This window comes from Orbicella faveolata, unplaced genomic scaffold (genome assembly GCF_042242905.1).
Source record: "Orbicella faveolata isolate gen_17 unplaced genomic scaffold, um_ofav_v1 contig_24, whole genome shotgun sequence".
Lineage (NCBI taxonomy): Eukaryota > Metazoa > Cnidaria > Anthozoa > Scleractinia > Merulinidae > Orbicella > Orbicella faveolata.
The window spans coordinates 32702501-32820242 of record NW_028301552.1 but is presented as its reverse complement, the minus strand read 5'-3'; the positions used below and the strand labels follow the sequence as shown (position 1 = coordinate 32820242).

Sequence of the window (117742 nt, the reverse complement as noted above, 5' to 3'; positions counted from 1 at the left end):
AATCCCATTCTCTACCCGGAAAAATGACACAAGATTCATGATTTGATTTTTAACGTAACCATGTACGGTAAGCAATAGGTGTCTGTCTGTAAAGAAACAAGGTTTTAGACAGCCGTGAACAACTAATTTAGATTAGCATAGATCTTTATAAATAAACTGTGTTCGCCTCGATCAATACCACTTATTAGAGCACGCAGAATATTACTCCATCAAGACACTAAATGAACAATGTCGTTAACACATAAGACTTACCTTAAGACGATGTTAACAGACTGAGACGCAAATCAAAATGAACGATTCAACGTTCCAACCACGCTTTCTTGAAGAATGATCGAGCACACGACTAGACTCACGCGCTTTGTCTATCAGACATCGCGTGACAGTGACACAATAAGGCCTGAGCGGGGCGTGATCGGGGCTATTTTGCATATTTCTTTGTTCAACAAATAAAAGCCACTGATTTATTCGGCGCAGTCAGCCATTGAGTCTGACATCCAATTCAACAAACAAATAGTAAAGTATCATCATCACCCCAATGATGATAGTTAATTTTGTATCTGGAAGCGTGCGACGGGATTGTTCATCAAAGTGGCTTGTTAAATACACGATTTTCAACACGTACCTAATCCGTATTTGCTCCTCCCCCTTTCCCAATTGCAACCCCCGGAGCCAACCCGAACCATGACGTTGATATTGACCTAAGATTTCATCAGAAAATAACAGGTCTTTACATGCATCGGGCCTTTTAAGTCGTGGACTCGCGAAGCGTAGGAACGGCTATCGTTCGGGTTCAGAATATGCAGATTTCTCACTAACTAAAATAACAGGTCTTTACATGCATCGGGCCTTTTAAGTCGTGGACTCGCGAAGCGTAGAAACGGCTATCGTTCGGGCTCAGAATATGCAGATTTCTCACTAACTAAGATGTAGACAAATCAATAAAATCATAAATATTGTGCTGCAAGCAGCGGGTTATTTTTCCTTTTTTTTTCGCGACCTGGTTAATCATCTTCAAACCCGTTCAAGCGTATACAGTAAAAATCCGCAAAGAAAAACCTAGAATTTCCGAGGTCAGGCTAACCAGGTTCTTATATTTCAGGGTAGTTTTTCACAATTCAGGCTGATTAGGTTCTTAATAGGTTCTTAAAGATGGTATATATTGCACTTTAGGTCTGTAGCTTTATGGAAAACATATTTCAAGTGAAAATCAAACAAAAAAAATAATGTAAATCAGAGAAAACGTAATATACACAATAACTTTTTGTCAGAAGTTTCTCACACAATAATAATAATAATAATAATAATAATAATAATAATAATAATAATAATAATAATAATAATAATAAAAGAATTTAGACCATCTAAGTTGGAGTGACTTTTTTTGTATAAGAACCTATTTTTCTTTGCCATGCTGAACAGGTTCTTACATTTTCCAGTATTTAAATGCCAAATTTCAGCCTGTAGGTTCTTAAATCAATAGGTTCTCATATGCGGGTTTTTACCGTAGCAGCTGATCGAAGCAGACCTCTCCAATTTTTACGTTTGCGTCCAATACTTCTTCATAGTTCTTCTTTGATTTTTATTAGTCTCCCAAATAATCCCTCTTCTCTGAAGACAAATAAAAGATAAACCTTGACAAATCCAAGTGTAATTTATCAGTAGTTCTCAGTCACAAGTAGACAGCCAGCACTGGGTAAAACAATGACAACACCTCCTCGAAGTTTCAAGATTTATTTCCACTCTCATTGTGTTAGTACCAACTTGAATCTAAATTGAATAAATTCTTTAAAATGCAATCTCCCCTAGAATGGGCATAAAACAATATCTAACATTCGTTGAGCCCCGCTAAAATGGCTGACCTAAGAGAGTTCTAATGAACCGATAGACGCGAAAGCCTTTAAAAAGCCTCTATAGCGACACAAATACACTTGTTCAGTTAAGTCTAGTTCCCAGAGTCAGCGCGCAACTGGTCAGCGGTGAAATAACGCTCATCTGCTGCCCATCTGCTACTCTGAAAACAAGAATATCACTTGTAATAAATATACTATACTACATGTCAGTTACACGCTTACAACTGTTGCACAAATAAAAATCTGTAACGTTACAAAAATAATGTGATATAACAACTTCTGCAATTCCACTGTCGTTTTCAGGTCCACTGAGTAGCAGAAGATTTGAAGTTTCCGTTCGTTTCCCATCGATCAGGACTTAAAATCATTTTTCGAATTCTTTGTACAGAGAGCATGAAAATGTCGTAGTTTAAAATAAGGCTATTTAGTTGTAATTTTTATGAACTACCAAGTCACGCAATAAAATAAGTACAAAGCACTTGAGCGCTTAATAAAATGACTGAGGACTCCAAGTTTTGAGGTCAGGCAAGGACAAAAATGGTTGCAAATATGCTTTGTCAGAAAAAAATATATACTCGGTATCCCAATGGGTCCAGTGAGAGGCAAATAGCAAGATAGCTGCTGGTGTTGTCGAAATCTTAAAATTCTACAACTTATTGGACAACACTCTTTATCGTCTTAACGAGACCAATTAAAGAACGTAAGCACTTATCACCCAAAAAGAGAGTGACCGAGCCAATTACACAAAGACTCACACACATAAATACAATACTTTCTGACTACTAGCATCGTGCTGTACTTTGCTACGTTATGTTCCTCAATATTTATCATTACACGGTTGCACTAAAATAATTTATGAGAACTGCAGATTAATTTACTAACTCCCTACCTACGGAGAGTTATCATAATTATAATAAATTAAAGTTAAACTTTTACTGTTGTGGTCCTAACTTAGGATGCTATGAACAAGAATCGCTAGTTCAAAGAGTTTTAAGACGAATAACCCTCGAATAAGAACTCTGCTAACTAGCGAAAAATCGAAGACTCGTTCGTGCAGAGCGAAGTGTTCCGAGGACATTCCGAGAGTCCGCCAAGAATTACCCGAGCTTGACTCCAGTGTCATGAGCCAATAATCTCGTGAATTTTATCCTGTATTCTCGGCACTTGACCAGATGCCTGCTCTGTCAAGCCTCGACCCATACATGCGTACAGTGTGGTAGTTAGCCGAGTCGTTGACGTCTTGAGAGCGCTGTTACCGGCTCCAGCGCTGCCATTATTGGCGTTGAGAAGATTCCACAGCAAGGGAAGAACATAGCGGGAAATAACTTGCGGCTTCCGTGCGTACACGGTGGGTACAATATCTAAACGACACAGAAACAAGCATTGCTATAAATATTTGTACTGGGAAAACGGATCGCAAAGGAAGGGAACATGTTTGCAGTTGATGTCATTACTGCAGTTGCTGTAAAAAGATTGCAAGACTTCTGAGGAGAATTAAGCCCTGACAGACCAATAAATTCTCATAACTGGCAAGGAAAGAAATAAAGAAAGATCGGTTGGGAGAATTGCAGTTTTGATATGAAACAGCAAATCGCGTACCTGCTAACTTATCGACCATGATCGGTTTTACTCGGCTGCTTCCATATTGTGTCGTAGTGCAAAATGGTTGAACGAGGAGAGTGTTGTCTGAGAAAAGACAGTAGAAACAAACAACGTTAGACACAACAAAACTAAATCATTCTTGAAATGAAGTAAATTATCCAGTGTACGAAAAGCGCGGGGACGGTCTCGCGAATCAAATACGGTTTGGATTTGTTCTATCACCTGATTGGCTGGTAAAACGACACCATCCTTCTAATTAGTTAGAACGCACCCACTGGAAAAATCGCTCAAAAACAATGTTGCCTACTATATTTCGCACAAACCTAGCCCAACGGACTATGCCATATTTTGCGCGCTTATCTTTTCGAACAAGCTGTGGAAAACTGCAAATAAACATCCAGAGATGTAAGTACCTTGTAGTTTTCATCCAACGAGGTCAAAGGTGACACAGAATGAAATAATAATAATAAAAAAAAACGTTGAAAACATTGACCAAAGGCAACTAGTCCGCGGAGATTACCTGTACAATCTGAGCATACGGCAATCCACCGTAGGAAAAAAGATGGCGGGTGTACATTTTACCACAATACCTTGCGACCCTAACACAGCCTATAAGGCACAAAGAAAGCCAAATTTTTGCAATGTTTGTCCTTGTATTAGGGACATTGTGTATGCTAGGTTTGAAGATTTTATAGCTCTTCTGTGCGTTTTTATGAACGTTGTTAATGTTTTCGTGCGCTAAGAACTATGGGTAAATGTACCAGTCGCTATCTTTTTTCCTACTGAGGATTACACTTGCACATTTATTATCGTACGAACAAACAACATTAATTTTGTAGCATATGGCCCTATTACTACTGTAAAAGAAGCACCTATATATCTGATCAGCTCATCGAGAGCTTCCTCTGCCGTGGAGAAGATATTCGCGTTCTTGGAAGCGAAGTTCGATGTGAGTGCGGCCACTACAGGGGGTACCAGGGCTCCGGACTGGTTGGCCAAGCAGGGAAGGATCTTGGGGAGGCACTGAAGGGCACGAAGATTAACCTGCCAAACGTCAGAGAACGAACATAAATAAATTGAAACTCTTTGCTTTGACGGTAAAGACTTTATAACAATAAAACCATTTTCCATATGTGTTATCTACTTCTAATTCAGACAATTTGGCGTTGATCAGGTTCGTTCTTCTCAAGACCTCTCCCATTAAATTTGCTGTAAAAATATTAGGAGAAGAAAGAATTCGATCACAAGGAACAATAACGAGCATCAGCTTACTTTACTGTTGGAGTCCTGAAGTCGAGGAATGAAAGCATCGAAAACCTGAAACAAAGAAATGGCGATTAACGTCACGTCACAAGAAATGATAGTAAACCAAAACACAAATTGACCAAAGAAGTAACAAGCCGAAAAGGGACGAGGATGGTTACAGATTTACACGAGCTGTGGGTCTCAATGAACCATACGTGACGTCAAGCGACCCGGTAACTCACTATACCTTAGTAAACTTCGGTCCCAGGCCATCAGGGTTCAACTGCACCAAATCAACAAACTGGTCGACGGCTTGCTGTCGTTCTTTCCAATCATTGGCTTGTAGAGAGTTGACCAGGTTCGGGATCGCCTCCTCATTCTTCAAAAAATAATACCGCATTAGAAACAGGAGCGGTACAACCACAAAGAGATTTTCAGTATCGGATATTCTTGTTAATTTGCACAGGTCACCCACCTGAACTAGTCCATCTCGAACCACAGGCTTACCACTCCGTGACGACTCTCTTGAGCTAAAGGGATCACAACCAAAAAAAATTCGGTTTTTTTCACGCTTTGTCAATAGCATTATTACGCTTTACCTTTCTGGTTCGTGTACATTTTCTTGAATAACGCTCACACAAGAACCTAATTTTGTCCATACGTACTACAATTTGTGTCAATCTCCAGCGGGCCCCAGCAAGTTCCAAAACAGTAAGAAAATTTTTGGAGCTATGCGTACCGGCAAGATGGATTTGTATTCGGTTCCAACTCTCTTGACTATTTCACGCTACTTTTTATGGCTAAATTCCACTCAAACTGACCAGTAACAGAATCACATTTGTTAACAAAAATATTACACTGAAATATATTACATTAAGAAGACGACATGGAGAAACTGCGTTCTGTATAACAAACTTTACAACGAACAAACTACTAAGTGCTAATCATGACTGTTACATGAAGAGTATATCTTGACCGAAACACACGTAAACTTTATATAAATGGCAGCAACGTTATCCTGTATGTACCTAGCATTCGAAGATGGGGAAGCAGCCACAGATCCCCGTACCCCACCGCTTCGGGAGCCCCCACCACCGGATGCCGGCTTCCGCTGCCTGGCGGAAGAGGATAGGTCCGAGGGGGGATCGCCAAGACCCTGTGAAAGAAGAGAGAAAAAACGTTTTATCAAGTCGACTGTCTCTGAAACTAAGATGACTTTAAATGCCACATAGAGATAGCAATGCCTGCCAGAGTGCTATTCGTATGACTTGTCACACAATAAAAACAAGAAAACTGCGTGAAAAGTGAAAGTAAATGTGTAACAGTTGCTCACCTTAGTCCGCAGATTCTCTACAGTGTCACGCACGTTTTTCTGTAGATTGGACGGCACGTGTTTGGACACGAGCTTCTCAAATTCGGGATGGTCGTAAACAATGTGCAGAATCTTGCGTCCGTAGTATCTACGAAAACAAATATGAGCAAAGATGAATTAAAATTCTGACAGTTAGCTGAATAAAAGGGTTTTTAACACCAGTGTACCTGGTCTCTGGCCCTCCATCCGTGACAAACTGAGCAGCAGTGGGTAAGATCTTTTCTGTGACATCTTTTGCTCCACTCATCAAGCGACTCGCTCCCATGCGCTCGGCGAGCAAGCTGAGAAACTGGGCAGTGGTCTTACGAACCGCTACATTGCGATGACTAAAAGTAAATAAAAAAAAACAATCAGTAAACATTGTGTTCCGCTGCGTGATAGTTAACAAATGGCGTGTTTGTGTGCATGACGTCATACATGCAGGGGGGGACAGACCTGGCTCCTCCTGATATCAGCGAGCACAGCACTCGTGTGGGAGTAAGAGAACAGACCATGGCTGTTAAAGCTTTCTCCACATCATCTCTGATAAACCCACTTGTTTCACCGCCTTTCCCTAGCAGGATTTTTGCAGTGACTTCCAGCTCCTGCAAGAACAGCAAAGACAAAATATTGTTACCTATGTAGTCGCCCCCCAACCGCCCCCCCCCCCCCCTTCCTCACCCTCTCCGCAACACATCAGGAAATCGCTAATGAGAGGATTTATATTGTAAACCATTTGCTCAATGATACCACGCCGACTTGACTGCGTATCATTAGTAACCACTCCTGGATATTGTCCTCTTCCCACCCCTTAACGAGATATTTTGCTTACAGCGGTCACTCCTCAACTTTCTAGTTTCAGTCATTACACCTGGAAATGGTATAGAAAGAGGCAGAGAACAACAACATCTTGTCTGACTTTTATCTCAGACTTCTAAGAGTCTCTGGACTGCATTAATCTGACAGCTTACCAAAAACTGTTAAAAAACTGACGTTATATTCTAAGTATAGCGTTAACACAAACCTGTAGTAGATGTTAAACAAAGATTGGTGAAGGGGTCCAATGAATGGGAACAGTATGATAGCAATAGCACAACCAATCAAGATTGGATAGAACACTTCATCTGAGTATGGCAACGCTCCGAACAAATCAGTCTTGAAGACTCTCCAGCTCACAAAAAGTGTGTAGGCATAGAAAAAGAGGAAAATAGCAGCAACGTTACGGACGATGGGAAAGAAAAATGGAAGAAAAAGAAAAACGATGAAAACCAAAACCTTGATCCAGGTTCTTAACGGCCACAGGAAGTCATGTGCAACCCAAGGAAAAAAGGTCAAGGCAAGCACCAGTCCACTGAGGATGGAGAGAAATCGAAACACGTTTTGCCATTTTATCAAATCTTTTATTCTTGACAGGATAAAGAAAAAAACCCAAAAAGCAAACGTTATCAAAAACAGGGCCACTCGTCTGCCGGGGGGTTGGCAGTCATCATAGAGCTCCAGTATTAGGAATGAAGTCTTGGCACCCACGGTGACTGAGGGAGCACAAGTGCTGTTCTCTCTTAAAATCCCACCAAAAAGAACGTCTACAAACACAGCTATAGGAAATGCATAAGGTAACCACAGGACACATGGCAAAATGATCACAACAAAGATCAAGAGAAGAGTGAAGATAATTGACTGGCAAATCCCCCACCCGGGACTTTGCCAATTGCACATGTACCCAGCATTGTTCCGCATTTTCTCAAAGAATCGTTTTTGCCACACCTCATCAGGAGTTCCTTCTTTTGGACGTTGTTTCCAGTCAAGAAAAGCCGCCCCAGTGTAGCCCCCTCCGGAAACACAGCTCAAATACTCCAGAGGAACGCCATCTTGTAACATTCTACGCAGAGCACCAGAGCAAAATGCAGCAGACCGAATGCCTCCCCCGGAAAATGCAATGCCAGTGGTCTTCTCTGGGTCCGGAGGAATGGACCCACCCTGTTGGATTTCAGAGTTGGGATCCAGACTCTGCTCGAACGGTCGACCATCAATACAACCACTGGGTGTTCCAGGACGGGATGTCTTCTTAACAAGTGGTTCATTAGAAGGGATGAGATCAACAACTATCTCCTCAGGATCGATCTGAACTTCGACAAGAGTACCAGCCATATCTGAAAGTACAAATTAATAATATATCGATTTAGCCAAGCCTAAAACCGGAGCTCTTCAGGGCTGGGTTGTTGAAAGCCCGATTAAGCAAATTACCTAGGATGAGAAAGAATTTTGATTTGAGTTTTGTAACTTTGCGGTGAAGTTTTCTGTTTATATTGTTTGGCCCTTTGTTTTGAGTTTGAATAATCTCAAACTACATTAAAGCAGTGAAAAACATTTTTATACTTCGGTTGACCTTTTCCTGGTTTAGCGTTAACCGGCTTCCGATCAAATCATCTGGCCCTGATTACAATATTAGTTAGCCTTGCTTGAGCCTGCGATCCAATCCAAAACCATAACATTAACCCAGCGCTCAACTTTAAGAAAACATGTGAGCTCGATGAGCACTGAACTTGAGCCCGCAATATTGTCACATGACACTGATCAGTGAAAAGCTTGTTTTGACAGGTGTCAATCGATAACATAGATGTCCAATGTCAAGGATGTAAGCCGTAACCCAAGTCAAATATGGTCAATCAATTTCCTTTGTTTGTGTCCTCTAAACCTCACCGGCAAGCTGAATATCTTTAATATATCAAAAGTTGGCTCTATTCAAGACTAGAGTGCAGAAGTCATAACCTATTTGAGACCAAAGTGGTCAAAATCGACACCCTATTTTTGACCAAAACGACTACAAAACCATACCCTTTGGGACCGCACACACGTATACAGCCCATATAAGGGGGTAACCCCCCCCTACCCCAGGAAGTATCCAACAGACTGTTCTAGAAAAATACTCTTTAAGAAAGCACTGTTACTTATGCATATTCCCACAGCATTTTGTTGTTCCCCTGGCAAACTTCCACTTGTGTTTATTAAACTCAATTGAAACACTGAAAAAGGTTTTCATTACTCAAGCTAGCAGCGGACATTACAGCCTTGCCATTACGGAACACACCAGAAGTGAACAATGTAATATTTGTGATAAGGATTGTGATTAGTCGGGTTAATATTGGCCAGGTAAATAGCCACAGAATACTGCATGGGGTTAGCTTTTTTGGAAGTTTCGGAATTTAAATCACGCAATATTATATTTGTATTAATTTAAGACGCAATGAACCATAGCGAAGTATCCATGCCTCTCTGCACGAACGTACGTCTTCTTTAGTTACGCTCCAGTTAGATGACTGTTAAATAAGAGCTGTACCTTTATTTAACAATGTTTATGTAATATTTTTAGGTATACTTCCATGCGACCTTTTTCCAAAATGCCAGTGTCTGTTTTAATTCTGTCCAGTTTCGAAGAAATATCGAAATCTTCCATATTCTAATTGTTCCTTCCCTATTTCTTCGGTTAAGTTATAGAATTATTATTTGTTTTGTTCTAAAACTTTAACTTAATCCCATTCTCTACCCGGAAAAATGACACAAGATTCATGATTTGATTTTTAACGTAACCATGTACGGTAAGCAATAGGTGTCTGTCTGTAAAGAAACAAGGTTTTAGACAGCCGTGAACAACTAATTTAGATTAGCATAGATCTTTATAAATAAACTGTGTTCGCCTCGATCAATACCACTTATTAGAGCACGCAGAATATTACTCCATCAAGACACTAAATGAACAATGTCGTTAACACATAAGACTTACCTTAAGACGATGTTAACAGACTGAGACGCAAATCAAAATGAACGATTCAACGTTCCAACCACGCTTTCTTGAAGAATGATCGAGCACACGACTAGACTCACGCGCTTTGTCTATCAGACATCGCGTGACAGTGACACAATAAGGCCTGAGCGGGGCGTGATCGGGGCTATTTTGCATATTTCTTTGTTCAACAAATAAAAGCCACTGATTTATTCGGCGCAGTCAGCCATTGAGTCTGACATCCAATTCAACAAACAAATAGTAAAGTATCATCATCACCCCAATGATGATAGTTAATTTTGTATCTGGAAGCGTGCGACGGGATTGTTCATCAAAGTGGCTTGTTAAATACACGATTTTCAACACGTACCTAATCCGTATTTGCTCCTCCCCCTTTCCCAATTGCAACCCCCGGAGCCAACCCGAACCATGACGTTGATATTGACCTAAGATTTCATCAGAAAATAACAGGTCTTTACATGCATCGGGCCTTTTAAGTCGTGGACTCGCGAAGCGTAGGAACGGCTATCGTTCGGGTTCAGAATATGCAGATTTCTCACTAACTAAAATAACAGGTCTTTACATGCATCGGGCCTTTTAAGTCGTGGACTCGCGAAGCGTAGAAACGGCTATCGTTCGGGCTCAGAATATGCAGATTTCTCACTAACTAAGATGTAGACAAATCAATAAAATCATAAATATTGTGCTGCAAGCAGCGGGTTATTTTTCCTTTTTTTTTCGCGACCTGGTTAATCATCTTCAAACCCGTTCAAGCGTATACAGTAAAAATCCGCAAAGAAAAACCTAGAATTTCCGAGGTCAGGCTAACCAGGTTCTTATATTTCAGGGTAGTTTTTCACAATTCAGGCTGATTAGGTTCTTAATAGGTTCTTAAAGATGGTATATATTGCACTTTAGGTCTGTAGCTTTATGGAAAACATATTTCAAGTGAAAATCAAACAAAAAAAATAATGTAAATCAGAGAAAACGTAATATACACAATAACTTTTTGTCAGAAGTTTCTCACACAATAATAATAATAATAATAATAATAATAATAATAATAATAATAATAATAATAATAATAATAATAATAAAAGAATTTAGACCATCTAAGTTGGAGTGACTTTTTTTGTATAAGAACCTATTTTTCTTTGCCATGCTGAACAGGTTCTTACATTTTCCAGTATTTAAATGCCAAATTTCAGCCTGTAGGTTCTTAAATCAATAGGTTCTCATATGCGGGTTTTTACCGTAGCAGCTGATCGAAGCAGACCTCTCCAATTTTTACGTTTGCGTCCAATACTTCTTCATAGTTCTTCTTTGATTTTTATTAGTCTCCCAAATAATCCCTCTTCTCTGAAGACAAATAAAAGATAAACCTTGACAAATCCAAGTGTAATTTATCAGTAGTTCTCAGTCACAAGTAGACAGCCAGCACTGGGTAAAACAATGACAACACCTCCTCGAAGTTTCAAGATTTATTTCCACTCTCATTGTGTTAGTACCAACTTGAATCTAAATTGAATAAATTCTTTAAAATGCAATCTCCCCTAGAATGGGCATAAAACAATATCTAACATTCGTTGAGCCCCGCTAAAATGGCTGACCTAAGAGAGTTCTAATGAACCGATAGACGCGAAAGCCTTTAAAAAGCCTCTATAGCGACACAAATACACTTGTTCAGTTAAGTCTAGTTCCCAGAGTCAGCGCGCAACTGGTCAGCGGTGAAATAACGCTCATCTGCTGCCCATCTGCTACTCTGAAAACAAGAATATCACTTGTAATAAATATACTATACTACATGTCAGTTACACGCTTACAACTGTTGCACAAATAAAAATCTGTAACGTTACAAAAATAATGTGATATAACAACTTCTGCAATTCCACTGTCGTTTTCAGGTCCACTGAGTAGCAGAAGATTTGAAGTTTCCGTTCGTTTCCCATCGATCAGGACTTAAAATCATTTTTCGAATTCTTTGTACAGAGAGCATGAAAATGTCGTAGTTTAAAATAAGGCTATTTAGTTGTAATTTTTATGAACTACCAAGTCACGCAATAAAATAAGTACAAAGCACTTGAGCGCTTAATAAAATGACTGAGGACTCCAAGTTTTGAGGTCAGGCAAGGACAAAAATGGTTGCAAATATGCTTTGTCAGAAAAAAATATATACTCGGTATCCCAATGGGTCCAGTGAGAGGCAAATAGCAAGATAGCTGCTGGTGTTGTCGAAATCTTAAAATTCTACAACTTATTGGACAACACTCTTTATCGTCTTAACGAGACCAATTAAAGAACGTAAGCACTTATCACCCAAAAAGAGAGTGACCGAGCCAATTACACAAAGACTCACACACATAAATACAATACTTTCTGACTACTAGCATCGTGCTGTACTTTGCTACGTTATGTTCCTCAATATTTATCATTACACGGTTGCACTAAAATAATTTATGAGAACTGCAGATTAATTTACTAACTCCCTACCTACGGAGAGTTATCATAATTATAATAAATTAAAGTTAAACTTTTACTGTTGTGGTCCTAACTTAGGATGCTATGAACAAGAATCGCTAGTTCAAAGAGTTTTAAGACGAATAACCCTCGAATAAGAACTCTGCTAACTAGCGAAAAATCGAAGACTCGTTCGTGCAGAGCGAAGTGTTCCGAGGACATTCCGAGAGTCCGCCAAGAATTACCCGAGCTTGACTCCAGTGTCATGAGCCAATAATCTCGTGAATTTTATCCTGTATTCTCGGCACTTGACCAGATGCCTGCTCTGTCAAGCCTCGACCCATACATGCGTACAGTGTGGTAGTTAGCCGAGTCGTTGACGTCTTGAGAGCGCTGTTACCGGCTCCAGCGCTGCCATTATTGGCGTTGAGAAGATTCCACAGCAAGGGAAGAACATAGCGGGAAATAACTTGCGGCTTCCGTGCGTACACGGTGGGTACAATATCTAAACGACACAGAAACAAGCATTGCTATAAATATTTGTACTGGGAAAACGGATCGCAAAGGAAGGGAACATGTTTGCAGTTGATGTCATTACTGCAGTTGCTGTAAAAAGATTGCAAGACTTCTGAGGAGAATTAAGCCCTGACAGACCAATAAATTCTCATAACTGGCAAGGAAAGAAATAAAGAAAGATCGGTTGGGAGAATTGCAGTTTTGATATGAAACAGCAAATCGCGTACCTGCTAACTTATCGACCATGATCGGTTTTACTCGGCTGCTTCCATATTGTGTCGTAGTGCAAAATGGTTGAACGAGGAGAGTGTTGTCTGAGAAAAGACAGTAGAAACAAACAACGTTAGACACAACAAAACTAAATCATTCTTGAAATGAAGTAAATTATCCAGTGTACGAAAAGCGCGGGGACGGTCTCGCGAATCAAATACGGTTTGGATTTGTTCTATCACCTGATTGGCTGGTAAAACGACACCATCCTTCTAATTAGTTAGAACGCACCCACTGGAAAAATCGCTCAAAAACAATGTTGCCTACTATATTTCGCACAAACCTAGCCCAACGGACTATGCCATATTTTGCGCGCTTATCTTTTCGAACAAGCTGTGGAAAACTGCAAATAAACATCCAGAGATGTAAGTACCTTGTAGTTTTCATCCAACGAGGTCAAAGGTGACACAGAATGAAATAATAATAATAAAAAAAAACGTTGAAAACATTGACCAAAGGCAACTAGTCCGCGGAGATTACCTGTACAATCTGAGCATACGGCAATCCACCGTAGGAAAAAAGATGGCGGGTGTACATTTTACCACAATACCTTGCGACCCTAACACAGCCTATAAGGCACAAAGAAAGCCAAATTTTTGCAATGTTTGTCCTTGTATTAGGGACATTGTGTATGCTAGGTTTGAAGATTTTATAGCTCTTCTGTGCGTTTTTATGAACGTTGTTAATGTTTTCGTGCGCTAAGAACTATGGGTAAATGTACCAGTCGCTATCTTTTTTCCTACTGAGGATTACACTTGCACATTTATTATCGTACGAACAAACAACATTAATTTTGTAGCATATGGCCCTATTACTACTGTAAAAGAAGCACCTATATATCTGATCAGCTCATCGAGAGCTTCCTCTGCCGTGGAGAAGATATTCGCGTTCTTGGAAGCGAAGTTCGATGTGAGTGCGGCCACTACAGGGGGTACCAGGGCTCCGGACTGGTTGGCCAAGCAGGGAAGGATCTTGGGGAGGCACTGAAGGGCACGAAGATTAACCTGCCAAACGTCAGAGAACGAACATAAATAAATTGAAACTCTTTGCTTTGACGGTAAAGACTTTATAACAATAAAACCATTTTCCATATGTGTTATCTACTTCTAATTCAGACAATTTGGCGTTGATCAGGTTCGTTCTTCTCAAGACCTCTCCCATTAAATTTGCTGTAAAAATATTAGGAGAAGAAAGAATTCGATCACAAGGAACAATAACGAGCATCAGCTTACTTTACTGTTGGAGTCCTGAAGTCGAGGAATGAAAGCATCGAAAACCTGAAACAAAGAAATGGCGATTAACGTCACGTCACAAGAAATGATAGTAAACCAAAACACAAATTGACCAAAGAAGTAACAAGCCGAAAAGGGACGAGGATGGTTACAGATTTACACGAGCTGTGGGTCTCAATGAACCATACGTGACGTCAAGCGACCCGGTAACTCACTATACCTTAGTAAACTTCGGTCCCAGGCCATCAGGGTTCAACTGCACCAAATCAACAAACTGGTCGACGGCTTGCTGTCGTTCTTTCCAATCATTGGCTTGTAGAGAGTTGACCAGGTTCGGGATCGCCTCCTCATTCTTCAAAAAATAATACCGCATTAGAAACAGGAGCGGTACAACCACAAAGAGATTTTCAGTATCGGATATTCTTGTTAATTTGCACAGGTCACCCACCTGAACTAGTCCATCTCGAACCACAGGCTTACCACTCCGTGACGACTCTCTTGAGCTAAAGGGATCACAACCAAAAAAAATTCGGTTTTTTTCACGCTTTGTCAATAGCATTATTACGCTTTACCTTTCTGGTTCGTGTACATTTTCTTGAATAACGCTCACACAAGAACCTAATTTTGTCCATACGTACTACAATTTGTGTCAATCTCCAGCGGGCCCCAGCAAGTTCCAAAACAGTAAGAAAATTTTTGGAGCTATGCGTACCGGCAAGATGGATTTGTATTCGGTTCCAACTCTCTTGACTATTTCACGCTACTTTTTATGGCTAAATTCCACTCAAACTGACCAGTAACAGAATCACATTTGTTAACAAAAATATTACACTGAAATATATTACATTAAGAAGACGACATGGAGAAACTGCGTTCTGTATAACAAACTTTACAACGAACAAACTACTAAGTGCTAATCATGACTGTTACATGAAGAGTATATCTTGACCGAAACACACGTAAACTTTATATAAATGGCAGCAACGTTATCCTGTATGTACCTAGCATTCGAAGATGGGGAAGCAGCCACAGATCCCCGTACCCCACCGCTTCGGGAGCCCCCACCACCGGATGCCGGCTTCCGCTGCCTGGCGGAAGAGGATAGGTCCGAGGGGGGATCGCCAAGACCCTGTGAAAGAAGAGAGAAAAAACGTTTTATCAAGTCGACTGTCTCTGAAACTAAGATGACTTTAAATGCCACATAGAGATAGCAATGCCTGCCAGAGTGCTATTCGTATGACTTGTCACACAATAAAAACAAGAAAACTGCGTGAAAAGTGAAAGTAAATGTGTAACAGTTGCTCACCTTAGTCCGCAGATTCTCTACAGTGTCACGCACGTTTTTCTGTAGATTGGACGGCACGTGTTTGGACACGAGCTTCTCAAATTCGGGATGGTCGTAAACAATGTGCAGAATCTTGCGTCCGTAGTATCTACGAAAACAAATATGAGCAAAGATGAATTAAAATTCTGACAGTTAGCTGAATAAAAGGGTTTTTAACACCAGTGTACCTGGTCTCTGGCCCTCCATCCGTGACAAACTGAGCAGCAGTGGGTAAGATCTTTTCTGTGACATCTTTTGCTCCACTCATCAAGCGACTCGCTCCCATGCGCTCGGCGAGCAAGCTGAGAAACTGGGCAGTGGTCTTACGAACCGCTACATTGCGATGACTAAAAGTAAATAAAAAAAAACAATCAGTAAACATTGTGTTCCGCTGCGTGATAGTTAACAAATGGCGTGTTTGTGTGCATGACGTCATACATGCAGGGGGGGACAGACCTGGCTCCTCCTGATATCAGCGAGCACAGCACTCGTGTGGGAGTAAGAGAACAGACCATGGCTGTTAAAGCTTTCTCCACATCATCTCTGATAAACCCACTTGTTTCACCGCCTTTCCCTAGCAGGATTTTTGCAGTGACTTCCAGCTCCTGCAAGAACAGCAAAGACAAAATATTGTTACCTATGTAGTCGCCCCCCAACCGCCCCCCCCCCCCCCCTTCCTCACCCTCTCCGCAACACATCAGGAAATCGCTAATGAGAGGATTTATATTGTAAACCATTTGCTTCTTTTCCAGATTCGGCATAGCCAGTACTCTCAGACTAGAAAAACCTGCTCAATGTAGTGGCAAAGGGGGGACTTTCTAACGTTGGGACCAATTTTTCCTGGTCTGGTATCAGAATAATTCCACATTTCTTTTCCTTGTTTTCAACCCTACAGATCATCTGAAGTTGGTTCACGGTTTGCTCCGTGGCAAAGCGGTTTCTTCAGGGAACTAATCGCTTTGTTCTCTCACATAAACACTATATTTTGTGCCTTTCATCACCCAATTTATAAGGCTGGAATGAAATCAGAACTACGAGACTGGACAATCATGGATAAAAAATCTTCTTCCTATTGGCAGTTTACTGTACTCACATTGTCCATGTGCTTGCCGAGAGTTGTGTACATGTCTCCAAGACAACAGATACCTGAACGAGAAACTTGTGATCGAAGGTTCTTGACCTGCGAAGTAGGAATTGAATGCAAATCAACAGATCACGGCAAAATTCCCAGTAGAAAGAGCAAAACCGTGAATTCAAAGCTGTATTGTAGCTCACATAGCAAATATTACCATTAAGAGACACATGATGAGTGTGGCACAACATACCTCCCCTATGATAGCAAGAGTGACTGTGTGTAATTGTGTGATCAATACTTCTGCGTGATGTTTCGCAAGCCGACGGATTCCTTGAATTCCCTCACATTTCACCTCCCTATTTGTATGTCAAAAAAAAACATGGATTTTAGCGTACATTTATTTCAACTTCAACCCTAAACCTCAGAGTTTCCCATGCAGTAATAATTATTGCTAACTGCTTTAACTTGCCTGAGCTTAAAAGTGTGAAAAAAATTGCTTTTTTTCTACACTACACTTTTTGATGTATCAGAAGCCAGTCCAGTTTGAGATTGGTTTTCAACAAAATGCAAGTTGAACATTTCCCGAAAGTCCACTCAGGAAGCCAACATCTTTAGCGAGCCTGGGCGCTAAACTCACTCAGGGATATTTTGTTTGTTTGTCTTCACTTACCAGTCTTCCGTGTTTGCCAGATACTTGATTGCTTCTCGCAGAGCACTGTCTGGATTATTGAAGGGCTGCAAATCTTCCAAACCAACTTCCCAGCACTGAGCTGCATTGCTTCCAGTTGATGCAGCATAGTGCCGTCTGATCTCAGATGGATCATCTGTAACAGCATAGCTGGGATCTCGTTCAGATTGTGCCCTGCAAAAATGAAAAGGTGGAGGTATGTTCCAATCCCAGGGAATAAAGAAACTAGACAGTTCCCAGTGCTCCGAGCGTTGAACTTGATTTTCTCTAGCATTATAGCTGCTACTCCCAATTAATACAGCCTCCCACCCTTCCCCAACTCCCAGCATTTATGTTAGATTAATTTGCAATGTGCAGTTCCATTAGAATTTCCACATCTACGCAATGAAAATTCTTCCAAAATAAGGGGAGGGGGTGGTGATCTCCAAAGCTACCTTTAAGTTAAAGCTGTAGAGAACAGCGGGAGTTTAACTGTCATTCCCAGTAATTATTGAATCACATCAACCTCTATGACATGACCCACAGGTTGGGTGTAGCTTGCTTCTGGAAATTTGACATTTTTTAGCAACATTTTAAAAATGATGCTTGGAATATACTTTTAAAGCAAAGTTCATTCCATGTCTTCAGTGATGAAATGGTGTCTCCGCAAGCTTGCTTCATGTTATCCAGATAACCTCCAATGGTCTTCCCATGGACAAGCCACACAGGCTTTATACTGACAGAAAGTTTAAACTCAACTTACGAGGAGACAGGCGTTTTCTTCTTAGGTGAACCTCCCACAGGAGGTTTTCTGTTTGACTTAAGTGGCGAACTAGACCCTGTTACAGATAGATCTGGAAAGAATAGAAACAAACGTTACTCAAATTTCTTAAGGCAAATCTAAAGACAGTGATACAATCTCTGGTGTCTTGACTGACCATTGTTTTCTGATGCAGCAGAATTTTCCTTTGCTCTCCTTGACTGATTCCTCTTCAACTCTGCTTCCTTCTCTGCAAGTTTTCTCCGTAATTCCTCTTCTTGCTGTTGTTCCTTTTCTTTCCGTTCTGCCTCTACTTTAAGAAGCTCTGCTTCCTTCTGCTTCTGTTTCTGTTTCATTCTTTCTCTCATTCTCTCTTTCTGTCTTGCCCGTTCACGCTGTTTCTCTTGTTCGATCTCTTCTAGCTCCTCCTGTTGCTTTAGTAGCCGATCTCTCAACGCCTTCTCCTGTTTCTGCAATTCCTCCTGAAGCTGCTGTTGCTTCTTTCTTTCTAATTCCCGTTCCTTCTCTTTCCTGTCAAGCATCTTTCCAAGTTCTACCTGCTCCTTCATGATTTTCTGCCTCAACCTTGCTTCTTCCTCACGCTGAATTTGTGCTTGTCTCATACGCTCCTTTTCAAACTCCTCCAACCTTTCATGTTCCTTTTGAAGTCGTTCTTCTTCTTCTTGCCTCCTTCTTTCCATCCTCTCCCGTGTTGATTTTGACAGACTTTTCCTCATGGTTTTTGGTGTCATATCCCTCAGGTTCTGAGAGGTCCCTCTTATTCCTGAGTCACTGTCCTCGTCACTATCTTCCAGGCTGTCAGAGCTATCTTCACTCTTGAAAGTCGATGTTTCAGTGCTCGTCAATGTTGTTGTTGTGTTAGTTGACATGTCAACCTCTTGTGAATCTGATGGAGTTGGATATTCCTCTTCGCTCTCTGTTCCACTTTCTTCTTCTACTACTTCATCTTCTCTAACTTCTTCTTCATCCTCCTCTTCCTCTTCCTCTTCCTCTTCCTCTTCCTCTTCCTCTTCTTCGTCATCATCGTCATCTTCCTCTCCATCATCATCCTCAACCCCTTCATCCGACTCCTCTGTTTCATACTGTAGCTGACTCTTTACCTCATCCTCTGGTTTGTGCTGCTTATCCAATCTTAGAAGCCCTTGCCCCACAACTTCAACTCTTTGCATTCCCAGTATATCATCCTTACTCGACATGCTGCTACCCACTCCTGAAGTTTTGCTCTGCTTATCATTATCTTCACGATAATGCACACCATTTTCTAGTGGATAATTATCAGTTGCCCTGCCGTCCCTGGTTCCCAAGAGACCATAACCTGTTACGCCAAGTCCTGGATTATCCAGGTCTGAATGTTTGGTAGGTAAAGGTGTTGGACTTTGAAGTTGCAGTGGAGTTCCTGCCGAGAGTCTTCTGGAATGGATTGGAGTTCTTGCGATACGTGGCTTGCTGTCAAAAGGGGATTCTGGCTTGGTAGGTAGTTTTGACAATCTGCAGAGGAAATGGACCGAGTAACTCAAAGGCAGCTTCTCTTAACCAAGTCAGCACACTTACATGTATTGACTTAGATATTGGTAAGCAAATCTGGGGGGGGGGGGAAGGGGGGGGGAGGGGGGGGGATGTTGAAGCAGAAAAAGTTTGCATCCTGATTGTATATCTCCATAAGGGATTCCAAGCAATAGCAAGCCACACTACCTTCACTTCAGTATGTTCTATGTTATTTTGTTCAAACATTGCACAATATTATGGGATACCAGGATCCACACTAGCTGACCATTAAGTATTGTCTACATTATAACATCACCTATCTATTTTCAATTTTAGCACAAACTGTACAATAACATTAACTGAAAATGAATACACACCTTGCAGTATTTTCAAACAGTGAGGTGTAAGGAGGTTCATTGTTATTCTCAGAGGGTGAAGGAGTCCGACTTCGTCCATCTTCACCATCAGTGACCACAGAATACATTTTCAGTGCTCGTTTTAAGTCTGCTTGCTTGTAAATTTGGCTAAGGGAGTCTTGGGGTGGAATACTCCCAGTCTGACAAAAAAAAAGCAGTGATATAAATACAAATAATCCTTACTGATCCATTGGTCAGTTAAAGCAGGCTAGAAGCAGGATGCACTTTTGATACTACCATTTTACTGTTAGGTTGTAAAGAATAGTCATATCTTACCTTAGTAACAGGCGCCAGCTGAGGAGGGCGTGAAGGCGTCATATCTAGAAAGTCTATCACACCCGGTTGGATTTCACCTTTTTTGGTTTCTCCTACTTCAGGAGCCCTCAGGCCTCGCGTCTTGGATGCTGATCGTGCAAGCTGGGGTTTCATGTGGATGGGTGTTTGAGGAACATCTGCTGGAAAATACATGACAAGTTCAAGACTTAAAATATACAATTGATTGCATTATTTGACATTCTTCCATCTTCACTCGAGATTGCAATTCCTGTTTGTCTGCTGAAATACTTATTTCTCATAATGTACATTACAGTCAAACCAAGTGAAGCGTACCCCTCAAGATTACATTTAAAGAATTGACTACCTGAATATTGAACATGCTAGTCGTTTCAAGAATGCAATAATGAATTGATTATTTGAATATTGAATTTGCTAGTTATTTCAAAAATCAATATTAAATTGATTTTCTTTAACATTAAACCCATTAGCCATATTTTTGAAACGACTAGTAAGTTCAATTTTCCCAGTGACTGTAATTAATACATGCTAACAAGCCCTCTAATACAAATAAAGTGCACATAATTTTTCTTTATGACATACAGCCTAGAACAGAACAAACCCTACTACAAAGTCTGATATCATGGGACTTTGAGATTTTATACAAATGTGTAGTTCCAGAAAATATCCATATCTCCCCCACAGAAGGGATTTTTTTTCAAGACCCCCCCCCCCCCCCCCACCACCACCACTCTGGAAATTCCAATCAAACTTGATACATTTCTTTAAATTTTTTGGTCTTAGAGAACCCCCCACCCCAGGAAATTCCTATCCCTTCTGTCAGGGGAGTATGGATATTTTCTGGTACTGCACAATAACAAACATACCACTTTTCTTTGATTCACCGTCCACTTGTTCAGTAGATGTGTCCATGTCTATGGGTGTAGCTGAGGAAAATAAGATGATAACCTGTCACTCATTGCAGTTACATTGTATCAGCAAAGGGAAGGTTGGAGTCAGTTTTCAAAACAAAATGTATAGTTTTCCCATGTACTTTTATTCAGTCTTAAGTACCAGCAAATTTACCAGGAAATTGAAATATGAGCTTTTAATAATTTCAATTCCTGGCACATTTCTCAAATTGAAAATCACTTACACCCGCTTTCAGTGTTACATGCATAGGCAACGTCTTTCAATCATCTTTCAACATGCCATGTAAACGACTGAAAGACCATTTAACTGTGAAAATAAAAATTTTTCTGGCTATTGGCGGAACAAATGACAAATAAATGACAACTACCGCCCTCAAATGAATGAAGACTGTGGACTTTGCATGATTCCTGATTTGCGGGATAATTCAAATCATTTTAGTGTAGTCGATCCACTCTCAATAGCAACTTCCATCTTTCATGACTAAAAGTTGAGTTCAACCGTAAGGAAGTCAGTTGTGCTTACATTTTTTTAATGTAGGCCAGGTTACATAGCATATCGAGAGATGGCATGTTGAAAAGATAGTTGCTATGCACGTAACACTGAAAGCAGGCATAAATGTCATTGGTAAAATCTAATTCTGTAAAAATATAATGCATCAAACACTGAAAACTCACTGTGAGAAACAGGTGAGAGTCTACCAAAAGGCTTCATCTCGCTTCTCATTTCAGTCCAGTCAGGCCATGAACTGGATAGCGACATTGGAAAAGCTTTTCTCTGTGAGGTAGGAAACAGTTCTTCTTCACCCGATGAAAAAGAACTCTGCAGAGAGAAAGGAGTAGGAGTGACAGATTGAGCATTTCTCTGCACTGTTTCCTTAGGTGTCTGTTCACCAACTGCTGGCTCTGCGCTGCTACTGGCTTTTGCTTTTGTTGTAATCGTGCCACGCTTGTATAAAAGAGCATAACTATTCACAGCACTCCCAGAACCAGGTGGAGCTGTCTGATTCAGATTCACCACAGGGCCAATCTTAGATTTGTCTTTCTTGACCTTTGCCCTGTGCATTTCAGCATAGGAGCTTCCCGATGTGTTTTCTGTGGCCTTGGAGGCATGTCGATCAGATACTTGGTTTGCCCTTTGCATGCTCATTGCATGGTACTTTTCAGCATAAGAAGAGGTGGTTAGCTTTGACTTCTGCGGAGTTGACAATGATGTTGTTCGTGGCTGAGGTGTAGATTTCACAGCTCGGTCATTCACTATCTCAGTGGGAGCCCATGAATTCAGTTTCATTGGTGGACGTATTGGTTCAACATTGTCAGGAGCTGGCTGTAAGAGTAAAAAAATGTAAAAATTAACCACTTTATTTCCAACAGTGATCATAGTTTATTCCAAAACTCTTTTTGCTTTTCTATCCAAAATTCAATGGACAGGTTGATCCTCCCAGTAATATAAAGTAATATAAAAAAATCCAGTTTCCTTAACAGACCAAAGAGCACTCTTCATTTCATTCTCTTTTACTATTAAATATGTTAATTACAGTATCTTCTCAGTTCTCAGTTTGCAACATCATCCACCATTACCTGTACTTCAAAGGACCAAAAAAATGTGAAGTACAGAATACTAAAATTTTAAAAGAGACAAAAAAAATTCAGCCAAAAAAGTCAGCACAAAAAAATAAAAGGCATGAGTTCTCAAAAAGTGATAACGTGCAGCAGATTATGAGGGCAAAAACACAAAGTGCCCTTTCACAAGTATCAGCTCACCTTTATTTCCATATTGCAATATTTTTAATAACCAATTTCTCATAGCAGCTTTAACATTTTTCAAACATGCATACAAACAAATGCAACAGAGGAATAAAACTTTGCAACATCAAAGACTTTAGAACTACTATACTGTAATGGGAACAAATGATTTTTATCTTTGCAAAAGTTCAATGAGAATAAGCCACAATTTAGAGACAATATTTCTCAAAAGACCACATCATTAATTTTTAACTCAAATCTTCAAGGCAATTCACAAGTGAAAAATATTTTGGTTGAAATTCTAACAGATATGTATATACATATATATAACGTGCATTTCAAGTGTCAGAAATATTGGGAAAAACTATACTTCATTCTGCATATGAAATTGGCTTGCTAGAGAGTTTTTGAACAAGACAATTGACCATTACATTTGTGCCTCAGGCCTCAGCACTAAATATAACAACAACAAAGTTATTTATAGTTCTTATTGTAAAAAATACAATAAATTATTACTTCCCAGTAGGCAGTTTCAAAAGTTTTTTATGAGGAAACAAAACATCCCACTTTAATAAATTTAATACACACAACATAATGCAGTCTTTTGGCAACAAATTTCACTGATGAACATCCTAACAACTGCCAACAGTCGCTGAATTCTTAAATGTTTTGGCTGATTTTATGATATATCATTCTGAATAATTCACGCCCCGTCAAGGAACACTTAGTGTAACTAGGCTTCATTTAACAAGATTGTCCCTCCAGAAATATTTTTTTGAAGTTTATTTTTCATACAAACTTCATAAATAAATTTCAATATTTCTACTCAAGCATCAAAACACTCAATTTTTGTAAAAACACATTACTTTTAGAAACCAGGGCTCACCTATGCAGTGTTGTCTCTAATACAGCACTGTTACATGAAAAGCTGCTACAGTTTTTAAAGCAAATTGTTGATTCTACAAAATCATTGGTCATTCATAAATTTATAATTATTATGTCTAATGGCTGCCCATCACTCTCCAAGTGTCTTACCTACAGTTTACATTACGAAGCCTGATATTCATGAAATTAAAATTCTGAGCACATTTCTTATTTCAGCAACACCTACGGGGTTCTAAGTCCACTTTTGAGCACAATGGTAATTTCCATGAGTCAGATGCTTCAAGAGGCAATGATTAACTAAACACCACTTAAAGAACACCTACTCACGCAAACTAGCTAACGGGGTTACAGCCTGCATCTTAATTTTTAATGGCATTAAAATTACAATGTACATGTTGATTACTTATAGTTTCTATTGCTCCTTCATCAATTAGTTTCCAGAATCATGTTCAAACATAAATCAGACATCAGTCACTATGCCTACCACGAGTAAAATAATTAGCAAATCTTACCTGGTTGCCATCTCGACCCTGCTCTCCTTCCCACGGTAGTCTATTCTTTCCTGCACTAAAGAATCTTCGAGGACTAGGCCCTGACATATTCAAAGAGTCGTTAAGTCCTGGTGTAGATCGAGCAGTACCTGAGGGATCAGCAGAGCCAGTCCCTGTAGTACCAGCCAATATCCAATCAATATCAGCACCACGCGGTGTGTTGTTCTGACCCCTAATTGTTCCAGATGAGGGCATTGGGACAGCATACTCAACCAAGCCATCTCTGTTGAGGCGAGGGAGCTGCCGGCGTGCTAACCTGGCAGTGATAGCAGCCATAACACCATCACCACCCAAAGTAAGCTCAATGGCATCGACCGCTGACACTACTGGTTGAATGCGTCCAGGTCCCATTGCTTGTGCTATCACGGCAAAGGCTTCCAACGCTGCTTGTCGCACTCTTCTCTTGCTGTCTACCAAAGCTGGAGCAATTGCGTTGGTCAAGTCTGGTAGATTGAAGTCTGAGCTAGGAAATGTTAGTAAAGCAGCAATGAAAACATTGACAGTTTCTTCACGTACTCTGGAGTTTCGATGCTGTAAGTTTGTAGTCAGCACAGATAGTACAGCATTAGGAGAGAGGATTTGCATAAGCTGCATTAGCACTTTCATGTTTTCTTGCCTGATCACAATTTTATTGTCTCCTAATTTGTTTGAAAGTGCTAACAGAAGACGCTTGAGTACAGGACGTACACTCACGCCAAGCTTAGCCACCAGTAATCCAATAATTTGAAGGCTTGTGACACCAATTTTAAAATTCACATCATCTAGGAAATCAAGAAGTAATTCAAAGAGTGATCCTAGATTGGGGTGAAGAGGTTCTGTATCGGTCAGCTGTCCCATAAGAGTCTTCAACTCTTCAATTCCCTGTGCTCTCATCCTCCAATTGCTTTGATCTCGAAGTTTTGACATAACTGACACAGGAACAAACCCAAACTCCAGTGGTCCGTAGTTTGCGTCAAGAAAATCATCAGCAGTGTTACTTATCGCAATAGTATGTCCTCTGTCCAGTACAGTTCCCCTTTCTGGTCGTTCGACTTCTGCGATGATCCCGTTTGTGTTCAAGTGACCGGCGCTCTTAGCTTTGCGACCTCCAAGAACCTCAAGATCTTTCACAGGGTCGGAACTACGGTTTTGAAGGGCCAGTATGCATACATTTTGCTGGTCAGGGGATAAGCGATTAAGGTAGCTATCGAAAATTGAGGATCCTACGACACTTTTTATCCTTTCGAGAGAGATAACAGCAGGTGAAGTTTCGGGCCTCGATGAGTTTTCCAACCTACCAACGAGCGCTTTTGTCAACGTAAACAGATCTTCGTGGGCCAGATTTGGCATTATGAGAATTGGTAAAGCAACTAAACTTTCTGTCCTTGTTCTCCTATTGTCACTTTCAAGCCCGTGATCGATGATAGCGTTCAAAACAGCGCTGACTTGCGAAGAATGTTTCATGTACACATGCAGCGTCTGAATAGCAGATTTCTTCACCGAGACTTGGTTGTCTCCGATGTTTGACACGAGTTGAGGAAGAACGAAAGTCATACAGCTATCTAAATCTTCTCCAAATTCTGGGATGATTTCACACAAAAACTCCGTACAACGCAGTCGTGTGTTTGAGTTTAGGTCGGCCAGCGCTTCCTGCAAAACGCGAAATAGAGAAAGTCGGTCGTCAAATTGTAAGCGACCACCATTTCGCCGCGCGTTTGTTCGGAGCTCGTCCAAAATGTCCGCTTTTCTTGCCGAATCACTGTTACTAGCTAGTCCTGCTAGCACTTCATTCTCTTCCATATTTTGTACGAGGACTTCATCGGGCTCAACGATCACTGATGACAGTGGTTTCAGCTTGGCAACACTACTAGCCATCTACTGAATGCATGACGGAACGTATAAAATCTACTAATTGCCACGAAATTATCAACAAACCGCTGCTACATAACCATCGCCAGGGGTTTTGTAAACTTGATCGACGAATCCACACCTTCGTCACGAAAACCTCTTGTGCGAATTACAAGCTGCCAGGCAAAGAAAACATTAGATAAGGGAATATATTTGATCCATTACATTCGTCAAGAGTTTGAACGAAATTCCACAAACTTTAACTCCGGCCAGATTGAGGTTCCCGGATGAAAGAAATTGCCATCAAATCATGCACAGCGGCATGTAAGGAGCGTTCTGATTGGCTAATCGGCAAAAAGTAAATTGAAAATACGTAAAACTTTTCGAAAATATTGAAGTCAATCCGCAAAATTTATAAACCGACTTTTTAGTATTTTGTCCGATGTCCGCATTGGTTAATTAAAAGACTCGTTGGCCATTATTATTATCGCTATTATTAACCTTGGCATAATTATGTTTTTACTCCAACCTTGGTTTGTCTCATTATGTTTGACATGCTCTATAAAATACTATGTGAAGTATTGATCTACCTGGTTGTCGAATAGAATTAATAAATTGGGTTAAGTGTCATTAAAGAAGTTTGGAAAATAATGAAATTTAGTTTCGGCAAGGTGTAATTTTCGTATTTATCTGTCGGCGCCAAAATTTCCAAACCACTTATAGAGAACGGAAAAGATGTTGTTTTAAAAACACCTCGCCATAATAAACTTCAATAAAATAAACACAACTCCATTTCCATTTAATTTACACGAAAGTTAAATGTTTACATGTGAAAGCACTAAATCTGAATTTATGACAGCACAGATAGAGCAAAATTATTTTTTTACAATATGAAAGGACAAAGTTTACTAAGGGTAGATTATATTGGCAATATATCTTAAATTAAATTAAATTGAAACTGCGTGCTTTATCTTATCTCACGAGTAAGCGATGCGTGCAAAAACAGTGCCTTTGAGTTTAAACCGAGTTTCCTACTGGGTAAACAGTTTGAATGTATATTCTGAATAAAAATTTGCGTCAATCTTCGGTTAAAAGGAAACACGATATATTTTTTTGTTACACTTAGCTCACGTTCTTTATCAAACTGACCCGGTAAAACTAAAAACTAGTTTTGATTTTCATTGGCCAGGCTCTTATCAGTTTTGTGAGATAGATTGCCTCACCTGATTCAAACATAATATTTGATTTTGTATATGCACGATTTCACTGAGTAAACTGGATCGCACGCGAATATCTTGCGCTCACGGAGCGCTGGGTGACAACCTCCCTGAAGCTAATTAAACTACTATGACCAAGAAAAAAAAAGTGAAATCTTATGAGGAAAAATCTTACACGGCAGTAACTGGTATCACGGAAACCAATCAGGAAAGAAAGTATGAAAATAGGAAGGATACTAAAGAGGGATTGCCAGCTGGCAGCGCAGTGCCTCTTGGGTATTGAGATGTCACTCGGCGCGAGAACAACAACAAGATGGCCGACACATCAGCGAATACCGCGGTATTCCCCGACGTGTCCGCCATCTTGGAATACCCGCTGGAAACGACGTTGAGGTGGGTGTACGGGCTCCCCCTACCATTTCTTGTTTTCTCGAGTCATCAGCAACTCCGCTATGCGCTTTATCAACTTGTTTAGTCTCAAACGACTTAGTGTATAAATGAATGTATAGGATGAGCAAACGTTCCGCAACAAAACGTTCCTTACGGTATCCATTCGAACGCGGTTAAACGCACGGCAAGTGAATTAGCCTGCGCAACAGGCTCCCAGCGAGGGCCGGGGAAAAAATTCGGCGAGCGAAGCGAGCTGTTAAGCGCGAAAAAAAGAATTCCACGAATTGCGCTCTGCCTCGTTATCATTCTGCTCTCGACTCTCCCCGCTCGCTGTAGACCATACTTGGCTAGTTCGCACTAAACCCATTAACACAATTGGGAGCCTGTTTCCAGGCTACAAGTGAACGGATAATTTGAATAAGCTATCTTGTTCCAAGACAACTTGGACTGAAATGCAAACTGTGAAGGTAAATGTTAGAGATTCATGAGATGTGGGCTGTGTAGGTGTTTGTTGGGAATTAATACCATGAAAGCTGTGTAGGTATATGTGAGAGATTAATGACATGTAGCATGTGTAGGTATACGTGGGAGATAAAGGAGATGTAGGTTGTGTAGGTATCGTATTGTACCGGTATATGTAGGAGATTAATGAGCTGTATTGCTGTGTAGGTATATGTTGGGAATTAATACGATGAAAGCTGTGTAGGTATATGTGGGGAATTAATGAGATGTAGGTTGTGTATGTATATGTAGGGGATTAATCAGATGTAGGTTGTATAGGTATATGTCAGGGATTAATGAGATATATTGCTGTGCAAGTATTTGTGGGGGATTAATGAGATTTATGCTGTGTAGGTATATGGATTAATGAGATGTATGCTGTGTAGGTATATGTGGAAGATTATTGAGATGTAGGATGTGTAGGTATATGTGGGGGATAAATGAGATGAAGGCTGTGTAGGTATATGTGGGGGATTAATGAGATGTAGGCTCTGTGGGTATACTTGGGGATCAATGAGATGTAGGCTGTGTAGATATATTTGGGGAGATTGATGAGATGTAGGCTGTGTAGGTATATTTAGGGGATTAATCAGATGAAAGTTGTGTAGGTATATTTAGGGGATTAATCAGATGAAAGTTGTGTAGGTATATGTGGGGGATTAATGTAGGTATATTTGGGGGATCAATGAGATGTAGGCTGTGTAGATATATTTGGGGGGATTGATGAGATGTGGGCTCTGTAGGTATATTTAAGGTGGCTCAAAACAGTTTCCAGCACTTAGATTTGGATGGGTCGTTGTAACCACTCTTTATCACTTGATGCTACAATCACGGTATAAAAAAACTGCCCAATCATTGGTGAACACGTTGTTATTTCGTGACGCAATAGGTTACCATAGCGACAGTATGACCTCTAAAAAACACCCTTAATTACAGCTTTAGGGACTTATAATTCTAAAACGGCACGGTGAAATTTTTTTGTATTATCAACTTTTGATAAGCATGATAAGACGCAACTTTTGGCAAAGTTTAAAAAAATTCTGTACATAGGGTTCAGAGCAACCTTAAATTTTCGAAAACACTACGCCGGAGGAATTAAAAACGCATGCAGCTTTATTTCAACGGTTAGGCCTACGGTCCAGGGTAATCGGTCACGAAAACGGAGCTTTTCGAACGCTCTTCAAACCGAAGGAATTTGAAAACGCCGGCTTTCAGTTTTCGTGTGGACGGAAAACATTTTAAAATGGACCTTTCCGAACACGATAGGATCAGGAGAACCACGTGATTTCCCTGGCCGAGATTTCCTCAAACAGAAATATAAAACGACCGGTGATTGTTGCGTTTTTAAATTCCTCCGGTGTAATGTGGACGACCGGGCCTAAGCTTCCTAGGCTCCTAGTGAAGTCAATAATCAGACGACGTTCTTCAATGAGTCCAAAGAGAAAAAAATAGGAGGTCCCGCGCAAAGGAGAAGGTAAAGGTAAAGTCTGCATACGAGCCAAGTGGTCCATCAAGCCGGAGCTTATCCCGGTTTCTGTAGCATTAAGCGACTAGGAGTATTTCTACTCCCCCCTGGATGGGATGCTAGTCTATCGCAGGGTTACCCCCGGCATTAAGTTCGCCGGTACCCATTTATACAACTGGGTGGAGAGAGGCACTGTGAGAGTAAAGTGTCTTGCCCAAGAACACAACACAATGTCCCCGGCCAGGGCTCGAACCCGGACCGCTCGATCCGGAGACGAGCGCACTAACCATGAGGCCACCGAGCCTCCCTTGCGCAAAGGAGAAACGCACCATAAATAAACACCCTAAACAAAATAAATATTTAGGGGTGGATCTCTTTACGGACCTCGACCAAGTTTAATATTCGTTATATGTTACTAGCATTATCACGAAGGCTGACCCGGCGGATAAATAAAGTCTTACATTACTTACTTTTACTGTCGGATTTATCAGAAGGAACCTGGAACACAATTAAAAACCTCTAGTTATTCATTAGTAAGAGACTATGTGTGTGGAATTCACATAACCAAAAGGAAATTCATGACATTCAGATCTTGGGTACACAATTTTTATCGAATACCAAGGTATGTGATTCGCATACATAAAAGGAAATGCATGACATCCAGATCTAACAGTTGTTCGTATAGTGTGATCGTCCGGGTGAGGGTAGCTCTGAAAAGAACTGTTGTTGGTGACTGACGTTTCGACAACCTTAGCGGAAGTCATCTTCGGAGTCAAGTGAATAGTGTTTGTCAGTCGATGATGTTATAAGTCCGGTCCGTTGATCGCGATTGGTCAGTTTAGCCATGATGATATTGGCTGAAAGACTCGTGTAAAATTTGTCATCAGTCATTGGTCGGTTTCGATCCGTCTATTGTTAGTCAAAGGTGTACAGCGACAAGCCGTTCCTATAGCACAATCGGAAGCCTGTTCACAGGCTAAGTTGGCAGAGATCTTGTATACGAATTGAGAAGACGTCTTCGCCACCTTTGCCATGCTCTAATATACAGGCAACATTTGCGTCAAAGCAGTTACATCTGCAAATCCTTTTTTGTGCGGCAACGTTTTTATGTCTGTAAAGGATATAACGTGGCTTAGGTCTCTAGATCTCTCTGTGACGACCTTCATTAAGTGGCACCCAAACGTTTCCCTTGTGTAGTCTCTCGTTGCTTACACAACTGTCTTCTCGAGCAGTATAAAATTACACCAAACTCTAACGTGTGTAATCGTTTCAGCCCTTTTGGACAAAATTCGTTCAGACCTTTTATACGATAGCCGGATTCGGATATGGTGTGTCATATTCTCTTGGTCTGATCGATGCACTGCCAAAAATGATCGGTCGACAAAATTGACAAAAATAATACTGAAGCTCATAGTCCTTGTGCAACGTTTAGCTATTTTCAATTGACTTATTCCTATAATTTTCCTATAATTTGTATCACAATTATTTGAACCTATAGTACCATGCGATCCACGAAGATCAAAGACATCAGAGGTCAAGAAAAGGACGGAAAAGACCAGAAAATCGTGTCACGTCTGCCACGATTTGATGCTCTATTTACTATTTACTTTGAATGAATGATATCCTTCTAGTTCAAAGAACGTTCACTTATCACGGAAATCTAATTGCTTGTGAAATAGCAAATCACGCATCACGTTATGATGTCCTGTCCCGCGTCACGCGGCTAATTTGGTCTCAATCACGAATCACCCATGCTGATTTTGGGGCGATCACACGTCACGCAAAAACCCTTTGCCGCCCTCTTTACGGTCTCGCTGGACGGACTAAGCAAAAGAGGGACTATAATTAGGCTACATCTTGACTCTTTTACAATACTGGTGATCGATATCAAGGAAAGTAACAGCAGGTATGTGCGTCTCCCTCCCTTCAGGCCGCTTTCGTGAAAGTTCAAGAAATTGTCTGCCTTAGCCGCTGATAAAATCGAAAGTGGATTTCCATTTGCCAGGAAATTCCCGTCCGAACTTCAGTCTGATTTCCCATACATTTATGCCATTTATATGTTTAGCGACTAGTAGAGTATGCATAGGAGCCCAGTAGCCCATCAGGCCGGAGCTTATCCCGGTTTCTGTAGCATGAAGCGACTAGGAGTATTTCTACTCCCCCCTGGACGAGATGCTAGTCCATCGTAGGGTTACCCCAGCATTAAATTCGCCGGTACCCATTTATACACCTGGGTGGAGAGAGGCACTGTGAGAGTAAAGTGTCTTGCCCAAGGACACAACGCAATGTCCCCGGCCAGGGTTCGAACCCAGACCGCGCGATCCTGGGAGGGGTTACTTTGGGAATTTCTGGGTGGGGATGTGCCGCTGGGACCCTGGAACCCTTAGCCTATACCAGAGCTAGTTCAACTGAATTTTGCTAACCTATCCTAGAGTAAACTCTCCAAATCCCCCCATCTATTGACACTGTTGAGGCTGAATTGCATAAATTTTAACTTGCCGATTTGATTTTTTTATATTTTTGAGTGGCAATTCCTGGTTTCCTTACTCTAGATAAAATCTTCAACCAGCCGGTCAGTTTTGTGAAAAATGATACCCTATTCTAGACCCAATCGCTCTGATTTATATACCCTATCCTAGAGTAAACTGCTTGAAAACCATACCCTTCACAGCGGCTCATACCTATAAAGCCCATATATGGCAGTACCCCCTCCCCCCACCCCCTTTGGGCGCGCGATTCGGTTACGAGCGCACTAACCATGAGGCCGCCCAATATAATTAGCTGAAGACTCGCACTAAACATCGCTAACACATTTTTGGCTCCTGAAATGGTCGATATCATGAGCACTTAAGAACCATAATATTAAGAAAAAATTTCATAGGGAAACTTTCACTTGGTACTTCTCACGATCAGTCCCAGCAAGGCCCAACCGACGTGTTTGGACGTCTAAACGCCGTTCTCAGGCTCTTCTTTCTCCCTCTTGGCTCTCCATTCTTCCGTCTTCATTCTTCACTCTTCACTCTCCGCTCTAAACTCTCCGCTCTCCGCTCTCCGCTCTCCGCTCTCCGCTCTCCGCTCTCCGCTCTCCGCTCTCCGCTCTCCGCTCTCCGCTCTCCGCTCTCCGCTCTCCGCTCTCCGCTCTCCGCTCTCCGCTCTCCGCTCTCCGCTCTCCGCTCTCCGCTCTCCGCTCTCCGCTCTCCGCTCTCCGCTCTCCGCTCTCCGCTCTCCGCTCTCCGCTCTCCGCTCTCCGCTCTCCGCTCTCCGCTCTCCGCTCTCCGCTCTCCGCTCTCCGCTCTCCGCTCTCCGCTCTCCGCTCTCCGCTCTCCGCTCTCCGCTCTCCGCTCTCCGCTCTCCGCTCTCCGCTCTCCGCTCTCCGCTCTCCGCTCTCCGCTCTCCGCTCTCCGCTCTCCGCTCTCCGCTCTCCGCTCTCCGCTCTCCGCTCTCCGCTCTCCGCTCCCTACCCTTCACCCTTTGCCCTTCAGTCTTCACGTGTGGACACACGTTCTTGTTTACCATCACGTCTCTTACGCATATCAATATCGACTGTATAAAAAATGCGTAGAAACTGTTATGCGATTCTTCAGAGTCATAGAAACAGCAGGGTTTGCGGTCAACCAGGAGCTTGCGTTTTTGGTCAGATCAATGACGCGATCACCAGCCGTACTTTCGAGAAGTGAGCCCGCGCTCAGCCCCTCTCAGTTTCGGGGCGGACCTGATCATGAGAGAGCGGCGGAAATCAAGCACATACAAAACTAAGCTAATTTTATAAAATTTACGAAGCTGTACCAATCGAAAGATCGGGTAAAACTGGTTTTACGCGGGAGTGATGATGAGTCTCCGCTTTCACTGTTTCAGCTCAATACCTGAACGTGACCTTGTTTTCACGCGAGGGTTTCCCCTGTATTAGCTGATAAGTGGATAAGTGGTGTGATGTCGAATGATGTGTCAATGACATTCCGTCTTTCAGTAAAAATTTCCAAGATACGTAAAGTTTGCGCGCTTTCTTCGCGACCGATTTGTCAGAATCTATAAAAAGAAACACATACAACGACAGATCGATTTAAGCACTTTTAATCGTGAATTTCGTAAACGTTTAATATTGTTTCCTTCTCTCTTTGGTATGTAGTCTTTGGACCGGAAGACCATATATGGGATGTGGCATGATTTGAGTTATTATTAGAGACAGGTCATTGTGCAGTAGTCAAAAGCCTGTGGTCTTCACAGGAAGTTCTTTTATTCATCCACATTGTTGTATTGGAAGGAACAATTTTTTTTCCATCCAAACGACAACGCTGCTTCACTGAAGTACACGTTCAACAGAAATAATCCGATCACAAAGCGGGCCCGAAGTGTGACCTCCTAATATGGAAAAAAGTTGATCACGTGGCTCTCAAAGCCAAAGGAAATCTGAAAAGAAGTCGCAGCGTTTTCTTGAGAAAAGAACTTGAAAGTCAGCATTGTTAATTATCAAAATGGATTGAGAAAGTTTTTGCGTCTTCTCACGACGGCATTACGACACCATAAGCCCAGTTCGTGGCCGACCAAGACAGATTTGATACCTGTTCAAGTTGGCGACGTTAAACACGACATCATGGCTGGTTGTGAAGAAAGCTGTGGCTTCTACTTCGTTTTCGCGCTTGTGACGTTTTTTGTGTGGATGGACCTCAGCTTCTTCGATGAACTTGCAGAGCATGGTTCATTCTACAATTCATCAATGGCAGAAAATATGATGTTCCCCGTGAAATCCATAAAACTCCGGATGCAGGACCACACGGATCATTACGTAAACCTTCCATGGATGCAATTTTTTAACGAGAATACCGGCTTACACGCCGTTCCCGGCGTTACTCCCAATCTTATCAGTGGAATTCATCTCTTTCTCGCTGTCCTGGCTGCTAAATGCTTTATTTCGGGCTCCCTTGGTATCCGAAGACTCGGAGTTGTCCTTTACGAACTTCGCTGTCAGCTTGATATTTTAGACGGTGTTGTATTTCGTGCTCAACAAAATTTGAAGGGGAATTTTATGTCCGTTTGGGGCTCCATGGGTTATCTTGTCGACGCTTTTGCCGATATGTGTGGCGGTCTTTTAGTTGGAGGAGCATGTGCGGTTTTTCTAAATCGATATCCACCGTGGAAACGGGTCAGAGCAAAACCTCATGATGAACTTGAATCGGGAAGAAAAGCGGTGTGTTTTCAAAGCGAAGAAGAGGAGCGATATGTCCATGTTAGTCGGCGTTCAGTGAATATTAAAATGCTGCTTGTTGTGGTGCAAATAATTGCCAGAAGTGGTTTTTGGGATCATTACTTGCATTCGTATGTGGAGTTACTGGAGAAACCTAACCCAGACATACCAAGGGTAAGTGGCATGTTTACTCATGCAGCTGCTTGTAGTAAGCTCTTATATTCTATTGTTGGACTTGGAAATTAAGGTTCGTTTTCCTTTAGAGTGAAATTTGTTGTATAATTCAGGGTAAATCTCTGTACAGAGAGCCTAATTTGCCGACAACAGTAAAAAAAAAACGGGGAAATATTCTCGATTTTTAAATTTATGAAAACAGACTACCCTAGAAAAGTACAAAATGTAAGCTTACAGCAGTCCTACTATATATAAGAACTTGTTATTTCTGAAAATTTTGTTGAAAGTTAGAAGAATTAATCTACTGGATTAATCTACCAAGATGTATAATATGCCCAAGAGTTATATGCAACAAGACATCTATTTACTGTACAGTATTTATATCTGCAGAAAACAGACATTGTCCACATGTCACATTATGCAGATTGTCATTATGCAGATTGCACAAAACAGACACAATAGTTTCCTTTGTTCGCTGTCCTTTTGTCTAGGTGGCAGTAAGACCATTAAGTCAGAAAATGAAAAGAAACTCCTTATGATTCTGAATAGCTAGCAGAAAATTTGTGTAACTTGAATCCATCTAGATATAATGCACCGTTGCTCAGTGCAAATAAATAACTGAATAAACTGGTCATAGCATATCATGCGTCTGGGTATCTTTATTATACTCATAGGCTCATTATAAGTATATTCATAATGCAGGTGTCATTGAATGCTGGTTTAGACGCTCAGCATCATTGTGTTAAGTCTGGTTTCTGCCACCTTGTGTTCCCGAAAAACTTAACTCTCACATTTCCTACCTGTCTTGACCCAGACGCATGAGTGACTATTGTCAGTAAGTTTCTTAGGCTACCAAATAAAATGCTGGAGCAAGAATGTGCAGTGGATTTTCTATACTGGCTCTATACACCTGCTGGTGTATTATATTTCCTTCCAGTGCAAGAACACATGTAGACATCAATATTTCAAACCATTCTCAAAAATGATTAGTTTCTTAAACTACTGCGCTTCTTCACTGGGAAGATGAAACACATCTATGATCAGTAGACCTCTTACGCTTTGTTGTCCATTTCTATTAAGAGTGTCTTTCTGTTTCGACTTAAATCATGTTCAAATAGGTATGAATCTACTATTACTTTTAGAAAGAGGAAGGAAAGGTGTTTTAGAGAATGTCACATGTAGAGGTTTCAATAATCTTTACGTAGGAGGTCAAAGCTGCAAAGTAGGAGGTTCACTGAAGTTCAATTTTTGCTGTGATCTCTTTAAGAAATTGGACTGCAACTTTAGGTGAATTTGCTGGATATGGTGGAGGATTTTAGCCCTTAACTGATCTTATTGAAACCTCTCCACATGATCTATAATGGGTAATAAAGATATGAAGCTAAACAGGTCTATTAAAGTGAATTCATGCATGAGTTTCAATGCAGAAAATGGAGATGGAAAGTTGAGCTTTGGTAGATGTCAATCATCTCTGCCTCTTCTCCTCTATTGTGTGAAATCTCAAGAATATCTCAATTTTGCCTTCAAAGTTTGTGGTTTATGTCCGCTGGAACTCAAGTTAAAATTTTGATCACAACATTTTTGCCTGAATGTCCTTCATCAGTTTGGTGTTTTTGGAATTGTCAAAAGAAAGAAGCTTGGACCATCCACACAGTCGAGTGCAACCAAATGTCTTTTAGTGGCACAAAGTTTGATGTGATTTCGTCTAAGTTAATGATCAGTTATTGAATCACTTTAGTATAATACTATAATTGCTACAATAAATACCAAGTGGAAACTCTGATCGGTGCTGTTTTTATTTCTTGAAACAGGAATTACAGGCAGAAGTGCTGAGTTACCGTAGCACATGGGCTGTGATGTGGCTTTGGAAAGTGTCCAGTGCTGATGCTTTTCTGCAATTCACCATCCTTGCAGTCCTGTTTGACAAGTTATGGGTAAGAAGCATGATTTTGATAATCTTGATTTTCCCTATTCCTTGATGCTACTTAAGACAGTGCTGCTTGCCTGTTGGGCAAGTTAAAGACAGAAGCTGCTAGACCAACTGAAACGTCTTCTATCCCTGGGTGCTGGTGTCGGGCGGTACAGACGACTCAAACAATATCGAGAGCTCAATGAACACAGTCTTTATTCCTGGGCTTGACCACGAGGACTTCGTGTTACAACAACAACATGATCTGGGGAGCCTGGATGTAGTTTCCCTCAGGGAGGGCCTAGGTACAAGTGACAGGCCAACACTGGGACACATCTTTCTTTGCATGCTGTAAAGTCCCTGCAGTTTGAAGCCAGAACATTTACCCAGCTACCTTTGTCTTGACAGAAGGTGGAAAATCCACCTGTTGTTCTACTGAACACCCTGACAGAAGGTTACTGATAATCAAAATGTAATACAATACAAAATGTAACCAGGCTGTTGATGTTTGGTATTGACTTTGGTTTGTTATCAATTTCAGGTTTGGGTACAGATGTTGAACTACTTTGGTCCTCTTGAGCTTGCATTTGTTATTGTGTTTTCTCAACTGCATTTAATGGAGGTACGACAACTGGCTTAGTAGTTTTATCCACATTTTATCCACCTTTCCACACTAGTATAATGCATCAATTTAATATTTTGATGCATTTGTCTCTCTTGCCCACTTAAGAATCAAAATGGCATCAGCATCTTCTCCTACTTTACCATGTACATTAAGAAAATTTTGCCTTCTCAAATGAAAACCATGTGTTTTTAAGTCTCCAAAGGTGAAAATGTTTCGAAAGCCTCCATGTTTTAGCAGTGTTTTGATCATTACAGCGTGGAGGATAGCTGAAAGCGCATCCTGTTGACTGACACATGTTATATTTCTGCGTGGTTTATGTTTTAATGTAAACTCCACATTCTAATGTAGGATCATTTTAAGTTTTTTTTTGTCTTTCCAGGTGAGAGCATACTTACTTGGAACATAGAATCGTTGTCAAGCTATTCAGAAGCCTTCTAGAGCCTGGTTGGAACTTCTTGCTAATTGTCATAATAATTTATTTTGATGGGTCAAGGTGAATGTCATGGTGATTTGCACTCTTAACCCTTAACATGGCTGTAAAGAATGGTTAAAGTGGCCTCAAACTTCTGTCATGTCAACGTTCACAACTTGGCAACTAAGTTGGCAAAGGAATTCACCGCCATGTTCTGAAGTTTGTGCTTTGACTAATTTGACAACTGTAACTACTGTAACAATAAAATGACTTAGTTCATAGTGAACTTGAGGAACTTCAAACAAATTTTGGAAACTGTTTGTTGAAAGTTTTGTGAAAAGTGCTGTTAAAGAAATTCTTGCTGTGAAAATACTGGTTAAACCTTTTTTCCTGACCATCATATACATGCAACTATGTTATTTCTGTAAAAACTTGGGAAGGAAAAAGGAATGTCATGTGTGTTGTGAAGAATTTCTTTGGCTTAAGTGGCATTTCTTTATTTTCTTTATAATTGTGCCAAATCAGATGTTTAGATTTATGGTGTAATAATATACATTCAAAAATTTCAACACTGTTTGGCTGAGAGCACATCAATAAATCCTGAATGGTGCAGAAAGTTGAAATTAAATTACAGGTATATAGTTGCGCAAATAATCAAATAATTTTTCTCATGCAATTTGGAATGAAGGAGCACTTGTAAATTTTTCAAAGACTACAAATTACACAAGCCTGTAGGGTTACGTTTGCTTATTTATATATTATTGTACTCAAAATTGTTTGATTTAAAACTAGCCTTATTATGTGACTGAGAAAATTATTTCAATGTGATTGGCTGAGAGCAGGCTAATTTATTGTCAATTCTAAATTTGCACTATATGCATTATTTAGCAAATCAATAATAAATCTATATTATTAGATGTTTTGGTGTGTAGTATCGCTGTATATTTTTACAAGTTGTGCTGTATTGTTGCTGAGCTCGTAGGGCGAGTCAAAATAACAAACAACGAGTAAAAATATAAAGTGATACTACACACCAAAACAACTAATAAGAGATTTATTATCCAACTGCTGTAGTCAATAAATTCATCAATGAAGGAGGGAGAGTGTGACACTTTTGTGTGCGCAATTTTTCAGTCATGTAATAAATGAGTAGTAGTATGAAAGCTCAATCAATTAAGGATTTGCAGTACTTCAAATATCACTCTTACTGTAAATCTTTAATTGCACTTGCGTTCATAGGATTACCTTTACGGCCAGTTTTAAGATAATCAATCTAGAATATCAAAGATTTTTGTCACTGTTTTCAGGCACCATCGTAGCTGGAGAGTTGTACTGTAAACATCTATAGGTATATTAATTAGTATTTAAAATTATATTCTTATTGTGCATCTATTTATCACAATGGCATATTTGTTGATAACAAAGGCAAACTCAGCTATTTGTGTACAGCATTATGAAATAAATATTTTTCATTTTTAATGAAAAGTTTAGAACTCTGAAAGTGAAAAATTAGTTGTTTTTATTATTGTCCATCAGTATTTCCTTGAGCACACAATATGTTCATCCCTGGGTGGGTGGATGGGTGCTTTCTGTTGTCTGCTTATTTCGTATGTTTTGTACATTCTTGTACATATTTTTGTGTCAAAATCCTAAATTGGATTTAAGTACACCTTGAGGCTTGAAAAATGAGTCAAAGCGCTGATCGGCATTGGTCCGTCATAAATGAAATTAATTTACAAATAAGTCATTTCAGATCAAACTGTAATAGGACTGTGTGAGTCCCATTTGGTCTGTAACCATACGACTGTAAGTCATTACCAAACTCATAAACTCAGATAACCTCAAAATTGCACTCTGATTTGTTATAATCATGAATATAATTACAGACTTAATTTGGACAACAGGAAGTCCTTTTACCAATTAATCAACTATAGCACAAAAATTATTTGAGGAATAAAGAAAGAAAACAGTAAGAGTATTCTAACAGAAGATGATAGTTGGGTTGCTTTTTTAGGAGCCATGAAAAGGAACACTAAAAATAATTATTAATAATGTTTCCTCCTAGCCTTGGTTGCAAGCTAGTTCTAGTTCGACCAATACCGAGAATACGAATATGGCCTATTCAGAAATTTTGTTATAGGTTGATTAATTCTTCATTTTTGGTGATATTTTATGATTCGAGTTGATTACACATTAATTATTTTTGTTTCTTATGTAAGTTGTATTTAATAAGGTTATGAAAATGTGTGAAATACTAGTGTTGGTAGTCTTATACTAATGCTAATTTATTTTGAAGATTAGATTACACCACTTAACTATAGATGGCAAAGGAAATTAATAAGAGCACTGCAAAATAGATGTAAATGTGATTATTTGATAATGTAAGTGCATAATTATCATAAATTATTGTTACGGTATGATCAGCATCATAACATGCTTCTTAATCTTTGTTAAAAAGTATTGTGTATGAAATGTTAATAATTATTAAAAACTTGTAAATGGCTAGTTTGACCCAGTATTTCATCTGGACAGAGGGACACATCAAAGATGCTTTTGCTTTGGCAAAAAGGTTGAGCACTGCAATTGGTTGAAAGTGGGGCTTGGAGGATGGTGCTTAATGACTTTGCCGAAGCAGAAAAGGTTGATGAGTCCCATGGGCGAGATGCTGCATCAGACTCACCATTCACAAGTTTTTGTCACGAGTAACTTAAATAATTATTTTTTAAACTTTGTTAAGGTGAACTTAGCTCTGCAACTGAGTACCAAGACCAACAAGAATGCTCTAGTCATGGCTATTTGAAAGGAGTTTGATGTAGGGTGTTAAGGTTATTACTTTGCCAACAGCAGTAAACCTGACTAACTCATGACCCCTCCTTTCAAAGATCTGTACAATACTAACACCTTATCCTGTAAATAAATGAAAACATTAAACTCCACTTCATTCTGGAACATGCATGTAGATATCTCTACTGTACAAAGTCTTGTTAGAGATTGTGTAACTGGAAACTTGTGGCCGTACAGGGACACAACTTATTAATAAATTCTGTAATAATAAATTGGGCAATATGTTTTGACTGATGTCGGATCATATGTCATTTTTGAAGAAGAAGAATATGATCGCATAGTAACTTATAAAGGTATTTGTGTCGATGAAATAAAATGCCACTCTTTCCACTGTTGTAGTCTGTATTTAATTATTTAGCCTTACCTCTGACATGCAGTCCACCAGCATGCTTTGTAAATGACACTGGTTAACATATTGTGAACTTTACGATCAGGGAAAAAGATTGAAATATATGATATTCGCCGGTTGGGAGTCTGTATGGTGAACAACTGTGGCCTCAGGCAACATTTTCAAGTCCAAGGTCACAGTTTTGCACTTTACGGACTGACTATAGCCAGTAAATAACTTATTTATTTTTCCTCCCTCCCACTTTTATAATAATTGTCAACTTTTCACACGTTACTGTGACGATGGACAGAGATAGGAAAATCCAGACCGCACTAAGAACCGATCAGATTACAAGATTTGTTACCATGCCCTTTTGGAAAAGATCAAGATAAATCCTTTAATTTCAATGAAGATGAACTGTGCCGTTGTATAATTTGTACAATCTTCCACTCAGTTAATACATTAACAAATATCCGCACCAAAAAACATTTCAATGTTGTCTTGGCATCATCAAGTTGGAAATTAAAATACAGTTGAACCTGTACTGAGTGGCACCATATCAAGCTGTCACCCTCTATTCAGCGGTCAGTTTTAAAGTCCCGAAAACTACTTCCCTTAATTACTGTAATTTTTACTTCTATTAGTGGTCAATTTGCGAAGTCCCAACAGGACTTTGGATCTCTATTGTCTTGACCTGTATTGAATGGTCACACTGTCAATTATTTGTTCATACAGTTTCAAATATGTAACAAGGTACAAGGACTTTTCAGCACTGATTGTATTTGAACCGTTCTTCTTGCAACCTGTATTAGGCAATCACCCTGTATTTATAAGCGGTCACTTAGCCATTTCCCTGAGAGTGACTGCTTAATACAGGTTCAACTGTAGTAAGTTTTGATTACAGGTGAGGTGTGAATGGTTCCATGTGTGAAAGTATGGAGCTCCAACCTATTCTCCTAAACTGTCCTCCCTTGCAAACTGTCCCACAGTAAATGCCTGGCAAGCCTCCTACACAGATGCTCTTTGGGTTCGTCACGCAATCTTGTGCGGAAGATTGTGTGATGAGCCCAAAGACTGTCTGCGTAGGCGGCTAAAGCCTGGCCACACTGTTTAAATTTCCCCTTGGTCAAAAGGAAATCATTGTCCAAGACACTTGCCACAGGTAGAAACCGGCTCTAGTCAGAATCTTTGTTTTCAAAAATTTATTAAAAATTTCTGATCAGAAAACTGTCATTTCAAATACAAGTACTGTCTGTAGTAATTTTTTCCATGTTTTAGGTTAAGCCTACAGTTTTAATAATTATAACTATAATTATTATAGTATTAACCAATGAGGTGTAAAATGTTTTCTTACAAATTATTAAAGCCTACAGTATACAGAACTTATATTAAATTTTGTTTCCCTAAAAGAGTTACGAATAGGGTATTAAAAATCTGCAGATAGTGTCAGATCCTCAACTCTGCCCCCAAAATAAAATTATTAAAATCTATTAATAGTAAATAAATAAATAAACACAATTCTGCAACATCAAGGAAGTTTCTGCTAAGCTTAATACATCTCTAAGAAAGAGAAAAAAATCAGGCAAGAGGAGTTACCACTTGTCTCCTATCACAAGCAGATAAACTCCCTTAGATGTATGACCAACTCTTCAATACAAACATTTAAAGAAAAATGCAAACTTGAAGGTTCAAGGCAGCATCATTTAGTCAAGTTAAGTTTTCCTTTCCCATAGAGAGTGATAAATTATGAGCATGGGATATATACCATGCTAAAAATAAAAACTCTATAAACTGTAAGAAAGATGTTCTTATCCAGGAACCTGACAAGAATGATTATCATTGTATTCTATGTTAATCAGGTAAACAGCATAATGTCAGTGCTGGATGGCATTAAAATGTACGTTCGCAGGAAGGGAGATGGTGTACTGTTCACACAAGGAGATACAGGAAGGGACAAACTGTAGAGGTGACCCCTCATAGAGTTGGCGGAGCTTGTATGTGTTTGCTTAGTTCTTTGTCAGCTTCACCACTGTAATTTTTTGTTATTGCAGCCTCATGTGGGATGACTATTTCAAGGCCAGTGATCCACAAGAGCATGCATCATTGGTTCTATGCAGGGTAAGTGACTAGTCTATTTCGCATCATATAATCTCTTATATAATGCCAAATAGTACATTTCATTACTGGTTTTTATGTCAACTTGACTGTAGCAAATATAATTTACTGATTAGTGAAGCCAAAATTTATATTTTTAGAACAGCAATAATGTGCAGCACATTAAAATGCACATTTTTTTTATTATAAGCCCTTTGACAATTAAAAAAGCTGCTCACATTCTTAGTGGTCCTTTAATTGAAATAATTTCATAAAAACACATTGATAATATAATATTGCATTATTTTAAGGTCATATAACTTTGATACAGCTGTATAATATATTCTATAAAACACAAATATGATACTGAGTTTGGGTAATGCAAACAAAGCTTGAATTGTGTTTGTGGGAAGTCTCACATCACATTGGCAATGTTGACAACATCAACTAATACTATACCCTCAAAATTCTTGGTCGAATCAAACAGAACTGGTGAGGAAGTTCTTAACGTGTCTCAGTAAAAGTATATCAAAGGTACATGCTGAAGAGGACATCATATTATTTATTGCTCAATGTCGAAAAATGAAGATATCTATTTACAAAGCATTTTTGACTCCCCTTTCCTCTCGCATTTAATTATTTCTTATCTATCTTATGGTTTACTGTTAAATGCAGTTCCAGAAATATCCATTCCTATCCCAAGGAAGGTTAGCAGAAATTCTGAGGGGGAGGGGGGAGAACTAGTTAAACTGAAAATTCCTAAGGGTTGGTTGAGCAAGGGAGGGGAGGGAGGGGGGAGAGCTAACCAAAAACATTATGTCAGGAGTATGGATATTTCTGAAGTACTTAACATTCCTTTACAAAACCCTCTTCAACAATTTTTTAGCCTACATTTAATGAGCTAAGCATCTCATGTGAGAAAACCACAATGCCAAAACCCTATCTCAAGTCTTTGTAAGAAATGTTCTTACTAACTACTTATCAACCAAGAGTGAGGTCTTTACAGGAAAATCTCAGACTGAGACCTTGCCGTGTTGACTGTCAGAGCGATAGTGAGGTTAATATGGCAAGGTAGAGGTTTGAGATTCTCCCATTAAGACCGAACAGTTGAGGTTGATATTAAGTTGTTTACTATATGGCTTTTTGCTTTGTTTTAGCAAGCATGCAATCCACCCATGGGCATATTATGGGAGAAATTATAATTCCCTACAACTAGCCAATTAGAGTGCACAGTTTGTCAGTTACAAGAATATGCCATATAATAAATGTATGAAAGTTGCTACTAGGTCATGCATTGTGCATGAATGTTGTTTAATGAGGGCAAACTTATCATGAATCAAATCTCTTCCTAGTAAGTAAATCACAAAGTACTGTACAGTACGTATGAAAAGAAGTTGGAAGAATTTCAACTTTGATAGAGTAAATGACAGCAGGCCAGCTGACTCATTCATCCTACATGACAGGAAAATCAGACTGCTCAACTGCAAGGAAGAGAAACACACATCCCAAAAACAACACAAATGAACCAAAGATTAAACTGAATGTGACTGAGCTAGCGAACTGTCAAGGAACATTTCTTGGGTGACCAGGTCTGTGAAAAATAACTGAGAAACATCAAATATTTTCCTGTCCAGACTGAATAACACCTGATTTGTTTTTGTTTTTTTTCACATTCTGAATTGTGCATGGTAACTAATTCCTCAAACAAGGGTCCTGGGCTGGATGACTTTTTATGGACTGACTTGTGTCAGTCTTTCCAGCTCTTCCTATATACATTACAATATGGTCAATATTGTCTTGAACAAGTGCATCACTGGATTCACAAAATGGTATGTATGTGATATTCCTAGTAAAGGCTCAATATGAATCTATATTCAATAATAAAATTATTACTTCAGTCCATAATTAAAATTTTGAATAACTGCTTATATACACATTAATTTTGAAAATGTTTACAGAGTTGCTATTCCAAAACTACATCGACTAGAGCACATGCTCTTTACATTGTGCCATGTGTTGGAAGATGGATCGTAGCGTTGAACAAGACTAAGATAACCTGTGCCGTCATGACCACCAACTGAATACAGAAGTCCATTCAACACCGCAACACTAAGACCTGTGCGAGGGCGACTCATTGGGGCTACCATAGTCCACTCACTGGAGACTGGGTCAAATCGTTCAACACTTCGTAAATGGGACACGCCATTGTGGCCACCTGAAAATAAAATAAGTAAAATTAGAAAATAACCCAAAGGAAATATGCACGCTGATTGGTTTAAAATAGTGTTTCTATAAGTTGATAGAAACACAGAACTGGCACAAGCTGTTTCAAGAGCAGATGTAATGATAGCGCGAGTAAAGAGAATGTACATTTTGATGGTCAAAGTAAACAAAATTAATTGTTTTCTTTTTTTGTCTCAGAATTTTTTAAAAGAAAGAGAAAACATGTTCTCTGTGTTCCTATCAAGTTATAGAAACACTCATAGAAGTTTGGGAGAACTTGAAAAAGCTGTGGAAACACTCACCTGTCTCCCAAACTTCCACTATCGAGTTATAGAAACACGGTACATATTTTATATTTCCTAAATAAAGTTTTTATGTTCATGTAATCAATTGTGTTGTCACGGGAACACTATTAAACATACCAAATGTAACACATTTGCTCACCAACTACATAGAGGCATCCATTCAAAACCCCCACTCCAAAATTGATTCTGTATGTGCTCATTGCGGGCATCATCTCCCATGAATTAGAGGCAGGGTCATACCGTTCAACAGTTCTCAGATAGGATGGCCCATAGCCCCCAAGAGCATAAAGATATCCATCACAAACTGCTGTGGCAAAGCAGCTTCGACTGTAGTGCATTGGTGCCACATGACTCCATTGTTTGGTGTGACTGTTGTAGCATTCCACTGTATTGAGGTATGAGTTGCCATCATAGCCTCCAAGAGAATAGAGGAAGCCACCTGGACAAAAATAAATAATTATTTAGTACTATACACTAACAGGCAATCATTAAAGATTTACTGAAAGTCAAAAATGTAGAAGCCATTACTTCCCAATCCTTGTTTCACGAACCTTTAAATTTTATCTGAGATTTACTCCTTTTGTGTAGAAAATAAACAACTGAGATATCACTTCCCTGAAAGCTCACTCTCCCAGATTTCCCTGAATGGTAGTCCAGGTAAAGAAAACGAAAAGTCTGCATACAAGCCAAGTGGCCCACCAGGCAGGAGCTTATTCTGGTTTCTGTAGCATGAAGCAACGAGGAGTATTTCTACTCCCCCCTAGATGGGATGCTAGTCCATCACAGGGTCACTCCCAGCATTAAGTTTGCCGGTACCCATTTATACACCTGGGTGGAGAGAGGCACTGTGAGACTAAAGTGTCTTGCTCAAGAACACAACACAATGTCCCCGGCCAGGGCTCGAACCCGGACTGATCGATCTGGAAACCAGCGCACTAACCATGAGCCCACCGCGCCTCCCACGGAATAGTAGTCTACACAGCTTTTATGAAATTTGAAACAATTTTTTACATTCCCTTACCTAACGGTTGCACTGTGTGGTTGCTGCGACATTGATTCATGGGTGGCACTCTACTCCATTGACCAGTATCAGGATCAAAACACTCACTTCCATTATCACAATATCTGAATGGTGCACCACTGTGCACGCCAACACCGCAAACAAGGCCACCAACTGCATAAAGTTTACCTACAAGAAACAAGCAATCAAAGACTTATGCCCTGTCTGTGCAAGTACAGCTGCCTTACTTTAGCACCAACAATTTGCTATTGAATGATATACTTGTATTAAGTAATAACTACTGTGTAAAGACATCAAGGCAGTCCTAGAGTCATATTTTATTAAATGTGAACATTTGTCAGGGATAACGCCTGGGGGTGGGGGGGGGGGTAACCCCCTTATGGGCTATATAGGTATGTGCGACCCCAAAGGGTATGGTTTTTCAGCTGTTTCGGTCATAATTAGGGTATCAACTTTGGCCATTTTGGTTTTACATAGGGTATGGTATTTGTACTCTGGTCTTGAATTGGGTATGTTGTTTAGAAGAAGCTACTTTGTCATCATTATCGATAAGGCCATAAACAAAAACCCTTCAAAAATTATGTTTATAGCTGGGCAACTGTGTCAGCCGCAATGGTCATAAATAGGGTATCAAAGTTTTGGTCTGGTCATAAATAGGGTGGTGAAAATCGCAGATTTTGACCATAAATAGGGTAAGGGTTTTGGGAAGTGGGTTGCACACCCCCACCAAATTTTTCTGGTAGTACCCCCCTCCCCCCAGGGAATAGCGCAGCTACCCAGAACAACTATTTGCTGATCTATTTAATTCTCATAGCTGACCCTGAATCAGAGAGGTGGTCCTTCCTACACTAGAGAAACATAATCTTTCAAAAAAAAATTACCTGCTGCTCTATTTAGTGTACAAACGGGACATACAGACAAGGCCCCAGTTTAATTTGCCAGTCAAGATTTGGAAATTAAAGTAGATCCCTTTTCTTGAGGAAATGCCTAGCACAGACATGATTTGTCTCATTCCCATTTTAAAAGCATTAATAGATTATCTGTCTCAACTAAGTTTGTCTCCTCATTTGTTGTTCAAGATGCATAAAAGCAGTTTGTTATGATGCCTAATCCATCAAGTTCCTGTCTTTCCACTGAGACAAAGAGTCTGTCATGCTAAAAGAACTTGCTCTCTCTCAGATACTTTCAATAAGATTAACAAAATTCAAAGCTGTTGTCAGTTGAATAAAATATCCCTAAATTGATTTTGAAATTTTAATATAATTCAGTCAGCAGAAACTCAATGTTACATGATGATTGGCTTCTGAATGTGATATTTTCCCTTTTAGTTTCTATTCTTGTCTTTGAAATCTGACTTGGGTTTGCAAATAACTCTACCTACCTAAATAAATACCTGCAAAATTGTGGCTGTGAATGTGGGAGGAGACAGGTTTGTTTACCCCTTTTGGTACAAATATTTAAATTATAAATAACAAAAATTGAAAGATCATTGATAGCACTAATCTGTCATCAAATTGTGAATGATTAAAAATATTTTAACAGTCAACATTGTAATTGGTCAAATTATCCACAAAACGTGTATTCACTACCGGTGAATCACACAAAAACAAATCAATGACTCATTTTCGTGACCAATAACTGCATTGTGGACTGTTGACGTGAATACAGCTTTAAACTACGTAAGGGACTTAATTACCATCTAAAACCGCTGCTCCAAACTCGAATCTTCTGAGATTCATGCTCGATACTTCAACCCATCTGTCTCTTTCGGGTTCATAATATTCAACACTACTCAAAGTGGCAAAAAGGCCATTTTTACCACCAAGTGCAAAGATGCGTTTCGGTGCTCGACGAGGATTCACCGTTGTGTCACAAGAAAGGCATTTTCCTTGCACAAGTCTGTATTTTAACGCTTCGTTTAATAAAATTTGGCTCGTCCTGTCTGCGCGAATCAGTTCATTTGTCTCGTAGTTAAGTGTGAGGAAACGCAATGTCAACAGAGGTAACCGGACGTACTGAAGCAGTTTTCCAAGGAGTGAAATTCTATCCTGGAGTTTGTGTTTAATCCAAGATAGCACTGCTTCAAACACTACTTGTTCTGATACAACGTTTAGGTTGTCATCCCGGAGTAGCTCCGTCAGCTGAGAAGCTGAGAGAAGGAGAAATTCCTCGTGTTGGATCACTTCTTGAAAGTGGTCTTGAACGTACTTCCTTGATTTCTTCGTAAGGCTCTGACAAGAGTAGGCTTCCGCAAACTTGCTGATTCCTAAACAGTTGCTCGAATGAAGCTGCTGGCTAAGAAAATGGCAGCAGATCTCCTTGACCCTGTTTAACTGCAGCAAATTGGCAGCTGGTAGCAAAACTTGGACGTTCTCTTGTGTGACTTGAGCTTTTCCGGTGTACGCGAAATCGACCAGAATATGAAGCGCATTTTCGTCGACTTCTTTTAATTGGATGACTTGTTTTTGGCTTTCAAGAAGTTTTCCCGTGAACATAGCATTAAAGTAGGGACTGCAAGCAGAAAGGACCACACGATGGGCCGAAACCCTGTGTTTTCCAGCACAAAGTTCAACATCGCAAAGTTCTCGGCGCTGTCGCAGTTGATTCAATCCTTTTAGCAGCTGGTTTGAATGTACCACTTCTGGCGTTCCCGAATTAACCTCCGATTCATTCACCATCGTTTTTCAATCCCTGCATTGATCAATGCAAGGGAAAACTGACGAACACATTGAAATTTCAAACCAAAACAAGCGATATTCCCTTCGAGAAACCTTTTTCGAAAGGATTCAGCGACACGACAGCCTCAGATCGCTCAGCGGTTGATTGTGTGGAGCATGTCAAGTAGCCTTGTCTGAGGCAGATGGTTCTCTTGTCTTCTCTTGTTACTCTTCCATTTTACGGTTTGGAACAAAAAACACTTCGCGAAAAGAGGGACGATGTTGTCACTTCGTTAACAATTTGATTTTGCAACGTGTCTTAGGACTGATTCTGTTTCGATGGAAACCCCCTAAAACACTGGTTAAAAATTCATTAGCATGTTAAACACATTATATATTTAGACCAGTGTGTGCTAAAAATAAACACTGCCCGGAACAGGTCACGAAAACCCAACGAAAATGACTTGACGAAGAAATTATCTATAAGGCCAGTTTTGGGTAAGTGAGGAATGTTCAAACGATTTTGTTAGCGTTGAATATAAGATAAAGATATCAATATGAGCTAATATGCCAGTCTCAGTTATGCAAGAAACAAATGCATCATTAATATTAAAACTAGTATAATATCATCTGGTTTTTACCTGGTGCATATAAAATTGTGCTACCTGGGTTTCTGAGAGATAAAATTAGGGCGTTTGTAATTAGAGTGTTGACGAAGGAAAACCGTTAGCAGAAAAAGAAGCCATATATGGATACTATAGTGCCCCGCGGCGCCAAAGGTAAGGAACGGAAGCTACCCAAATAAGTCCATTTGAAAGAGCTTGGACTCGTTTGAACAGAGAAAATAATTATTTAACAATATGCGAGTAGGGAAAATATAACACAGCAACAAGAGCCAATCTAGTGCCAGTAGAGTATCGGCTGTCATCTTGTTTATAGAAAAATTCCACTGCCGAGGTCTGGGTGTGGGGTACACAAAACGTAATTAATTATGTGTGCATACATGAGATCTTGTCCCTACACTCAATTTGATAAACATTGTACCCATGGCAGCTTATCCTTAATATGGAGACAATCAATTTTACCTTATTCCCTTACTAAAGACTATGTGAACCAAATAACAGGAGCTCCGAACTAAACTTATTTTTTTTAAAAGCAGTTGAAACAAGTTGTGATTGCGTCTTAATAAGTGACTACTGAGATGCAATTATCAATATACTGTTTGAGCAGACATTTGTTTTCCAAATAAATAAAATGCGGTACGTTATTAAGTTACCGTATTAGTACAATAAGACTGTTTATACATGTTTGGCTTCCAAATGACCTACAATCCCAGAAAATAGGGAATGAAGTTGGCATCCATATAGCAAGCAATGTGTTTGCTTGGTTTTTGTTTTCACCTTCACATCGACTTGGAACGTATAAGAAACTTTTTCAGCTGTGACCTTTTTGTTTTGTTTTGTTTTTGTACTGCCTCCTTCAAACACCCGTCGCTTTTCTTTATCTACGTAACAAAAGTTCTAATTAGCCCACCCCTCCCTAGGTGGTATTTAATTTCTCGTGTATCTTAGCAACGATCAGATTTGTTGCATTCCAGTACGGTAGGCTCTATTTGTTTCGTGGATAGAAGAGTAAATATTTTTCACGGACTTCGAAAGTGTAGTATTTACAAATCAATTAACTGATATCCCGATGTTTACGACGAGCTTAAACAAAGAACTTTATGGTCCGTCCCGGATCAGTGCAAAAACTGGAATCAAAGATATTCTTTTGCGCGATCATGTGTTACAAGAAGGAGAGTGGCATTCTGAGCAGAAGAATCCCTGGAAGACTTCCTTTTCGATTTCTTTTGAGGTAGGCGCTAGTCAAGTTTTTTCTTAATTGAAAGATAACTGAAAGATTGCACATCAAGATCATTTGTGATGGTTAACGTTCTGCGGCTACTGTAGAAATCAGAGGAAGCTTCTTTGAAAATATTTGCACACCACACGAGGTCGTCAAGGGTCAAAATACTTCAAGGACCGCAAAAATTGTTTATTGTGCTCCCCCTTTTAATTGCAATGTATCTAAAACGTACTTCACCGCATCGCGGTGACTGAAAAATTTCCGGCGTGATTCGAGAGCTTTGGGACACAATTTGTAATATTCTCTATAAATAATCAAAAAAAGAAATATTATAATGAAAATCTTCGTCATTTTGCTTGTAAATGGAAAGTAGTAACCAGTGGTGTAAGAGATTCGAAGTGCGTCGCATTTAATATTGACGGAAATTTGATTTGGCGATCAACAGCATGGAGTTTATAATTTGTTGCTATTTTCTCAATTTTCTCGTTTAAGAAACCTGACGTAGATAAAAGTGTCAAACATGGCAGGAAACTGGATGTGCGGGTAGGTTGCTGTGTTTTGCGCAATAGTTGTTTAAAGATTTATTACATTGTCTGCATTGATAATGGAACGCCAAATATACGTAAATTTGCCGATCGCGTTGATATTTTTTTAATGTCGATTCGCAAAATTGTGATACCAATTGTAGAACTCGTCTTCTTTGCTCTAGCTAATTGTACTTGGAAAATACGGCAAAGTAGTGTAATGGTGGAGTAATAATGGCCAATTATATTTGATTTGCGCTTGTTTATGTTGCCAGACAAACGTCACCAGTTTTGTACTGGGTGCAGAGGAGGGCCCCTTGGTGGCAACCACAGCTAAGGACTTTGACAACAAGCTCCAGGGAGTCCCTGTTAAAGCTGCTCCTAGCCAATCGACAAGTATTGCTGTAAGTGAACTGCATTGTGTACTTAATAGTGTAATACTTAGTGTAGGACTTATTAAATTCCTTTTTAATATTGTTTAAGAGTAAATTTAATTTGGTCTTCGTTTAATTAACAGGATTTTGCTCCTAAGTACATGACTGATAGAACATTTGGCAAGTCTGGATCAGTATATGACAGCATGTTTGCAAAGGTATTCATAATTATTAATTAAAAAAATTGTTTAGAATTTATGAAAAAATGCATTGACATAATTTAATCCTTATAAAAATTTTTCTTTCCTCTTACACTGAAAAAGTCATGCTCTAGACCTTAGTGATTATGATTTTTTTAAATTATACTTAGTTCTTTCAATATATTGATAATTATAATCCATCAATTATTTTCGCTTGCACGTGTTTGGTCTAAACACATCATGTAACTGAATATCCCCCGGCAAAAACTTGGGAATATCTGAGTGAAATTTCCCAATTTTTTAAAACCGCACGTGTTGCGCAAAAAACATTTGAAGAATAATAAACACATTAGCCTCCATTTGGCACAAAAATATGCTCAGATATTTGTCTGCAGACATCATCTGTTCCTCAAAGCTCGCAGTTTTCCTCAAGCTACACTCTCAGAAAACTGTTCACTTCTCAGAACAGATCATGTTGGCGGACAAATATCTGAGCATGTTTCTGCTTCAAATGGAGGCTATTGTTTATTTATTATGAAATAATTACCAATAATCATAATTTACAATTTTTGTGACTTGCAGAAAGGCCAGGCACAAGGCTCCAGTGCAAAGAACAGAGCAGAATGTCAGAAACATACTGATGATCTGAATGCTACTCATTTTCAGTTTGGAGCTGATTTGAATGGGTAAGAGTACCCATCAATTTTGGGCTATGCTCTGCATACAGTTACCCAGAAAGTCTAAGAAATGAAGTTTGTGTAGCGGAAAATAACTTTCCCTGGTTTATCTGAGTGACTTTGCAATGCATGATCCACCAAAAACTTCAATAAAATGAGAGAAGGCTGTTTGCTCTTGTTTGAGCTTGAACAGATTAGCTTAGGGAGTTATTAGTTTTGTTGTCTGCTGGCAGCTGGATTTTTGTCAAAGGGTTTACTTAAACAAGTGTAATCAGCCATTGTGAAATTATGCAAAAGAACTGTATGACTGAGAGCGAATAAAGCACATGCCACGCCCATGTCTAGCCCCATTCCCTTTTAGGCTAAAGCGTCTTGCCTTAAAACCCTTGCTGAATTTCAAGAGAGAAACAGACTGCCAGCTGTCCATAAGTTTTGTCTCTTGATGTTTTTAATTCAATATTGCAGGTATGGTACAGAAACAAGACACTCCTTCAAGAACAAGTTAGAAAACTCTACAGAAGAAGTTGGCTCCACAAACACAACTTCCAAGACAGCTTTGGAGACTTACAAATCAAGTGTATTTAGACAAGGTGATTGGAATGTTGCTGAACCATGCTCTGTGCAACACTCAGTCACTTGCAATGATTTCCACATCAAACCATTTTCTAGCAAGACTGATGGATTCACAGATATGAAGCAGCAAGGTGAAGAAAGACAGGCTGAATCAGAAGAATATCCAGTCAACCCAAGAGGTAAAATATTATTTGTATATATAATGAAAAGATGATGTTGCAGTACTTCATTATATCACTGTGGCTACTGAAAAATTTCAATGTATATTTTAAATTGAAGCTTGGTGGGCAACTTTCGTATTGACAATGCAATTCAAAATTTTTAAATTCATTTCTATTTTTTTTTGAAATATGAAGTTAATCTGGTAATTTCAACAAGATATCTATTATTCTTTTGCAGATGATCCAAACCATCCCTACTATCAACGCAGCACTCACTTTGTGGTAAGCTCATGTACACACGACACACATTTTTACAATAACTGCAGGAATTCTTGTGTGCTCATTGGCTAATTTTCATTGTCAATAAGCAGAGTGACACATGAAATTATAATTTATGCGATGTGCCAAAGAGCGAAAATGTGCAATTTGACAGTTTGTTATGGTAATAAACAAATTGATGTCAGTTTTTCATGCGTCTGTCCAGTTATGGACGATGAATTTCGTCTTAACATAGTCAAAGTAGTATGCGGATCCACTCGGCTATCCCCTCGTGGATCCACAGCTACTTTGACAATGTTATGGCAAAATTCATCATTAATAGCAGGACAGACGCATGAAAAACTGACGTCAATTTGTTAATTAGATTACTTTTTAAAAAATACACACTGAATATAATAAATTGGTGTAAAACTGATGATTTATGGAGATCTATCATTTATGTAGTACATACCTTTTACGACCCGAGTTCGAGGGCTGTACTGTAAGTTACGGACCAAGTTTTTTCCCCATTGATTTATGGCCCAAGCGTGAACCATGTTGGCCATAAATCAAAGGGAAAAAAACAATGATTCATAACTTACAGTACCGACTGAGAAAACAAGGTTAGTAAGCTATTTTTTATATCTCTACCGGGTGTCTGACGGGTTCGGGAATGATTTCTATTCACACAGAACTGCTTCAAATTTCTATTACGCACCTTGAAAGCTAAACTAGACAATTTGAAATTATTGTTAGTAGGTTTTAATACACAATTTTAGAAGTGAAAGAAAGTTTTAAATGTTTACCTGCTAAAAATGTTACGAACACTAAGTGTTGAAATCGTTTTTAAGTTGTTAGCACGCTTTAATACACAATTTAGAATAAAAGAAAGTTTTAAACTTTTACTTGCTATAAAAGTTAAGAACACTTGGCGATAAATCACGAAACATTTTGACAACAAAAACAGCTTTAAATTTTAGTGGGCCGTACAGTACATTACGGCTCGCTAAATTGACCAATCACGGCATGCATACTAACTGGGAGATATAATGATAGTGAATATTGAAAACAAGACTAGTCAAACTTACAGACCTCTCAGAGATGCTCTAACAAAAAATCATACTGAGAGAGCACCATAAGTATAAGCTTGTCGCAGGTCTTCATTATTTATTTAAATTATCAATTTCTTTTATCCACATTTGGTTGTTTCTTTCAGTTAGGAACCAATGCAGATGACAGAAGGTCACTTTATTACAAAGGTAAGATTATCATAGTAATAAATTTATTGTATTAAATCAAGTTTGCATAACTTCAGATATCTAAATTTGTTTTCTTGTAGGAAAGCAGAATCTTTATTCTATAATGCAATCAGAATCATGTGCTGCATAAATTAGTTAACTAATGTGGTTGTGATACTCTTTCTAAAGACTGTACAGTCCTGGCCAGGATGGCATATAACAAAACAATTTGCCAAAAAAAACAAAAATGACAGGACAAGTGTGACCATAAAGGTCTGCCCCATCATATGACAGCTAACTAATAAACTTCTTTATTTATATCCCTAGATTTCATGCTTGGTAAACGAGAATGCCTGATTAAACCGCTTCCTGCTCCTCCTCCAATCTCTTCAAAGGTATTTATTTTGCTGTGCTGTGCTGTAACCAATATTTTTCACATGTATATTTTGTTAGCTGGGTTAACATTAGTTAAAAATGTATATTTTTGCTTTCTTATAAATCTTTTTCTTTTCAAACTGTTAGGTTCTTCCAAACCTTGAGGACTGCTTGCCACCTTGCTCAACAAACAAAACTGATTTTGTTAATCACAAGAATCATATTAGGGAAATTGGCCAGGTAATTTCATTTAAGACCATAGAGCAGGTTTCAATTGAGTGTCCTAAAACCAAAACCAAAGTAATCACTCTAGCCAATCACAAAGGACATGGACAATCCAGTGAACCAATCAAAACTGGAAGTAATTACATGTATGTGACACAAAGCATGGGGAAAAGAGTGCGAGTGAGTCAGAAATCAGGTTTTGGTTTTACTTCTGATTGGATGAAAAGTGGCGTGAATTTTTTAAGCCAACTGTGTAGCCTAGTTGATGCAGAACCAATTACTTTCCGACAATCAAACGAAAACTGCTCTGTAACTTAGAAAGTTTTAGAATACGATGGAGGTTTGTAATATATTTCAAATGTTTAAAACTCAAGATGAAGAGAGACATAATGAAAGATTTTGTTTTTCAGGGCAGAGCTGCTGACACTAAATTCAATAGGGTATGTATCCTTTGGAATTTTACTTTAAAATGTTTCATGGCCAGAAAAACTCAAATGTTGGTCAATGCTAGACTTTTTTTTTCTTCCTCATCTCCAGGATCGTCATAATACTCCAGCTGTTGTTTTAGCATGTAATGCCATGCGTCATCCTGGTGACAGACAGGCATCAAGTAAGTGGTTTAGGAAGACAGTGAAGTACAAATCAACCCAATTTATGCTTTATTTGAAAACCTGTCTTTTTAATAAATGGGATATAATTAATAATATTTTCATTACGTCTGATCTGATACGTCATCAGATCAAACCTTTGTTATTGAAAGAAGTAAAATGATGTAAAAGTGTAAAAAAAAAATAATTATTATCTGTTTTTGTTTAAACATAATTTTTAATCCATGTGCCTCTGGTTCTCTAGTGACAGGGGCTGACTACCTACCTCCACCAAAGGGTGTTCCTTACTTGAGCCCCCAGAAGGAACCCAAAAGTAGATATCGATATCTGGACAGTGATGGGGCCCTCCTAAGGACACCACTATGGCCCTTACCTTCTGAGACTAAGGTATGATTCTATTTTGCTTGAATTTTTCTGTCGTGCTTACTTGTAACACTACTGATTTATAGGTGAAGGGCAATGATTTCTGAACCTCTATTTAAAATTCCTTCTGTCTAACATAAATTTCCGAAAGTAACGAGCCCCGTGAGGTCAAAATATTGTGGTCGCTATTAAATCCCGAAAGTAGCGACCCCCCGAAAGTAGCGAACCCACCCCCAACCACACCTCCTCCCTGAAAATAGTGAGACCTAGATTCAACATGTTCAATAGCATATTAATTTTTTTCGGGTGAAAGTTACGTATAGTAACATTTTCAGCGGGAGCGCATTAAAAGGAATGTTTCTTCAAACTAAAATTGAAATCTCGACCAGTGCACCGAGATATTGTTACAGCAAACTAACGTAGCAGTGCGTCATGAAGTACAAACAGTACTTCAGTACTACAGTAGCTAACTTTCCTCTTAACTACTGACAACACGGTCTAGACATGAAGAGCTCACGATCACCCATGTGGCAGCAATGGAGATTTAAACTGGAAGAAGAGCCAAGTTCTACCAACTTTATATAATGCTTTTTGCTCCCCGAAAGTAACGACCCCTCGAAAGTAACGAGCCCCAAAGGCTGCTAATTGCGCCACGAGGGTCGCTACTTTCGGAAGTTTACGGTATTTTTTTTTTTTTTAAATCAGGAGGAGTTTATTCCTGTTGAAGAGCTGGTGACTGGTGATTCAACATCCAAGCTTCAAGAGAAGAAAGCAGATTGCAAGAAGAGAATTCAAGATAACAGGAGCACTCATTTTCAGTTTGGTTCAGATGAGGAGCCCAAGCATACTGAACAGGTGCAAAAATTCGGGAGCAATACTAATAATCATGCAGGGACATTTTTGCAAATGAGCGTTTTCGAACCGACATCTATTACCTCCCTTGATAGAAAAAACTCCTGTTTCGTTAAATTATAGCCACTTCCACCCTCCCAATCAGTGGGAGTTTTAGCAAACCACGACGGCGACGCCAACGAGAACGTAGCCAAACAAAAGTTTAATCAGCAGAACAATGGTCCTGCACGTGCGTTTTGAATCTTTGTACATTTCTTTGCCGTCTTCTGCAAAACACCAACGTGAAATGTCAAAGTCGTACGTATTTTAGAGAACGTGAACCGCAATGGCAAAATTTTTCGTGTCTTCCTTTGGAAGTGAACGCTGTCATTACATATTTAGCCTGAGCAAGTTTTTAGACCGATAGGCGAACTGAAAAGATCTACACAGTTGCGACATTTGAGAGTAAAATATGAACACTTTTTCTTTCAAGGCGTCGTCCTCGGTGTCGCCGTCGGCCGTCGTCATTGCTAAAACTCCCTTTATGAAACAGGGGTGACACTCACATGGTCACAACATTCCAAAGAGGGGAAGGGAGCGAAATATTTGAGGAGTAAAGAAAAAGGAGGGGGGGGGGGAACAGGGTGACGGGAGCCCGGGAGAGTAGGGGGCGGTAGGCGGGAGAGGAAAGGGCGGGGAGCGAGAGAGGAAAGGGCGGGAAGCGGGAGTCGTAAGAAAGGGGGACTAATTTATGAAACATTAAAATACTTTCAAAAATAAGAACCTAAAATGTTATTTGACTTACATTAGCTTACTTTGAGACTTCTGGACCGACTATAAAACGAAAATTTGCCCTTGAGCTGAAAAACTGAGGCTTACTTCCGGTAAAATTGGAAACACTTTTACAGTGGTTACGTCATAGGTCGTGAAATTTTGTCGCGTAAGCCTTTTTAGAGTGAGAGGAGCAAGGCTGAAAACAAAGGAAGAAAGGAAAAGAAACGTCTAAGGATTGCGCAGTTAAATAACTAGGATGTGTTTTGAGTCTCCTTATTTACAGGGGACGGGGGCAGAACGAACGAGGTCGGGAGTTGGGAGATAAAGGTACGGGAAGCGGGAGAGCAGGGTACGGGAAGTGGGAGGTTCTGAGTTCTGACCCCCCTGTAAACCCCCACCGCCCCGCCCCCCCCCCCCCCCCCCCCTTCCCACTCATCTACTTTTGTCCCGGATTGTGGTTTCTCTTTAATGTGCGACAGTGGAAACAAGGAATCAAAAGTGAAATTCTCACGACTGGTATTAGAACAAAATGCATGGATAAAACCGCTATAAGATGTGAGAATTTCTATATTAACCGCAATCTATCAGCCACGTCTTGCCTTTTTCTTCCTGTTCCCCTTGGAATCTTAACAGTCAATATCTTATTTTTTTTTTTTTCCAGCATGACCAGTTCTTGTCATCATTGCACCTTGATCCATCTCTTCCTGCCGCTGGGAGAAGTGAGGGCCCTGAACAAAAATACTCTCATGTTTATCCAAGGTCAGTTAAATGTGGAAAGGTTTGAAGAAACTAAACAGCAAAATCCTTGATAGCGCTGCATTAATTGCCGGTTAAATCTCAATCGATTCTTCGCGTTGATGTAGTTGCATGTAGGAGATTCTTCTTAAACAAAACATCATTGTCAGCATCACCAGTCTTGATCTCATTTTTGCGAGATTTTACGCAATGTTGCAGCTTCCCAGCTATTGATCAACTTGAAGTTAGTTAATAAAGGTAAATTAATGGCCGCCTTTCGTAGGGAGTTTATAAAAATGAAGTTTCGAACTTTAGCAGAGCGCTTGGCCCTGACGAAGGGCTAACGTCAGAAAACGCAGCTTTACAAACACGCTACGTAAGGCGGTTAACTTCAAGTTGATCAATACTGCATTAATAGATCGTATTTTTTTTTTCATTTACAGTGAATCGGCAGAACAAGGGAGTCATAGTGTGTCAAACATCCCTGCACGAGATAAAGTGTCCATGATTCAGAATCACATACAGCAGTTAAGTCAACACAGGTATCAACGCCTTACTATGATATACTCTTCTAAAGAAGAATTTATTTTTTCATTTACTCGAACATGCATTAACGAAGTAGAAACTGTTATGTTTATATAATGTTTTATTTTCACAGATTCTTTAATCCACGGGATCCGATGAATATAAACTTGCGAAAAGCCTTTCTGGAATTTGACACAGGCTTGTAAGTACAATATAGTTACTTCTGTTGTTCTCTAGAATCTGAAAACATTTGATGTGGATCAGTGGGGCCTGACTCACTACTTCTGCAGGTGTAATTTGTTTCTGCGCGTGCAATTTGTTTCACCTCCCGTCAGAAGTAGTGAGACAGTCACCGTCCACACTACGCCGTCATCGTTTTCGAAAGCTTCGCTTTCAAAATGTTTTCCGTCCACACGAAAACGCAAAGCCGACGTTTTCAAATTCCTACGGTTTGAAGAGCGTTTTCGGAAAGCCCCGTTTTCGTGACGGATTAGTGTGGACGGTAGGCCTAACCGGAGAATTAAAGCTCCTTTTTTGAAATTCCTCCGGCGCAGTGTGGACGCTGCCTCAGTTTTGATCGGCCAGGCCATAGAGAAAGCGAGAAAATAGTTTTCTTATATTCGGTTTGTTTGATCTTTTTTCAGGAGTGGTACAATTTCAAAGGATAACTTGAGAGCCGTTCTGAAAAACCTTGGAGTTGACATGGACCAGGACACGTTTGAAAAACTCTTTGAAATGTGAGTAAAAAATCGTTGTTTTGAAATTCATACTCGAAGTCGTTCATGTCATTTGACTTGTTCATTGTTACAGAGCTCTTAAAAGAAGATTGAACTCGGTTGCTAACGGCAACGAGAAATTTAGTTTTGACACAATTTTTCGTGGCTTAAAGAGCGTCAGTCCTTCACTTACCAGAGCAAATCTGCGATTTTGCGCTCACCAGGCTACATATCACATATTAATATTTCAGATGTGATACAAATCATACTGGTTACATCGACTACCAAGAATTTGCCAAACACTTGACGAAGGACCTCCCCCTGAGTCGGGGAACTAAACCTGTGGCTTCTTCAGTAATGAAGGCGGACTTCTGCCCACCAGAACAGAGAAGGTAGATTAATTCAATTACTTTGCAAATAGTAACCACTGTTGGAGAATTTTATATTAAATGGTTCAGTCCACTCGAAAAGCTGGACGAAATCACATGATTGAGTTCATTTACTCCCAGCAATGAACTTGGTTGAAAATTTAAACAAAGTCGCAAATGTAACTTGCCTAATTATATTTAAACAAAGCACTGTTCAATATATTTCATTTAAATGATTTTATCCAGAGATGTAAGAGTTAGAAATTGTTGTACGGGATAAAAACATTACCAAAATGTTCGAACCACGTTAACTAACGTCCAGTGCTCGAGATTTATAACTGTGTGCGAATTTTCTTTACAGATTCACGTCCGCTCAGTTACGCACTATAGAGATGGCGAAAAGGATTTCCCCTTTATCAGTGAGCTCGCACTACTTCCACAAACATCACTCAGGAGGTTTGCAGCTATTTTGAAATTTTTCAGTCAGTAGGTCGCCCGTTCGCTCGGTCGGTCGGTCGGTCGGTCGGCCATTCAGTAAGTCAGTCTTTTTTGACTGTAACGTTCTTCTTCTGTCCTCAGCACCTCGTCTGTCAACCACTGGTCAAGATTTTATCAGACCTGATAGAATGCCAGGTACGTAGCCGTAACGAGCCCTAACATTGATGAACATGTAATGTCAATACAGTAGTCAAGAGAACTGTACAGCAACAGATCAGTAATTTGATTTGTTATCAAATTCTTTTTACCCATGATATGAGAAATGCATGGAAATCAGTAGGAAGAATCTGTATTGTTATCGCTGAGTTGAAAGAAGTTAACGTTAAGTTTTATTCGCAGGCACTCCTCGTCTGTCTGCACGGTAACATTGGACTGAAAACACTCACTACTTGATGTAAACATCACAGCCCTCATATCATTGAGGCCGGAGTTTGCCATGCGATCAGAAATGCCTGAATAATTGACTAGCGTTGACATGTCAACTATGCAAGGCAATTGCATTGAAGACGTGAACGCTATGTTTAGACACCTCCTCGCCGGACTTTAAGGTGCTTTTCCTAAAAAGAAGTGAAATGACAAATAGCATTTTTGTAGTCGCAATTCGAAAACAGGGTTTTTGAAGTTATTTGTTACATAGAAATCTCATAATATCCTTGTTTCAAGGTCGTCGATCATTCTCCAGCCCAAGGCTTTACCATATTGAATAATTTATAAGTCTAATATTATAACATTTTTAATATGGTGTAAAATGTGTAAATAAAGACCGGTTTTTATTATATTAATGTGCTGTTGAATAAAAGTTGAACCACTTTTTAAGTCTATCCAACTCGCAGTTGTAAAGAAGTTGCCGTTACAGTGTCGTTGATTAAAACTAAACAAAGGTATCAGTTTCTGAATAATAGCCATCACAGTCAATGCGACATACGCGCAGCGAACGATAAGAAGGTTCGTACTAGTATCGTCGAGTATACAACGGCTTTCCTGTAATCTGATTGGCTGTATTTTGTATAGCATGGTATAAAGTTTGATATGATACAGTATTACACACTTTGATGCTTTCTAAAAGAACAAGATCGGGATCACATACATTGTAAAACTAGAACACAGTTTTATTACTTTTGTCAGATTACCGTTAATGATAATTTCTACTAGAAAGGAATCAAAGTACGCTTAAGAACAAAACACTGTTTTTGACTTGTAATGAAATTGGTATTTGCAACTGGTTATCATTGTCAACAGTTTTATACCCTTTTAAATCAGTTGTACACACACCACTTCTCGTTCAATTAAATAGTTAATTTGTATTAAATTAATAGCTCCTATTAAATGTTCGTGCAAAAACAATCAAGTTTGTTGAAGCTAAATACTTGATAAGGGAAACCAATGCAAAATTCTTGGCAATATTCCAAGAGAATGCTTCGTTTTGAAGTATTACTGCAAACCAAAAGCCTAAAGAGACTACATGTAGAATATCTTCTTGCACTAACTCGAACTTTAAGACTTCATAGAAACTTACCCCACCCCGAATTTTAGAAACACTGGAATTAATTCTTCGTAGATGTTGTTTCCTTTATCCTTAGTTTGCTTATACGCTGAGCTGCTTTCTATATTTAGTGTGTCAGTTTTGACAGCAAAATACCCCGGCACACCCGGAATTTTTGAAATTTCCATATCACGTAATTTCTACCTTCAAATCTTTTGTTTTGTTCTTTGGCAGCTTGTAAACTAGAACTGCTTTTCTCCCCGGAGTCACTCATCTCACGACGAATCTATTTTTTACCGAAAATGTTCAAATAAAAGCTATTTATCTTTTTGCCCTTGATGAGCCTCAATGGCAAAAAAGTCATCTATATAGCGGTTGACACAATATGGCAAAGAATGAGCTTGCCGATTGAGTGAGGTCACACTGAAGTCACTTGTTTGCTGGCGATGTGCATACCATTGGTGACAACACATTTTCTACCATTGTTGCTGGTCATTTCCAGGGCATTTTCGTCTGCTTCGCACTCGTCTCTTAACAACACTGCCTCTTCCCTTCCCGGCGTCCTATCCGATGTCTTCTTACAGCACCACGAAAGAATGTCGCTCCAGCTGAATTGTCCCCAATCCCCTTGTGGTCCTATTGTGCAGCAAAGGGCTTGGAAGAAGAAAGTCGAAAAGGCCCATCCTACGGTCATGACCAACATCAGAAAATGGCCCATCTGTAAGTAGGACAGGACTCTGGACGGCATCATCATTGCACCTGAAAACAACAACAAAACAATAATACTGACAAAGTTCCTTAAGTGAAAAAAAAAACTCTACGGCATTGATTGATAAGAACAGTCGGAAGTGAATGACGGGGATTTTATACGAGGGCAGGGGTGATAACTGAAATTTTGATTTTGCTGGTGTCGAACTGACCTTCAGGCAGTGGGGGGGGGGGGGGGGGGGGAGTATAGTCCATACAGCTTTAATAAATGCTCACCAGCAATGAATGTTGTCACAGCTGCCATGGTGATGGCGGATCCCATCCGGGACAGTGAAAACTGAACGCGCGCCTTCCTACATTCCTTATTTGGAGCAAGACAGTAGGCTACCCCGAAATGCATCGCGAAGTCAATGGAGACACCAACTGCGACAGACATAGTTATGGACTCCAAGATGTTGAGCTTCCAGCCACTGAGCACTAACGAGCCGATCGTAACAGAAATAATACCAATGATTGTTAATATGGCGTAGATGCTGACAAGAACGTTCAGAGTGGTCAGCAACATTACAGCGAAAGCCATTGCTATGGCAATACCCATGGAAACCAGTGTTCCAGTAGAGAGGCTTCTTTGCAAGTCGTAAAATTCCATGGTGCTAATCAACCAGCCTTTGCGCATGCCCGCTGGCGCATTTTTAGTTTCATCCTCCATCCAGGATTCAATGCGCTCCCAGAACTGGTGCGCGGGTTCGTACGCGCGCGAAATTCTCACATTACTTTTCACGCGCATGTGCACACCCTTGAGATTTCCGTGTTTGTCGTAAATGAAGCTTCCTATGGTCGAGTCTTGTCTCTTGTATTTTAAAATCTGCGCACGAGCGTTTGCTGAAATGGCGCAGGAATCCAAAACGGTTTTGTTGAAAGGAAAGGGCGAATCTTTGCAACAAGGGTAATAGGAGACATGCGGCGTCAGCGGATCCTCACAGCTTTGATTGTAATACTTCTCTAGAAAACAATAGCTCTTTATACCTTCTTTTGTGGCGTAAAAGTCTTGCTTGCGAAGCCTTTCGCAGAAACCCAGAAACCATTGTTGGGATTCCTTGCTCGTGATGTCAAAATCCTCATCCCATTCAATTGTGCCATGGTCGTACGGGTTAAGGTAATCTCCAGTGTCAATTGCCTTAATCCCCCAAAAAATATCGATTGGGAAAGTCGCGCTTCCTTGTGAAGGACTTGTCTCGAAACGGAATTTATCTTTAAAGTGAAGTTCGTACGCTTCCAGGGGATGCTCGGATTCAAACATCTGGAAATCAGAAGATGTCGGAAGCTGGAATCCTGGCTCGAAGAGAAGAACTTCTAAACCGCCTAATGTAAGAAGCGAGAAGAGGACTATCCAGAAAAACCGCATTTTTATAACCACTCGAGGTAGAAATTCATTGAAGCAATAGCGAACTAATTTCGCTACGTACTTCTCATAGAACACTTTCATTTTTTGACTTGAAGACTCCTTAGTGCAGGACCGTGAAGCACATACATTCTCGTTTATGACACAAACAGCGGGAAACCACGTGACCATCATGCTGAACTTGCAGAGAATGGCTATACCTGCATAGATGCCGAAGCATTTAATGGTGGTTATTTGAGAGCTGAAGTTGGCAATAAAGGCAGCCGCTGTGGTGAAACTGGTAACGAACATCGATAAAGATGCGTGCTTCAACGTGTCAGCGGTGATTCGAGTCAGCGATGCGCCCGGGTTGTTTTGTTTTGATTGGCGCCAGACGTCAGTGAAGACAAAGGCGTCATCAGCTCCTATACCCACCAGGAATATCAAAGTAGTAATGTTCAGGAATGGGAAAAACTTCAAACCCAGCACGATCATGTACAAGAAATAGGCAATTATCAACGCACTCACAACGGAAAGCACTAACAGAAACGTAAGCAAAACCGACTCGGTGTAAAACCACATAATCAGTAGAATAAGCATCATGGCAATAGAAGGGTAAATGATGTCTGCCATTAACATGATGTTGAACATATCGTATTTTAAAAAATGAAATTCCGTTCCTACTAATTTAACACCTCCATCTGACACTTGCCCCTTCTTGATATGTTTCTCATACAATTGCCTTCTGAAATGTCTATCGCTCATCGCCGGACTCAATACCGCTGTATATAGCAACTTGTCTCCCTTAGGGGCGAAGAAGTCTTTGTCTGTAAGGTAGTAAAGCACATTGTGCACTGCGTTGTATCTGATACACTCTATGGGTAATCCTTGGCAAACGGGATATCCAATGCTATATTTAAAGTTCCAACAATTCTCTTTTAACGAAGCGTTGTTAAAAAACGGTGCGCACTGCCTTAGTAACGTTAATATCCGTGCGACATCAACTGAAGTTATATCTTGGCAAGAGGATCTCCCTGAAAGAGCTGCGATGTAATTACCGACTGACCAACTAGGACAACATTCGCTAACTGTTACAGTGCCATAACGGATGTTTCTTCTGTAGCAATTTGATTGAAATCCATCCGTCTCCCGCACGACTCGTTCTTCCATGCGGCATACAGCCCGAAGATCAGGAACATTAAACAAATCACCACCTGAAGTTATCGACGCGAAAACCATCTTGTACGTAATGGTATTTTTCATGAAGACATTTGGACTGTCACACATGGCCAGACGATATTTGCTCTTAACCTGACCGAGCTTTTCATCCCTTCGGGTTTTTGTTGTCTTCGTGGTAAGTAGATCAACAAGTGAAGACACGTTGCCAATGGTGATATTAATATCTTGTTTCGGACTGGTTGCAACGAGTCCACGATTTGCAGCCTTCCCGAGCGCAAGCATCGTGCGATATCGTTTGTTGATTACTGTTCCACGAGGTTCAAACCCCTAAGTTAATTAAGTAAAAAAAAGAAACACCCCAATTAGAGAGCAGTCTGTTTTTCACTGAGAGACGAATGCGCAAATGTGCACATCAAAACACTGTGATTCTCATGTATGTGCTTTTAAGATTAATATAATCTCTTATGCTAATTTTACAATTGCTAAAACTATTACTCAATCAAATGTTTCATGCAAGTTTTGCTTCTTTGAGATAAAAATGAAAAATTATTTAACAAGGCATAACCTTACCATAACTGGAGTGGAAAAATCTGGAATTTCAGGAGCATTAAACTGAGGAACAAAGGAGCAGAGACCACAAATCACGATCACCAATGAGGTCACGAAGAACACTGCATACGGGTACTCTGCTAGAACTACTGAGTACCTGAGGAGCAAAATAAAAACTTGGGTTTAATACTATCTACTGTGCAATACTTTTTGACTTTTTTTCAATGCTTGTGTTGGCACAGTTTCACGGCTGTTAAACGAAACAGCCTTAGGTTCCTGAAGTAGAGCAGTGAACCGAACAAGAACAGGCTTTAAATTCAGTTTACCAGTTAACAAGTTGGTGAAGTTACGTTTGACAACCTTTCTCCTTCAATATGTGGAGTGGATGGCTCAGCATTCGGGAGTGATCAGGAGTCCTCAAAGAAGTTGACTTTTTCCGCGGTGGGTGGGGGGAGGGGGGGGGGGGTTGGGGAGAGGCAGCACGCCAGTTTATCATGCAGTGTTGTAACATGCATATCATGTTAGCCTATCGGAAGTTACAATCAACAAGGCAGGTCTCATTAGAAGCTGCAATAACCAAGTGCAGCCAAAAACGGAATGGCAGCACTCTATTTACCTGCGTGTTTATTTACTGTGTAAGCCCACAGGGAAACCCGGCCTTGGGCAAAGTAGACGAAGAAAAAACTATTACCTCGGCATGTTACACTGGTTTGTAGTTTGGTTATGTTGCTCCAACCCCTCATTGTTTTCGTTGTTATTTCTGTTGTCTTCTTCGTCAGTTCTCTGAGCTCCTTCGCTCTTTAACGTAATCGCCAGGTTACAAAGCTGCTGATCATCCATACCTGAACAACTTAGCTTGAAAATTTGCTGTTTTGGTCATATAAACAAGAATTCCAGCTTCGCCCTACGAAAAGGCGAAAAGACAACACAGCCAGACGTGTTTTAACCTGAGAAAACTTGACTAAACAATCCAAATTTAAAATAATCGGAGAAACTTAAAGCCTAACTGGTTCAGTAGAGTAAGTCTCTTTCGAGGTTAATTTTAAATACTGGGGATTAAAACCTTTGTAAGCAAAGCTAAAAAGCTTTTTTAAGCCTAGTTGGTTAAAATAAAATCTCACTTGAGGTTTAAATATGGGGTCTCAAAAACCTCAATAAACAAAGTTTATGCACAAAACAAAACCATTTTACAATAAAGGTGTTTTCTTGTCGCGAACACTGAGTGACTTCGCCTTTAAACAAATTTAATATGGCGGGCAAGCTGCCATGGGAATATGAAACAACAGAAGACATGGACTTATTTATGGCTGCAACGGTTACAGTGGACATTTAGTCGATCTAGTTAGTTTGGTTGGTTTGCTCTCAGTTTTCACCGTCGAGTCAACATTTTACTCAGTTCACATACCAATAATAAATTAAGTTTTTAAAGACAGTTTAAAATAATAACAAGACTGAGCTTAAAACAGGCCAGACTGTTGGTTTTACAAGACCCAGTGTTCTTGGCTGCTCTATTTCAGTGCAGTGTAGGCAGGCAGGTGTGAAAGTTTCAGACGAACTACGGAAGTTTACGGAAAATAACGAAGCAAATTTCTCAAAGTACAAAATTCTTAAATTTTCGTCGCTAAAATGGATGTCAATTATCATATTGCACTTTGGCCACGCCGGCTTGGTAAACAGTATGAAAATTTAATAAGTTTTTGTCCTTATTTCAACTATTAATTGCTTGCTCGCCGCCAGTTTAATATCATATATAGGTGAATAAATCTGATTTGAATTTTGCTCACATGAAGAGAGATTTACAGTCATAACATTCAACTAAAAGCAAGTCGAGGTGACAACGTTGCAACGAATCTCTTGAACCACTATAATTTGTTTATTTTCGTTGCGGGTTAACATGGAAAAGTTTTCAAAATTAATATATGCTTGATGCGATTTCAACAACAGGGAATTAAATTGTTTTCATAAGTATCTTTCTCGATGTTCGTCTTTTTAAATGATTTTCTTAAAATACACTACTTTTGATTTCAAAAAGGGTTATGGAATTTTGTTCATACAATAAATAAATTATATCATTTGAACTATTTGTCTTCTTTTTCCTCCGAAAAGCTGCAAATTTCCTATCGTAAATGTGTTTCTTTATCTGTTGACTTAGGCTTTCAGCCGGAAGCTGTTTTTGTTACCTTGACTTTACCGCGTAATATTTTTGACTTGCAAAGTTCAGCAGCCTTAATCCCAAGTTTGGCTCATTAAAGTTAAAATCACTCATTAATGCTGAAACTATACATTTCCAAGAAGTTATTATATTTTTTTGGGGGGGGGGGGGGGGTCGGCTTAAATAAGAAATTCTACCATGTACCGCGTGCTGAGCCATGTGGTAATCATCATTTCTTGCTCATGCAAAATACATTGTAAACCAAACCTGCGCGGTTTGGAACGTATTCAACAAAAGAAAGAAACTTAAATTAAAATTTGCGCATTTCGTTATAAACGGTTGATATACTGCCATAAAAAGTTCACATCGACATTATCGAATGAGTATAATTTTGAGCGAAGCGTTAGCGTGCGGTTTTGCGCGGCGTTGTTTTTGGGATTTAGACTACCAAAGTGCCTCAATTTCACCTCAATAATGAGACATTCATTTTTAAATATCTGCGAGACACTTTGTTTCTCCCTCATAAAGTTGAGTTACAAATCGTTAAGTCAGCATAACATTTCTGGAGGGCGTTTATTGAAATATTTGGTATGCTTAATTGACAGCCTCAAATTTACCTGTAATTGCCAACTGAATATTCATCCTAACCTTCCTGATTTGCAGCTGAATTTTATAGCTTCAAGTGATCGCGCTGTCGCTGAAAATCGACTATGCTGTTTGAATCACTCGAAAGTTTCTTGTTTGAGCGGACACGGGCAATGGAAAAGACATGGTTTAATTTATCAGCGATGGTATCTTTTGCAAACGACGTAATTTTGTAGTGAAAAAACAATTAATACTGTTTATACACAATAAAGTTTGTGGTAGCTACCTTTACTTTTAAAAGCGTCAAAGGTATTCTGAAAGAAAAAAACAATCATTTCAAACGATAGCGAGACGCAATGGGATAAAGTCTAATTCGCTATAATAAATTACCTGGGTACGAGAACAATAACACCCTTATGCTAAAATATTCAATGATATGATTATAAACTGCAATATTTTCCTTGTCCTTGGGTTTATGCTTTGGGGCAGCATATATCCCAATTACTTAGCGACTACTGCAACCAATACGAAATAAGCTTCCGGCATTAAATTGTGTTGTTCTCTGCTTTCCGTAAGTCTTTTTAAGCATTGCCGAGCTACAAAAGGCCAAAACATTTTCGAATACAATTTGCTCTTATAGAAAACACTTACCCTGTATACTTAACGATTGAGTTAAGCATCGAGGATTCTAGGAAATCAAGAAGTTAACATTCTTGAAAGCTTCGGAGCGGAGCGGAGCGCGTTTCATCTGCTCCTGGCTCCGAGCAGAGAGCGAACAAAAACTTGATACAAAAGCGGTTTTGCCGGTATAAACTTCCGGTTCTTCATCGCCATGACAACCCGCAATCATTTCCGGTAGTGTCACATCTGCCACCTGTCAACATGTTCTAATGAAGGCTGGCTATCCAGCGCCAAAGAAAACAACACGCAGCGATACTAAGAAACTCCTCGTAATTCAGCTGATATGCTGGAGGGCAATTAATATCACAGGTTTATGCTGCAAGACAAGTGTGAAGCATTGCTGGAAACCCGTAGAATGTAGCTTGGCCAATCGCAGGTTAACTCAAGTGTTTTTGTTGTCAATTTGCTCTAACAGTTATCCCAGTGCCCTGACATTTATCGGTGGTAACAGGCTGTCTCTCATAATCACAATCCGGGCCATAGACGCTATAGGGTTAGACTGCTGGCAGTCTGTTTTTCTCTCGAAATTTCAGTAGGGGTTATGAGACGAGACACTTAAACCTAAAGGGGAATGGGACGAGACATGGGCACAGCATGCACGAGACGAAAAACAGTTTCACCTTCTTCCCTACTCGGCCATTCCGCCCTTGTCCCGCCTTCTTCCCTACTCGGCTACCGCCATACCGCGCCCTTTTGCGTTCGCGATGACACTCGTGTAAGTGACCGTTAGAGAGAAACCCGGCTGCCAGCAGACTACTATTGGGTTCGAGCACAGAATCTATCACTAGCTATAGGCTAACCTCGCACTGAGCTACCCACACTTAAAAATTGTCGTTGGAATTAGATCAAGGCCATACAGAGATATATATGCGGTGACCCGTTGACCTGGTTTCATCGTTTAACTCTTAAAACCGGGCGTTTGCGCTAGAAGAGACTATTTTTGATGTTTAAGACGGTTGTCATCTGTTTTAGTGATAAGATATAACATTATTTGTTCCACAGATCGGGCGGAATCTTTGGAGTGCTTATGACTCGTGGTTGATAAGACCGAATTGTTCAGTACTAGTTCAAACTCGACTGAACCCAAAGGGATGGGCAGAAGAAGCTGATGTCACAACAATTCAGCTACAACAATTCAGCTTTTGAAAGATTTTTGAAATATGCCAATTTCCGCTTTCTATTCGCAAAGTTCTGAAAATGATTGGACCCGAAATGACGCCTATTCCCACGGATTGGTTTTGTCAGCTGTTTTAGCCATGGAATAACATGCATTATTATATGGCTTCTGTTTGTGGCGGCGCTCGAATTGGTTAATTCTAGCGCATTATTCTCACGTAATACCCACTGGCGGATTACCGGCTGGAAAAAACAAGGCAAAGGGTAATTGAAATTGTTGTTCTGAAAATTGTTGCGGCTGAAAACGATGAATAATAGAAAAACTCTGAGAGTGAATTATATTATCAGAAGAACAGAAAACTCACAATGTTAAACTATGATCCAGTTGGTGCCCGACGGGACAGCCAAACAGCTTTTGATGAGCCATATAATAGACTACTTGTTAACCTCGAAAGTTCATTCTTCACGTGAAAATCTCAAAGCTCGGTAATGCCGCATTGACCTCGTCATCACTCGGTTAATATTGCGAGGTCTCGGTTTGCTGTCTTTTCCTAAAGAACCCACTCTCGGTTAATGAGTAGTTCTCATCGTAAAATGATAGCGAAGCGCGCGAGTGACGACATAACTCAGACAAACTCAGACAAACAAAATGGAATGGTGGAAAATTTGACGCTTTTACAAGCACGTAAGCAAGTGTTACTCCTATTTCTCTCAGGACACGCTAATGTTGTCCGACTCTCGCGGGGTTTCAATAATTTGCATTCTAGTTTTAGACTTCGCGTACTTCGTTATTGAGATACTATGCACATTCTCGTTGGTCGATAGGTGTGTTTAGACGAGAGTTTGTAAACACGGAGTGGCAATATTTTATTAAAACAATGTAGGACATTTTCCGTGTTTACATAGTTGCATCTTAACACTCAAGGGGCCAGCAAAGTACGTTGGGTGATATTAACATAAATTCCAGTGAAAAAATAAAAAATTTAAAAGACTCAAAAATGATGTGGTAATGGGTCCTAATGGCGTGGAAATAAAAATATGCGAAATTCAAGTCAAGTGAGTTTTCATATAAAAGAATTAGCGAAAATCATAATTCAGGTATGGAGCTCCGATTTGTTTGCCTTATTAGACTGAGGAAAATGGTTTTAGCAAGGCAGTTACCATCAATCCCAGACTTGGCTCGAACTCGCACTCGAGCTCTTTCCCTAAGGCCACTACACCCCTTGCTTGACACCATTGAAAGGCACTTGTACCCGGCTCCCTCGCCTTATACAGTAAAACGTTCACATAGGTTCATTGTTTAACATCTTCCCTTGGTTTAACTGGTTATTAAGTTATCTAACGGAGTCCATGATGCTCTACTCCGGTAATGTCCGCTTCTTCTGCTCCATTTGAACAGTAGTAAAATTCTTTGGTAGGTATAAACATGAGTTAAACACGTTTATTAATACATGCCCTTTGTTTTATTTATTTTTGGCAATAAAACAAAGTATACATTGTTATGTACTTTATATGCCTTATAGATAAAACCCGCTTCATACAGCGAAAAGAATAACTGACGGATAACTTTTGTGCCAAACACCTTCCCAAAAAGTTTGTTATATAATCTGACTCTGAATTTCAATTTCAATTTTGAATTAGTCAGATGAAACAGTACATATAATTCAAATCTTATTGCACTACATTTTACTCCAGCAATTTTCCCATCTCACGATACCAAACCTAAATAAGATAGAGTCCAAACCACGGTTAAGAGGCCTGTGATCTCTTTAGAAGACAACTTAACAGCTTGTCTTCATCCCCTTGAACGGTCTCAGCTTCCCGAGTAGTTCATCCTGCATGGCCGGGATGATGCCCTTGCGGAAGGCCACGGAGAGCAACTCATCGGCATCTTTGATGCTGGGATACTGACGCATCGCCCACTTCAGGTACACCAGAAACTCGTTCCAGTCGATGTAGCCATCTTTATCCATATTGATGGCTTTCAGCGCCTTCAGCGTATCCCGACAAATAAAGCAGCCAAAGTAGGGAGCCATGAAACCATTATAGAAGGAATGGAACTTGAGATAGTCGTCAACTTCCTTATCTTCCTGGATATCCCATTTGTCCCAGATTCTGCGGACCTCTTCAATGAGATGTTGGGCGTGCGCACTTTTCACCTCGGCCTCTTCTATCACGCCTGCCATCTTGGCGGTGAGTTTTCCTCCTGCTCGATCAAACAAGAGAGCGATGCCCACTGCACTCATGTATTCTTCCTTCCTGTTGCCGGTCAGATCTTCCAGCATTTTCTCTTTCATGGTATGCGCCATTTCCATCGTAAACTGCGGATCTGCGCCAAACAGATCCACTAGCCTCTCGTGGATCATGCGGTCGGAAGACAGAGTGCTGATCCTAACTGGAGCCTCCTCGCCAAAGAACTCGGCCAGATTGAAGTCGGTCTCTCCAACTGTACCACCAGCAATGCTTCCAAAGTCGAATGCCAAGTCCAGCGCCCTTTCGCCGTAGATAACTTGTTTAGGATGAGGAGGCATTCCGGTGGTGATCTTAGTCACGTTAGATGCGGCTTCCCTCAACTGTGTACACCTGTAACTATTCTGGACTTTAGTGTTGCCCATTCGCACAAGATTCATCAGCGTCACTGTAGAACACGCGTGACCAAGAGCTGCTCCTTCTTCGCAGACACTCGCCCAGATGCCGTTGGCTCCGTTGACAAGACATTCAAGTTGTGTCATTTCTCCGAGGGCCCACTTCTTGTGGACATGAGCCAGAAGATGTCCAGACCATCCACGGGCGTCCATGATCTTACGCACACCTAAATAGTGTAATATGTATTCTTACAATGCTCTTTTATCCCTAATTATGACTCAAACAGTGAGAAGAAATTATCTCTTTAGGTTTTCTCCTATTGTTTGGGTCGTTTGGACCATAGTTAATAGAGGGGAGCGGTTATGAAACCCGAAAAAGTTCTTTGTTGTACTGTATGCTTTTGTTCGCCTTTTTGGCCTTGACCGCGCACAAAACACAATAGCTGTTTACTCCGTACTGAGGAACTAACCAATAGAAACGTTTTGGTTAAGTAAATCATGCATAGTGTATGGGCGCAAAACAAAAGATTGTGCACGGCCGTGGACCTTCAACATAAATCTTGAAATCTTTGTCTGCTCCTTTGATGTTTGCCGAGCTCCATAACCAGTCCCCTCTATCAGCTATGTTTGGAATAAGGTCCAAAATAAGTGATACAGCTTCAACTCCGTGCGACTAGCCTTGAGCTTCGAGAACATAAAAACAAAAGGATACTTCGTTTAAAGCATTAACAGACGTATTTTTTATTTTTCGAATGGGTTACATAGGCAAGAGTAAAGTAAGGTATCTTACCTGCAGTCCAAGCTCCTACTTCCTCTGGTAAGAACTTGCCAGTTGGTTCCTCGAACAGAATCCCAAAAGGACGCTCAGTAGCAGGCAACGATCCCAAGAAGTCCACAACAGTGAACAATCTTTCCATCTGATACATCATAGAGTCAGGGAAGTCTCGTAGATTAACCATGATCTTGGCATCAGGGGACAGCATCCTTCGACTCCATTTAATCCTTTCCGACAGCAGCTTGCACATGTCCTGTACAGTGAAGACCTCCCAGTTAATGGAGTCGATGGCGAGATCTATCTCGATGATGGGATTGATCAATCCAAGCGATTTCATCTTACTCAGGCCTACTGGAGTAGTCTTAGTGTCAGGGATACCGTCATTCACTGCTTCGATAACTTCAGTGAAGGCAAACAAGTTGCTGACGTCTTCCCCTCTAGCCACGAGCTGACGAAGGAAGGTGTCGTCCACGCGTGTCATGTGCGAGAAGGCTGCTACGATGATGAACTTGAATCCACACTTTTGCACCTCATTGTAAATCTTCCACTTGTTTTCTAGCGTGTGCCCTCTCAGCTGACCCACGGTGCTCTCACGGATTGAGTTGTCCAGTACAATCAAGTCCAGGTCTTTCAGTCTAGCTCGCTTGCTTTTCTCCTGGGCAATGCTCTCACCGACCTCTTTTATTACGTCTTCAAATGGCATATTTTAACAAGTTGAAAGCTGAAAAATATTAACGCAAAACATGCTAAGAGATCAACCGAAATACTGGCTTCCAAGTGATAGTCTGTATGTATACTTTGGTAAGTTACCTTCTAACAATAAGACTCGCACCCTTTATCCTCTCCGGGTAGACAATTAATAAAGAAAACCACAGTTTGGAAACAATATATATGATAATTACAGCGGTTTTCTGATGACTATTAGAAACTTGGAGACGAAAGTGTAAAACGGAATTGTTGAAACTCCAACCTCTCTAAAACATTCTTTTAAACAAAAATTAATTTTAGCACTTTAAGCATTCTTCCGAACATTCTTTCTACGGGTATTTTTATTTTATGCGAATTACTCTCTATACTCAAATTTTTAACTTTACATTTTGTCGCAAAAATTTTATCCGTCGAAGACAGCAGAGTGGCAGTCGAAAGTTTTATTCAATTTTATTTCCACCTCTCTCTGCATATATCATACATTTATAGCTAGTCTGTGCTCAGAGGGAGCAGACAGCGAACTTCTTCACAGGTCAAACACTTTATTAGACGTTTCGCCCGTTCGGGCTTCTTCAGTAACAAGTGTCACGTAGGCGAACACCTAAAATGCCAAGCCTTGGCGGTCGTTCACGGGAGGTGGTCACTCTCGAGGACGTAGACCATATTGGGTCAAAATTTGACCTCATTGGCATATGCAACTGCAGAGACTTACTCCATGTTTTAAATGTCTTATTCATGTAAAAATTGAAGTCAATTTCGAAAAAACATCCCGTACTTCGCATTGAGAAATTTCCGTCTCTTGCACAACCCAGGACATGAATGCAGATTTCGCTCTATTGCTGGTTTTCAGGGTCAAGGCATTCAAAATAGATCAAAATAAAAATCAAAACCGTTCAATAGATAATTTATTTCACAGATTCTGGGAAATAAAAGAACGTAAATATGCAAAGACTCTCGCCAAGATTCTGGTCACAGCAATTTTTCTTATGCAAGATATGCGGAGAATTTTTAACCCAAATTTATAGAGATTTGTATGGAGACGCCAGTTGGTGCCCAGCCGTATGAGCACCAAGATGGCGTCCGAAAACCAACAGAAACATCTGTCACTGACTTTTGCAACAAAATCATGAATTTATCCCTCGAGGAACTCCAAAATATTAAAATAATACTTTCTTTAAGACCTGAACTGTTCAGATGACCAAATTCCCCGAAATAGGTCACTTTTTTTAACCATCATGACAGCTCTCTAGGCCGTCATGTAATTGCCGCGTCACGCAAAAGCTTAGAAATTCAAGCGTATTGTATCAGAAAACCAAGAACCCATTCGGGGCGAAAATTTGTATGAATATTAGTTCTCAGTTACTCTTGTACATCATTCAAGTAAAATCTCAGGAAGATCAATAGTTTTGTAATTTGAATTTTAGTGACGTCATGTGAAAACCAGATATTGTCTGTCAAGTGGTTGATTACGGGAGTTTAAAAACAAAAGAAAATTTCAAACTTTTAGCTCAAAAAGTGGTCGCGGTCGCATACGAGAAGTTTTCGCTTACAAGAGGTTCAAAATATAGTATAGTGATTTCACTTACAAACTTTTGGTATTTTGGAAAACTGGTCGCTGAGGAGAGGTGGTCGCCACCGGAGGTTCGACAGTACTTGGAATAAAAATTATCTCTATGAAATAGGCTAAAAATCACAATGCATTCAAAATAACAATTGGAAACAATGAAATTAACGGTGTAAAAAGATAGGCACCAGACCACTAGGGTATTGTGTAATTACAAACGATGATGGAAAGAAAAAGTAATGTCGTAACGAAATCTCAAGCCAAAGCCCTTGAACAAAGGCGGAAAGGCGTTTTCTAGCTCAAAATACCATTCTTCGTACCAGGTTCCGAAAAGAAAGGCCTTTGAATGGTTAATAACAAAATCCTAATTATCGGCCCCTGAACTCCAGTACTGTGTATTATACTCTCAGCCCTATAACAAAATCCTTGATTGAGCCTTTGAACGGTTAATGAGATGAATTATGTTAATTAAGAATACAAAAATAAAAACTTTTTTTGACGACTCAGAAAGGAGAAGTGTTGAAGTGTTAATATGATTGTGTCCATACCTAATTCTATTTCTAGAGTTAAACTCTGATCTTTTATTCAAACCGTGAGGTCGAAGGGTGCAAAGTTGTGCAAAGTGCAAAGCTTCTCTTGTTAGCAAGCGATCGTCGAGGTTATTGTGATCACTGAAACTGCAAATTTGCTTAATGATGACGAAATCAAAATCCGACAAGACAGGAGTTTCCTTGTTAAAGTTTATATATCGCAACCTCACGAGTGTTCTTCTTTGTATTCTCATGGCTGATTTGTGGTTACGAAATCTGACTTTAAATTCGTAATCTAAAGGCTGGTTTCCATATGATCGCGGACGATCGCGGATCGCTGATCGCAGATCTTAAAAAGTTTTGCGATCGTCTGCGATCATATATGGAAACACACTTCTGTGATCGTCTGCGATCCTGCGATCGTGATCGCAGACGATCGTCTGTGATCAATTGCGACCGTGCATCATATGGAAACCAAAGCCCTGCGATCTGCGATCGAAACGTGTCCCATAATATTTTGAATTCCGACCCATGATTCAACGCTTCTTAACAAAGCCCGAATATTCGTTTGTAGCAACCGCTTATTTGTTGTAAACATGGCTGGCGTTGAACAAGGTAACGTTAGTAACGAGGAATTTACGGAGGAAGTTGCGCGATATGAGTGCGTTTACCACCGTAACAGTAAAGATTTCAAAGACAAAAACAAAAAGGCTAACTGCTGGGAAAAAATCGGGGAGAGATTTAATTTATCGGCGGCGGAGGCGGAGATCAAATTCCGCCACATAAGAACTGCGTATGGTCGTTATCTGAAGCGATTGAAAACGCTACCTTCTGGATTGGGGCGAGATGCAGTACTAAGAGAATTTCAAAATCTGGAATAACTCAATCCACATATTGCACACAGGGGTTTTGCTTGCAGCAAAATTTCCTCCTCGACGTCCGCCATGTTGTTTGTTGCGATTTTCCCGTCAGTACAACGCGCGTGTAATTTCGACACTTCCGCTGACTGAAATATATGTAACAGTCGGCTCTGCGATCGTTTGCGATCGTCTGCAATTAGTGTAAACAACTCTCTTTGCGATCGTCTGCGATCCGCAATCGTCTGCGGTCGTCTGCGATCATATGGAAACCAGCCTTAAATATATATAGATTATCCCCGCGCTTTTTTTTCAGACCTTTTATTTAGCACCATTCTCTCATTTTTTCTTCAAGATTTCGTGGCTTAGTGAAAATTAAATTGCCGCCAATGATTTACAATAGTAGGTTTCAAGCCACAATGTTTGATTTCTAAACGAATAATTTACGTTCGAAGGGGATGGAAAATTACTGGATTTGTAACAGTTATGGAAAACTAGAGTGGCATTATTGAATTCTAGTTCTGATTTTCAGAGTTACTCGAACGTGTGGCAGCTCTTATTTCTTGCAGAGTTAACTTGACGGTGGTTATAACTGGAACCTAATAAACATGGATAGTGCAAATCACACTTGTACAATTTAAATTTAAATTTTTGTATATAATTTATACTTTTTAGATTTGTAATTGTAAATGCTATTCCTGTAATTCTTTATTGACTTTTTTTTTATGCTTTTTATACTGGTCACCGATTAATACCAGTCAATCTATATCTTGATCGACTGACCGGTCTTTACCAGGATAAATAAAGTTATTATTATTATTATTATTATTATTATTATTATTATTATTATTAACCGCTAGACGAACATTTGGACCAATGGAATCAGCTGTGCAATTCATCCATCGCAGAAACTGGACGTCCCTTCTTTTTTGTTCCTAACTGGCTTATCAGAGAACGGCTACGCTGTAGCGGCCGACTGTATTTTATGGCAAGATTTTCAGGTTTCCTGAGACTTGGAGGCTAAATACAGACGTGGCAGCGGCAAGAACGAAACTGACATAAGACGGTTGTTTACTTCTACACCTAGCTCTTTCCAGTCGAAAGAACTTCTGATGCCAACAATCACATTGCTGTACATCATCAACTGACAAACCACAACATTGACTGGGACTCTGCTCAGTGCTTAACCTACAGTACAAACTATTTTCAACGACTGACTCTGGAAAGCTGGTACACTAACCTATAGAACAAACGCCTCTTAACAGATGTCAACAACTACCGGCGCCTTACAAACGACTTATCCATGACGGAAACGAAACCGACAAACGGATTCCTAACAGACCGACTTAACAATACACGGACCAAAAACCGACCTATTTGACTAACAATAGACGGATCGAAGCCCACCAATGACTGATGACAAACTTTACACGAGTCTTTCAGCCAATACCATCATGGCTATACTGACCAATCACGTTCAACGGACCAGACTTATAACATCATCGACTGACAAACACTATTCACTTGACTCTGAAGATGACTTCCACTCAGGTTGTCGAAACGTCAGTCACCAACAATAGCTCTTTTCAGAACTACAATTACCCGGACGATCACACTATACGAAGAACTTCTATGTTTGCCTGAAGGGTGAAAAAAAATGTAACAAGACTTACCGACAGTTCAAAAAAATGTCTCAGCGTTCCACTCTGCCTGCGTACTGTGAAGTGCTCTAGCTGCATGGAAGAGAATAATGTGAAAAGGAATATGCGCACACTCATTTTATGCTCCTGACCCACACATTGCTACACAGGAGCCAACAGGATCGGCTGAATGTCTGCCAATACAAAGAGATTAGAATTTCTTTTGTTGGAATGCACTGTGGTGGTAACGCGTGTCTAGTTAGCAGTTTCGTTTCCTAAGTTTCCAGTTAAGAAGTTGAAATAAAGCGAGGTGCTAACATTAGAAATAGGAACGAATGCGAGCAGAAGGAAACAAATATGAGTGTAGCTGGATGGCCCCACTGGGATCCACTTATATGAGGATTTTTTTTTCCGTGCACATATTCGATGGTGTGATAACAATGTATATGGTAATTAATAGTGTCTAATTTTTTTTAGAAACGTTAAAAACTCTTAGAGACGAGAACAGGAAGACGGAATATGAAAAAAATCACCAGGGGTAGCGCCTATACCTGAAGACATCAATTTTCATTTACACTATTCTCTTGAACTTCAAATTAATAGTAAAAGAAAATGGCTCAGAAAGTTGTTCAATATGGATTCACTGGGTTTCTGATTGTTGTCTGGGATGTTTTGGTCTTAAAAAAAAATACAGCCTTTAGTAACAAATCACAAGATATTTAACCTAGACATAATTTTTGCACGTACGCAGAAAATTCGATCCAGTACTGGCAATGAACCCTTTCATTTACGCTTAACTCATCCGCCTCGCTCTGAACGTTATGACGGCTATTACAGCTACAAGTCCATTTTAAATTAAGCAAATGCCGTCAAAAAATCATTTTCGGCATTACCTTCTAAATGAGGTCAATGAGTGTTTGCTCCATTTTGGTAAACTGCAGACATTACTATTCATATACGGTCCAGATTAACCTCAGCAAGTTCAAAACCATGCATATAATTACTGCTGTTCTTAACTAAATTTTCCGCGTTAAGACTCTGAATTCTAAAAGAGAACGCATCAAAACAGAATTGTTTGAAACAAGGTCTCGCTGAAGGGGAGGTCTTATGTTTAAGCATTATTTTCTTGCACTTCAAATTAAAAGTAAAAGAAACCACCGTGACCGAAAAAAATTATTTTATGTCAAAACGGATTCACCGAACGAAGAAAAGAAAATGGTCCTTTGGCGGTATGAGGATAAACTCCAAATCCTAACTTTAACCCTCGTTAATTCGGCAGTCAGCCAGGGGCTATCTGTTTTATACTTGGACGGACAAGAAAACCTGAAATAAAAAGACTTCTCAGTAAAGAGTTTAATCTAATAACCTTATAAGAGTAGCTATAACTCTGTTCGCAATTATAACGAATTTTTTTGTAAAGACCCGCTCTCTCGATAAACAAATTTGATATAAATGCAAATCAGTCGTAAGTAAAAATAACAATGACTTTTGTTCACCACGTGGTGAATATAATGTAAAAATCTTGTTGAGTTGGAATAAAAAAACAAAAGATGACTTATACCTTGGCCAGTTCAAACTTCGCGGAAATTTGTAATGCGCTTTATAATTTGTAATGCGCTTTTGTAATGCGCTTTTGACTATTTTTATAGAAAAAGTGCAGCATAAGTAATATATGTTGTTGTTGTTGAAATTCAATAATTCATTTCCCGGAAATTTTAACAAAATTTTCGAAAAGCTCTGTGATGCAATCACCAGGCGCTATTTTTGTTGAACTGAAGACACACCCAAAGGTACACGGTAACCTTACGAATAAATGAATAAATGAGCCTAATCAGATCACTGGTGCGTTGTTCTCAATCAAGAGTAGGGTTTTACACATTGAGCTAAATTTTTCACTATTATGCTAATCAGTGTTTTTCGATATTCAATGAGTCTCATTATTACATTCTAAAGGCGTGCACTATTGTGCTCCATTATGCTTTCGTGAAAATATAATATTTTCCCTTCACAACGTCTCATTGAAATTCTCCATTGCTCTCCGGCTTGAATATTATGACATGAGTTTTTTAGTAACGAAAAAAATCGTTTGGATGCAGCAGAATTTATTGAATAAAGATACCACGGAATGACGACTGCAAGTTTGTTTTTATTTTACAGAACAATCTACGGTTTAACCGGCACAGCTTTCGACGATTTCTATGAAAAATCTCAATTACACTGTCTTCAACAAACAACTGTTCTATTGGTGCTGTCCAAATCCTAAGCGTAGAATAAATAGTTAGACGTTAATGAAAAACTGGATGTTATAGTTATAGTTCAGGCTTTTGTGGGCGTTTTCTCCTTCCGGTGTTTAGATTCTCGTCCCCAGAGCCACCCGCCCCTCTAAGCCGCGGTGGAGCCTGAGCACGAGGAAAAAGTGGCTCTGATGACACATGCATGAGTTGATCTGAGAGACTCTGGTTTCTTTCCTAAAAATATCACTGGTTGATCGCTAACTTCAAGTACAGCATTTACAAACCTTTGGGGGATTTTCAAACAAACCAAACAGGTAAATGCAACTCGCGATCAGTGGTTTACCTCTGTTTAAATTTCCCCTGCTTTGCTAAATTATGTTAGGTCTGTTAGTGCTGTATTCGTACTTACGGTTTTGTTAGAGATTAATGAGAGAACATATTCGGAAAAGAAACCAGCGTTGTTTTAGAGAAAATCTTATACCCCATAAAACCTAGCCCTTCAAATCATATGCCTTCGGAGCCAACTTTTCCTCGCCCCAAGGCCACGCCGGCTAAGAGGAACGAGAAAATCTGGGACGAGCTAAGAATCTGGCCAATTGTGACTGATTCAAACGACTGAAACACTTCGTGATCAGTTGCCTAGACACGCCTGTGTGAGTTAAGCTTAGCCAGCCATGTGGATACAAAATGCTATACTCAACACGATGAGGATGGTTGGAACATGTGATTCCAACATGGATACTTTTCCTTTAATGGTTGGCTTGCTAGCAGGTTGCGCATATTCTTTCAGCATCATCTTGACATTTTCCAGGGAACCGTTGTTCGGTTTTGGCTTTATTCCTAAAAGCTTACACATCAACGGGTAAAGATCCACGGTGTTGAATGGGGACACCTTGAGGCCTTTCTGAAAAGCAGGCCCATGGGCGAAGAACACCGAGTAGCTCTTGGACTTTTCTGCAGGCCATCCGTGATCCCCAACGGTCCAATTTCCTTGACGAACGGTTGCTCTTGACGTTCGTATGACCCACCCCACATCAGGGTCGACGAAAATTGGCGGGATTCTCCGGTTGTGCTTCCAGTGGTATTCTTCGGGAATGTTTTCTTTTTTGTACACCGTCATGTGCGAGTTCTTGGTGCGTGTGAGGTTTTGGTAAATTTCGTTTATCTTGTCATCAGCGGTCCAAATGTGGCCAACGGCTCCTCCTTCGACAAGCTGAATATCATCAAGGTTGATATAATCTTCAAGGAAAATTTGCCGGGTAGATGAAGTATCTGTCATGCTGTGGTCGCTGACGAAGATAACATTAACTTTGTCGAAGAGGTTAGCGTCCTTGAGACTGTCTATCAAGTATCCCACAGTATCACGGTCCACTGCTTCCACGGCGTCTTTGTATCGCTGCGTGGTTATTCCGAATCCGTGACCAGTGCTATCGGGTTGTTCGATGTACAATGCAACAAACCCCGGAGGGCTGTCAGACTGGAGCCAGTTTATTATCTTATCAATGCGTTGCTGCGATGGTTCGCTGTGATTTACCATGCAGTGTATGTATGGTGGCCAACCATCGCGAGTCGTATTCCTCATTTTTGGCAATTCTTTTGAATCCACCTCACTGCAGTTGACGGGACAGATTGCTGGCTTTTCGTAGAATGTGGGCTTCTGCGGGTATCCCCCGAATCCCGGCCAGAAATACACCGCGCTTCGCCCGCCACTCCTCTGCAGAGTCAGCCAAATCGGTTCGGAAGCGTTGTAGAATTTAGGATCGTAATTAGCGCAGTCGTAATCGAGAACAAACTTCTCTTGATAAACTGGATCCCAGAACGTGTTGGCGACCAGTCCGTGGCTTTCAGGATACAGGCCTGTCAGGAAGGTTTGATGATTTGGCCAGGTTTTACTTGGCACAACGGTCTTGATGTACTTTGCAACGACGCCCTGACGAGCAATGTGGTCGAGATTTGGTGTGCTTGCATATCCTTCGTCAATGTACTGCCATCTTAAGCCATCCATTGAGACCAGAATTACAGTTTCAGCTTCTTGCTTTTCATCGTTGTCAGCAAGGCTGGCTTGTACGAGGAAAGCGAAGAGCAAAATCATTTTACAGAACAAAAACATTTTGAAACGATTGAATGAAGGCTGCAGCGTCATCGTGTGGCTGGCCTGGTGAAGGTCAGGGCATTAGTGAATCATATTATTATGGTAAACATGTGAATAAATATGCTTCTAAATGCGACGCTTAATTCTTTGCGGGTTACCCCCAGGCGAAAGTCTCTGAATGAAGGCTGCAGCGTCATTGCGTGGCTGGCCTGTTGAGGGTCAGGACATTAGTGAATCGTATTATTATGGTAAACATGTGCATAAATATGCTTCTAAATGCGACGCTTAATTCTTTGCGGGTAACCCCCCGGGCGAAAGTCTGTCAGGTTACCTATAAGTCATAACTCCTCGACGAAAAAAAAAATTCGGCAAGCGCGAAACAGAAGAATTCGTAGAGCGAAGCGGTCGGTCACCGCGAGCCTATTCGCAGGCTAGAATCTTCCCTTGGTCTCTTTTGCAGCCGTTATTTGGGATGTCACGCAACGCTCCCCAAAATAGGGAGCGTTGTGTGACATCTCAAAAAAACGGCTGCAAAGGAGAGTTCTCTTACCCTAGGCCGTTATTAAAATAATAACGACATTTTGAATAGATTGGTGATCAGGGAAAATAAAAAATTTCCTTCCATTTCCTTTATTTCTACCCGAAATAGTGACGTCCGCGTGTGTGAAAAGGACTGGATGCAAGTTCAATGGTCGGCAGCTTGTTTCGCAATAACTGAGCCCACGCGCTCTGCCGCAGACAAGAAATCAATATGGCGGCCACGACGAAGCGGAAAAGAGTGAGCAAAAAATCAAAGCAAAGCTGGCGCAAACACACAGATTTCAAAGATGTGGAAGACTATCTCGAGGAAGAAAGGCGCGAAGAAAGAACTGGGTGAGTTTAGTGAGATAAAAACTTAACAGATCGAACTCAAAGTTCAGTTGAGCTCGTAACTTCTCATCCACGTGGGACGTACTAACTTTAAAGCCTACGTTTTTTTAAAGTTTATTCTTAGATAGGTATTTTAGTTCTTTAAATGTACTCTAATACAAGTATAGTGTTCCTTCGTGTGAGTTTACAACGTGAGAAAGTCTACACTGTACCTAGAAGATTCAGGTCAGCTGATATTAGTTAAGTTTACATGTAAGCTTACATGTACTCGTATGTACTGTCTTACGAGAAAATTTTGCAGTTTCCCCATAGCTTGAGAAAAAGTCACAATTTTGTTTTAATGATTGATGATGGAAGCAGTAATTGTTTACAAATAAAATGCTGTTAATGTTGTTTGATGCCTTGGTTCACGAAGTACTCTGACACATTTAGATATAAAATATTACAGTAGTCATGAAGTGGTTGTAATACGTTTGAAAAAAAAAAGAAAAAGAAAAACAGTTCAGAGGTTCCAAAAACTGAGTCAGATACAGCTTATAGATTCAAGATGGTTCAACCTTATACTGTGAAGTCCCATTTATACTTTATTTTAGGTATCAATGAGAGATGTCTCACTTAACATTTGGTTATGTTTGATATTTTATACAGTGGCCCAGTCTCAGAAAAACCAGATGAAGGTCTGTTCTTTGTTGACAAGGAAACTGAAGAAATGAGGACAACTGGTATGATACATAATTATATATATCCTACAAATGTATGAAATATTATAAAGAAAACATTTTTTTAATGGAAGCAGTCTTTTTTGGTTTTCATTTAGCTGAAATAAATATAATATAAACAAATAAGCAATGAACCTAACAAGCCATCAAACGGAAAAAATTCTGACATAAATTTTATGAAGTTAAATGCAATTTTAAAACAGAGTTAACGACAAGGTATACAAGTCTCACCTTAGAATTCTACGTGTTCTTGGACCAAAGGGCATTGTAGCAGTTTGCATTTAGTCAGCGCTCTCTTGAGCATTAGATTTTTCTTAAGCATTGGGGACTTAATTCACAGAGACTGTTTCCCATCCCCTGTCCTTCCCTCTCATTCCACTGTTTTTGTCAGTGTGACGGGTGTCTGTTTTTTTACCTTCCACATGGGAGCTCATGGCTGGGTTGCCAGGATTTGCCAGCCATGGGAGCAGTCTCCATCTAGCAGCTGGCTGTTGATATTAAAGCTTCTGGGTGTTTCAGGCATTCAACCTCCACGTTGAGTGGGAGTTGTTCAATGTGATAATTTTATGTACATATGCACAGGCGGGCAAAACTATTTGATCTGAAATTCTTTTAAGAAAAACTTAATTCCACAAGGTGGTCAAACCAGCTGGGCAAAATCATCCTCACAGCTGGTCAATTTGGCCGGTGCCCAGTCCTTAATGAAATCCCTGGTTTATATCTGAATTTTGTAGAAGCCAGCAATGGAAATTCTGTAGATAAGTGTAGAAAAGACATATAAGTTATCATGTTCTGTACAATCATGTAAATTGTTTTATTGATATGCATGTGTCACACTGTAAATCCTCGAATTAGTGCCCAGGGCACTTATTTCAAATTTAGGAGAAGATGGGGGGCACTTATTCGAGGGGGGTGCTTAATCGAGGGGGGGGGGGGGAGGCTTATCAAATTTTTCCCAAATCTTGGTCTGACATGATCATTTTTTAGTACATCATATATGCATAGACAGCACATAAGCTGTTTATTGACATGAAAAGCTGATCCTAAAGTTTAAATCGCGGCACCATTAGTACTTGTTATTTTTTTTTCCAAACTTAACGTGTTCACAAACTGAAACAATGTACAAATCTACTACTACACGACAAAAACTATACAGCCTTTGTTGTCTCATTACTCGTCCACAAAATGTGGAGAGGGGAGGGGGGGTGCTTATTTCAAATTTTGGCTGATAGGTGGGGCGCTTATTTGAAGGGGGCGCTTATTCGAGGGGGGTGGGACTAATTCGAGGATTTACGGTAATTGCTTAGATTATTAGTTGAGTGACATCTTTTTATTGCAGAGAAGTCTGACCAGCGCTCAAGGAAACGAAAACTCCTCAAGGCAGATCAGCTTCTTCTGCCAGAAAGCAAGATTAAACCAGTTGGAAGTAAACAAAGGAAGGTGAAAGAAAAGAACAGACGAGCTGAAAATCCCAGTGACTCATCTGATTCAGAAGAGGAAGAGGAGAAACATGGACCTGCTGCTGTCAAGACAAACAACAAACACAAAACAGTGGCAATGTTTGATTTGTGGCAAACAGAAGGTAATGCAGCATTTCAGTATGAATGTCTTTTCTAGCAGTTTGACACATGAACATTTAATGCACATTTACATGTAACGATGTTATTAATCCTTCTTAGATTTACAAACTGTGGATGAACATTTTCTCAGGACTACAAGGAAAAGTAAAGTGAAGGTAATGAAAGCATTTCTGATTCCACTGTGAAACAGATGAGGTTTGTTGTGACTACTAAGTACATGGAGGTGTTCTGATGATGAAGATAGTGGGCACGAGTAATTACATTGTATGTAGATAGCACATTATTTTTTATTAATACTTATAGTAATAATAATTATAGTTACTTTCTTTTAAGTCCAAAAATGTGGGAAGTGTTTGCACAATCTCCTGAGCCAGAGGCTCATGTTAAAAAGGATTTACTAAAGGGCATTTATGTCTGGGTTAGTACACCACACATTGTGTGACTGCATATTGAGGTGCTGTACACAATATGTAATGTGAAGGTATCTGAGAGTAAAGTGCACTTCCAGAGAATACGTCACATACTAGAACCTGCATTTTTTTCTCATATACTTATTTTGAAACAAAGGAATAGAAAAGTCTAGCCTTAAAGAAGATATAAAACCAAAAACAAACCTGGAGGTTACCATGAGTTACACACCACAAGTGTAGCAGGTCACTCTTTGGAAGCTCCATTGATTGTTAATAAGCTCTTAACACAAGATGGTTTCTAAAATTTAGGGAAAGATATTTTTCCAACAGACTTTTTAAGTATTTGCTGTAAATCTGTCAGTGACAACTTTGTCTTTCAATGTTTCGTGATCATAGAAACCAAAGACAATCAACAGGAATACATCAGAGTTAGAAGCTGTTGAAGTGTGTGTACCTGGAGCATCATATAACCCAACCTATGAAGAACATCAGGTAAAATTCCTTCTTCCTGGAACTCAGTTTAAGGACAATTCATTTCCAAGGATAGATCTGTACTGCAAATCTGCATGTTCAGGGTTGCCACTAAGCGCTGGCTGCCAGTGAAATTCTCCAGCTGAGAAAGAGGTGATTGCTGGCTGGAGTTTGGTGTGAGATCATGTCTCAGCAAAGGACAGCAAACAGTTTTTAGGTTACATGTGTACAATCATTCTATATCTGAACCATAATGAACTGTCTAGATTAAATAATTGAAGAGTTTGGAATAAATTCCTGACTACCTTGAGTGTTGGTGGCACTATAATGAGTAAGTTTTTTTTTTAAATCATAATTTTTGTAAACAACTTCAAACAATAAAAATTAATTAAATACAATAATAATAATAATAATAATAATGAGTAAAGTAATTGAAATATAATCTTGATTTGAGTACCTCTTTAGCATGTTCTCTTTCTGTGTACTAAGTCTGCCATCTTGTAAATGTGACACTTGGTAGCCCTGCATTCAAGGTGTTGCAAAAGATTGGGGACAAAATTTTGTTCCAGGTCTCTCGCGAAAAATGATGACCGGCTTAGACCTGCATGTCGAATTCAATTGGGTAAATAAGACAGTCTTGTTATTGATTATGCATATTGCTGTTTGCAGATTTTACTTCAAACTGCTCATGATGTCGAGTCAAGAAAATTGAAAGAAACAGAGAAATTGAACAGACAAGTCAGGCTCTTGACTTCTGAAGAAGCTGCCAATTTAGTAAGTACACTGCATCAGAAAGTACTGTTTGTAGATAACAATCATTGAGAATTAAAGAAATGAATTTTACTGAATTTATTTCAATGCAAGTTACATGTACATGTAGTAAAAGTTGTAAGTATTGAGTTTGATTGTTCTTGTTTGATGTTCAGCCAACATGGACAGAAGAGATGAGTCAGGGACTCTTTGCTGAGGATGACAAAGATGTGGATGAAGCTGAGAGTGATGGTGAGTATGAGGGAGCCCCTGCTGCTGCTGTGCGGGCTGTGGACAGGAAAACCAAACAACAGAGAAGAAAAGAGAAAGAAAAAGAAGAAGAGGTAGGTGTTATGTCCTGGATGACAGACTGGAGGTGAATTACTCCATCGATTCTTTTTCTTTAGTCATTATATGCCCTGACCTCAACCCACCCCCACCCTGCAGTTCCTATTATTTAGGCTTGAGATGGCCTTGCATTTTGAATGTAGCGCTGTTGTAATTAACTTTTCTTCTTTCACTGATCTTGTCAGTGTGACAGGCACAGGTTCTCAGACTGTGTTGTTGTGTTACTGCTAGCTTCAAACCTTGGTTTGAAATTTAAAGTCAAATGAAAATAATAAATAGAAACAAAACTAATAGTAATTTACACAAAGGCTGTAAACATCCTGGTAACAAATGCTGACTTTAGGAGTTAAATTGGGAAAGGATCACACCTGATGGATCTAGCTTGATTGGCACAGGCAGTTAGTAACTGAGTTGATCTGCCTATGCATTTAATGCAGCAGACTGTGAAATTGTGGTCACAGGCATCAGTACATTCGTACATGTATTTGACTGGTTCTAAATCTACAGAGTATGGTGCAAGCTTGCATGCATCTCTCAGCAGAGTACTTCCCTTGATGCACATGCTCAAATATTAATGAATTGCCCTTATCATGATCAAAACCTTGTCATTAACAGTGTTAGTGTCTGCATGTTTCTTGCAGCAAAGGAGACTTGAAACAGAAAAGAAAGACAAGCTGAGGCAGAATGAGATTTTTAGGTAAATTTGTAAGCATATACCAACAACGTTTGTGATATCAATTCCATGTCCATGAACTGTCTATATGTGTTTGGCAAAAAGGATTGAATCACATGTATTCTGGGTACAAACACATATATTTTATTGTACATGCAACTGTTGATCTTGTAAATGTTTATTGTCCAATAACTTGCTGCAGTTGCTTGCCAATTTTTGTGTGATTATTGTTTGAGGTTACATTTCCTTAAAGAACAAAGTGGTACAAAAATTAGAAAGTTCTGATGACTTATAAAAGTAAGGTGTGCTCTGAGGACTTTGAAAACGTGCCAGTTTTAAGATTTTCGCACACAATGTTAACTGTAATTGCTCATCATTCTAAAAATATAATTCTTCTCTTCTGTAACAGATTAAAAACTTTGAAAAAAGAAATCAAGATGTCTGAGCAAGAGGCTGAAGATAGAAAGAAAAAGAAACAGGAAATGACAAAGAGTTCTGCTAAAAAACCGAAGAGACTCAGCAAACATCAGTATCCTACTCTACATGTGCTTTGCACCCCCCCCCCCGCCCCCCACCTGCCAGAGGGGAATGGGTAAAGGGATATGCTCCTTGTCTCCAAGAAATTGTTAGCCATAGGTATTGCAGAGTACTGTAGCGGTTAACATTCTTTGAACGTTTATTTCATTGTGTGAATGATTCATAATGAACAGTTCTAACTTAACGTATCGCTTAACTACAACTGAAGATATGAATCTCCTAATATAGAGGTACAACTAAGTGGAGAGCTGACTGGAAATCTCCGTACATTGAAGGTGAGTAGTGCGTGACTCCAGCGTACAGAGACCTCTTGAAGTTGTTATAGTCGGTCAGTTGGGTGGCTTGTCATGTGGGTTCTGTATGTTTTCATGCAATAGTGCCAAGAGTGTGTGATTCCATGTGTGATATTTAATGAGGTTAAGGCTGCATTCTAACTTTTGTGTTCGCGTTCACAGCAAGAGGGAAACTTGTTTGAAGACAGATTCAAGAGTCTTCAGCGAAGAAATATCATTGAAGCAAGAAAACCTGTAAAGTAAGTTTTCTTCCTCGGCTTCCTTCATACTGCACTGGTGGACATGTGCGTAGAATTCTAAAATGTGTATTATTTACACAGCAGGACCTGCAGAGAAAGTAACGTCTTGACTGTAACATTATATTCAAAAAATCTACTTGTGGCCGGGACGATAACGTGGAGTTGTCAGTTCTGTTTCATGACGTCTGACTGATGTTAAAGAACTACAGTCGAACCTGCATATAACGGCCACCCACGGGACTTGAGGAACTGGCTGCTTAATACAGGATCACTAAAAATACTCACTGGGCGTGGTCTAATGTCAATTGTAATGGGCGTATCAAACAAAAACACTTTATGCAAGTGAAAAAATAGGACAGTCAGCACTCTTTCAAGCGATCAATACTTAAACAAGGTTCAGTGCCTACTCGTAACTTAACGGTACAATATACGTAACATCGTGTAAAAGTACTGTGCAATAAATTGCCCTCTACTCTTCCACGGTATACAGTACTGTGTTTCTATGACTTACAGTTTACAACAAAATATCTCAATCCGTCATTTCATAGTTGTTTAAAAAGGTAAAGTCTGCATGCGAGCCACGTGGCCCATCAGACCGGAGCTTATCCCGGTTTCTGTAGCATGAAGTGACTAGGAGTATTTCTACTCCCCCCTGGATGGGATGCTAGTCCATCGCAGGGTTACCATGCAATAAATTGCCCTCTACTCTTCCACGGTATACAGTACTGTGTTTCTATGACTTACAGTTTACAACAAAATATCTCAATCCGTCATTTCATAGTTGTTTAAAAAGGTAAAGTCTGCATGCGAGCCACGTGGCCCATCAGACCGGAGCTTATCCCGGTTTCTGTAGCATGAAGTGACTAGGAGTATTTCTACTCCCCCCTGGATGGGATGCTAGTCCATCGCAGGGTTACCCCCAGCATTAAGTTCGCCGGTACCCATTTATACACCTGGGTGGAGAGAGGCACTGTGAGAGTAAAGTGTCTTGCCCAAGAACACAACACAATGTCTCCGGCCGGGGCTCGAACCCGGACCGCTCGATCCGGAGACGAACGCACTAACCATGAGGCCACCGCGCTGCCTACTTCACAGTTGTTTAATACGTTCAATTTCATAGTTGTTACATTCAGGGTGGCCGCTTAATGCAGGTAAAAATAACAAAGAAAGACGAACATAGTACTGCTACAGTAGTGGAAAACCCCTGAAGGCAAACACCGTTTTCAAGTCACATGGGAACACTACATTGCCACCTTCTCATAAGTTGACTGAGAAGTCTCTTTTAAGTCATGGTCCAAACCACTTGTGAACACTACATATCTACCCTCCTATAAGGCTGACAACTCTCTAACGACTGCACACGTCCTCGTTTTCCGAGGTTTTCTGCTGACGGGTGGTTCGACTGTGATTTAAAGTGGTTGTAAATATTCGAAAAGACCTTGTCATGTTAAGTTGATCCTTTACTCTTGCAGACCACATCGAAAATACAAGCAAAAAACGTACAAGAGAAAATCATACGACAAACCCTGTATAAAAGAAATCTAGCTTTGGAACTGAGGTAAGAGGCTTCGTTGTCGATTTTATATGATAGTCACGCAGTGAATCAACAGACTTTGTAAGTATTTCGATTCCCAAGCTGGAAATGTTAGCCTGGAAAATTTGACAGCAATATTTACATTTACGTGTTGATGTTACTCTTGGGCTGGAATTGCAATCACGAGTGTCTTGTGTAGATATTGTACTGCACCAAAAGTTTCCGCGTTCTTTCAGCTTTGTAGACCTGGAAGATTACGTAATTGTCTCATGGACTTGATTGCATCTTTCCCCTAATACGAGTTGAGTTCTTGAGTTGGTAATACGACAACTGGTTTACCTTTCTTGTTGTTCTTACAATCTACGTTTTTTTTAGGAAAAGTTTTCTTTTTCTTGTTTCAGATGCAGAGAGTAACCGGTCCGACAACAACGTGAAGCAAGCTGTCATGGAGCATCTCAAGACAGCCAGGCAATTCGTTTTCCGAAAGACCATCGCGAGGTTTAGATTTTGGAAATCAAAGTCATACCGAAGACTGCTCTTTCCAAGCCCTAAACAGATCCAGGGATGACTTGTCTCTGTTGGTGAGAAATCGAGGCGAGTGGTGGGTTGCGTGACGATGTGGGACTGAAAAATGCTGGCTACGGAACAAAATGCTAAGTTTTAAATGAAAGACTCCCTATCTAATGCGACATGAAGTTGCTAGCCTTGTAACTGAACAGGTCATAAATATATAATGAACCACCGTTAACTATTTGAAGTTCTTTGCAAGAAATTCCAAGTTAATTACCAGATACTAAGAGACATAAAACTAAGAGAGCAAAATTTTATCGAGGTCGAAAGACCTGCAGAATTTCAAGGAATACCTATCACCGTGACCAAATTTTAATTGAAGCCGCAATTTTTAATTCAGTGGTGGCAAGCTGACGTGGCAAGGTGCGCTTTCACCTGACTATTCGTGTAATGTTTTGATTGGTCAATAGCAGTCATGAAATCTTCCAGTTCGTTAACCATTTCATTCCCGGGCTTCAACCTCAAGTTTGCTATCGTGTTGCTGTGACTGTTTGTGACCGTTCATAAATGAAAGCTATTGAGCGGTACTTTCACATGCTTCTGTTTATTATGCTGTACACGGTAGAGCGCGTCTACAAATTCAGTTGAATGCTATCGAGTTATAGTTTCTTGCAGTTTGAGTTTCTATAATTCAGATACTTATTGAACGGTGCAGAAATGGTGCAGAGTTTTATCCGTAACGGAAAGATAAAACAATTCAAACTTGGAGAGCGCGTACTTTTTCCTAAGTTTGTAATTTTTAAGTGGTGTATAGATGTGTTGGGGAAAAAAGGGAAAAAAGAAAATGTTTCATATTTATTCGATAAAAGTAAATAATGTGAATTAACATAAATTCTTACAAAAAATCTTGTTTGGATTTTCTTAAGTGAAGAAAGGTGGGGGAAGACTTCTCATGCGATCATCGACTAAAACGAACATGAAAATGGGAGAAGAAATACCGTTTTATCAAAATGCGATTAATTTGTTTTAACAAGGTGGCTTTTAGTAGTCTGCCGTGGAACAATTAAAAATCAACCAACAAATAATAACCAGATGCGGCATCGAAATAAGAATTAGATGTTTTAATATGGGCCCGCTTAATGAAAACTGAAGTGTTCATTTGCATATGTTCCTTTCTTTCATGTAGTTACAACGAACGTTTGATGAACGAGCGCCCTGCTAAATAGCTGCACACGAATGGTTTGTACTTAGGATAACGGAAAACTTAAATCTTGGCTCTTTTTCCTTGCCTGTTGTATATTTTCTCTGTTTTTTTCGCGGCACTTCTTTTTAAACTGTATGATTTTATTCTGATAGTCATCTTGCTGTTTATGTGAACATAAAAGTTCCAATACTGCTGCTTCATTAAAGTTTAACAAGTTAGATATTTAGATAAGTTTGTTTGTCTTGAGATTGGTGGTCCTGCTATGTGCGAGTTTTTATTATTATTATTATTATTTTTTATTTAAATACAACTCCTGGTGGTCGACTCACTTATGAAACAATCCGCGCAACAATGAACAAAGATTTTTGGATGCAATGTTTAAGACTGGATTAAATTTTGAATTACCAATAAACCAATACGAGATTTACGCGATAAGATCTTTTACAATCGTGATCTTTTAAGGATCTTTATGTCTAACAAAAGTATGTTGTCCTATTTTAGTATCGAGACCACTTTTTGATATAAATACTTTAATTGTCCTTTAACAAAATCGCTAAGAATCTTATTTTCTTGAAATATAGAACCATTGTCTAGCAGGCGGGTACTGAGAATATAGAAATCGACTTGCACATATTTTGAATTCGGTTTTTTCTGGCTTAGAATTGGGTAAATTCGTTCGAGTGTTTCTTAGTTTTCGTGTTAACCGGTAAAAGATATTAGTTTACGTAAGGGGCAACACACAGCTGTAGGCGTGTTGCTGATTTTTCATGTTTCTTCATTCCCACTTCACCAACTTTCCATTGGTTGTGACTTCATCTTGCTGAGTTTTATCTCAGTTTGTTATTGATAACATTACTCAACGTATAACACACGTGGTTCTTGCTTTATGCCTATAATTTCTATGAAGTTATCACGGCATTTTCTGCTTGGATGCTAAACTTCAAAGACGCTTCCTTGAAATTTTCGTTCAAACTGTTTTTCTATGGCCTTAAATTTTTTTCTCCGCCAATACTAAATTGGTCGGGAAAAAGACCACGATTTTTAATTGATCAGTGCGTCACAATTGAGCCCGCTGAAGTCACGTGCGTTTTTGTTTTTCGAGCTCGCAGTACCACTTGCTTCTAGACCAATCACAAGACGTCTTCGTGTTTGCACGCACCTGGTATTCCATTTGCCTACCAAAGTAAACCACCTGAAGACGTCATGCTATATCACGTGCCTTAAAGTTAGAAACCACAACACAGAGATTCATTTCTTGATTAAATCAGAGCCCAAAATCAGAGCCCAAAATCAGAACATGCGTCAGATGATTTCTCTGTACCGTTAACATGACTTCAAATTTCATTTACGTTGGGCTCACAGGAAGATTCAGAATCATTTTCAATCTTTTTCTAATTTTGTCTCCCTTTGATATTCTAAAAACTTAATTAAACAATAGACCACAAGTTTTTATGATTTATAGGCTGATAAACCACGCGGGATGTTGGAAGAACACTCGAAGAATTCGTAAATCACTCGCCCACGGCTCGTGATTTACGATTTCTTCGATAAACCAGGTAGGATGTTGGAAGAACACTCGAAGAATTCGTAAATCACTCGCCTGCGGCACGTGATTTACGAATTCTTCTCGTGTTCTTCCAACATACCGCGTGGTTTATCAGCTTATAAACCATAAAAACTTGTGATCTATTGCTTTTATACAATAATTCAGAAGACACGCGAAATTTCCATGAGTTTACAGGCACAATAAACCATAGCTGATTGACCAATCAGAGCGCGCGCATTCATTTGATTATTATATAAGTTGTTGATACTGGTCTCGTTTATATTAACGGTAAAGAGATAACAAAGCAGGAATAATATTAATTGGATCAGTGCTAATAAGAAAATCGCCACACTTGCACAGCATGTTTCATTTCAATAGCGAATGCGACGCTCTGCAGAGAAGACTTGATTCGATAACTGTTTTGGTTGATCGTTTTTAAGATAATCACTTCCTAGGCTTGTTTTCCCTGACAATGGAACTTCATTTTAGTGTTGAGTGGTCGACTGAACTTCTCTGGAAGTTCTGAGAAACGAAATGGGTGACAAAGCTGCCGCATCGGAAGATTGGAAAACTGAAAGGATTCAAATGACACACCTGGCAAATTTCTCGAGAAGCAGTTCTTATGTCCGCAGCTTGGTACGGCAACAATTTCACCAGCAATCGGATCAGCCAGCGACTGCGTGGGAAAGACTTCGTGAGAGGCTGGCTAAAACCGGTCAAGCGGGATCCTTCGACAGTGATGAAGAAGTTCCGAAATTTGTAAAGAAGAGAGAGAGTGTTAATACTGCTAGACCAGATAGCGACGAAAACAGCGACGACGAGGATGGAAATGAGGAAGAAGAAAAGTATGTGTACTTAAAAACTGCGAGCCCCGAACACAGATTTTCCATAGCGAGCGAGACTGGAAAGGATAAGCTGGAGCCACCGTCGTCAGGATCCACTCGCCGTTTATCAGCTCCTCAGGCGCCATCCAGCACAGACAAGAAGTACATCCTCGGTTCTACAGACGCTCATTCAAAAATCTTAAACCGCAGACTCTCACTTGCAGAAAATGTCATCAAAAATTACAACAAGTACATTCGGACGCCAGATGTGGATCAACCGCTGATTAAAACCGACAACGATAGCGAACGGGAGCAAGCGGGTAAGAGGCTCAGTACAGTGGCAATTTCTGAAGAGGAAACTTCGACACTTGTAGATATCAAGCTTGTGAATAATCCTGAAAGTCCTGTTTCATCGGCTTCGGGTGATTTTTTGGCTGTCCCTGTTGGGTCATCTTACACAGTACCACCAAGCCCTGCAGCTGAAAGCGAAAATTCATTCTTTGAAACTGCGACTGGTCGAAATTCTTCATGTGACGTGATTTCCGAGGAACTATCGCTCGCTCGAGGTGGTACCGATGTTACTTCGGAGGCGACAAAGAACAAGCTTACCACAGACACGCTGCCTAGATTAACGAAGACCAGCACGGCTGGCAGAAAGAAGGTTTCAGCAAAGAGCCGAGACGAGGCCATCAGAGAATTACGCAACGATTACAACAAGTTGGCCAAGAACAACGTCTTCAATCGAAGCGCTACTCGGCGAAGAAAGGAGACATTTTATAAACAGCTGCAGCGCGATCAGGAAAGGCGCGCCCGGGAATCAGAAATTTTTAACCGAGAAATGGAGGATATAACAAAAGCGCTCAAAGGAATTAACAGTCGCTTGGACGAGAGAATTAAAGTTCTAAATTGCTACGAGCCTCCGAGGGTGAACGTAAAACTTCATCGTATCTTGCAAGTCGCCTTAACCGGCATCCCTTTATCCAAATAGAGTTTGCAAGATTGAGTGAAAAGCAAAGACGATCTGTCTCAACATGCAAAGTAACCTCCTTCTTTTGTAGAGCAAAGCAGGGGAATGCTCATTCCAGATATTAGTCTCGCAATGTGGTCGATATTATATTTTTGGAATCATTGAGATGTGCGATCCTTTATCTTAAAAAAGGAGATTTGCTATACAGTTCAGCAATTTAAAGGTGAAAGCTCGGTTACCGAGAAGAAGCTTAGTTTCGCTACAGCAGAGTTAGTGATTCCTTCTTCTTCTGTAGGAAAACTTGTAAAATATTCACCACCAAAATGAATAGAGGTTGCACTAGAATACTGTAGCAGTCATGATCAACAATCAGCCTCGAGAGATTTCTTTTACAAAGGTGAGGAGAGATTTGACATAACAGGTATACTACGTGCAACTAGTTTACTTCAAACTAGATGTAACTCGTCTCAGTGTCGAATCTGTTGCCGGGTGTGGAGAGCACGCACACTACGTTTGGGGAGCACGTATATCGTGTTTGTAGAGCAGGTATAATTCCGTTTTTTGTTTCTACGTTGATCAATTTTTTCTAGAAACAATTTACTTATTTAATTTGGAGAAATCTTTAGGAACGCCTTTGGAAAATGCTCTGGGGTTTTTCTGCTTTACAAATGTAATGAAAACAATTTTTATCAGACTAAATATCTTTTCATATCTTTGTAGAGCAAGAAAAAAATTCATCATATATTAAACAGACGGGGTTCTGTGGTTTCCATTAGAAATACGCAATTCTGATTGGTTCTCCCGTTGTTATCTATTCACGCATAGAACAACACCGTTTTCGTCTCATTTACACCTGTTCTCATCACGTAAACGATAAACGAATAAAGCGCTGAAAAATATACCAATCTAAATAGCACTAGTGCGAGGCTGACGATTCACGTGACTTCAGCGTTCACCAACAGAGATGGTAGATATTACGTCAAAGAAATAGAATACCGACCACAAGCGAGAATACTTAGATTGTCCTTTCTTTATGAATTTATTCACTTTAGAGAGCGTCTTACCAAAACATAGATTTACATAAGCATTCAGTCGTCGTTCGTGTGCCAACGAAAGGCGTAAACGTACTCAAAACGTCCGTTTACAGAAGCGGAAAATTTATACGAGTGGACGGGTGATACACTACATGTACACGCCCTTGTGTTTTGGAAAACTCCTACGTGCAGTCCAGTTGTTAAAAAAAATAGGTTAATGAAAAGCCTGACTTCAATGTTTTTCGCATACCCAATGTTGGTAATTCACTTTCAGAAGGTATATACATTTTTTTATATTTTGCAGAAGATAACTTTCTTGACAGGGTAAGATTTTGTTCAGTTTATTTCATTATTTCTGGGTTATGCAGGTGCACTGGTAGAAAAACTACAATTACGTAAGTCGAGAAAGACTGTTTCATAAAACTAAAAGTAATACATCTTCGTCACACATCAAAACAGAATAGTGATGCTTTGTCTATGAAAATAACTGTAACTCAAACTGAGTTTTTTTTGTTTTTTGTTTTTCGTTGTTTTTGTGTTAACCAGAATACAGTATTCTTGCCATTTGAGCAGCGAATGAGATTCTTAACTTTATATAATAGTTCATTGAGTGCATGATCTCTTTTCACATTTTTATAATAACTGGAACTTGTGTAAGATGCTGTTAGCACAGACGGGAAGCACTTTTGGACTGTGACCTCACAGTGTCTGTGACGTCACATCACACCGTTGTAACATGACGGTGCGTTGTCGAAGAGTTTGACGTATGACTCAAAACACTGAGTATGGATTCATCAAGAAGGTATGAAAAAATTAAAGCTGGACGACATTCAGCCGTAGTTATTTTGAAATCTGCGCCCAGCGCGGTGCGCTAAGAAAACCAAGGACGCTTTTCATTCAACCAAAAATTCTGACACTGCCCCCTGGCATACGTTTCTTTGTAAAAATTTGCAAGTTTAGGGTCCCGTATTTTCACGACCTTGCAGCGGATTCCTATAAAACTTCGCTTATTCACTAAATAGGGCATATTCGTATTCCCGGCATTGGACTGGAACTAGCGTGCAACTGAGGCTAATATACGGGGAGTCTTGTTAAATGCAAATGACGTTTATATCTTTTTAATGACATTTCCCCGTATGAGCCTTCATTACAAGCTACAGTCCAGCAATGAGAATACGAATATGGGATCTATGGAGGTTTTTTTGTTTGTTGTTTTTACGCAATACTATCAATTCTTCGTGCTTTTCATTCTAAAAAATGAAAAGTATGAAAAATTGTTGATATTGCGTAACATCGGTAAAAAGATCCATTACCGTTCTGCTTGACTTAGTTTAAAACACGAAGTTTTTTAATTGTCAGTTCCTTAAAAAACTAGCCAGTTGGAAACAAGGCTAGAATACGATATATATAAATGGTTAAAACAATTTCATGTTGACTGTCTCTAAGTTATGGGATATATCAAACGCGGGATGTCCTTACGTGCTCAGAGGAATTGTCATGTTGAATTTTTATACTGGGAAAATTGCTACACGCGGAATCATTGTTGAGTGATTCCGAACAAGGTTGAATCCCGGTTTCATCATTCAAGTCCTCATCACCATGGTTACCCTCCGTATTTGTGTTGTTATTCCACGAGGGATGCTTTTCTTGAATGAAACCTGGCGGGGAATCACTTGTCCCGATCTTTCGGAGTCTTTTCCCGCTTTGAAAATTTTGATCGCTTTGAAAGATAAAAATATCTTCTTCCTCCTTGTCCCCATCAAGCTCCTCACAAGGGTGAGCCTGCACTACACTTCCGTTGATCAGCGGTTCGCACTCGGTCACGTGTTCCTTCATGCAACCTGTACTCAGACGACCCCTTCGTCGGTTCACCAAGGAAGCGTTATTGTCATGACACGTCGTGAAGGCACTGTGTCGTCGACGTTTAGGGCCATTTTCACTTTTACAGTCAAACACTTTAGAGTTGCTATGCACGGCTTGATTCTCGCCGTTTCTAGGTGACATATTTTTACCAATATTGTATTCCATGATGGAATAAGCTGATACAGCCCTACCCATTACAGGAACAGGTTTAACAGGTAATTTGAAATCGTCTCCTTTTTCAAACGGGGTATTTGCTTGTGGAATGGTAAATTCACTTGGTGAATTATCCTCATTTGGTGTAGTTTCGCTCATTGTTTCCTGGTAATGCTGACTTTGATTGACGTTTTGATTGTCAGCTACAATATTTTCATTCTTCCTACTATGTCCATGACTTGCATTTTCTCCATGATCTACCTGTGAATTTACAAGCTTCCCGTCACGTTTTCCTCTGTTGCCGGCTTCCGCTTCATGTGGTAGCGTCACGAATTCTACAGGCTTAAACTCAGTTTCATTTCTGTCATTACTGTAATCAGTCGCGTCGTTTTCGCGTTTTCCCTTTTTCGTCGCTGGCAGACTGTGACTGTTCTCGGTCCCTTTTGTACCAGTGCGACTCTCGCTGCTGTCTTTCCGTTTCCTGTGACACTCAACGGGGACGCTTAGAGTTACTTGAGTCCCGTCAACCTTTTCTGTCGGGCTGTACACTAAACTACCATCACTCCCTAACCGTGTTCGATTCCCGTCGGTATTAGCAAGCCCATCACTACCCGCGGTTCTCAAACTCGAGCATGAACAAGTCATTCGGGAATTTATCGAACACAGGCTCTGCACACTGGCTTGATCCGACAGAAGAATTATCGGTCCTTTACTGTTCAAGGCGTTGTATAGCTCATTGTAGCCTCGCGGCAAGGCGTTTAAGCTAGACGCCGTGGACGCGCTCTTGAGGCTGAAAGACGCTGGTGACACGGCGCCGCGTCTGAGGTGTAGTGGGTAAAGCGATTTGTTTATCAGCGGGGTCCGATGGATTTCTTTCGCAGTTTCTTTAGCTGAAATTTTTCTTTTGGATCCCATTGGCACGTGAAGTAAGGCGTTTTCATCTGGTAGCGAACCTGGATGGGATTTAATCAAGTGAACTATATCATAAATAAGAGCCAGTATAATCCCAATTGAACGAGAAACGGTTAAAAAAACTGATTAACCCGGTGAAATTTTACGGAAACTCGTAACAAATTGCTAAAGAATTATTATTACATTTACCTCCCATTTGATCCCTTGGTATGTCAGTCACCGACGGCGCCCTAGAGGGCGGCTCGAATCGCAAGGTGATTCCCTCTGTAGATCTTTTCTTTTGGGTCCTGAAATCTGAAAACACCGAATTCAATGATCTGCTTCGGCTTACGGATCGTTTCTTAGGCCTCAGTAACCTCGACATCGAACGGAGAGACCAGAAAGAGGATTTCTTTAAACTTCCCCTGGGAGTAACCGAACAACTTATCGAGATCTCGGAGGGAAAGCTTCGTTCTGTTTGCCTCTCACTGCACAGTGACGTAAATTTGGCATGCGCTCCGTCATCGGGTGTTCCTTGTGTTCTCTGATTGTGCATGGACGTGAGAGCATGGGAGAAAGCAACTCGCCTTTTCTTGGGTGGTAAGTTGAGCCTGGCTTTGGCGTAGGTGTAGAAGAGGGAAAAGTTACTTGCGACCACTGATACTGGTAACGCAATGACCAGCACCCCGCATATTGCACATGCGCTTCCCACGGTCTTTCCAATCCACGTGCGAGGATATACCTCGCCGTAACCAACCTGTAGAGTAAAGGCAAACAGCTTTTATGACTAAAGCTTGGTTGCGTCTAGGTTACCGCCATGCTGCACTCTCGTCATTGTGAAACTCTGACTGTCTCAACCATCATCTTACGTAGAAAGAATAGCTCATTTATGGTTGGCTCTTACCACCTGCATGGGCGAGCTTTGTTTGTAGAGGTGGCGAAGTTCAAAGTGTTGGTCAACTATAGGAAAGCGTGAGCATTTTAGGGGAATAAGAGGTCAGTTCTTTGACAATGGGATGAATTAAAGCGTTCGTTATTAAAACAACCGCAAGAATCAAGCAGCTGATATGACGAAGCTCTATAACAAGTCTACTCACCGTTGTCATGGTAATCACAGCCCACCACATGCTCTCGGGCACACTTTTGAAGTCACTGTCAAACTCGTGTCTTTCCAGGAAATACACAAAGCTGGCAAACACTACCATGACGAATCCCATGAATACTAGTAACAGGCACAGCTCACAGGAGCTCGCCTTAAGAGTGTTGACAAGCACTTGAAGAACGTAAGACAGTTTAAATAGCTGGAAAATACGTGCCGCTTTTAACATGACTAGCATCTCCAAGAATGGAATCTTTTCCAACGACGGGTGGAAAAAGAACACGTATAAAAGAACCAGCGGTATCAGGTCCGTCCAAGTGTAGGGGCTCTTTACGAAGGCTCGTTTATTAGGAGAAAATAAGAGCCTAAGAGCAAAGTCCATGGTGAACCATGATACGCAGATGAGATGGGTCACTGATAAGGCAATGTATCGAGGAGCGGTTTTGTCGCTGAAATATTCAAGCGTCGACAAAGAAAATTTGATGATGTAGGCTGTGAAAGCGACAAATGACACGACTCCAACCATCTGTGAAAAAAGAAGCGATATTGTGTTGATCTACACATCTAATGTCTCCCGACAATGTCAATACATTTTTCAGTATATTGGAATTGAGAATAAAGCACTTTCATTGCAATGACTTCAAACCAATCAGAGGCAACCGTTAAATGGCTTACGTAAGCCCACTGATTTTGTTATTGCCATTTTGTAGATAAATAACTTATCAAAAACCATTAATTTGCTCCTGTTTATAACTTTTTCTTTTTCAAAAATGAGAAAATTAATGCAAGTTCATCATTATGCCCAGGGTTGAACGCAGCCACAAATCTTACAAATTTAGTGATTTTTTCGTTTCAGTTACAAATTATAAACTGAACTCTTTCACTACGTGACGAAATGTACAGCTATTTCCACTTACTGTTGCGCACATTATGTCATACACAATGCAGTGTTTCACTGAAAACTCCTTATTTCAAACATGACGTCTGTTTTTCAATCAGGAAACAGTAGAAAATATACTCCTTTCAACCAAGACTTTACCTTACCCCATCGTTCAGTATTTTCGTCCCCTGCCCCATTGTCGACAGCTAATAAAGTGAGTTTTTCTTACCTTTGCCCAAAATGAAGTATAAGGTTCCTCAAGGCTCTTCCAGACCTTGGGCTGATATCGAGACCACCACGAGTGCACATCATCCACATCCTCAAAAAGACCCGAATCTTTGGACAAAAATTTGTCTTCTTGGCTCTCTTCAAATCCTGGAAGCTTGAAATTTTTGAGCTTCTCTTGTTTTTCTTTGTGTTGTTTGTAATTTTCCCAGCAGCACGTTTCAACCTTTTTGCAGGAAAGAAATAAAAGAAAGCTGGATGTGAGTAACATAGTTACGCTACAGAGAAAAACAAAAACAAAAACAAAAACAAACACGCTGAATACAATTCAAAGCAAAACTTAGACGGGCATGCATGCCTAATAAAGACAACAACAAAACATGAACATTAGGTTTTATACCGTTTTTGTCTGCAGCAGCCGCTTCTGATATATCACAACAATCGACCATGCTTGCTACTGAATTTAGCTAATGATTGAAATGTTCGGATAATCGCACGGAAAAGTCGAAATGGACAAAATATGGTAATTTATTTCATATGTTATACTGACATTCTGCCAGACCACTTAGCTTAAGACAAGGCGGATTTTTGGACATATTGGATACTAGAAACCCGCATTTCAGTGATAAAACTGCTCATTCATATCATAGATGGAAGTTGAACGGTCCGAAACCCTCCACGAAACATGACCAAAAATCTGAGTCCCAAAACCCCCAAACCTCAAAATAAATAAAGTATTTAATTCTGATGTCTTACGCAAGACGGAATTAACACTCTGGTGACTTGCTGATCACAGACAATACACTGAAGAGAGTTTGAGATCGATGGAGCTACAAAATGCCAATCAGTGTGTTTTTCGCAAGGTATTAACCTAACCCGCTCATACAAAAAACAACCTCGGATATTTTAATTTCAAGACCTTCTATTCAAATTAATTTTTTCTTACGTTTTACATTAAAAGAGACGTCTGCATATTCATTCGCTAACTGTAAATTAAAACCATGCCACTTTAACTTTTAACGCTTTTTTTGTCGTAGAAAACCTCAATAGTTCCTTTGATCTTAAAATGTGGGTTCGTTGCTCGTTTTGCCTATGACACTTGCCACTTTTCTTTCGAAGAACGTGATTTCACTATAGAGATATAGAACAAAGATGAATGGACAATACTTTTTCTGAAGGCCGCGGGCGATATAGCAATATATTAAGAAAAAAACTCATTTCGGTTCAATGTGACTTCGCGGCCATTAATTTATAATCCAGAAAAAAACAATTGTACATGACAGGTCCCCGAGCATTTGACGTCACTCCGAACAGCTGCTTTCAACCGAGTGACCAAATATTATGAAACAACGAAGCGGCTAGAATATGATTTGTAAGTAGCAGCAAAATTGTACAGTGTATGATATTGGATTGGATAATTGCACTATGTCTTTAACAACAAGCCATGAAACAATTGTCCTTCACTGTTTTCATGGGCCGCACACAAAATGCTTATAGGCCACGTTCGATCTATCAATATACTGACATTGTTCCGAGGCTTTCGGGACAAACGTCTATTTGGAGGTGTTTTGGGAATTGAGGGACAAAAGAACCTTAGAATTTGCAATTTCTACCTGAAAGCCTCAGAGCCATGTTAGAATTTTGATATATCGAACGGAGCCTATTCATCATGAACTTGTGACAAAACTTGGTTTCTTGTATTGACAAAAAAAGCGAAGTTGTTGTAGGGGTGACCTCACAAAATTTTGAGGATGAGAACAAAACTTCTTCGTCGCGATACTGAAAGAGGCAGTTGGAAGGACACTTAAACACGTACTCCGTAGTAAGTTCAGTTATCAACTGATAACTACACTATATATAACTTGTGAGCACGCTTAACACATTTGGTAATTTAAAGCTATTAGCAAGAGTTAAGAAATATCTTCAATTGTTACACTGCACAACAGTGCAGTTGCTGAACGCGCCTCACTCTCGATTTGCTATCTGAAAACGCGACTCCCAGAGAATTCCAATTGTCTACAAATACTGGAAAGCACCAGATGAGTACTCTTCAAACAAGTAGCGGATCGAGAAGAAGGGGAAGGGTTGAAGGTCATTTCAAGGAAAAGTCTGTTTGTTGTACTTGACACCGTATTATCTACCATTTTGCCTTGTTGAGTTAAGATGTTTATTTCGGAAGGCCATTTAGGGAGGTCTTTGTCATACATTTCTGTTCGTGATGCTTTTAATTTATTTAAATAAGGACTGGTATCAACTGTCATCCGAGACTATATTAGTCAACTTGGTCGGACCCCTTCTTAAGGTAGGAGCTTGATCTATATAGCTTGGACTTTTTTCGTGCGTTAATTGATTTTTCTAATTCATTCTTATTTTTCTGTAGGCCAAAAAGGGAAACTGTTTTACCTTTGCATATTAAACTTATTCAAAGTATTCTAGTGACGAGCGTTTGTGAAACCTGACATATCCGTTGGTGCAGGGTCGATCTGTTTTAAATTGCAATTAATTTCTCTAACGACGAGGAAGTTCTTCGAAATCTTTTGCAAAGTAATTATATCTCATTTGCAGAGAATGGTTCAAAACTGTTAAGAGTTACTGTTACACGCATTTCATAACTCAAATGAAATAAATAAAATGAAACAAAACAAAACAAAATAAAATAAAATAGATAAACGCACTGACTTTATTCTTGAGCGCTTGTTGAATTAGTTAGTTTCCATTAGTTGTCATTCGATCTCAACACATCGATGTTGCAAATCACACTTTGATGTCCATAAACTAAGGATATTTCTCAAACTTAATGAGCGAAAACAATCCTGAATTTGATCTCTTTTGGACGCGGATTGTTATAAGCCTTGTGTAAGCTTTTCTCATAACGGGGAGTATTATCTTATCTCGACCTGTCGGTGAATTTAGTAAACAAACCTAATGTTTAGCCCACTGTAACCTTAATTTGCATTTAGAATGACAGGTTAATTCGAAGAGAGTCTTGAGTTATACGTCTAGACCCGATAATTGCTGTCAATTTTTGTTGTTGTTCATCTTTTATGAAACCTATATACTTCCCAAATTTGGTTATGCATTATGTGTAGGATTTTTTGTTTCCGTCGCTGAGCGAACGGAAGATGAGAAAAACGTTAATATACACCTGCTTCAAAGCGTTGGAGTATCTCGCTTAAAAATTAAAATTGTTTATGAATATCGATTTTAGCAATAGAATACATGAATTTGACACGCAATCGCGTTTTGAACCATTGTGAGAATAAAACTAACAAACGGGAAATACATTTAACTTTAATAATACACTTTTGAAGATGTGGCCAGAAGAGAAAAAACGGAAAAAGAAAGCAGCCAGCAGGGGATTTAAGATTAAGACCATTAGATGATGACTCCTGCAGCTCATTTCAAAGTCAATTTTGACAACATTTTTATTAATATCTTTGGTAGGAAAAGAAAACCATGAATAATTGTCCTCTCTGTAGGAAGACTGTTCTATGCCTAGTAGACAATGGCTACTCAATGTTGCTGAATAGATCATAACATCTTAATACTCTATTCTTTCATAAGTAAGTGCGATTTCTGAAAACTATTGTGCTTAACGCAATGTTAATTTACAAGAACCGTTCTTGAATTTTGTGCAAAGCTTTTAAACCAAATGAAGACATTTCGAAAGCAGCGCGATGTCGAAGAAAATAGCAAACAAGGCAGTCTTCTCTTGGTGTCTTTAAAAAAACATGCTGAGTATAATTTGTTAGTTTTCCACGTTGATGTGTCATTGAAAGCTCGGTTTCACCAATATGCTGTCGCCGCGGCAACAAATTAAAATATCAAACAATTTGTCCATTTATAAGGATAAACTAAAATATATTAGCATTTGTCCATCTCTAAGGATAAACTAAACATATTAGCATTTGCCCATTTATGACGATAAAATAATACAGAGTGTTAAGACGGCTAAATGCTTTGCCAAACCCATTTTCTTCCAATAAATTTTTGTCTGGCGTGCGTTAAATATTTAGATCTCGATTAAAGTTTGCTTAATCGCTACCAACCGCTGTGAAATAAGCGAAAAGACGCCCTTTATCCATCATGCTTAGACTTTAGAGGTCGCCATGTTTTCAGCAATGCTTTTGAAATATATTTATCCACAGCTGTGGCTATAGAGTCAGTCGAACCTATAGACTGGATGAGTTGTGTTCATTTCATTGGGGCAAATCGATTTATCGACTCTTTAGGGAGTAAACATTTTATGTAAATTGAAATTCTAGTTTCATAATATAGTGTAGCACGAACGACAACTCTAGAATCGGCTTAAAGAAAGAAAATTAAACAGAGCAATACGAGTTTACATGTTCAAACCGTCGATGTCATGAAATTGCAGGTGAAAAAATGAATAATACACAAACTCATCATTATTGGCCTTCATCGAGTCTCTACTGCCTAGCCTTTATCTACTTTGTAAGATTTAGATGATATAGAATTATCCTTCTCGAGCTCTCGAAAATCTTCTTCGTTTCAGCTGTGTGTATTTAGCTTTTGTGATTTAGCGGACCTGTTTATCAGTCTCTCGTTATCAGGCATAGTTACTCAGAGCAAAAAATCTAAGAGAAATTTTCTACCTGTTGTTCGTCGATACCCCAGAAGCCGAGTTCTTCCTCAAACAGCGGGCCACAGACGTCTGAAGGGCAGTGAAGTTTTCCTGTGCGGTAAAAGTTCAAGATCTGCGAAAAAACGCCTGGGTGTCTGTCGAAGAAGTACTCCTGTTTAGAGGCATCGTACTCCGGTGTCCGGGCTACGGTTGTGTGATGTTCTCCAAGATAAGAGAGTCGAGTATCGGGAATGGTTTTTAATGTACTTAGAAAGGTTTCATGCCGAACTCCACCAACGTTTATCACAACTCGATTGGAACGCTTCTTACTTTTGCCAGAAGAAGGCATTGTCAGCTCAGTCAGATCGCCTTCTGTGGAGAAAAGAAATCTTAATATTAAACAAAGATGATGTGTTTGAACTGAAACTAACGTTTTTGCACTAAGCTTTTTCTTCGGTCCTTTTCATTCCACCGACACCGTTTCAGAGTCAATTAAATTCCGCTACTTACCTAGTCTTAGTATATTTTTAGATGATTTCAGCGCGAAGAACAACGCTTTTAGCTTTTCTGCGTCACCATTACACTTAGCGCTCTCAACGTTGGTAGCTTCGAACGCTTTCGAAAGTTTAAATTATTCTTTTTTACAAGCTGTATTCGTTGAAATGATTAAGAGGTTCGCTTAGGTCAGTGACCAATCACGCCGCGTCTTATGACGTTGTTAGATGACGGTGATATTTCAAAATTATGACACTGACAATCAGATTCGCTTGACCCGATCACTTTCCGCTTTTAGCGGCAAACCTGTCGCCGCCAGCGATGACTGTCGCAAATATTTTATTGCTTATGTCAAGCATAGTAATCCGGTCCAGCTTTCACTGCATGATTGCTTTTTAATCAGTTTTTCAAACAGTTTTAGGGAGAGGTTTTGATAAAATTTAATATACAAATTGAAACATGTACATGTTTGCCCCCGCGTAAAGGGCAATATAGCTATCGCCATAATGGTTTGAGTGTATTTTTAAGGTAATTGAGCGTGTCAGTTAACCTGTGCCAATGTCACGTCTATAAGCAAGCCTCTCAACTTCCTTAAATTTATGACTGAATAATAACTCTAACGACTCTTAAGGTTCACCCTCAACAGCAACAACAACAACAATAATAATAATAAAAACAACAACAACCACAACAGCCACAGCAGCAACAACAACAGCAACAAATCATCAACGAAACAATGCAGTGGTTAATGTTGAATTTCATCGATCAGAGACGCATCGAGAAGGTGGGAATAATGTTTGATAAAAGTGTGCCAATTTGAAAATGAGGCTAATTTTAACCTTCAAATTACAGAAGCAGAGTGATGCCTTCCTTACAGTACAGGGCTTGGGAGTGGTTTGATGATTCCCTTAAATGAACACTGTCACGACCATTTTGTTTTTTTGTTGTTGTTATCAAAACAGTGGTTACAGTTCGAGTACTGCTACTCATAAACAACGTGCACACCTAGGAAACAGTCAAGAAAGGAGAGCAAATTGTCTTCAGTTTGAGTAGATTTACTGAGACACAATGGCAGAGTTTTGCACTCAAGGACTCTTGTTTTTGAGTAACTGATGATGATGGCACTACCTAGTTCTACCAATATGCCAGTTTTAAACAAAACTTCAACAATCTTTCCAGCTTTCCACGTGTAAATGTACGTTGCAGTGGATTCTGAATTTTCGAAGTATGCCTATCATAGTAGCGCCTCTTTAATTGTACTGTGAAAAAAGAATACACAGGACTTTATATTGTGTATGTTAGATTAAGAGTTTACTCGTTACATTGAAATTATCAAGACCGCTGACGTGTCATTGGTTGATAACATGCGCGACATATACGAGATAATTCAATGTAACGCCACTATGCCCAGGTCCCTGATCCGATAATGACATCACAGAACTGTGCTTTCATTTCGTACTTTCAGGTAATCTGTTTATGCTTTTCAAATCCGACCCACGCCGATGCAATATTGAAAACATGTTCAATATACAAATTTGTGGCATATATTGAGTTATTTCGTCAGTAATAAGATGTTTAATGTGCTACTGTTGATGTAGGTAGAATTTCAAAAATGCTTCAAGCTCCATATTGAAATCAGATACAGTTTCGCAGATTTTCTTTACAAATGCTATCCGTCAAGTCATCACCACCCCCAAGAGTATTAAATATATTAACGTTAAAGAAGTATTGCAAAACAAAACCGTAATAAGGTTTGGGTCATTGACCTAAGATTTAGGTGTAGAAAATGTCTAATATCATCTTGAAAAAGGTCGGCGAGATCACAAAGTAAATTTCACTTAGTTTTGATACGAAAACGTTTTCTTGCAGCTCTTCATACAACAAAGAAACAACGTCGTTTAGAATATTTTATTTATTCCCCATCGTGCCCGTTATTGAGTCTTGAGTTCAGTTTAGTCAGATGTTCTATGGCTGGGATACTCTTGAGTGTAGAGAAACTGATTACAGATACTGAGGAAAACTCGAGTTTTATATTATTAGTGTCCGTTGTATATTTAATCTACAGAAACTTTACGCAAATCTACCGGAAAAACATGGCATATACTTCCTGAAAATGATTGATTTTTATCCTGTAAACATTTCAATACGAATGAAATATTGCTTGTCGTGTTACTCAAAGTTCTCTTGAGGCGCTACTCAAATCTCGAACAATCATAACACTACCTTAATCAATCGGATTGTTTTTTTGCATGTTGTAAAGCTGTAATTATTTTGTGTTTTTCCTTTTTATACTTTTGTGACCAAGGTATAATATTTCGCGTGTTGCTGCAGTTGGAACATTGAGCATTTAGCTGACTAGAATAAAACATTTAAGATTGACCTAACCAACGCAGAAGATCTTTAAATCAGCTTATTTTATCGGCTGACATGATGCGGTGATTGTTTCCTTTGAAGATTAAGCCTGTTCAGCCGTCTGTCTGTAAATTTGTTTTGGCAGGAAAGGACGTTCCTTCGTAAAATATCGTATGAAATCATCAAAATCTTACCTTAATAAACGAGACATACCACGTAGAAAGCGATTAACATTGTCTTCATCAAGCCATCTAACATCTTCTCTGTGCATTGGTTTCCAATCGAACAAGATGTGCGATGATCGTACCAAGTTAGCTTGAACTTGAATGTAATTAGACTGTTTTCTTCAAAGAGCCGAAACACGTTCTCCAATAATTCAAAATTCAATTCCCTCGAAGCCACAATGCTTCTGGTTTTATCATGTTGAAAGCGCTCGTGATTCCGATTGCATAAGTCTGACATCTGGAGAGTAACGAGTGGGAAGAAAGCCTCTTATGTCTACCGGATTTAGCGAAGTGAGTCGCCGGATCTCATTAACGATTTGAGCTTTTTTTTACCCCTCGGAGCTAACAATAACGACTTATATGGGAGACTTTTGTCAAGCTGCATAATAACAAAATTTCATGAATGGTAGTCCAGAAGGAGAATTCAGGTATTTGAAAACGGAAACAGAAAAAAAAAAAAAAAAAAAATTAATGGGTATGCTACAGACTTTCTTTCATATTTTTAGCTAATTTTCGTACCGTTTAAAGTTTTCTCGCTGGAAGTTTAGTGAACAGATGATGCGAACGATCAAAAAAGTGATCTTACATTTATTTATGTTTTGGTGTTAGAAGAGGAAGTCATCTTTTCGAGACGATAATACTTCCTATGTTTTGAACAGAGCTGTGAGGATGGAGGCAGTTTTGCTTTTGTACAAAGTTTCGGCTGGGTCTATTTATGCTGCGATTTTCGAAATATAGTGTCGCTGTCCCGTAATCGTTTTGGTTATTACGCTTGTCTTGCGTAGCCAGACGTTTATTTATTTGAAGGGATATTTGATTAAATTTCCGTGAAATTTTAATAAATGAGCTCTCTCGAGCGCTCCATTAATGATGTGAAAGAAACTACGGAAAGAAAGTCCTTTAAAACGTATCGCGCTATTATAATCAAGAAAGCCAGAGAAGGGTTCCGGTGAACCTTTGGCATTTAAGAAGACTTCGCAGTTATAATCTAAACGAAAAACATATTGATGTCTCTATGGAAACAAGCTATTATTTGAATTAACCGGAGGAGAGCGCGCCATCTTGTTGAACATAGCAAAAAGTACATTATCATTTGACAAAACCTGCTGCAGATTAATCCTTGAAATATCTTCTCTATCTTGGCATAAATTTAATGTTTTCTTTAGCTACTTTAGATCAACCACAGTCGAACTTTTTCCCTTTTTTTTTTTATTCGTATATTCAGTTTCGCTCATTTTTCTGTTGTCGGTGATGATATAAAGTCACTCAAAACAGTCTTGCATGAGATATGAACAAGGGACGCGTAAAAAATGTAATGAAAAACTCTGCGTTGTTAGTAGGAAGAAAACCAGAGCTGTCTCGAAAATGCTCGCCACAAATCACGATATTTTGTTCAACCTTGTTCAAAGGTTGTTTTCTTAGCCGCTTACATTTGAACTACAAACAACTCTGAACACAGCGTGAAAACGAATCAAACCAAATAGCGACAATATGGTCACAGAAAATTTGCCAGAAACGATTTCCATCATTCCAAAAACAAGATAAGATTAAAAAAGAGAGACACGCAATTCTCAACCAGATGTCTGACTGAAATTTGAAATGAAAAATAATTCTGAATTGAGCGACAAAAATAAGTCCGAACTGCACGACAGCTTACGTGATCAACTGAGGGAAAAGAACTCCAGCTGGAAAACAGAATGCTGAACTCGACGACAAGAATAATTCTGTACTTGTTTATAAACGTTCTAGATTGTGGTGCCATCTTGAGCTGCTGATGTAGTTCAGACCGCAAGGCAAATAAGTTTTCCTGAAAGTTTCCTACTTCAGAAAACAGCTCAAAATCTGTGTTGCAGATGTAGAGTTCTGAAATTTAATTTTGAAGTACGATCATCCGGACCTCATTAAAACTACACTAGTGCCCAGTCTTCTCTAAGTACTCGTTGTTCATTTTGCCTAGTGAAGTATTTGCAGTAAATAATAGGAGACTTTTTTTTAAGGATTAGTATTCGTATAAACGGAACAATACTATATTAAGCGATGTTGCAATGATTGTTGCATATACTACCAATGATAGGGCTAAATCCCCAATCATTGGCAAGCAAGTTTTTAAGACAAAAAAAGATTCTTTCTGATGGGTTCAGAGCCACCTTTCATTTTCTTGAATTTAAGGCTGCTCTGAGCCTCTCGACCGAATTACACGTAACCTTCTGATGTGCGGCCAATGTAATTAAATAAGAGCTGATTTTCAGTGTCTTGGTGCAGAGTCAGTTGCGGAGGGCTATTTCTTTCAGCAACATTTAACAGGGAGCTGCTGATTAAAGAACGATTAAACAACAACGTGCACAATGAGGATCGAGTTGAAATTTACAGGTTATTATTCACGAGTCCAATTCAACTGTCCAATCATTGGAAGACAATTAAGGTTAATATCTAATGCCTTGAACGAAGGTGGCGGGAAAGTACGAAGAAATACAGAAATAAGAACTCGTGAACGCTTTAGCCTTAGTGACAAACGGCTACAGGGATAAAATGATCTGCTTTTAGAGCCTGTTGATATATACATGTTACGGCCTTTTGTTAGAATATGGATCACAATCATTAATCGTCATGAGCTTAGATATTTATTATTCAAGTTGCTTCGTTGAGTATCCTCTTGATCCAAAGTTGCATATTGTTTGAGTCCCGTCCACGAAGATTCTTGATATTTTCAACATCTGAGGTGTTCGTCTCAGCATCACTGGTTGTTATACGTTAGTAGTCATAGTTTTGTCTGTGTTTTCGTAGTTTGGACTCATATTTGACTCATTGGTTATCTCGTGAGAACTAGCATAAACTTTGCTAATTTGGTTAGCTTTCAAGCTAAAGAATTCGTGGACCGAACTGTTCCGAATACTTTTCGTCATCGAAGATCAAACTGTCGCAATTCTCATGCCCAGTTTCCTCGCTCTACGCTAGGAACACCTGGTACTATAACTCCCGATTTGGCGATTTGCATTTGTAGACTGGTGCCTGAGCAATAATTTTCTTTGAAATCGAACACGTTTCTACATTAGAGTAAAGATATAAAATGCAAAATTTATACTCTCTGGATAAAAATATAGATAGATTTTATTGTCCGGTAATGTGCAGCGCTTTTTTTTGGCTCTTGATAAGCATGGTTGTGATCAATTTACTATGCAATCATTAACTCGGCGACAAAATATTGACTCTTTCGGAGACCGACCAAACTGGAGAAAGAAATGTCGAGCGTTAACAAACACCATGCACGCCTTTCAATCAGTATTCCTCTGTTATTTCATTTCCCTGGACAGCGAGACTTAAGCAACTGCATGCTGCGCTCATTTCACAGCCAGATAAGCGTATTGACAAACCCGGACTAGAATGAAAAGGTAAAGTATATATCTTGCTGCTTAGTAAATTAGCATACATGTGTCACTAAGTTAAGGAGTAAAATAATTAACGCAGCATTTGAAACCCACCTTATAGTGCTCCTTACCTCATTCGAACACTGCTTCTCTGGTTCTGAATTTGGTTTAGGCCTAAATGTGCATTTTTTTTCTTATGAAGCGTTAACGCGAAGGATTAATCGACTCATTAAATACGCAGGAAGACAAACAATACAAGCAGGTGCAACTTTGACGTATGTTACATGACGCAGAGACTGTTTTGACACAGATCGATCTACTCAAAGCTGATGCATTATTTGTAAATATGGCGGCCTGCTGCTTAAAAACACTAAAGAGCTAAATACAAACTTAACTGTGACATCGCAGTTGAATTGATGGTCGAAAAATAATACTATTCACAGAAGTATGATTATGCTATAGATCAGTCTTGTCGCCATTTTGAATACTGAAAAAACTTGGCATTACAAAAAGTGGCATTACAAAAACAGGGCACGATGGTTTTTCCCTTTTCCATGGAGATATTCAGCATGCAAATGCTTCAGTATCAGGTCGTTACGTTCAAAGGCTTCCTTTTAACAAGTTGTTATTAACAAGTCGCTTGCAATATTCAAGAAAAGAGAAAATACGATAAGTGGCGGTCATTGACGTAAGCTGTTTGACCCATGTTTCGTTTTCTCCACCAGCTGTATGTTCATAAACCCTCCCTGACTTCAGTCATAGCCCCCCCCCCCCCCGCAACGTCCCTTTAGCGATAGCCCACCCTTTGGTAATTAGCCCCGGTGTGGCCTCACCATATCAAGCCCATCGGTCTAGCCCCCGTCATTATTATTATTAAGCTAATCGGTGTAATTTAACAATTACATTATGAGCTCCAGATTTCTATGAGGTGGTAGTCGGCCAAATCAACTATCACCTCGTAGAAATCCAGAGCGATAAATCTAATTGTTTTAGTAGAATTTTAACTGAATTACACGCAAAAAACGGTTTCTAATAATTTCTTTACGTGTTATTAAACTTCACGAATTGCACGGACTGAATTTTGTCATTGGAAACTTGCAATCGTTTTACGTGCGCACAACTTTGTTTTCAATCATTTCAAGTTTTTTAAAGTCAGAAACCGTTTATGTTCTTCTCAGGTTAGTCTCAAGAATTTTAATTTTCCAGTTGCAACAAAATGTTCCTCCAAAACTTCAGAAAAATGTAAAAGCGTCGACATTTCGTTGACGACTGTCAGCCACTGCATTCTAATGGCTGATAGTATACGAGTAGCTCAGCCAATCAGAGTGCAGCATTTGCATTAGTATACTAGTAGAATTCTACTAATGCTATATAGATAGCCCCCGCCATTACCTCACTTCCCTTTCTAGAGACCAAGGAGGCATAATCCATTAAAAACAATTTTCGCGTCACGGGACGAACGCAAAGCTGAGGAACACCCTTCCCTATTGAAAGGTTGTGTGATTGTCTTGAACGTTTTCAACGGATAAGAAAGATTTACCCAACATTCCTGGAACCCCAAAGTTGCTTTGACATTTGAAAGCTTATAACGGCACGGTCAACGACGTGTAAAAGAATTTATAAAGGCTGTTGAATGCAATAATCTTTAAACAACATATGATGTGTGCGAATGTTTGTCATTGGACCCTTTTATTTGCCTTCACTCTATGGAAACTCTTCACATCTGGAAACAAGTAATGTCCTACGTAAGATATTCGTTCGTTTTTTGCCCTATAAAGGTATAGTTTACGTTGCCTTCTTCACTATTCATGTAATAATGTAAGGATAAATTTATAGTGACACGATCTCTCTTTTCTGAAAACACTGCGCATTAAGAGGTAGGACATTAGGGGCAAATCATATGACTTTTGAGGGGGAAGGGGGGGGGGGGGGGGGGTTGGAAGATTTTTTAAGAAGACTTTCCTGCAACCAAGCAACGATAAATATTCCTGCATTGCCAGCTCTGAGAAAAAAAGATTATGCATGCGTTGTGCAGCCAAAAAAGATTCGTACAAATCATAGACAGCCCATCCCAGTACCTGTAGTCTAGCAAATCTGAGTCGTTTACATACAAGCAATGCTCTCTGATTCAATAAAGCAAGGTTGTCTCAAAAATAGGAGTTCAGTGAGTCTGAAATAAATATTTAAGTTATCTAATCCTTTTTCTAGCATGACAATCTTTTGTGCCATCAATAAACAATAATAATAATATTGTTTCGTTGATATGTGGCGGTTTGAAATTCCATTTTTCCACTTAGGAATTTGATTAATTCAAGATCTTGTATCAACAAAATTAATTGTTATAACTCTATTATAAAGCCAGTGTAATGGGGTTGACAGGCCTGCATGACTTCCAAGCGTCTGTTTTAGCCTTTTTTCATAGCATGGCTCTCGCGCTATATCTTTAAGCAAAAGCCCTCGTTTGTATGAAAATTATGAGGGGCAAATCCTTGTAGATTTCGCTTAGTAGTGGTCGTTTTTCTATTATATAGCATTTTTTTCGTGACGATTTGTTTAAGGTTTGGTACTGATGGTTGACATTGTGCGACAAAAGGCAACATTTATTTGTTTTCCCTCTGCCTTGGTTGAAGGGTTAGTTTCCTCTCTTCAAAATTCACTTCAGAGAGGGTTGTCAGAATAATATTGTCTGGTTAACCTCTCTTAATAAGTGTGATCTGAAGGTTTTGATTTTCTCTTCAAATATTTTCTTAAAGGAGTTTGCTCTTAGAACTTTTAGAGCCTCTCCTTTGATGAAACCTTTTTTA

At 39.6% G+C, this 117742-nt stretch overlaps 12 protein-coding genes across 15 annotated transcripts in view; 3 read left to right on the top strand and 9 right to left on the bottom strand.

Annotated features, from left to right (window-relative positions):
- The window catches only part of LOC110056228 (uncharacterized), a 6912-nt gene extending 6347 nt beyond the window's left edge, over window positions 1-565 (bottom strand). The window contains exon 1 of the mRNA XM_020762686.2: window positions 253-565. The gene's annotated coding sequence lies outside the window, so the exon portion shown is untranslated. The remainder of the gene's footprint in view (window positions 1-252) is intronic.
- A 1150-nt stretch (window positions 566-1715) lies between these two features.
- On the bottom strand, window positions 1716-6675 carry LOC149111340 (TOG array regulator of axonemal microtubules protein 1-like). Its single transcript, XM_089293022.1, has 10 exons — window positions 6505-6675; window positions 6237-6395; window positions 6031-6157; window positions 5726-5853; window positions 5173-5227; window positions 4945-5076; window positions 4725-4769; window positions 4325-4496; window positions 3450-3536; window positions 1716-3211 (listed from the first exon to the last, which is right to left on the bottom strand). Exons 1-10 carry the CDS (start codon window positions 6561-6563, stop codon window positions 2970-2972), a joined length of 1206 nt encoding a protein of 401 aa, XP_089149148.1. The 5' UTR covers window positions 6564-6675; the 3' UTR covers window positions 1716-2969.
- Window positions 6676-6797: 122 nt separating this feature from the next.
- LOC149111339 (uncharacterized) lies at window positions 6798-10182 on the bottom strand. The gene is made up of 2 exons (XM_089293023.1): window positions 9830-10182; window positions 6798-8198 (listed from the first exon to the last, which is right to left on the bottom strand). The coding sequence occupies exon 2, from the start codon at window positions 8194-8196 to the stop codon at window positions 7003-7005; it is 1194 nt and encodes a 397-aa protein (XP_089149149.1). The 5' UTR covers window positions 8197-8198; window positions 9830-10182; the 3' UTR covers window positions 6798-7002.
- Window positions 10183-11295: 1113 nt separating this feature from the next.
- LOC110056182 (TOG array regulator of axonemal microtubules protein 1-like) lies at window positions 11296-26558 on the bottom strand. Of its 2 annotated transcripts, none has more exons than XM_089293008.1 (20): window positions 24398-26558; window positions 21933-22581; window positions 21213-21272; window positions 20329-20507; window positions 20014-20192; window positions 18309-19639; window positions 18134-18224; window positions 17374-17565; window positions 16954-17059; window positions 16722-16808; window positions 16085-16233; window positions 15817-15975; window positions 15611-15737; window positions 15306-15433; window positions 14753-14807; window positions 14525-14656; window positions 14305-14349; window positions 13905-14076; window positions 13030-13116; window positions 11296-12791 (listed from the first exon to the last, which is right to left on the bottom strand). In XM_089293008.1, exons 1-20 carry the CDS (start codon window positions 26288-26290, stop codon window positions 12550-12552), a joined length of 6063 nt encoding a protein of 2020 aa, XP_089149134.1. In that variant the 5' UTR covers window positions 26291-26558; the 3' UTR covers window positions 11296-12549. The 2 variants fall into 2 exon arrangements, with proteins under 2 accessions (XP_089149134.1, XP_089149135.1); XM_089293009.1 differs by having other exon boundaries at window positions 20329-20504.
- A 7449-nt stretch (window positions 26559-34007) lies between these two features.
- Window positions 34008-41314, top strand: LOC110056092 (ceramide phosphoethanolamine synthase-like). The gene is made up of 4 exons (XM_020762530.2): window positions 34008-35192; window positions 37004-37126; window positions 37643-37723; window positions 38106-41314. Exons 1-4 carry the CDS (start codon window positions 34428-34430, stop codon window positions 38130-38132), a joined length of 996 nt encoding a protein of 331 aa, XP_020618189.1. The 5' UTR covers window positions 34008-34427; the 3' UTR covers window positions 38133-41314.
- Window positions 41315-42497: 1183 nt separating this feature from the next.
- On the bottom strand, window positions 42498-49973 carry LOC110056093 (kelch-like protein 28). The gene is made up of 4 exons (XM_020762531.2): window positions 48650-49973; window positions 46954-47121; window positions 46072-46371; window positions 42498-45619 (listed from the first exon to the last, which is right to left on the bottom strand). Exons 1-4 carry the CDS (start codon window positions 49629-49631, stop codon window positions 45357-45359), a joined length of 1713 nt encoding a protein of 570 aa, XP_020618190.2. The 5' UTR covers window positions 49632-49973; the 3' UTR covers window positions 42498-45356.
- Window positions 49974-50784: 811 nt separating this feature from the next.
- On the top strand, window positions 50785-62299 carry LOC110056059 (uncharacterized). Its single transcript, XM_089293016.1, has 22 exons — window positions 50785-51464; window positions 51948-51998; window positions 52255-52383; window positions 52497-52571; window positions 53136-53239; window positions 53696-53982; window positions 54203-54246; window positions 55439-55481; window positions 55788-55855; window positions 55983-56075; window positions 56471-56500; window positions 56598-56670; window positions 56913-57055; window positions 57737-57886; window positions 59298-59395; window positions 59815-59913; window positions 60030-60098; window positions 60541-60633; window positions 60864-61004; window positions 61342-61436; window positions 61560-61613; window positions 61818-62299. The coding sequence occupies exons 1-22, from the start codon at window positions 51303-51305 to the stop codon at window positions 61841-61843; spliced, it is 2127 nt and encodes a 708-aa protein (XP_089149142.1). The 5' UTR covers window positions 50785-51302; the 3' UTR covers window positions 61844-62299.
- A 267-nt stretch (window positions 62300-62566) lies between these two features.
- Window positions 62567-70291, bottom strand: LOC110056058 (protein dispatched homolog 1-like). Its single transcript, XM_020762496.2, has 6 exons — window positions 70167-70291; window positions 69802-69829; window positions 67470-67682; window positions 66800-66935; window positions 63946-66556; window positions 62567-63720 (listed from the first exon to the last, which is right to left on the bottom strand). Exons 3-6 carry the CDS (start codon window positions 67616-67618, stop codon window positions 63380-63382), a joined length of 3237 nt encoding a protein of 1078 aa, XP_020618155.2. The 5' UTR covers window positions 67619-67682; window positions 69802-69829; window positions 70167-70291; the 3' UTR covers window positions 62567-63379.
- A 2461-nt stretch (window positions 70292-72752) lies between these two features.
- On the bottom strand, window positions 72753-75390 carry LOC110056026 (uncharacterized). The gene is made up of 2 exons (XM_020762462.2): window positions 74688-75390; window positions 72753-74124 (listed from the first exon to the last, which is right to left on the bottom strand). Exons 1-2 carry the CDS (start codon window positions 75373-75375, stop codon window positions 73094-73096), a joined length of 1719 nt encoding a protein of 572 aa, XP_020618121.1. The 5' UTR covers window positions 75376-75390; the 3' UTR covers window positions 72753-73093.
- A 6707-nt stretch (window positions 75391-82097) lies between these two features.
- LOC110056221 (ectonucleotide pyrophosphatase/phosphodiesterase family member 5-like) lies at window positions 82098-84935 on the bottom strand. The gene has a single exon (XM_020762678.2). The coding sequence runs from the start codon at window positions 84346-84348 to the stop codon at window positions 82870-82872; it is 1479 nt and encodes a 492-aa protein (XP_020618337.2). The 5' UTR covers window positions 84349-84935; the 3' UTR covers window positions 82098-82869.
- A 67-nt stretch (window positions 84936-85002) lies between these two features.
- On the top strand, window positions 85003-94666 carry LOC110056187 (ribosome biogenesis protein NOP53-like). Its single transcript, XM_089293021.1, has 13 exons — window positions 85003-85170; window positions 85816-85889; window positions 87226-87468; window positions 87566-87621; window positions 88273-88368; window positions 89017-89121; window positions 89274-89441; window positions 90087-90142; window positions 90528-90647; window positions 90864-90930; window positions 91111-91187; window positions 92660-92745; window positions 93123-94666. Exons 1-12 carry the CDS (start codon window positions 85049-85051, stop codon window positions 92730-92732), a joined length of 1257 nt encoding a protein of 418 aa, XP_089149147.1. The 5' UTR covers window positions 85003-85048; the 3' UTR covers window positions 92733-92745; window positions 93123-94666.
- Window positions 94667-99131: 4465 nt separating this feature from the next.
- LOC110056224 (uncharacterized) lies at window positions 99132-115186 on the bottom strand. Of its 3 annotated transcripts, none has more exons than XM_020762681.2 (6): window positions 115070-115186; window positions 108534-108874; window positions 103922-104143; window positions 102811-103338; window positions 101924-102470; window positions 99132-101775 (listed from the first exon to the last, which is right to left on the bottom strand). In XM_020762681.2, the coding sequence occupies exons 2-6, from the start codon at window positions 108849-108851 to the stop codon at window positions 100265-100267; spliced, it is 3126 nt and encodes a 1041-aa protein (XP_020618340.2). In that variant the 5' UTR covers window positions 108852-108874; window positions 115070-115186; the 3' UTR covers window positions 99132-100264. The 3 variants fall into 3 exon arrangements, with proteins under 3 accessions (XP_020618340.2, XP_089149138.1, XP_020618339.2); XM_089293012.1 differs by lacking the exon at window positions 115070-115186 and adding an exon at window positions 111544-112040; XM_020762680.2 differs by lacking the exon at window positions 115070-115186 and adding an exon at window positions 109013-109308.
- Window positions 115187-117742: the final 2556 nt, after the last annotated feature.

Coding starts and splice junctions, on each gene's coding strand:
- LOC149111340 (XM_089293022.1), bottom strand. CDS start 6,563: ATGGTCTGTTCTCTTACTCCCACACGAGTGCTGTGCTCGCTGATATCA. Junction 5,077..5,172: donor TTCGAGATGGACTAGTTCAG/GTGGGTGACCTG, acceptor TATTTTTTGAAG/AATGAGGAGGCGATCCCGAA. Junction 3,212..3,449: donor CATGGTCGATAAGTTAGCAG/GTACGCGATTTG, acceptor TGTGTCGTTTAG/ATATTGTACCCACCGTGTAC.
- LOC149111339 (XM_089293023.1), bottom strand. CDS start 8,196: ATGGCTGGTACTCTTGTCGAAGTTCAGATCGATCCTGAGGAGATAGTT.
- LOC110056182 (XM_089293008.1), bottom strand. CDS start 26,290: ATGGCTAGTAGTGTTGCCAAGCTGAAACCACTGTCATCAGTGATCGTT. Junction 17,566..18,133: donor AAGAAAACGCCTGTCTCCTC/GTAAGTTGAGTT, acceptor TCATTTTTGCAG/GGCACAATCTGAACGAGATC. Junction 13,117..13,904: donor TGAGCTGATCAGATATATAG/GTGCTTCTTTTA, acceptor GTCTTTTCTCAG/ACAACACTCTCCTCGTTCAA.
- LOC110056092 (XM_020762530.2), top strand. CDS start 34,428: ATGGCTGGTTGTGAAGAAAGCTGTGGCTTCTACTTCGTTTTCGCGCTT. Junction 35,193..37,003: donor CTAACCCAGACATACCAAGG/GTAAGTGGCATG, acceptor TTCTTGAAACAG/GAATTACAGGCAGAAGTGCT. Junction 37,724..38,105: donor CTCAACTGCATTTAATGGAG/GTACGACAACTG, acceptor TTGTCTTTCCAG/GTGAGAGCATACTTACTTGG.
- LOC110056093 (XM_020762531.2), bottom strand. CDS start 49,631: ATGGTGAATGAATCGGAGGTTAATTCGGGAACGCCAGAAGTGGTACAT. Junction 47,122..48,649: donor TGGAGCAGCGGTTTTAGATG/GTAATTAAGTCC, acceptor TGTTTCTTGTAG/GTAAACTTTATGCAGTTGGT. Junction 46,372..46,953: donor CCACACAGTGCAACCGTTAG/GTAAGGGAATGT, acceptor ATTTTTGTCCAG/GTGGCTTCCTCTATTCTCTT.
- LOC110056059 (XM_089293016.1), top strand. CDS start 51,303: ATGTTTACGACGAGCTTAAACAAAGAACTTTATGGTCCGTCCCGGATC. Junction 52,572..53,135: donor ATGACAGCATGTTTGCAAAG/GTATTCATAATT, acceptor TGTGACTTGCAG/AAAGGCCAGGCACAAGGCTC. Junction 54,247..55,438: donor AACGCAGCACTCACTTTGTG/GTAAGCTCATGT, acceptor TGTTTCTTTCAG/TTAGGAACCAATGCAGATGA.
- LOC110056058 (XM_020762496.2), bottom strand. CDS start 67,618: ATGGATGATCAGCAGCTTTGTAACCTGGCGATTACGTTAAAGAGCGAA. Junction 66,936..67,469: donor AACCAGTGTAACATGCCGAG/GTAATAGTTTTT, acceptor TTTGCTCCTCAG/GTACTCAGTAGTTCTAGCAG. Junction 63,721..63,945: donor TGTGACAACATTCATTGCTG/GTGAGCATTTAT, acceptor TGTTGTTTTCAG/GTGCAATGATGATGCCGTCC.
- LOC110056026 (XM_020762462.2), bottom strand. CDS start 75,375: ATGCCATTTGAAGACGTAATAAAAGAGGTCGGTGAGAGCATTGCCCAG. Junction 74,125..74,687: donor AGTAGGAGCTTGGACTGCAG/GTAAGATACCTT, acceptor TACACTATTTAG/GTGTGCGTAAGATCATGGAC.
- LOC110056221 (XM_020762678.2), bottom strand. CDS start 84,348: ATGACGCTGCAGCCTTCATTCAATCGTTTCAAAATGTTTTTGTTCTGT.
- LOC110056187 (XM_089293021.1), top strand. CDS start 85,049: ATGGCGGCCACGACGAAGCGGAAAAGAGTGAGCAAAAAATCAAAGCAA. Junction 85,890..87,225: donor TGAAGAAATGAGGACAACTG/GTATGATACATA, acceptor TTTTTATTGCAG/AGAAGTCTGACCAGCGCTCA. Junction 89,442..90,086: donor AGAAAGAAAAAGAAGAAGAG/GTAGGTGTTATG, acceptor TGTTTCTTGCAG/CAAAGGAGACTTGAAACAGA.
- LOC110056224 (XM_020762681.2), bottom strand. CDS start 108,851: ATGCCTTCTTCTGGCAAAAGTAAGAAGCGTTCCAATCGAGTTGTGATA. Junction 103,339..103,921: donor ATACTTCATTTTGGGCAAAG/GTAAGAAAAACT, acceptor CTTTTTTCACAG/ATGGTTGGAGTCGTGTCATT. Junction 101,776..101,923: donor ACCAAGGGATCAAATGGGAG/GTAAATGTAATA, acceptor AATCCCATCCAG/GTTCGCTACCAGATGAAAAC.